Source organism: Scyliorhinus canicula, chromosome 13 (genome assembly GCF_902713615.1).
Source record: "Scyliorhinus canicula chromosome 13, sScyCan1.1, whole genome shotgun sequence".
Taxonomy (NCBI): Eukaryota; Metazoa; Chordata; class Chondrichthyes; order Carcharhiniformes; family Scyliorhinidae; genus Scyliorhinus; species Scyliorhinus canicula.
In genome coordinates this window covers 7,130,151-7,257,152 of record NC_052158.1, presented here as the reverse complement: position 1 = coordinate 7,257,152, position 127,002 = coordinate 7,130,151, and the positions used below count along the sequence as shown (strand labels likewise).

The 127,002-nt window shown below is 46.8% G+C and overlaps 3 protein-coding genes and 1 long non-coding RNA gene across 10 annotated transcripts; 1 reads left to right on the top strand and 3 right to left on the bottom strand.

Annotated features, from left to right (window-relative positions):
- The first annotated feature begins 29,444 nt into the window (after nt 1–29,444).
- LOC119976304 lies at nt 29,445–33,722 on the top strand. Its single transcript, XR_005462905.1, has 3 exons — nt 29,445–29,628; nt 30,831–30,929; nt 33,422–33,722. It is a non-coding gene; the product is annotated as an uncharacterized LOC119976304 (long non-coding RNA).
- Nucleotides 33,723–35,884: 2,162 nt separating this feature from the next.
- On the bottom strand, nt 35,885–72,741 carry LOC119976299 (transmembrane protein 268). Of its 6 annotated transcripts, XM_038816733.1 has the most exons (12): nt 72,666–72,740; nt 71,301–71,382; nt 57,321–57,386; nt 55,201–55,462; nt 53,515–53,595; nt 50,526–50,635; nt 47,919–48,026; nt 43,626–43,787; nt 39,762–39,872; nt 39,209–39,298; nt 37,686–37,886; nt 35,885–37,168 (listed from the first exon to the last, which is right to left on the bottom strand). In XM_038816733.1, exons 4-12 carry the CDS (start codon nt 55,298–55,300, stop codon nt 36,995–36,997), a joined length of 1,137 nt encoding a protein of 378 aa, XP_038672661.1. In that variant the 5' UTR covers nt 55,301–55,462; nt 57,321–57,386; nt 71,301–71,382; nt 72,666–72,740; the 3' UTR covers nt 35,885–36,994. The 6 variants fall into 6 exon arrangements, with proteins under 6 accessions (XP_038672661.1, XP_038672666.1, XP_038672664.1 ...); XM_038816738.1 differs by lacking the exon at nt 55,201–55,462 and having other exon boundaries at nt 72,666–72,741; XM_038816736.1 differs by lacking the exon at nt 71,301–71,382 and having other exon boundaries at nt 72,666–72,684.
- Nucleotides 72,742–78,550: 5,809 nt separating this feature from the next.
- Nucleotides 78,551–87,699, bottom strand: atp6v1g1 (ATPase H+ transporting V1 subunit G1). Its single transcript, XM_038816743.1, has 3 exons — nt 87,489–87,699; nt 82,712–82,812; nt 78,551–80,531 (listed from the first exon to the last, which is right to left on the bottom strand). Exons 1-3 carry the CDS (start codon nt 87,568–87,570, stop codon nt 80,358–80,360), a joined length of 357 nt encoding a protein of 118 aa, XP_038672671.1. The 5' UTR covers nt 87,571–87,699; the 3' UTR covers nt 78,551–80,357.
- A 2,124-nt stretch (nt 87,700–89,823) lies between these two features.
- Nucleotides 89,824–124,720, bottom strand: neu1 (neuraminidase 1). Of its 2 annotated transcripts, XR_005462904.1 has the most exons (7): nt 124,437–124,720; nt 105,548–105,737; nt 100,939–101,201; nt 96,971–97,153; nt 93,495–93,714; nt 91,400–91,667; nt 89,824–89,989 (listed from the first exon to the last, which is right to left on the bottom strand). XR_005462904.1 is itself a non-coding variant. In XM_038816732.1 (6 exons), exons 1-6 carry the CDS (start codon nt 124,569–124,571, stop codon nt 91,462–91,464), a joined length of 1,197 nt encoding a protein of 398 aa, XP_038672660.1. In that variant the 5' UTR covers nt 124,572–124,720; the 3' UTR covers nt 89,824–91,461. The 2 variants fall into 2 exon arrangements, 1 of the variants encoding a protein (XP_038672660.1); XM_038816732.1 differs by having other exon boundaries at nt 89,824–91,667.
- Nucleotides 124,721–127,002: the final 2,282 nt, after the last annotated feature.

Genomic DNA, 127,002 nt, shown 5'->3' with positions numbered 1-127,002 from the left:
TTAATGTAAGCCTACTTGTGACACGAATAAAGATTATTATTAAATGGCATTCTAGTCAATTCAAGGGCAATTAGGGATAGGTAACAGATACTGACCTTGCCAGTGATGCAAGATCACAAGAAAGAGAAGTGACTCCGGAATGCCGAATTCGGATCGAACAGGTCCATCCAGGCAAGGATTTTCCACATCCCACCACAATGGGCAAGTGCTAAATTGCACTATGGAGCCAACACTTAGTAAAGGGAGAGCTGCAGGAGAGGTCATTTTGAGGAACCTCTGGTGTTGCAAATGACCTGGAAGTACTGTGGAGTCTTTCTGGAAGTGGAGACGGTGCATTTTTTAGATTTGCCATTTTTATATTTACATTCCCGGGAAGTCACCAACTTCTTGACATTACTTGCACCAGCATTATCCACCATCTTTTTAAAAATTTGTTCATGAAATGCTGGGCCAGCATTTATTGCCCATAAAGAGTCAACGACATTGTTGTAGGTCTGGAGTCACGTGTAGGCCAGACCAGGTAAGGACGGCAGATTTCCTTCCCTGAAGAGACATTAGTGAACTAGATGGGTTTTTACGAAGTTGACAATGGTTTTGTGGTCATCATTAGACTTTAAATTCCAGATTTATTTTATTTAATACAATTATCATCATCTGCCCTGGTAGGATTCGAACCCAGAGTATTACCCTGGGTCTCTGGTTTACAAGGTCAATGGCAATATCACCACACTACTGCTTCCCCACTATCACTTTGGTTAATGATCAGGCTCATGGCGAGTACTACATACACGCTGCCGCTCAGTGGAGGCAGGGACTCCTGAGCGACTCGGTCTGGGGGTCTCTGCACAGACATTATCAAGCATGACTTCGGCAGATAGGCCTTGTCATCAACTGCTCACCCAAGGGACGCCTCAAAGGTGCCGGGCTCCTTCATGAGCACCTGGATGGAAGCGTCGTACGCTGCCTGGATAGTGAGCTGGTTACCAACTGCACATTAACTGCACATTCCTATTGATGAATGGCACCCCCTGTCGAGCTGATGATTGTCCCCTGGACCTGGGGCATGCCAGCGATGATAGAAGATCGTGCAGCCTGGGCATCCTATTGAGCCCAGCCCAGGTGACAGTAGATGTAGGCAGATGCTCAGATGGATAGGGCATCCACCACATCGCGGATGCACCTCTGCACAGATGATAGTGCAATTCCGCACAATCCGTGCTCGAGCCCTGGAATGATCCAAAGGCAGAACGTTGAGGGCCACCATCACCTTGATGGCCATTGGGAGCAGGTGCCTCCTCCATTCCTTCATGGTACCAGGAGTGCTACCATCTGGCACAGGTGGCACAAGTTCGCCTTGGTCAGACATCGGCGACGACGGCACATGCGGTTCAGCAGCTGCTCAAAGGACAGACACCGATGGCACAATCGTGGCCTGATGTAGTGCAGCCTTCACACCTCCTCCTCGGCTTGCCGGTCGGCCGGCACCTGAGCCTCACTGACTGGCCCCAGCTGTTCTGGAGCAGGCAGAGTCGTACAGGGCCTTCCCTCGGGCTGGGCCTCGTGCTTGCGCAACACCATGATGGCAGCAGCGATCAGATAGATCGTTAGCATTGCTGGCTGTGTTCCAAAATCTATTTCTCTGTGGGGGGCCGGGGCAGAGAGAGACAGACGGACAGACAGAGGCTGTCACTAAGGTGAGCATTTTCTTCACCATACTACATAGTCACCCTGAGTTGCACTGCTGCACCACCCTCGACATATCGGCCCCACCTCTTACCCCTGGGTCTTTCAGGTTCATGCAGCGCACACTGCAACCCTGTCTCCATCAGTGACTGACACTCGGCCCTTGATGTGAAAGCCTCCCTCCTCAGTACCCACCCCTGCCACATGAGGAATCAATGGCTGCCACTACTGGGTGGATATAAATGACAAAAGCAGCAATGGGAGGTTTAGCCACAGCACCCCAAACCCAGGGCAGGAGTGGGGGGATGGAGGGGAACACCCCAAGTCCACACCCTAGTCACCATGACGCTATCCACTACTCACAGAGCTCCATGCATACTACCCCCAGAAAGCCAGAATAAATTAAACATGTTCCTTAGCTCCTTATTTCCCCTCAAAGGCCTTGGCACCTGGACCCCATTTGTAAAGACCCGGCTGTGAGAGTTGGGGGTGGAGTGGGGTTGTGGAGGGATGGGGTCAGGGGGGTGGGTGGTGATAATTTGCCCTTCCAGCCTGTTAACATGCTGATGTGGGAGGCGGTCTACTCCGGGTCTGCCGCTCTGCACCAAACCCTCTTTTCACTCGACGTTCCATTCTCCGCTCCAATCATGATTCCCGACAAGTATCATGGTGAATTTTCCTGGTGACCTTCTCCTGTCGTGTCATGGAGAAGCTCAATGTGTAGAAAGATTATATGCTTCCAATTCTGTTCAACACACTTGTGGAAGATGCGTGCAAAACAAATCTGGTGGCCTCCCTCTATCCCTCTCTGCATCTCACTCAGATGCTGCATCCTGTAGTCGATTATCCGTTGGACTGTGTGTCAGGAAACCCCATTCCAGATCCTTGAACACTAAATCTGGGCTGACACTCTCAAGGCAGTACCAGGGGAGTGCTGCACTTCTCGATGTGCTGACTTTTGGACAAGAACATTAAACTAAAGCCTTTTCTGTCCCCTTAAGCTGGACTAGAATATCCCATGGCACTAATTCAAAATAGAACAGGGGGAAATCAATCGATTTATGCTTGGCATGGTGACACAGTGGTTACCACTGCTGCCTCACAGCACTCGGGACCTATGTTCGATTCCCGGCTTGGGTCACTGTCTGTGTGGAGTCTGCACGTTCTCCCTGTGTCTACGCAGGTTTCCTCCGGGTGCTCCGGTTTCCTCCCACAGTCCAAAGATGTGCATGTTAGGTGGATTGGCCTTGCTAAATTGCCCCGTAGTGTCCAAAGATGGGCAGGTTAGGCTAAGGGGTTATTGGGAAGTGGGCTTGGGTAGAGTATTCTTTCAGAGGGTCGGTGCAGATTTGATGGGCCGAATGACCTCCTACTGAACCAAACGTTCTTTTCTTTCACCGCATGCTAAAAAAAATTGGAGTATTAGCAGCAGGAACCTATTTTAATGCTGGTAAACTGATTAGATTTTCATCATGCTAAAACTGCTTCATGTCTGCACCATAAGGTGTGAAAGCTACGAAGCAGCACGCTGGAGCTTATGCCAGTTATTGCTTCACTAAGTGAGCACACTGTAGTTTACACCAGTGGCCAGCGATGGAGGACCAGAGTCTACTTTCCTGCCAATGCTGTGATGTGACTTTTCCCTTTGCCACTGCTTTCCAGGAACAAATCCTCTCAGAATTCGAGTCAGGCAGTTGAAATCTTCCCTGACCGCACGTTAATCAGGATCGTCAGCCGATAGCACTGAGCCAGTCTTGGAGGAAGTCGCTCCCCGCTACTCGCTGTTAAGGGGCACTTTCCTTCCCTCTTCAGAATGGGGAATAGGAACTCCATGGGACCGAGTCTTCAGTCTGAAATCAGGATGAGGCAAAAGGGCTTCATCGTTTCCCCATTCAATCCAGATTGTGTCCAATTTTGTGACAAATGCCTCCAACTACTCTGAGCCGAGGACGAAAATCTACCATCGGAAGTGTCGTCGTGAAACCAGCTGAACTGCTGAGCCATTTTGACTGGCTATTCGAGAGGCCGGTGTGGGGTTTATTTTGGCAAGTAATGTATAAAAGTGTCTTTGTGTAATGTAGAAACCTTCCATCTCCTGACATAGGTCACGGGATAGACCATAGAACATAGAAAAATAGGGATGTCGATAAAGCATAGCTAACTTTTATTCAGGACCTTTCACAGCCTTGGAACATCCCAGAAATCTTCAGAGCCATTGAAGTGTTGCAAAGTAGGAAATTCTGCAGACAATAAATATGCAGCCATGTGATAATGGCCTAAAACCCTCAAAGGTCTCGGTTCCTCCAGTTCTGCCATCTTGTTCGCCCCTGGTTCCCCCCCCCCCCCCCCCCACCGTTGGCCGCCCTGAAGACTGAAATTAACATCCTAAACCTCTCCAACTCTCCCACACACACCCCCAGCCCTCCTTATGATGCTCCTTAAAAACTGAAGGCTGGATGTTCCGTCCTTCCCTTTTCCTCGACTTTTTGTTTTCCAGCAGTGGAGGGGACTCTCAGTCGGCCGCCTGCAGGGTGTTCCAGTCCGACTGATGTCGACCTCATTTCACATCGCTCCCCTATCCCGCCATCGGGCCAATCTGCCATCTGTGGGACCGGGAAATTCCACCAGCAGGAAGAACGCTGGGGCATCCGGCCTACTTTTTATGTGCTGCCTGTCAAATTTTTGTTTGGTAATTGCTCCTGTGAAATGTGTTTGAACATTTTACTCTGTCGTGGGCAATATATAAACGTCAGTTGTTGTTACTATTTGTGATGAATGTAGGAATCTTTTATATAGTTATGGTATTACATATCTGCTGCTAGTTCAACAGACAAGTGATGTGCTTGCTCGGGTTATAATTAAAGTATCGTAAAAGTGAGATAATCATTCATTTCAACCGTGTACTTGTTTACCTATGTGGGGTTCATGGAATATTATGTATTTTGGAAGATTCCCTGGGGTGTAGATAATTGAGGCTTGTGCTTAGTCTTATTTAAGATGGTCATGAGACAGTTAGTGGGTTGGAGATGATGTAATTAATGGGAGAAGCCAGGTCTGTAGCAAGCAGTTGAGCTGGAGGATTTTTTAGTCTGATAAAGATAGAAGGATTTCCAGGTTGTTCCTGAAAGGGTCTCCCCTGTCCAAGAAATCTCTTATTTTCTGAAAGGAAATCTCGACACAATAATACCACCAAGTATTCCTATGTTTTCTAACTTTATTTACAAGTAGGCTTTGACCTATAATGGGCTGTGCTTAATTGGAGATACAGAAGGGACACGTTAGTAGCTAAAATGTTTCCCTTTATTTTAAGAATTGTTTAACTGTTAATTGTAGAGCTATTTTCTGTGAGGTTAATGTGGTTAAAACTGTTAAAAATAAAATTTGCTGAACGTAAAAGGTCCCTATTTGTCAGTAGAATCACTCCTGTGGTAAAGTATCCTTTCCTCACAATTCACAAATTGCAAATTTGTTGGGGTTTCTCGTCCAGCTCCCTAACAGAAATTGGGGCCTGGTCCGGTACAGTAACGTATTGAATATAGAGGACGTTACAGTGATAGGGACGTGCAAGGCCTTGGAAAGATTTGAACACTTGAGAGATTAGGCCATTATCACTAAGGTGAGAATTATATCCAATATAGATCACGGAATACAGGAGTCATGGGTGAACGAGAACTGAATGTGAGTTAGAATGCAGGTGACAAAGACTTGGATGGGTGGAACTTAGGGAGGGTCAAGTCGGGTGTCTCAAAACTGTGATCTACAGAATTGAGTCGGTGCTTTCTAATAGGGGATGAATCAATATGCCTTTAATGGCAGTGTACTTCAGATTAAGTCTTCAGGTCAGGCAGAGATTTGCAAGAGGCATAGGTCACTCTTGCAGGAGGTACAGGTCGCCATTGCTGCTGGCAGCACACTGCATCACTTCTAAGGCTATTTAGCTATCCCTGATCTTTAACCTTGGCTAACCTAAAGGTTTCTTATTGGCTTCCGATGGATCATGTTACCATGGCAACAACGTTCCCAAATTGCACTCATCCACCCCCTACCCCAAAACAAAAGCAGCACAAAGGACCATTTTACACAGTGACTTGGTCAACATCCGTCACTACGGCAACCACATTCCCACTTGCTTGAAAGGCTGCAAGGCCATCAATCATGTTGCTATCCTAGCATGGTCTTTGTCGCTATGGAAACTACTTCCCCACGTTCCAGTCCCCCCCCCACCACCACCACCACCACCATTCCTCCATTGTGTTTGATATCAGCTAGCGACAGACTTGTGGAGCTCTCGCTCTGTTGTCCTCAATGTAAACAAAATAAGGCTCAGTTCCAGGATCCGATGGGGATTGATATTCCATGAAAATATGCACTGTAATTATGATTCTCCTGTCAGATTGGAGGGGCAGGTTTCAGTGACACACAGGCGATGGACTCCAGTCTTTGCACCTTCCATCTTAACGTGAAACCCAGCACACCCAAAGCTGGCTCACCTCGTCTCAGTGTCAAGGGAAAGAGTGACAGAGACCCCATTCTTCCACAATGCTGCCAGCCATCAATGCCAAAAGAAAGGCTTGCATTTACCTAGCGCCGTTTATCACCTCAGAAAACCCCAAAGCATTCGACAACCAATGAAGTACTTTTGAAATGTAACACTATTGTGACATCAGAGACGCTGCCACCAGATGAGGGATAGAAAGCTCCCACAGATAGCAATGTGATATAAAGACCAGCTAATCTCTTGTAGTGTCGGTCAGCACACCAGGGGCAACTTTACTTCTTACCTCCATAAAGTGCCCTGGGAACTTTGATCTCCACCTGATGGGTCCGCAATTTAATGCCTCATCAGAAAGATCGCATTATCGAACAACGCCGCCGTTAGTTTTATTTTATTTTTAAAAAATATTTTTATTAAGTTTGCATTTTACACTGTACATAAAAATAGATGAGACGGTAACTTTGCCCTCCTCAGGGTCCTCGGGTACCTCGTCGTCTCTCTGCAGAAAAGGTTTCTGATTTGCAGATGTCAGAGTTCCAGTCTCTCCATCAGTTCTTCTCGGGTTGCCAGTCTGTCCCCTCTGTAAAACTCCCTGACTGTCAGTGCCCCACGCCCTGTCTCCACCTCTTAAAGATGGTGTCCAGCATGGCTTGTGGAAACCCGTGGTTGCCGCAGGTGGGGGGCCATGGTGGATACCTCGGTCAGACCAACGTGTTGCCTCATCTGGTTCCAGGTTCTCAGTGTCGCTGAACTGGTTGAGTATTTTGCTGGCGGGGATGGGAATGCTGTTATGGCGTGGGCTCGGAGGATCGTTCCCGTGTAGGAGGAATCCTCGATCCTCACCCATTCCGTGTTTTGTTCCCTTACCCATCCCCTCACTCTCTCGGCTGCCCTGTGGTAATATTGCAAGTTCAGGAGGGCCAGGCCATCCGTGCTTCTTCTCCTCTGCAGTGTTGTCTAAGGGATTCTTGGGTTCATTCTGCGCCCCCCTCTCACACAAACACGATGATAATTTTGACTATTGTTTGGAACAAGACCTTGGGGAAGTAGATCGCTTTGGATCTGAACTGGAAGAGGAAACTTGGCAGTACGTTCATTTTGATCGCCTGCACCCTCCCCGCCTGGGAAAGTGGGAGTGCATCCCACCTCTGTCGGTCCTTTTTAACTTCCTCCGCCCGACTGATCAGATTCCATTTGCGAATCCGTGTCCAGTCATGGGCTATCTGGATTTCCAGGTAGCGGAATTTATTTTGGGCTATTTTAAATGATAGACTCTCCAGCTCGGCACCTCCCCCTCTCGGGTTCACCGGGAATATTTCACTCTTGTCCGGGTTGAGTTTGTAGCCCGAGAAGGCTCCAAACTCTCCCAGAAGCTTTGTGACTTTGTTCATGCGTTTTGCGGGTCTGCGATGTAGAGGAGCGGATCATCCGCACAGAGCGTGACTCTGTGCTCTCTGCCTCCTCTTTGGATTCCCTTCCAGCCTCTCGCGTCTCAGAGGGTGATCGTCAGCGGTTCAATTGCCAGGGTGAACAGGAGTGGGAACAGTGGGCATCCCTGCCTTGTGCCTCTACACAACTGGAAGTATTCAGAGCTGGCGGTGAACCCTGTCCCGAGCTCAAACCGCTCCTGTACCTCAATGCGGTACTTCCACTCGACTCTGTCGAAGGCCGTTTCTGTGTCCAGGGAGGTGATCACCTCGCTGTTAGCTTTATGCCCGGAGGTGTGACATTGAGGGCCTTAAACCTGGATTTCCTCAGCCCTCACATCAGCTGGTCATTGTCCTGGGTGGAGTCTCCTCACTGGAGTGTCAGAATCGGGCTAGAATGAAAACCAAAGGGGTAAAGAAATGGGAAGCCAAACAAAAAAATACATAAATAAACAATAACAACAACTCGCATTCATAAAGCACTTCTAATGCATTGGAAGATCCCAAGGCACTTCATAAGAGCATTATTGGATAATGAACAAACACCATACCATATTAGGAGATACTAGGCAGGACACATGAACAAAGGTTTGGTCAAGGAGGAAGGTTTTAAGGAGAAACCAAATGGAGGAAAGTGAGAAAGGAGGGCCTTCGGGGCAAAATCCCAAAACTCAAGGCCTCAGCAACTGACGGTGTGGTATCAAAGGTGGAGCAATGAAAATCGGGGATGCGCAATACACCAGTGAGATGCCAGAGCTCCAGGAGAACCAGGGGGCAGAGGTGAGTGCAGTGACCATCACTAAGGAGAAGGTTCGGGGGAAACTGAAAGGTCTGAAGGTATATAAATCACCTGGACCAGATGGACTACACCCCAGGGTCCTAAAAGAGATAGCTGAGATTATTGAGGCATTAGTGATGATCTTTCAGGAATCACTGGAAGCAGGAAGGGTCCCAGAGGACTGGAAGGTGGCTAATGTAACACCACTGTTAGGGAAGAGAGGGAAGAAGAGACGGGAAATTATAGGCCGGTTAGCCTGACTTCGGTCATTGTTAAGATTTTAGAGTCCATTACTAAAGATGAGATTGCGGAGTACTTAGAAGTGCATCGTAAAATAGGACTGAGTTAGCATGGCTTTGTCAAAGGGAGGTCATGTCTGACAAATCTGTCAGAATTCTTTGAGGAGGTAACAAGGAAGTTAGACAAAGGAGAACCAGTGGATGTGATTTATTTAGATTTCCAGAAGGCCTTTGACAAGGTGCCGCATTGGAAACTGTGAAATAAGTTAAAAGCCCATGGTGTTCAGGGTAAGATCTTGGCATGGATAGAGGATTGGCTGACTGGCAGAAGGCAGAGAGTGGGGATAAAGGGGTCTTTTTCAGGATGGCAGCTGGTGACTAGTGATGTATCTCAGGGGTCTGGGCTGGGACCACAACTTTTCACAATATATATTAATGATCTGGAAGCAGGAACTGAAGGCACTGTTGCTAAGTTTGCAGATGATACAAAGAACTGTCGAGGGACAGGTAGTATTGAGGAAGCAAGGGGGCTGCAGCAGTGTTTGGACAGGCTAGGAGAGTGGGCAAAGAAATGTCAGATGGAATACAATGTGGAAAAGTGTGAGGTTATGCACTTTGGAAGGAGAAATGGAGGCATAGAGTATTTTCTAAATAGGGAGATGCTTAGGAAATCAGAAGCACAAAGGGACTTGGGAGTCCTTGTTCACGATTCTCTTAAGGTTAATGTGTAGGTTCAGTCGACAGTTAGGAAGGCAAATGCAATGTTAGCATTCATGTCGAGAGGGCTAGAATACAAGACCAGGGATGTACTTCTGAGGCTGTATAAGGCTCTGGTCAGACCCCATTTGGAGTAGTGTGAGCAGTTTTTGGCCCCATATTAAGGAAGGATGTGCCGGCCTTGAAAAGGGTCCAGAGGAGGTTCACAAGAATGATCCCTGGAATTAAGAACTTGTCGTATGAGGAAGGTTTGAGGACTCTGGGTCTGTACTCGTTGGAGTTTAGAAGGATGAGAGGGGATCTTATTGAAACTTACAGGATACTGCGAGGCCTGGATAGAGCGGACGTGGAGAGGATGTTTCCACTTGTAGGAAAAACTAGAACCAGAGGGCACCACCTCAGACTAAAGGGATGATCCTTTAAACAGAGATGAGGAGGAATATCTTCAGCCAGAGGGTGGTGAATCTGTGGAACTCTTTGCCGCAGAAGGCTGTGGAGGCCAAATCACTGAGTGTCTTTAAGACAGAGATAGATAGGTTCATGATTAATCAGGGGATCAGGGGCTATGGGGAGAATGGCGATGAGAAAAATATCAGCCATGATTGAATGGCAGAGTAGACTCGATGGGCCGAATGGCCTAATTCTGCTCCTATGTCTTATGGTCTGATGGACGAGCTCAGATATTTTCGAGGGTTACAGGGCAGGAAGAGGTTTGCGGAGTGATTCAAGCTGCGAGCTTGAGAATTCTAACCTTGAAGCATTGAAATGAAATGTGAAGATTTGCATCATGTGGAACGTTCTTTACTGTCTCTGATCTTTTGACCAGGTGCTAATTAAGCAGAAGACTAATCTCCGCAGAAGGCACATTTATTATATGCTGGATATCTCAGGCTTCCAAACTGATTACCACGTTTCCAAAGTATTAAAAGGGAGTCATCGGTTTGTGTGACAAGACAATATTTTACACAAGAAGGTAAAAGCTTTCCACCGTGATCATCTATCGCTCTTTGTATTAATGAACAACATGGCCTTTTCTTTCTAACCAAAAGCAAGAGGTTGAACACAGAACGCTTTTACTTTCTATTGCTAATTTGCTAATATATATTACCAGGGATAATGGGCTTCAATTAACCGGAAAGACTTTTAATTATTTATTTTTTCTTTGATGGAATGGGAGCCTCGGTGTCAAGACCAACATTGAGCGCAGATCCCTTACTGACCTCGAGAAGGTGGTGGTGAGCCGCCATTTTGAACTGCAGACCGCTGTAGGTAAACCCGCAAGGTGTTAGGAAGGGAGTGTAAGGATTTCGACCCAGTGACCGTGAAGGAATGGTGTTCTTGTTCCAAGTCATCACTTCTCGACCTTTTGGCTCAGATCAAGCCCAAGATGAGGTGCGATGTCTTCTCCTCAGCTTGAATCTTGTATGTCTCTCTTGTGGAGACCATGAATTGGCTTCATTTTGAATTAGAATTGATTTTTGGAGCAAGCAACGAGGTGGATTAAGGGTTTTGCCTGTCCACTCTGCACATTGGCTTTGTAACTTTAAGGGTGGGGTTAAAAGATTTTTTAAAAAATAGTTTCCAGTCAGGATGGTGAGTGGCTCGGAGGAGGAAAGTCCCAGGTGGTGGGGTTCCCAGGTATCTGTCGCTATTGTCCTTCTGGGTGCCAAAGATTATGGGTTTGGACGACGCTGCCAAAGGAGTCTTGGTGTGTTGCTGCAGTGCACCTAGTTGACAGTACACACTGCTTCTACTGCTGGAGGAAACAGTGAATATTTCAGATGGTGGATGGGGCTGATCCAGGTAAGTGGAGATTACTCCATCACACTCACGAGTAGTGTCGTGTGCATGGTGGACGGGGGGAGTCAGGATGTGACTCAGTCTCTGTCCTGCTCCTGTGAAACACAGGGACCAGAATTTTCCGACCATTGCCATTCACTTTTCCTGCCAACAGCACCCTATCCCTGCCCACAGGTTTCCCAGCAGCATGTGCCGGCTCCAATGGGAAATCCCATTGACAAGTGGTGGGATTGTAGAACCCCGCTGCCAGTGAACAATGCGGGAAACACTCGACTGGGGAACCAGAGAGTCCACCCCAGTGTTTCCAGGGCCGATCTAATTAATTGTCTGGACTGTGGTTACCTCCAAGCTGTTGATGGGTGAATCAGCGATGCCTTTGGCCGACAAGGAAAGATAGTTAAGTTCTTGCTTTTTGGAGATAGTCACTGCCTGGCACGAGTGTGGCACCAAAGTCACTTGCCACATAGTATGCAAAGCCTGAATGTTCAGGTCTGGCTGTCGACAGGCATGGACCTCTTTGGAGGAGTTGTGAATGGTACTGGACACAGAACATGTTGAGTGAACAACCTCATTTCTGATCTTATGTTGAAGGGAAGGCCATTGGTAAAGATGATCGGGCCTCAGATAAAGTTATCTAAGCAAAGAGATACTGGCAATGGATGCACCAGAGAAGGTACACTGGGTTGATCCTGGGTATGGAGGGGCTTTCTGATGAGGAGAGGTAGAGTAGGTTGGGCCTGTACTTATTGGTGTTTAGAAGAATGAGAGGCGACATTATTGAGACATATACGATTCTCAGGGAGCTTGATAGGGTAGATGTTGAGAGGATGTTTCCCCTTGTGGGACAGCCTAGGACCAGAGGGCACAATCTCAGAGTAAGGGGTCGTTCATTTAAGACAGAGATGAGGAGGGATTTCTTCTCTCAGAGGGGAGTGAATCTGTAGAATTCTTTACCGCAGAGAGCTGCAGAGGCTGGGCCGTTAAGTATGTTCAAGGCTGAGATAGACAGATTGTTAATCAGCCAGGGAATCAAGGCTCATGAGGACAAGGTGGGAAAGTGAAGTGAGGGATTATCACATCAGATCAGTCATGGTCTCATTGAATGGCAGAGCACTCGATGGGCCGAATGGCCGACTTCTGATCCCACGTCTTATGGGTATGCTGCCCTGAGGAGCTCCTGCAGTGACGTCCGATAACCACATTCACCTTTCTTTGTACTCAATATGATTCCAACTAGAGGGAACATGTTTTAGACGCAGTAGGTTGTGGTGGCTCACAATGCTCAGCCTCTAAGTGCAGCACAAGCAGATTCTACACTCACATTCAGAAGGCCCTCAAAGGGGGAAATAAAATACAGGGCTCTCAGAAAGAATGGAGGAGCTGGAACAGGTGCAATGGGCCGAGTGGACTCCATTGGCCCTGTACCATTTTATAGCTTTCAAATGCGTTTAACCTGTTCTCACAGCATAATGGAGGATAGTTAAACCACACACCCTCCAAGTCTGTTCATGACTGCCTGCTCCCAGGAGAGAAGATTAACCCTTTCACACAACCCTTCTCATTGCCGGTCACTCTCTGATTAGTCTGTTCCCAGTTTAACTTGGTGAAGAAATCAAGACAATAATTTGATAATGCAACAGCTCCACTTACTGAGGAACAGCGGTATTGCAGCATTGTCAGGAAAGGATTGGGGCTGGAAAGTACAGCAGGAGGTAAACATGTAACTCGTTCATAAAACAGTCTTACCCCTTATTTTAAACAGAGCTATTCACCCGATTCATTTAAAACAGGAAATCCAAGAATTTGTAACCACATCACAGGACCCAGATGGGGGGGGGGGGGGGGGGGGTTATGACACTCGGTCATCATTTTAATCGCATCCTTGAATTTAAAATCAATTGCCGTTAGAACTGGTTCACTCATGTCCTTTAGGGAAGGAAATCTGCCGTCCTTACCCGGTCTGGCCTACATGTGACTCCAGGCCCACAGCAATGTGGTTGACTCGTGAATGCTCTCTGGGGCAATTTGGATGGTTGATAAATGTTGTCCTTTCCAGCGATCTCCATATGCCATAAAATAAAGTTTCACATCTTAGGACCTCTCATAATGCTTCACAACCAATGAAATAGCTTTAGACTGTATTCATGCTCAGCAGGGAGACGCAGCAAGCAATTGGAGCACAGCAAGATCCCACACACAGCAGTGAGGTGGATGGACGGTTAAACGGCCTTTCGTGGCTCTGGCTGAAGGGTCAATTGTGGCCTTTCTTCGAATCTCATACCTGAAAGGACAGTTGGGAACCTGGGGTTCAACGTCACATCCAGAAGCTGGCCCCCTTGACAGTGCAGTGCTCCCTCAGTACTGCATTGGGATTGCCAACCTAGATTACACGCCACAATCCTGAAGTGGGATTTTAATGTACAGCATTCTGATTCAGAGTGCAGACTACTGAGCCAGAACCAAGAGAGACATAATGAGCACATTAACTGTTCAGTGCTCATGAGCAGTAACGTCTGTTCTGTTCTGAAGATGTTTATCTTTATATTGGCATGACGAAAGTTTATCTCGGAAAAATAAGTGTTGCCACAACAGAATGTATCCAATTAACAGAAACAATGATACTATTGAGAGGTACGGTAATAGAATATCAATCTGGGTGGCACAGTGGTTAGCACTGCTGCCTCCCGCACCGGGGACCCGGGTTTACTTTCGGCCTTGGGTGACTCTGTGTGGCGTTTGCACGTTCTCCCCGTGTGTGCGTGGGTTTCCTCCGGGTGCTCCGGTTTCCTCCCACAGTCCAAAGACGTGCAGATTAGGTGGATTGGCCATGATAAATTGCCCTTAATGACCAAAAAGGATAGGAGGGGTTATTGGGTTACGGGGATAGGGTGGAGGTGAGGGCTTAAGTGGGTCGGTGCAGACTCAACAGGCCGAATGGCCTTCTTCTGCACTGTATGTTGTATATTCAATCTTCTCGGGCAACTAAGGAACTGGCAATAAAGGCCACCTTTGCCAGTGAGACCCATGTCCGAAGGTAAAGAAGTGAATGTTAAAGAAGTACAGGTGCAAAGGAGGTGCAGCGTGTGTGATCTACCGAATGAATGTGAGCACTTGAGGCCGGATCTGTGCTCACTGCCACATCCGTCTATTTCTGAATCGGAGTCCCCAGTCCCAACACGTGAATCGTGTTGCTACAACATGTCACATTCCAGAATACCGTCACACAAGCTGGTTACAGCAGCTCAGCGAACCGGTCATGTCACAGAGATCAGCTGTGAATGGAATGCGATGATACGATTTAAATGTCTATTTTTGGGCTCTTGTTTTCCTCGTTTCCAAACGAAAGCCAGACTCTGAAGAATGTCAGTTCGAGCAGTCACTGTGCTGTTGAGTCAGAGTGCCAACTGGAATTAGCAGAAAAGGATGTGAACTATCTGTGTATGAATATCTGTGCATGAATGGACAGGGGTGTGTGCGTGTGCACCACGGAGGAATGAACCACTCTGCACTCATGTGAAACAGATTTGGCTGCTCATGTACACACGGCTTGGGTAAACAAGTTGCACAGGCATTGTTTTTAACATGCTTCCCACATTATAACAGAGACCACACTTTGAAATAAAACTTCATTGCCTCCTGTGCTCTTGGTGATTGTGAAAAGCAGGGTGGCATAGGGGGTTAGCACCACTGGCTCACAGCGCCGGTGTCCCGGGTTCAATTCCAATCTGCACATTCTCCCCGTGTTAGGGCAGCACGGTAGCATGGTGGTTAGCATAAATGCTTCACAGCTCCAGGGTCCCAGGTTCGGTTCCCGGCTGGGTCACTGTCTGTGCGGAGTCTGCACGTCCTCCCCGTGTGTGCGTGGGTTTCCTCCGGGTGCTCCGGTTTCCTCCCACAGTCCAAAGATGTGCGGGTTAGGTGGATTGGCCATGCTAAATTGCCCGTAGTGTCCTAAAAAAAAAGTAAGGTTAGGAGGGGGGTTGTTGGGTTACGGGTATAGGGTGGATACGTTGACTTGAGTAGGGTGATCATTGCTCGGCACAACATCGAGGGCTGAAGGGCCTGTTCTGTGCTGTACTGTTCTATGTTCTATGTCTATGTGGGGTTCCTCCGGGTGCTCTGGTTTCCTCCCACAGGGTAGGTGGATTGGCCATGATAAAATTGCCCCTTAGTGACCAAAGATATGTAGGTGAGGTGTGGTTTTGTGGTTTGGGGACAGCACTGGTGCCGAGGTAGTTAGCACTGCTGCCTCACGGCGCCGAGGTCCCAGGTTCAAATCCCAGCCCTGGGTCACTGTCCGTGTGGAGTTTGCACATTCTCCCCGTGTCTGCGTGGGTTTCGCCCCCACAACCCAAAGATGTGCAGGTTAGCTGGATTGGCCACGCTAAATTGCCCCTTAATTGGAAAAAAAGAATTGGGTACTCTAAATTTAAAGCAAAAATGTTGTCCTCGAATAAGAGAGTGGAGAAAATATGTCAGCACCGATTTTAAACTGTTAAAGGGCATCATTACTAATGTTCGGTGGAGGATAAACACTCACCCGGGCTGATTGCGCCAAATTTCCTGTTTCCGTGTTGTAAAAGAAAAGCTTGTGTTTATATCTGGGGTTGTCCGGCGGTGGAGGAAGCTCGCCATTGGCTGGCGGCAGAATCTTCCGGAGCCACCGATGCCAACAGTTTGGCGTTGTTTGCTGGCCATGCCATTGGGGAACCCGCCGTGGTGGGAGGAGGAGTAGGGGGGTGGTGAGGAGAGGGGGAGGCACCACCAAGGGCGGAAAACGTGGGTGGCACAGCATCACTCTGGCTTCACAGCGCCAGGGTCCCAGGTTCAATTGCCGACATTGTCTGTGCGGAGTTTGCATGTTCTCCCCGTGCCTGCGTGGGTTTCCTCCGGGTGCTCCGGTTTCCTCCCACGAGTCTCGAAAGACGTGCTGTCGGGTGAATTGGACATTCTGAATTCTCCCTCTGTGTACCTGAACAGGTGCCGGAATGTGGTGACTAGGGGCTTTTCACAGGAATTTCATTGCAGTGTTCATGTAAGCCTACTTGTGACAATAAAGATTATTATTAAAATACATCTCGGGGGGCTGTCTTTAACGACCTCGGAATGTTCCAAAATGCTGTAGAGCCAGTGAAGTGATCTTCTGTGCTTTATTGATGGTTAGACTATGTGAAAGGTGGCAGTCAGTTTATATCCTGGAAAATCCCACAAACAGCAATATGGTTATGATGTTTCAGTGATGTTGATTGAGGGATACATCTTGGGCAGAATGACCCTGCTCTGTGCTGAAGGAGTGGCTGTGGGATATTGTACATTGACCTCAGAAAGCAGAAAGCTTTTGTTTAATGTCTCACTGAAAAGATGGCACTTGTGACAGTGCCCTAGTGCTACACTAAATTCTCGGTGCTTCATTCGCTGGAGAAGGTCTCGAACTCATGATGTACCTGGCTCAGGTTAGAGAATGTTAGTCACTGAGCCCTTAGCTAACACCTGAAATTTGTAATCAACTCTAGGTAGGATGTACGTTTGTGATAATCCAGTCACCAGCCACAACAAAGCTGACCACTTGCTGAGTACCCCATCTACCATCTTGAATATTCACTCCCTCCACCCCCAGCGCACCCAGTAGCAACCAAGTCGAGAAAATGTACTGCAGCGACTCTCCAAGGCTCCTCCAACAGCACCTCCCAAAATCGCAACTTCCAACATCTGGAACAGGGGTTTTCAAACTCAGGGTCGCGACCCGCGGGTGGGTTGTAGGCAGGTTTCGGGAGGGTCGCGCCACTCGGTTGCTGCGTTCCCCATTGCGGGAGGAACCCCCAGTGGCTGCGGCTAGCTTTTTAAAAATGCCGGCTGCGACGGACTTTTGAGATTGCCGGCCACCCCGCGCATGCGTGCCCAATCGGGCAGTGTGCAGGCTCGGAGCCCAGCGGGATGGGCCGGTTCCTCTTGACGCCAGCGTGCTGTCCAGAGCCAGTTTTTGGCAGCAATGGAGTCCTCCCCCCCCCCCCCCCCCCCCAGAAGCGGAGGCAGAGAGCGGGTCATGCTCCCCATATGCTGACGTCACATGTTGTGGGCGCGAGAGAGATTCCACCATTTTGCAGCTGCCAACAGAGCTGGCGTGAACTCCGGGCCCTCTGGTGAACAACCCATGAAGAAGAAGCTGAAACAGGAACAAAGCAGCATAAAGGTGATCACTTGCGGTGTGGGTTTATTCATTGTGCCACAGCAAATCAGGATTCAAAGTTGATGTGTGTTATCTACAGGGAAGCACTGCCAAATGAAAATTTAAAAACCGTAAAACTTCAAAGACATTTGAAGACGAACCATGGTGAGTTTGAGGACAAACCTCTTTATATTTTTCAATGGTGCAGTGAGATCTTAAATCATTAGCTGGAAATGTAACATTGAACAACAAAGCAAGTGAGATCATGAGGACCAAGCAGGCAAAGGTAAGTGAGCCACAAAGGTCAGCTGGCATGGGTCGTGAAGGTCAGTCGGTGTGAGTCCTTAAGGAACTTCGTAAAAATGGGTCCCGGGCAAAAAAGTTTGAAAAACAATGACCTAACAGGACAAGGGTAGCAGGTGCATGGGAACACGTGTTGGAAAACAAAGGTAGTTTTAAGGGATTTGTGTTTTAAATGTTAGAAATAAGGTATAGCTTTAAGTGGGTTTAATTTCACATTTCTGTGCTTGGAAGGTTAAATCTATAGTTAGATTGATGCTGGATAAAGGTGTTTGTATGTGTGGGGGTTGGTTTTAAATCCAACAGTTGTGCTTAGAGAGGGCTATAGCATGAACAGTAAATAAACCAGCAGTGGTTGCTTAGCAACTGGGGCTTTTTAAGGTAGAGAAGTTTTAAAGTTTTAGTTTAGATACTTTGATTGCAGTTGAAGATAGATAATGAGATAGAAGGCAGCTTTCACAGCTCTGCGAGACAGCTAGAAAAGCCACGCTCTGGAAGAATGGTTATGAAAATAGATGCCAGAAATCTAAAGTACAGCTAGTTAAGAAAACTAGAGAAATGAAGAGAAGTCTCTAGTAGTCTGGAGTCAATGGGGAAAACTGGGAGTCAGAACAGATTACTGTTCAGTAAAGTCACAGAGAGTTGAAGGCATTGGATCGTGAGAGGCCAGAAAGATATCTAAAGTAGTGTTAAGGTTTGTGAGAAATTACTACAATTTGACTACAATTCCCCATTGACATTGTTTGAAATAATTGTGGAAATCAGTGGCTGGATCTTGGAGTTTGTGTAAAAGCTTTTAAGACAAAGGAAACTTGAAGGGAGGGGTGTAAAACCTGGAAGTGAAACCTTGATGGGAGGAACGGAGAGCGCGTATAATTTGAAAGAAGATTTGAAAGTGTGAAAATGTTTGGGGCAGCACGGTAGCATGGTGGTTAGCATAAATGCTTCACAGCTCCAGGGTCCCAGGTTCGATTCCCGGCTGGGTCACTGTCTGTGCGGAGTCTGCATGTCCTCCCCGTGTGTGCGTGGGTTTCCTCCGGGTGCTCCGGTTTCCTCCCACAGTCCAAAGATGTGCGGGTTAGGTGGATTGGCCGTGCTAAATTGCCCGCAGTGTCCTAAAAAGTAAAGTTAGCGGGGGAGGTTGTTGGGTTACGGGTATAGGGTGGATACGTGGGTTTGAGTAGGGTGATCATTGCTCGGCACAACATCGAGGGCCGAAGGGCCTGTTCTGCGCTGTACAGTTCTATGTTCTATGTGACTTTTGAAAGCGGAATTTGAAATCAATCGTCTGGAAGCTGGAGTTCAGTGAGACAAGGCGGTTCATGGTATAAGAATCATCTTGGGGGGTGTAGGGGGATTTTGAGGAGAAATCCACAGACATTCACTTGGATTCAGAAAGGAGTGTGTCTTACCACAGTCATCTTGTGTACTTAAAAGGGATTTTGTGTGTTAATGAGACCATTGTGGCTTAAGATGTACTTTGTAATCCGTGTTAATCATCAAACCTGTGTGTAATTGTTAAGATAAAGGAGGAGGAAAGGAGTATTATATTATAATCCAATTTTTTTCATATTTTTTTTTTTTTAAATGTCTTGTTATTAAAATCTATTAGTGGTCCTCTGATTCTGATCCTCCAAGTTTTAGTCAAAATAAGTAAAAGTCTTTTTAGCCAGGATTCCATTCTGAGATTTTTCCATCCAATTATAACATCGACTGAGATGGTAATATACCATTCAAATTCCTCTTCATGTCATACACACAATGCCTTGGAAGTATAACTGCTGTTCCTTCATCATCATTGGCTCATCATCCTAGAAGTCCCTCTATCCCCAATGGCATTGTGACTGTACCTTCTGCACACTGACCCCAGCGGTTCAAGAAGACAGCTCATCGCCCCCTTCTCGAGGGCAACTAGAGGTGGGCAATGAACGCTGGGTTTGTCAGCCATGGCCACATCACATCAATGAGATTTGAAAAAAATAGCTTTGGAGTGAGGGCCAGGTCATGATTAGCTTAACCATGCGGATTCCCCTAGCAACTATTACGTTCTTGTCTTGCATGTGAAGAATTGCTCATTTAAATTCTGTTTTTTTTTAAGAACTGGAAATAATAAAAAGCTGGCATCAATAATGGTGACCACCATTCTGCCAGATTGTTCTAAAAGACCATCTGGCTCATCAATATTCATGAACAAGAACAACAAAGAACAAAGAAAATTACAGCGCAGGAACAGGCCCTTCGGCCCTCCCAGCCTGCGCCGATCCAGATCCTTTATCTAAACCTGTTGCCTATTTTCCAAGGTCTACTTCTCTCTGTTCCCCACCCGTTCATATATCTGTCCAGATGCATCTTAAATGATGCTATTGTGCCCGCCTCTACCAGCTCCGCTGGCAAAGCATTCCAGGCACCCACCACCCTCTGCGTAAAAAACTTTCCACGCACATCTCCCTTAAACTTTCCCCCTCTCACCTTGAAATCATGACCCCTTGTGATTGACACCCCCACTCTTGGAAAAAGCTTGTTGCTATCCACCCTGTCCCTACCTCTCATAATTTTGTAGACCTCAATCAGGTCTCCCCTCAACCTCCCTCCTTCCAATGAAAACAATCCTAATCTACTCAACTTTTCTTCATAGCTAGCACCCTCCATACCAGGCAACATCCTGGTGAACCTCCTCTGCACCCTCTCTAAAGCATCCACATCCTTCTGGTAATGTGGTGACCAGAACTGCACGCAGTATTCCAAATGTGGCCTAACCAAAGTCCGATACAACTGTAACATGACCTGCCGACTCTTGTACTCAATACCCCGTCTGATGAAGGCAAGCATGCTGTATGCCTTCTTGACCACTCTATCGACCTGCGTTGTCACTTTCAGGATACAATGGACCTGAACTCCCAGATCTCTCTGTACATTAATTTTCCCAGGACTCTTCCATTGATCATATAGTCTGCTCTTGAGTTAGATCTTCCAAAATGCATCACCTCGCCTTTGTCTGGATTGAACTCCATCTGCCATTTCTCTGCCCAACTCTCCAACCTATCTATATTTTGCTGTATTCTCTGACAGTCCGCCTCGCTATCTACAACTCCACCAATCTTAGTATCATCTGCAAACTTGCTCATCACACCACTTATACCTTCGTCCAGATCATTTACGTATATCACAAACAACAGTGGTCCGAGCATGGATCCCTGTGGAACACCACTAGTCACCTTTCTCCATTTTGAGACACTCCCTTCCACCACTACTCTCTGTCTCCTGTTGCCCAGCCAGTTCTTTATCCATCTAGCTAGTACACCCTGAACCCCATACGACATCACTTTTTCCATCAACCTGCCATGGGAAACTTTATTAAACGCCTTACTAAAGTTCATATATATGACATCTACAGTTCTTCCCTCATCAATGAACTTTGTCACTTCCTCAAAGAATTCTATTAGGTTTGTAAGACATGACCTTCCCTGCACAAAACCATGCTGCCTATCACTGATAAGTCTATTTTCTTCCAAATAAGTCTATTTTCTTCCAAGTAAGTCTATTTTCTTCCAAATAAGTCTATTTTCTTCCAAGTAAGTCTATTTTCTTCCAAGGATAGGAAGGATAGACCTGGTACACAACAAATGTGGTTGACACTTAACTGGAATGACAAATCAAACCGGCCCACTACCAGTTTCTCAGGGCAAGGAATTATGGTGCTGGCATCTGTATCCAAGCCCTAGTAATGAATTTGAAACAAAACACTCAGGTGAGATACAGGAGGGGCTACGGTTGTCCATGGGGCTGTACCTCAGGAGGAGTTACCCACTTCAGGAGAGGTGCCAGGAGGGTTGCATGAAAGACAGTCACAACCTCACTGTGGTGAGATGCCACTTGGTTGCACCCAGCGCAAACTTTGGCACAAGTTGAAAATCAGACTGGCAGTGAACCCAAACAGGGAAAGGCGATAAAGTGGAGCGGGCTCCAGTGAACCCGGCCTGATAGATACCGAGTGCTGATTGCACCGCTGGAACAACAGAGAGTCCCACCTCAAGTATCAAATACATCATCCTCTCCATCACCAACAACCTGTCCTGGTCCATCCATGTCGACGCTACGACCAAGAAAGCACAACGGCACTATACTTTCTTCGAAATTAAGGAAATTCAGCATGTCCGCAATGACTCCTACCAAGTTTTACAGATGCACTACAGAAAGCATCCTATCTGGCTGCATCACAGCCTGGTATGGCAACTGCTCAGCCCAAGACCACAGGAAACTTCAGAGAGTCGTGAACACAGCCCAGTCCATCCATTGACTCCATCTACACCCCCCGCTGCCTTGGGAAAACAGGCAGCATAATCAAAGATCCCTCCCACCCGAGTCATTCGCTCTTCCAACTTCTTCCATCGGGCAGAAGATACAAAAGTTTGAGAACACGCACTAACAGATTCAAATGCAGCTTCTTCCCCGCTGTTACCAGACTCCTGAATGATCCATTTATGGACTGAACTGATCTCTCCACGCATCTTCTCTACAGGGTAGAACTCCACTCCATATGCTTCATCCAATGTTGATGTATTTCCATTGTGAATTTATCGTATGTCCTATGTTTTTCATGTACGGAGAGATCTGCCTGGACTGTACGGAGAGCAATACTGTACCTCGGTACACGTCACAATAAATCTGATTCTAAATCCTGTGTTACATTTTGTAACCATTCTGCATCCTCACTCCTCAAAACAACAACTTGCATTTATAAAGGTTCAATGTAGGAAAACATCTCAAAGCACTTCACAAGAGTTTGATCAAACAGAATTTCATTTGGGAGGTTTAGAGAGGGAACAAAAGAAATAGGAGCAGGAGTAGGCCATTTGGCCCTTCGAACGTAGCCTGTACTCAGACACCACCTCTGGAGAGGTACAATCAATGCTGTCTGAGATGGAGTCTCCACATCAGCTGAAAGGACAGGTGTACTAAGGAGCCAAGAGCACCAGTCTCGAGGCCATGAACATCTGAAAGCAACTCCATTGGGCAGAGCATGTGTTTAGGATGTCAGAGTCCCGACTGCCAAAGCAAATCTTCTACGCTCAGCTCAAGGAAGTCTCCCGAACAAGAGAAAGATGAAGGAAGCGCTTGAAAGAGACCCTGAAAACTTACCTCAAGAAATGCAACATGGATGTCAAAGCCTGGGAGACCCTTGCTCAGAGGAGCCCTCCTTGGAGGAACACAATTCTTTGAGGACACCAACGGCAAGAGGAGGCCTAGATAAAGAGCCTGAGAAAGAAATCCCAGCGATCTGGAGTCCAAGGACTGATCCCAGCGCACGGAAACACCTGTCAATGTGCAGTCGAAGATGCAGCTCGAGAATCGAGCTCATCAGCCATGCAAGGGCCCACAGAACACATGACCAGAAACACGGTTAGGTGGACAATCATACGCGTTAGTGAGTGATCACAGAAAAAGAAGATGAGTTATAATTTGCCATTCAATAGGACATGGTCGGTCTTCTATCTCAGCCACATTAGCCATGTATCCCTTGGTTTCCTTTGTGATCCCAGAATTTCAGTTCCAAGGCCTCGGCAGTTGCCAATTGTAATTAACTTTGAGGATATTCATGAAGTTAGCTTTAGAGGAGCGCAGATCTCTTATAGCATCACAACATCATTACAGAACTGAAGAAGACCATTCAGTTCATCAAGTCCATGCTGGTCCTCTGTAGAACCATCTGGTCAGTCCCATTCTCACATTCTATCCTCATAACCCTGCAAACTCTTATCCCCTCGGCTGCACATCTCATTTATTTTTAAATTATTGATTGTCTCTGGTTCCACCACAACCCCATAGGCGGTGAGTTCCAGGGAAGTTGCTTCTCATTTGCTTTTAGTTTTCAAATGCATAATTCTCATCCTTGATTTGAAGTCCCTCACAGTCGAACACCACCCCTAACGCCCCCTCCAGTCCTATCGCATTCCAATATCTATGCCCTCCTCCAATCCTGGTCCCTTATCCATCCCTAGCTTTCTTAACCCTGTCACTGTAACTTTGCCTTCAGCTACTTAGAACTTAAAAGTTCTAGAATTCCCTCCTGTAACATTTCAGCTCTTGCCTCGTCTCTCTTATAGAATTTACACTGCAGAAGGAGGCCATTCGGCCCATCGAGTCTGCACCGGCTCTTGGAAAGAGCACCCTACCCAAGGTCAACACCTCATCCCTATCCCCATAACCCAGTAACCCCACCCAACACTAAGGGCAATTTTGGACACTAAGGGCAATTTATCATGGCCAATCCACCTAACCTGCACATCTTTGGACTGTGGGAGGAAACCGGAGCACCCGGAGGAAACCCACGCACACACGGGGAGGATGTGCAGACTCTGCACAGACAGTGACCCAAGCCGGAATCGAACCTGGGACCCTGGAGCTGTGAAGCGATTGCGCTATCCACAATGCTACTGTGCTGCCCTTATATTTTAATAGCTCAGTTGCTGAGGCTCTAACTTTGCAATTCCCTCCCTTCACCTGACTTTCGTCTTTAAGGCACTAGTTAAAACCCAATTCTGTGACCCAGTGTCATAGTTTATTTGACAGTGTTCCACCAACGAGCCTTGGAATATTTTACTACATCAAAAGGATGCAAGTTGTCCCTTCAGTTGTGAGGATGGATTTTTTTTTTCTAATTCATTCATGGGTTGCAGGCATGACTGGCTGCCTATATTTATTGCCCTCCCATTGAACTGTACGGCTGTGAATCAACCACACTGCTGTGGCTCTGGAGTCACGTGTCGGCCAGGCCGGGTAAGGACGGCAGATTTTGTTCCCTGGAGGACGTCAGTGAACCAGATGGGTTTTTATGACAATCGACAATGACTTCATGCGTTGAACTGCCAATTCCAGATTCTTTCATTGATTTCAAATTTCATCATCTGCCGTGGTGCCGCGAACCAGGGTCCCCAGATCTGGGTGTGCTGGGTTGCTAATCCAGTCACAGTACCACTACACCACCACCTCCACTCCCCAATGATCGAAGAAGACTTCAGTAATGAGGATAGATTGGAGAAAGATTTGGATGCATTGGAGCCAGTGCGCAAGAGGATTACAAGATTGGTTCCAGGGATGAGAAACTTCATTTGGAAGGATAGGTTGAGACTGTTCTCCTTGGAGATAAGTGATTTCATTGAATCATAGAATTCCTGTTGAATGAGGCCATTCGGCCCAGCGAGTCTGCACAGATCCTTTGAAAAGCATCCTCTCGAGGCCCACTCCCCCGCCCTATCCCTGTAACCCCATTTGGAAACGAAGGGACGATTTAGAATGGCCAATCACCTAACCTGCATATCTGTGGATTTCACTTGAGATGTTCAAAACCATGATGGGGCTGGACAGAGTAGATCGGGGAAAACTGTCGTCTCTCGCAAACGGATCTAGAGTGGGCGGGCACAGATTTAAAGTGTTTTGCAAAAAATGTGATGGGAGGAAAAAACATTTTCACACAGCGAGTGGTCGGGGTCTGGAACGCACGGCCTGGAAGTGTGGTGGAGGCAGATTCATTCGAGCCATTCAAGAGGGCAGCAGATGGTTACTTGAATAGAAACAATTCTAAAGGCAAAATAGAAATGTAAATTGGTGAAATATTGTTCCTTTACTTCAAACCGAACAGAGGTTCAGGGAAAAGGCAGAGGAATGACACTACTGACGATCAATTGGCGAGCTGGCGCAGGCTCGACGGGCCGAATGGCCTCCTTCTGAATCGTAACAATTCTGTGATTATTAAATGTTGATCATCTGTAATATCTTCCAGTGCAGCGCTGAAGATTGCTGAATAGTTGGAGTTGCCTTCTTTTAGATAAACTGTTGAACTATCTGCTGTCTCCGGTGAACATTAAAAAGATGGCACAATTTGAAGAAAGAGCAGCAACGTTCTCTCTGTTGTCCTGACCAACGTTTATTCCTCGACAAACATCTTTCAGACCCAATTATCTGATCATTAGTGCGGCTGGTGGGAGTTTGCGCTGCATGTAAATCGGCTAATAGACTTCCTTTATCACAACAACGATTACACTCCGAAAGTACTTCAGTGCCTGTAACGCAATTTGGGCTTTGAGAGGTTATGAAAGGATTTATATAAATGCAAAAGCAGAATACTGCGGATGCTGGAAATCTGCAATGAAAGTAGGTCATGCATGAAATACGCAGGCGAGGGTATCAAAGGGAGGGCATTAAGTAGGCCGCCCTGGAGAGGGTAACAGAGTTAATTTTGGGTTGATGCCCTTTCTCAGAACTGTGAAAGTGAGGGGACCGCGAGAGGGAATGGGGAAAAGAACAAACTGGAAGTTCTGGAATTAAGGGGAAGCCTGGCGAGTTTAAATGTCATGATATTTAGTGGCGGAAGGCCAAAGGGAATGGCAATGGTTTGAAGTAAAGGAACAATATTTCACCAATTTACATTTCTATTTTGCCTTTAGTGCAAAATCCCAAGCGGCTTCATAAGGAACATCAGGTGACACCGAGCATTAATGAAAATGAAAATCGCTTATTGTCACAAGTAGGCTTTAAATTAAGTTACTGTGAAAAGCCCCTAGTCGCCACATTCCGGCATCTGTTCGAGGAGGCTGGTACAGGACGGTGCAGAAACAGGCCATTTGGCCCATGAGTCTGCACCGACACTCTGAAAGAGCATCCCACAATAATAATAATATTTATTAGAGTCACAAGTAGGCTTCCATTAACACTGCAATAAAGTTAATGTGAAAATCCCCTAGTCGCCACATTCCGGCGCCTGTTCGGGTCACAGAGGGAGAATTCAGAGTGTCCAATTCACCTAACAGCACGTCTTTCGGGACTTGTGGGAGGAAACCGGAGAACCCGGAGGAAACCCACGCAGACACGGATAGAACATGCAGACTCCGCACAGACAGTCACCTGTTGCTCGTTATGCTTTCCCTTAATTTGCTCTGTTTTAATTACCTTTGCTCAAGAGTCGCCAGGTATCTTTCTGATACCGCCACAATGTTCAAAACCAAATACTGATCAATGACTCGATACATCAGTTAGTAAGTTTGAAATCAATGCACATTTATTTACACACACAGTCAATTATTACTCATGCACAAACTCTACTTACTAAACTACAACTACTACTAAAAGCCTATACTTAGCTTTGAGTGCCCACTCAGTCAGAGGAACAATGGCCGTTGTCCGGTTCTGATACTGTTGGCTTCGAACTGGTATAGAATAGTAACTAGGAGCGTCTATCTCGTAGTGTGCGTTGATCTTAGACTTACTTGGCTGGTGCTTGGCGGGCCTCTCGTCGCTGAGAGCCAAAGGCCAAGGTGAAGGTGACAAAGACGAGTAAGAGAGCGAACTGACCTTGGGGACTCGGCTTTATAGCCCCCAGGGTTTTGCGCCCTTCTGGGTAGACCCTGGACTTAGTCCCAATTAATTGGACCATGTCCCAATCGTTTGTATCGATTCTCTCCAATAACGGGGTCGTTCCCCGATCGTTGGCCTGCCTTTGTTTTAGTTTCCACTGGCGCCGGGGAGTCTGTCCTGGTACCGATTGTTTCAATGTTTCTTTTTGTCCCTGGAGATAGCTCATTACTATGCTATTGGCTTGTAGTTTCAGTTCTGTCTGGGTTCTGCAAGTTCCAATCCACAGGAAACCTTGCACCTGCTTGTTTTCTAGTGCTGTCCATTTTTCCCTGCACTCTTTGCAAGTATCAATTTTGTAATCGAGACGTGGCCACCCCAGGTGGCTACACTTCCAAGCGGGAATCGAACCTGGGACCCTGGTGCTGTGAAGCAACAGTGCTAACCACTGTGCTACCGTGTCATGCACACCAAGGCACATTACCCGTCCATCTCCACCCAACCTACATATCCTTGGACACCAACGGGTAATTTTAGCATAGCCAATGCACCTAACCTGCACATCTCTGGACTTTGGGAGGGAACTGGAGCACCCGGAGGAAACCCACGCAGACAGGGGGAGAATGTGCAAACTCCAAACAGACAGTCACTGAATTGAATTTGGGTCCCTGGCACTGTGAGGCACCAGTGCTAACCACTGTGCCACCATGCCACTCGCCATCAAATCTTCTCTTAGCCTTTTTCTTGTCATGGAGAACAGTCCCAACTCTACAATCTCTCCCCATAACTGAAGTTTCTCATCCCTGTAACCATTCTTGTGAACCTCTTCTGCACTCTCTCCAACGCGTTTACATCCTTTCTCTAGTGTGGTGCTGGAAACTGTATACAATATTCCAGCTAAGGTCTCACTAAGTTCAGCATAACCAAAAGTTTGATCAAAGAGGTAGGTTTTAAGTCGTGTCCGAAAGGAGGAAAGCAAGGCAGGGAGGTGGAGAGATGTAGGGAAGGAATTCAAAGGTTTGAGGTTACACTCCTGCTAATGGTCGAGTAATTCTACCTGGGGATGCAGAAGATGCATCCAGAAAGCTGATCTGATAGCTCTGGGCTGGATTCTCTCGTCCCTGAGCCGCGTGATTCGTGTGGCCGGGAGGCAGTACACCGTTCGTTGGCAGTGGAATTCTCTATTTCCGACATTGCCAGTTGGATTTCCTATTGAAACCATTCCACGCCATTGGGAAACCTGCGGGCGAGAATGCGCTGCCGGGAGGACCAGAGAATCCTGCAGCCAGCGAACGGCCAGAGAAATCCGGCCTCTGTTTCTCTCTCCACAGATGCTGCCAGGCCTGCTGAGCCACAAGGAGATGCGGATGGCAGAATCACGAACAGTTGCTGTCCGAAGGCAAGAATTGGGGACAAACAAGTGTAAAACCCACCAAAACCACGTAGAAAAAGGGAACAAAATGGAGCCAGAGATTACAGTTTGAAAGAGTCGAACCCGGGTGTTGAGTCCAGAGGTCTCTACAGCGCCTAATTAAAACATAAGGTGTTTGGGGCAGCAGGGTAGCATGGTGGTTAGCATAAATGCTTCACAGATCCATGGTCCCAGGTTCGATTCCCGGCTGGGTCACTGTCTGTGTGGAGTCTGCACGTCCTCCCCCTGTGTGCGTGGGTTTCCTCCGGGTGCTCCGGTTTCCTCCCACAGTCCAAAGATGTGCGGGTTAGGTGGATTGGCCATGCTAAATTGCCCGTAGTGTCCTAATAAAAGTAAGGTTAAGGGGGGGTTGTTGGGTTATGGGTATAGGGTGGATACGTGGGTTTGAGTAGGGTGATCATGGCTCGGCACAACATTGAGGGCCGAAGGGCCTGTTCTGTGCTGTACTGTTCTATGTTCTATGTGTTGCTCCTTAAATAGGGCGGCAGGGTGGCTAGCACTGCGGCCTCACAGTGCCAGGGACCTGGGTTCAATTCCGACCTTGTCTGCATGGGTTTCCTCCGGGTCCCTCCCACAGATGTGGATTGGTAATGTTAAATTACCCCTTGGTGTCCAACAATTGTTAGGTGGGGTTACGGGGATAGGGTGGGTGGTGGGGCCTGGGTATGGTGCTCCTTCGGACGGTCGGTGCAGACGTTACGGGCCGAATTGCCTCCGTCTGCACCGTAGGCATTCAATGGTTCTATGATTGCTGCATTGGAGTAGCGCCGAAGGTTTAGAACAAAAGGTGGACAATTAAAAGGGCAATTTGGCAAATCGTCTTTTATTCCTTTCAGCTCCAAGTTTAGATGATGAAATGTTAACTGGTCTGCTCTCACTGCAGATGCAAACTGACTTGATAGTTGTTCAACTGATTTGTTGGTGGGGTTCAATCAGCAGATCAATTGCAGGGAGGGGGGGAACTCAAGCTGCTGTGGGCGTGGCCAAAGTCGGAACCAATCGGTAACCAGAGCCGCGAGTGACGGAGTGCCGTGGGCCGCGCATGCCCACAGCAGCTGTAGTTCTTCCCAGCTCTCGGGCTGTGTTTTAATCGGGCGGAAACTACAACCCCCAGCATGCGTGGCGCTCAGCGCAGCGTGGAAGGGAGACACCCAAGTTGCACTTTGTGCCCCGGACTGGACATTTTTCGGGACGAAGGATATTAACAGCAAGAAAGGAAATATGGTTTGACTAATCATCAATGGTGAGTAAAAGCGTTCTCTGTTTGCAAGATAAATAATAACTATAAATTAGTCGCAGAATTCCTTAAATATAAACAATGAGTTAGGGCGTTGGTCAGTGTCCTGCTGGTTAAAGTTCAGATCTGGTGCACTTAGAAATGCTTTAAAAGGAGGTTACCCAAGAAAATTAGATTTTCTTAAACATACCAAGTCCCCTGAAAATCAGTGCTGGCATGCACCAGGAAGAGTTAGTTGAATGTTGTTCCTGTATCATGTCTGACAGATGACTGGGCTGAAATTTGTAGCGTTTAAAGGAACATAGTTAATTTGCACTGAGGACAGGGAAAGGGTATTGGGGTTGTCTTGACAGTCCGTTTTTATGGAGCTTGTTCAGGATGACTCCCTACCTTTGCCCCCCTTCCCCACCCATGGGATAATTTCTCCTGAGACACTTGAGAAGCAGTAGTTGTTGAGGTCTTCACTATTGAAGGTCAACCGTGGGAAAACTCGAGGCTGGAACGGAAGGGCACTGAGTTTATAACTCGCCCTATCCCTCAACTGTTAGTTCTTTTCAGTTGTTAGTTATTTAAGTCGACAACTGGCGGCATGGTAGCACAGTGCTGCTGGAGATTCTACTTGTCTTTGCTTTGCAGCCTACAAGGCTTAACGGGCTACAAAGCCGAGTAGAATCACTGGCAGCACCCCACCCCTCCTCAATTAACTCAATGCATTCCCTGCTGGGTTTGGGCAGGAAACCATCAAACTGTTGTCAACTGCCCCAGCAGCCTCAGCCATCCCATACCTACCATCACAGCTTCCGAAGTCAGATCGGCCTTCTTGAAAGTGAACCCTCGGAAAGCAACGGGTTCTCCACGGACCACAGTTCAACCTTTCCCTATTCCATTCTCAGGTTGACTTCCCCCAAAGTCTTTAAGCCACGTGCACAATTCAGGTGTTGATGAAATACTCTCTCTCGATCAACAAGGGCAACAGACCTGTGGCAACACTAACTGCACGTTCCACTCCAAATCACACCCCATTGTGACTTGGAACTATATTGCCATTCCTTTATCCCGGAACTGTGCATCAGTGTCAAATTTTGTTCAGGTAATTTTGGTAATACTTCTGTCAAGCTCCTTGTGATGTTTTCCAACATTAAATATGCCATGTAAATTGCCGCTGTTAATGAAATTCTAAAACATTTTGAATTTTATGTCTTTTGAAGCCTGCAGCTACGTGCTGAACAAGATTGGCAGCATTTTCAACGGGAAGGAAAATCCATCCTCCGCTGGCCAATCCAAGGCACTAGGTAGTCAGGTCAAAGGTTAGTATCTCTTGTAATTCACTGGGTGGGTTTCGTACTCTCATCTTGAGTTTTTCTGATAGAACATAGAACAGTACAGCACAGAACAGGCCCTTCGGCCCTCGATGTTGTGTCGAGCCATGATCACCCTACTTAAACCCACGTATCCACCCTATACCCGTAACCCAACAACCCCCCCCCCACCCCTTAACCTTACTTTTTAGGACACTACGGGCAATTTAGCATGGCTAATCCACCTAACCTGCACATCTTTGGACTGTGGGAGGAAACCGGAGCACCCGGAGGAAACCCACGCACACACTGGGAGGATGTGCAGACTCCACACAGACAGTGACCCAGCCGGGAACCGAACCTGGGACCCTGGAGCTGTGAAGCATTTATGCTAACCACCATGTACCGTGCTGCCTCAATGATCTCAGTACCATGCTGGTGCTAGCTAATGTCAACTACTTGTTATATTGGGTTGACCATCCTGATCTCCATATATGCAAAACGGTGGCTGTTGTGTTCATCGGTCATAACTGCTACATTTTTAAAAAAAAAATCACATTCCATTAATTTTGAATTATTCTTGCCAATTGCAAAAATCGAGTCTTGAATAATTTGGTTTCTGCATTGAATCTCACAATGCTGAATCTCCCAATGCAGACGCAGGCAATTCAGCTCTTTCAGCCTACTCCTCCCACTCAATCAGATCATGGCCGATCTCTTCCTGGTCTCAAATCCACCTCCCCACCTGTACCCCATATCCCTGAACTCACTTTTTTAAATCCCTCTTCTTACGCTACTCTTTCATCCCCAGAATCAATCTGGTGAACCTCTTTTGAACTGCCTCCAATGCCACCACATCCTTTCTCAAATAGTGACCAAAACTGGACACAATACTCTAGATGTGGTCTCACCAACACCCTATACAACCGCAACAATACTTCTCCACTTTTATACTCCAATCCTTTTGCAATAAACACTAACGTTCCATTTGCTTTTTTAATTACATGCTATATTCTGCATACACTTTCTGCGATTCATGAACAAAGACACCCAGATCCCTCTGCCCAGATGCATTTTAAATCTACTTTCCATTTAGATCATAACTTGCCTTTCTATGTCTTTGGCCAAAATGGATAACCTCACACTTATCCACATTAAACTCCATCTGCCAAATTTTAGCCTATTCCCCTGGCTTATCTATATCTGTTTGTAAACTCTTTACCTCCTGTTCACTGCCTGCTTTTCCACCTATTGCTATGTTACACTCTGTCCCTGCTTGCAGATCATTTATATAGATTGTAAACAGTTGAGGTCTGAGGACTGACCCCTGCGGCACCCTGCTGATTACAGATCACCAGCCAGAGAAGGACCCATTTATCCCGACCCTCTGCTTTCTGTCAGTCAGCCAATCCTCAATCCAATCTAGTACACTACCCCAATCCCATCTAGTACACTACCCCAATCCCCTGTGATCTCGCCTTCTGGATCAGTCTTTTACGTGGCACCTTGTGAAAAGCCTTCTGGAAGTCTAGACATACCACATCCACAAGTTTCCCATTATCCACCTTGCTGGTTACACCCTCCCAAGAACTTGAGCAAGTTTGTCAAGCATACCTTACCCTTCATAAAACCAAGCTGACAATGGTGGCTTGAGCTTTGTCTTTCTCAATGTTCAGTCATCATCTCCTTAATGATTGATTCCCACCACAGAGGTCAAGCTGGCCTGTCTATAATTTTCTACTTTTTGCCTTTTTGAATAGAAGGCCACCATTTGGCTTTCTGTGCCAATGCTCGCTCTCACAACAAACAATCCAGTTAGTCCTACTCCCCATTGCTCTGCTAAATTTTCATTTCCAACTATATATCCAGTTCACTTTTGAAAACTATTAAATCTGCTTCCATCACTTCACCCTTTCACCCAGTACATTTGAAATAGTAAGCGTAAAAAGAGATTCTCTTTATATGCCCTAGAATCTTTAGTCAATCTTATTAAAACTAGGGCTTCTAATTAAGAATACTCTTCCAATATGAACTCAAAACATTAACATTAGATTGATTCCAGAGATGAGGGGTTTGTTGTATGAAGAGAGATTGAACAGTTTAGGCCCATATTCTCTGGAGTTTAGAAGAATGAGGGGAGATCAAATTGAGGTATACAATTTGCTAAAAGGTATGGATAAAGTAGATATCCATACTATTTTGGGTCATTCTAGGACGAGAGGTCCTAGGATAAGAGGGAGCAAATTTAAAACAGAGACGAGGAGAAACTACTCCCAAAGGGTTATGAATCTGTGGAATTCACTACCCCGGAGTGCGGTGGATGCTGGGACAGTGAGTAAATTTAAGGAGGAGCTAGACAGATTTTTAATTGGTAATGGGTTGAAGGGTTATGAAGGATGGTGGAGTTGAGGCCAGGATGGGGTCAGCCATGATCAAATGGCCTAATTCTGATTCTAGATCTTATGAACTTATGATTACCTCCCGTTTCTCTCTCTTTGCAGATGAAAAGTACGATCAGATAAAGTCATCACCGGATGACGACCTGTTGCCAGAGACCCTTCAAAAATCAGGGCCCATGGTTCAGCAATGTGGATCCTGAGGGTAAAGATTGCACCGGACTAGCTGTTGGCAGTCCAGACTGGTGCAGTCCGACAACTTCACGGCAATACTGTCTATCATAATAAACATAATGGCAAAGAATGAAGATGTGCTCAGCAACTCACTGACCGGTGAGATGAGCATCTCTGAAAATACTTGCTGTGTTTCAAGGCTATCCAATTAAAAATCAATCACGCTCAACGATAGAGAGCTTGTCTTCAATGTGCAAACACAAACAAATGAAAGACTTTGCATTTATATTGAGCCTTTAACATAGTAGAACATCCAAAGTATTTCACAGGAGCATTGCCAAACAAAATTTGACTCTTTTGAGTTACACAAGGAAATGTTAGAACAGGTGAACAGAGGTTTAAGTCAGAAATAGGTGGAGAGGTTTAGGTAAGGAATTTCAGTGCTAGGCAGTTTGCGTTACGGCTGGGGCAACAAGAGGATCTAATCAATGGCATTACCAACATAGAGGGTATTATCATTGACCAGAAATTGAACTGGACTAGCCATATAAATGCTGTGACTACAAGGGCAGGTCAAAGGCGAAGAATCCTGTGAAACCTGTCCGCTATCTGCAAGCCACAAGTCAGGAGTGTGACGGAATACTCACCACTTCTCTGGATGAGCTCAGCTCCAACATTCAAGAAGCTCAACACAACTGAGGACAAAGCAGGCCACTTGTATGTGGTGCCCTTTCCACAAACATTCACTACCTCCACCTCCGATGGACAGTCCGCCATGTGCACCATCGACAAGATTCACTGCAGGAACTCACCGAGGCTCCTCAGGCAGCACCTTCCAAACCCACGGCCACCACCATCGAGAAGGACAAGAGTAGCTGATACCTGGGATCACCCCCCACCTGGAGGTTCCCGTCCAAGTCACTCCCCATCCTGACTGGGAAATATATCGGCCGTTCCTTCAGTGTCGCTGGGTCCAAATCCTGGATCTCCCTCCCTAACAGCACGGTGCATGCACCTACACCTCTGAAGAAGGCCGTTCTCCACCTCCTTCTCAAGGGGCAATTAAGGATGAGAAATAAATGCTGGTTTAGCCAGCGATGCCCACAAGCTGTAAAAATTTTAAAAAGTGATACCACAAGCTGTAAATATATTTTTAAAAAGGAAGTCTGAGAGAAGGGTTGTCTGATGGCTGACTCTGGAATTGGTTGGGGAAGGACCTAAAGCTGGTGAGTATCTTTGACTGAAATGTTTCGAATGAAAGATCTAGAGATATTTTAGTAAAAAATGGTGTCAACGGTAGATTTCAGGTCATGGATTCAAGTTCACTTCCAGATCCAGGCCAATACAGGACGGAGGGCTAGTTTAGCTCAGTGGGCCAGACAGCTGATTTGTGATGCAGAACAAGGCCAGCAGTGTGGGTTCAATTCCCGTACCAGCTGAGAATTCTGAATTCTCTGTCTGTGTACCCGAACAGGCGGCGGAATGTGGCAACTAGTGGCTTTTCACAGTAACTTCATTGCAGTGTTAATGTAAGCCTACTGGTGACAATAAAGGTTATTTATTTATTTATTTTATTTGAAGGAGTGCTGCACTGTCAAGAAGTACCAGTTTGAAAAAAATAAGCTGTTAAATTATGGCTCCATGCACCCGCTCTGGGGTGATCCAAAACTACTGGAAGAGCAATAGTGGGGTTCTTTCAGGTGTCATTGACTATATTTATCATCCCTCCACCAACATCATCAAACCATCCAGTCTGGTCATTATTGTAGTTTGTGGGAGCTTGGACAGTGTGGAAATAGAATGGACCATGTTTCCTACACTACCAGAATGACTAGACGTCCAAGTAAAAAGTACTTCAATGGCTGTGTGCTATTTTGGGACAACCGGAGACTGTGAAAGGAGCTTTACAAGTAATACGTTTTTCAACCAAAACAAACTTTTCTCCATCGATCATGCTGCACTTGTTGCTGCCTGACACACTTCATGCCGAAACAGATTGTATTCTGTCTGATAAGAGGAATTATGCTTTTTGGTAGGGTCTAGGGAACGTGAAGTTTTCTTGTGTCAAGTATTAATCCCAACTGTGAGTGTGATGTCACTATCCCATGTGTTAGCAGGGCAAAGTCTATGACTTACCTTGAGAAACGGCTGGATGCTGACTGGAAGGACGAGATCAAATTAGTCGACCTTGTTATCCGGACCATGATCTTGTGACAGATTGAGATCAGTTTGACTAAATGATCTCCATTTGCGCAGTGCATTTGGTGGATCTCGCGCACACACACACACACACACATCCATTTCACCAAGTCATGCAGTGCTCAGTATTTGTGGCATAGTTTAAACAGACTAACAGGCACAACTCCATTTGTTTAGCACCACCACACAGGAAGGTTCCAGGTAAGAATAGCTTTTTACTTCAGACTAAAATACAGGGGAGCTGTCCAGGGTCTACTTTGCCAGAAGTACACCAACTCTCCTATGATCGCTACTGATAAAATGCAAAATTGCCGTTGTCATACTTAAATAATTTCTGACAAAACTAAAACTTGGTCGCACTTCATAAATCTTAAAATATTTACACTTTAAAAACTGTTCATTTTGCAATGAAAACTTGAAAAGGTGGCAAAGCATTTGTTCACATATTTTAAATAAACCCAGCAAATACAGAGTCATCGTTGCACATCCAGAATTGCTGAAACCTTCAGCACGGGGTGGCTAACTGGAAAATCGTGGGCTCACCAAATCGTTCAGCACTGAAGGAGGAAGTCCTAACAGCCCATGGTGCCTCATTGAAAGAGCTCTTCAATTCGATCGACTCCTTGTTCTCTCGCTGAAAATCTTACCCCCCTGCCCCATCCTTTCAAATAATTACCAACTCCTTTTTCAAAGATTCTGCTTCTCCCGCCCTTTTTTGACTGTGAATTCCAGTCAACTTACTGCGTTTAAAAGCAATAAAGTTCTCACCTCCTTTGGATCTTGCCAATTGTTTTAAATTTGTGTGCTCTGGCGATCAAAGCGGTTCCTCCCCATTTATTCCATCAAAATGCCTCATCATTTTGACTGCAGTTTTCCACCCTGTATCATGAAGGGATTTTTTAAAAAAAAACTCAACGCAAGGCACCCATGAATTTTTGGGAAGTAAATCCCCTGTGTGAAGTCCCATGACGGTGCACACACACAAGTGGGAGAAGAGGGGAGGAAGGCTGAGGCTGGGAAACTATCCCTGCCCCTCATGGAAGGAACAGGTAAAAGTGCAATTGCTGAGTATGTCATGCCTGCGCATTTTTTTTTGGAACAAGCTAATTGCTGGCATGAGAGAGAAAGCTCGTTGGCCCTTTGTACACGGGCAGCTGTTTGATAGACTATTTTCATAAAGCTCTTAAAGTTTAAAAAAAATACGTTGGTCACAGCTTTAAATCAGTTTGTGTTCAAGGTCCAAGATTGCTACTGCAGACAGCATCGCCTTTGCTCAAACTTTGCAAAGTTCAGATTTGAAGATGATTACTTCAGTTCACAGCTTGACAGCTTCAGAATTGAAGTCTCTATGTACTGACAAAGACAGGGAACTTGCACATCTTTTGCATGAATGGAAGACCTGATGCAAGGAAGCTGTTGTGTTGCAAGTAGTTTTACATAAAGTCCACTGTAGGTGACCAGCAACTGATAAGCTATTTCCTGCAATAAAAGAAAATAACAGAACTTGGAGTTTTAGACAAAATCACACAAAAATTAAATGGATTAAGGAAAACATGAAATGGATCAAGGAGACCAGCCGGGATGTGTAAAGAGTATTCTGAAACTTTAAGCATACACAGTAAGGAAGGATGGTGGTGCAATTATTGAGAATCAGCGCCAGTTCTGTGCAGCAATTGAGAATTGGTAATTTACAGCATTAATTTGCATTTATATTGCAACTTTTACATGGATAACTATAGCAAGAAGCGTTACCAAACAAAGTTTGACACCAAGCCACAGAGTAGAATTTGGACAGCTGACTAAAAGCTCAATCAAAGGGATTGGTTGCAGGGAGTGATTTAAAGGCGGCGGGAGAAGTAGAGAGGTTGACGGAGCAAATTCCAGACTTGGGCCTCGGCAGCTGAAGGCACAGCAACCAACAACAGGGCCACAGGAAATTGAGGATGCACAAGAGATCAAAACACCAGTTGGTAATGTGTAAATGCAAATACAATACCTGAGCTGTGCCTTTAGGCACTAGGCATGTCAACGTATTAAAGACTTGCTGCGTTTGTTGATTGTCATTGCTGTGAATGTCCCTGTTGTTCCCTGGTAACAGTGGAGTCTCTTCACACTCCACCTTGATGCTGTTCAGAGGGCTTACTTGATTTGTCTCTATGACGATGCAGAGGTGGCCCAGCTTCCGATTCAAAAGAGACTGTTGATGGAAAAAAAAACACTCAACAGTATATACAGGATAAGGTGTTGCTTATTTGCTCACCCTGGACAAAGCAGGTGCTGGGCATGCGGCTCCTCAAATCTGTTCCACCAGTCAATTAGATCAGTGGTGAGCAACCCAGGTTAGTGAGTGACCCTCCTTCATCTCAGTGGGCCGCAAGATTAAAATCGGGTCTGCTCACAAACCATGACCCCGTGACTAAGAATGAATACATTTAATGCACGCTGAATATTTCATAACGAGTAATAGAAGATGCTTTATCATTTATATATTAATAGAAGTGCCATCAACTTCAAATAGTGGAAGCAAACTAAAGCTTTGATTAGATGCAGAGGGAGCACATGGCTCTCAGTCGATGTTGTGTACAGTCAGCACGCCCCCTCACTTCACCTGTCCTTACTTCACATGTGTATCAGTTCAGTCATACTGGTAGGGAACAAAATCCACGCGGGTGGAAACCAGCGGAATCTAGCAACCCTGCGCATGGGAAACAGTTAACAAAACGTCTTATGGGCCTCTGTCAGAGCCGTAATGGACCACATGTCCCACGGACGCAGGCTGCCTGCCACTGAGATAGTTGATTTGTGCCTCAACTCCACATACTGAGCTCCATTTCACCTTTCTGTCCATACTCACCAAAACCTATCCATCTCAACCCTGAAAGATCTAACTAGCCCTACACCCTTTCGGGGAAGAGAGTTCCAGATTTTCACTACCTTTTGTGTGAGGATGCGTTGCCAGACCTGTCCCATCAGAGGGCATCGTTTCTCTCGTCCATCCCATCAAAAACTTTAGTCGCCTGAAACACTTCTATTTGATTGTTCAGTGGCCTCCGATCTTCATTTGCACTTGGGTAACCGCTTCCCACCACGATTCCCTTCACTCTCTGCCTTCCTCGTCTGTAAATTCAATGTCGTGCTTCAAAGGCCTCAATCATTTAAAAAAAAAAGTTTGCTATTTCTCGGTTTCCCCCAAAACAAACAAGCAGGTGAAAAGTTAAACGGGTGCTGTAATTGAACGTTGGCACAAGACTTCCTGGCAAGCCCACCAAATGTTGATTCAGTTACTCAGCTGAGGAAGCTAAATGGGCCCGGCTTGCTGAACAAGCAGCGACAGAAAATGAACACACAAGGCTGGACTGAGAGGTGTAAAGTAAATCAGTCAACACCACTGAAGCAGGCATAGGCAGCAGGGTAGAAAGATGCATGGTCTTTTATCATTCCCATGGTTAATGAACAAAGTTGCTGTTATTTGTAAAGGGGAGGGGGTGGGGGGGGGGACACACAACAAACAGTTATTACCTGAAGTCCAGAACATGTCTGGTGTCTTTCTTCCAACAGAGAAGCGAGTCTCCTCTCACACTCCTTAGCATCAAAATACATGAAGCAGAGCTGTTTGTTTGTCAAGGAATAGAAGTAGTTACTTCTTTCACCAACATACAGTATCAGCTGAGGAAGGAAGTGGGTCAGTGCATTTAGTTTATACCCTCCAGCTTGCGAGCTCTACGGATGGCTCATCACAGCTCTGTAGCTTCACTTGAAAGGGGAGACAAAACATCTGTTACAACCAAGGCTGGGACATTCGTGAAATCATAGAATGATACAACATAAAATTAGGCCCTTTTTTTTGCCTGTACTGGCTCTTTAAAAGATCAATCTTATTAATCCAACTTTCACATGATTGTGAACACAGCTGTCAAATCTCTCTTTAACTTTCTCTGCACTGAATAAGCCCGGCTTCTCGTGTCCTTTCACCGAACTGTAGACCCTCTTCCTGATATCACCATCTCGTTGGTAAATTACAGGATTAAATAACAAAGCCATGACAAATCATTCTGATTTCTGAGAAGGATACATGAAGCACACTCGTGCAACGCTTTGTAACATCCAACACTCCAACTAAAATGTTGTGCTTCACGAGGTTCTCATTGGCCCAGATGAGACGCAGGTCTGTGTTTACGTTAATCTGTAAAATAGATTTAGTTACATTTTACAGCACTGAGCATTTCACACTCTAGTCTGACATCAATGAAGCTTTCTGCTCAATTTTTCTTGTGTTTATACGAGTGTGGGAACCGAGGGTTCACCCAGTGATCACCAAAACATTCTGGCAATCTGCTGAATAATCAAAAGGGGGCAGAAATCACTATGGTCTTGTGGCGCAGAGGGTAGGGCTCTTACCTCTGAGCCAGAAGCTCCGAGTTCGAGTCCCACTCCAGGACTTGACTGCCAAGGAAGGTGCGTTCAGAACACGGTCAAACAGGTTGATTGTGTCAAGCTGCAAATCCTTCCAAACGCCAGAGGTTGACAGTATGAGAGGGAGACACTCCTGGTCAGCCATATTTGATGTGGAGTGGCGCACCCTCAGCCTCTAAGTCCCAGGCGACAGACTAGAAACCCATTCGGGAATTATGAAAATCTGCCTTCGTGAACCACTAGGTGAAGGAAGAGAATTGGCATTGGAGAAAATACTTTTGCCGGTTATTTCCCCGTTATGTGTCAGTATCGGGCTTGACCCATTGTGTCGCACTCATGACTCCAGGGTCGGAAGGTCACAGGGCACACAGTCTAGGCTGGTGATGCACTGTCAGAGGTGCTGTTTTTTAGTTGAGATGTTAAACCGAGGCCTCATAGGTCCACTCAGACTGATCCAGGATCCTGCAGCCAGTGTTTTGAAGATCAGGGGAGCTCTGCTCGGGGTTGGGGGTCAATATCAAATCACCAAAGAAAGAATCAACTGGTTATTATACCATTGCACCATAGGAAACTCGCGCAGATACGGGGAGCACGTGCAAACTCCACACAGACAGAGGCCAAAATTGAACCCTGGTCCCTGCCGCTGTGAGGCTGTAGTGCTAACCACTGTGCCACCGTGCCTTTCATTTAGTTCTTTTTGTTTCTGCATCCCTGGCTGTGAAGGCAGGTGGCTAGCCTGCTTCAAGCATCGGTGAACTTACAAGTTATTTTTCCAGTTTGCTTTCCAAGCCTACCTTCCCTGCAGGGATAAACTGAGGCATGTAGAAGATCAGAGGGTCCATACGTGTGGAGGCTTGTCAGCATGCATCTGTTTCCTAACCATTTGTTAACACTTCATTGTGAGACTGACAAGTGTGACACTCATTCTAATTTTTGTTTCATTAAAGTAATGTTTATGCCACACCAGTGACACGAGATGACCATCTCCAATAAGATAATCTAACCATCTCCCCATGGAATTCAACTGCATTACCATCCTGAATATCCTATCATCAACATCCTGGGAGGCAGCATCGATGAGAAACGTAACTACACTAGCCACATCATTACTGAGGAGGGCATAGGCTGGAAATGTTTCAGTGGGTAACTCACCTCCTGACTCCTGTCCAGCATTAACAAGGCACAAGTCAGGAGTGTGGTGGAATACTCTCCACTTGACTGGATGGGTGCAGCTCCAACAATACTCAATACAAAGCAGCATAAATGACGCAACTTGATCAGCACCCTATCCCCACCTTAAATGTTCACTTCCTTCACCACCGGATTCACTGGAAGAGCTGTGATTACATGTATAAGATGCACTGCAGCAACTCATCAAGGTTCCTCGACAACATCTTCCAAACAACCTCGCACCTGGAAGGACAAGGGCAGTAGGTGCAGGGGAAACGCCACCACTTTCAAGTTTCTCTCCAGACTACACAGCACCCTGACTGAGAACTGAATTGCTGTCCCTTCACTGTCACTGGGTCAAAATCCTGGAACTCCATCTCTAACACCACATGGACTGCAAGAGTTTAAATCAAGGATAATTAGGGATGTGTAATAAATGCTGGCCCAGCCTGCAATGCCCACATCCCCAGAAGAATAAAAACTGCAATCTGATTCAGCCCACGATATCTGATCTATAAAATCAGTAGATGAAAAAAAAGGTGGACTGACAAGTTACAAGAAGGCAGTATAAAACTAGGTGCCAGATGAGCTCAAGACAAGCAGATTTTCAAGTCTTGTGCATATACCCGTTTTGCTCCCTGACCCTATCAGGATCATAGCTTTAGCTCATCAGGTACTACCTAGTGAATGTACGTTTTGATATAATGAAAAGCATTCTAGTCTAATTTATGGGGAAAGGAAAAGAAGGCTTCTATATTGTTGCTGGTATAAGGAACTTGTTAAATCCTTGTCTGTCCCGTGTTTTTTAGTCCTGCAACATTGCAGTTTCCATTTTAGACAAACTGAAAACACCCCTGGTCTAACGCACTGGCCCAGATCTCCCCTTGATGCTCTATGGGACTTGGCAAGCAGCGAATCAGTGCGTCTGAAACCCTGGGACATTTCCTGTTCTCACATGCGATTGGTGGAGCCATTCAGAATCTGACGGTGAAAAGGCTGGTCAGGAGGAGTCTCCATTTTACCTCAGTTCTGTTCCGACCTCAATAACAGCCGGGAGCTGGTTTAAGCAGCCTCTCCCTATCAGCCCTGTAATTGTTTAAATCTCGGATTGAAGGTTAGGGAGCTGAAACTGACCTCCCTCTCTACAGTTTGTTCAACCTGTGAGAGTTCCCCTGGAAGTGAATCTTGATCTGCAAAAACGGCAGACAAGTGGTCGATGTATGGAGTGGACGAACAACCTTCATTTAAATTCTCCGGCAGAGAATTCTAAACTTGTCTCAGTGAGACTGGAAGTCAATCTGGTGGTTTGTCAAGACTGGACCGATCTCAGAGATGGAATTCTCAGTGTGAATGCCCCGATTGTTAAAAGTGAAAGTGACTTACCAGACTTCCAGCCTACAGGCTTTGGTTGAAGACCACTGTTAGAAGATTGCTGGCTACGAAGCCCGCTACCTCGGCAGCAAAGAACCATCTCGCGCCTTTTAATCCCTGTTATTTTCAATCCTTTCACTACCCCTACCGTATGTTTGGCTCGTGTGTGTCCGGTTGACGGGTGGGACAGGGTTTGGGGAATAGTTAGATTAGCAGACCACTGTTCCGTTCTTACTATTATATATTCGTCTTTTTCCTTGTCATGAACAAACAGGTTTTTAATGTTTGACTTATAAATATGGTGCATGTAACGCATGGGAGTAGCCACGGGTTATATACAAATTATTGGTTAATTCATTTGTGTTGGGACTTTGGGGTCTGTGGGGTGGAATTTGACTGCATACTCGCCCAGGGTGTCGTAACACTAGGCCCTATTGTTCTCATGAAATGGAGTCAGGTTTGGTTTCCTCCTGTACTGCAGTATTCTAATTTGGCATAGGGCATTCTGTCTCACTCAGCAGCCACAATTAGTGGGGGAACCGAGAAATGTCAAGCTGTAATGTGAAGCTGTGGTTGAAGCACATGACTGACTGATTCCCCTTTGTGCAGCAACGTTCGACAGTTGTTCATAAATCACGCGAGACACCAGGGCAAAAGACCTCCCCCTGATGTTAAGGGCATTTTTGCCATACCTGCTTTAATCCTGACCTGAAAACGGAGTGTTCAAATGGGCAACTTAAACCAACCCTGAGCACTGATGTCCCTTAGCTCCAAAAAAAATGCATAGCGACTCCATGCCTGACTTGTCATTGCTCTATATTTAATCTACATATACTGTACACAGCAATGGAGAGAAAGTAAAACAAAAATAAGATTGCATTTGCAGATGTCAAACCATGAAAAGCCCTGCAGATAATGTCAAAAGAATCAAATGCTTCATTGGTTTTACAAGAAATCACAAGGTTACTGGTCTCCTGCCTACCTTTTGGTTGTGTCGGTGTAGAATGAGCAGCAGGACTGTGGTCAGCAGTACAGCGGCGAGGCTGATTATCAGGCAGAAAGCCCAATAGAAGCTCTTCACATACTGGCCCAGGTACAGGTGGAAGGTCGAGAAGAGGCAACACCAAGCTGCCAAATAAAACACCTAAGGATCAACAGACACTATTACACAGGCAGTGCTTCTGCTGTCATCCTGCCCAAGGCCAGGTATCAAAACTCCAAAAACACACCAAGGATTCCCCAAGATCTCTGCGCCTCTCCAATTCCAGCCGCTTGCATCGTCCCCTGATCTGATTTGCTCCACTATTGCCGTTTAGATCGCAAGCTCTAGGATTTCTCCCCAAGACCTCAATGCTTCTCTGTCCTCCTATATAGATGCTCCTTAAAACCTATGTCATCCTAAAATCTTCAATTTCAATTTCCATTGCAAATGGTAGAAGATATTTTTAAAAATAAGTTTTTAAGTGAGAACCCAGCCATCTGTTGTTGGTTTTAAGGGATTTATATTTGTATTGCTAAACATTAGAAACAAGTTGATTTAATTTAATGTTTGTGCCTGTGAGGGTGAAAACCTAGTTAGATTCATGCTGGACAAGTGTGTTTATGTGTACGGTGGTTGGTTTCATTCTATTCTGCTTAGCGAGAGGGCTGCTGTGTGAAGATTAAATAAACCTGTAAAGATTGCTTAACAACTAGGTCTTGTAAAGTAGAGAAGCTTTTAAGTTTTAATTCTACTAATTTGGTGGCAGTTGGAGACGGCAGCTCTCACAGTCCTGCTAGAAGCAGTTGGTTTTAGAAGGCTAAAGAGGAACATCTCCCTCAGTTTTGCTGGAAGAAAAGCCATACCACGGAGTAATGGTTATGAAAACAGATGCCAGAAAACTAAAGTCCAGCCAGTTAAGGAAACTAGAGAAATGAAGAGAAGCTTCCAAGAAGTCTGGAGTTTTTTTTTGTTTTTTTTTAAAGAGTACCCATTATTTTCTCCCAATTAAGGGGCAATTTAGCGTGGCCAAACCACCTAACCTGCAAATCTCTGGGGGTGAAACCCACACAGACACAGGGAGAATGTGCAAACTCCACATGGGCAGTGACCCAGGGCCGGGATTCGAACCTGGGTCCTCAGCGCCGTAGGCAGCAATGCTAACCATTGTGCCACGTGCTGCCCTCAAGACGTCTGGAGTTAACGGAACAGAGGAAACTGGGAACCAGAACAGATTAGTGTTCAGTACAGTCACAGAGCATTGAACAGGCATTGGATCATGAGAAACCAGAAAGATACCTGCAGTAGTGTGTAGTGTGAGAAATTACTAGTTTGTGAGACATTATTTGAAATAGTTGTGGGAATCGGTGGCTGGACTTTGGGAGTTTGTGTGAAAGCCTCTAAGACAAAGGAAACCTGAAGGGTGAGGTGTAAAAGACCTGAAAGCAAAACCGTGATGGGAGCGGCGGAGGGAAAGCATAAGTTAAGAAAGGTTCGATAGTCTGACTTTTCAAAGGGGAATTTGAAATCATTTGTGTTGAAGTTGCAGTTCGGTGAGACAAAGTGGTTCATGGTATAAATCACCTGGGGGGGGGGGGGGGATTCTGAGGAGAAATCCACAAACAGTCACTTGGGTTCAGAGAGGAGTGTGTCTTACCACAGTCAGCTTGTGAGGGTGTTTCCTTTTGTGGGAGAATCTAGAACTAGGAGCCTCTCATTAAAAATAACTGGTTGCCAATTGAAAACGGAGATGAGGAAAATTTATTTTCTCTCACGAAGGTGGTGAGTCTTTGCAATCGATCAATTTATTCCTGAACAGGTTGTCAAAGCAGAATCTATGGCTGAAATTTTCCAGCCATTCCCACTGGCTGGATCCCCCCCAATGGCTACCCCCTACGGTGTCCCCAGCGACGGAAGGTACGGCGCACCCAAAAACCCATAGACATCGGAAAGAGCAGAAGATCCTGCCGCCTCCACTGCCAGTAACTACACCACGAGAGGACCAGAAAACCTTGCCCTTTCTATATTTTGAAGGCAGAGGTGGATATATTCTTGGTAAGCAAGGAGGTGATGGGCTTTCTTAACTATAGTGTCGGCATGGGGGGACCAGGACAGGCTGTTGGTGATCTGTACACCTAAAAAACTTGAAGCTCTCGACCCTTTCTACTTCATTGCCATTGATGGAGACAAGGGCATGTTCTCCACTACGCTTCCTGAAATCGATGACAATCTCCTTTGTTTTGTTGACATTGAGGGAGAGATTGTTGTCGTCGCACCAGTTCACCAGATTCTGAAGTCAATGATTCTCTATTGAAGTCAATAGAGAATCATGTTAAGTCGGGTGATAAACTAGCGTGCCACCAATCCTGTGGAATTCCCAAACAGACAGTTAGATTAAAATTATGCCCAATTTATCGGTAATTGGAAATGGATACATTATCTTACAGCATTCTTTTTTTCCCCAAATTTAAAGTGCCCAATTCTTTTTAATCCAATAAAGGGCCAATCCATCTACCCTGTACATCTTTGGGCTGTGGGGGGGTTGGGGGACCCACGCAGACACAGGGAGAATGTGCAAACTCCACACGAACAGTGATCCAGGATTGAGATCAAACCCGGTCCTCGGCGCCAATCTTACAGAATTCTGTTCAAAAAGCATTTGAAATGGACGGAACTTTGAGAGCTCAACTTTGTAATACACTGCACTGCCCAAACCAGAAAACCTTTGTTTTTAAATTTAGGGTACCCAATTATTTTTTTTTCCAATTAAAGGACAATTTAGCATGACAATCCACCTAGCCTGCACATCTTTGGGTTGTGGGGGCAAACACGGGGAGAATGTGTAAACACCATACGGACAGTGACCCAGGGCCGGGATTCGAACCTGGGACCTCGGCGCCGTGAGAAAAGAGCTAACGCAGGGGTGGGCAAACTTTTCCGTGCAAGGGCCACATTCAGAAATTCACAATTTTAAAGGGCCTCATAGTATATTAATTAATAGTCCCGGTTGTAACCAATTAGCGTGCGGCATATACCTCAGCGCTTCCCCCGGCGCCATCCTGCCTTTAGCCCTCTTTTTCTCTACTTTTCAAAAATGGCTCTTCACCCGGTTATGATTCTGGGCGCCTCATATAGAACATAGAACAGTACAGCACAGAACAGGCCCTTCGGCCCTCGATGTTGTGCCGAGCAATGATCACCCTACTCAAGTCAACGTATCCACCCTATACCAGTAACCCACCAGCTCCCCCATTAACCTTATAAAAAACATTTTAAAATTTAAAAAATTAAAAAAAAAATTATTTTTTAAATTTATTTTTTTATGACTTGATCTTGGTGGGCCGCATAAAGACCTTTAGCGGGCCGCATGCGGCCCGCGGGCCGTAGTTTGCCCACCCCTGAGCTAACGTTTTGAGTCCAGCTATGGCAAAGGGTCATCTGGACTCGAAACGTTAGCTCTTTTCTATCCCTACAGATGTTGACAGACTTGCTGAGATTTTCCAGCATTTTCTCTTTTGGTGGGTCCTTCATGTTTCCTTCATTGCTGTGGGTCTGGAGTCAAGTGTAGGCCAGACCAAGTAAAGACGGCAGATTTCCTTTCCTAAAGGACACTAGTGAGCCAGATGGGTTTTTACAACAGTCGACAATGGTTTCTTGGTCGTCGCTCCACTTTTTTAATTCTAGATTTTTATTGAGATCAAATTTAGTGTCACTATGCCATCACTTCCCTTTACACGGGTGTGCCATTAGTCTGAAATCAGTGGAACTGTTCCACCATTCAATAAACTGCTGGCCGACCAATACCTCAACTCCATCTCCCTGCTCTGGCTCCATATTTAAAAAAATATTCATTCAATACCATAGAATCCCTACAGTACAGAAGGAGGCCATTTGGCCTATTGAGTCTGCACACTGCTCCTTGTAGGAGGGTTCCATACCTGTACTATCCTCAGCATGAGGAAAGCTGTATCCTAACTTCTTTCCTGAATGGTTTGACTCTGTTGGAAGACTATGTCCCCCTTGTCCTGGGCTCCCCCACCAATGGTTCTAATTTTATTTTGTGAGGCTTCCACGGAGGGGAAAAGAATGAAAGGGCTCGAGAGGGTTGAACCACATTACTCTTATGGTTATAAGGTCAAAGCAGCGTTGACCTTACTCTGAGAACCCTGCACACTTTACAATTTTGTTTTGGAACTGGGTGAAAAACTAAACGTATGGTTGAAATGCTTTGCCAGGCTTTGCATTGTTAGAGGTATCGCATTTCAAGCTCAACTGGAAAACAGCAGGATCACTTACTGGGGCAAGAATCATCAAGAAGCTAGCGGAACTGAAGTACATGTATCGTCTTACTTCTGTGTTCATTAGGGATGCTCGAATGGGCAGCTCATAATCTTCAGGTGGCACCTGTGGAGTAGGAAATAATGCCAGAGTGAGAGAGAAATTCAATCTTTAATGTCCTTTCCCCATTCCCTGACTTCCCGAACTCGCAGCAAGTCCTGTTAACCCATCGCCCGCATGCTCACGGACCTACGTTGGCGCCCAGCTCAGCAATCCTATCCTGGCTTTCAAATTCCCAAATTGCCTCGCCCCTCTTACTCCAGTCTTAAAACCATTTGAGAAATCCGCACTCCTCTAATTCTGGCCCTGAGAGTGACCCTGCTCCACCACCGGTGGCTGTGGCTTCAGCTGCCTGGCCCCCAAACACTGCCGCTCCCTCTCTACACCTCTTGGTTTTGCTCCCTGAAGACATTCCTTAAAATGCTATGACCAAGCTGATCTCATGTGGCTTAGCGTCCAATTTTGTTTGATGGCACTCCTGTGAAGCACCTGGCGACGGTTCATATAAATGTAAATTACTGCTGTTTATTTTCCAACAAGATGAGTAAGAACCAGAAGGGGTGAAAAACAATCACAAGTCACATGTTAGAAGCCGAACTCAAAGTCATGCTGTTACAAAATACTTCATGGACCAACGAATTGCGATTTCTCTGTGGAATAAACAAACTGAGGAATAAGGTTATATTTGGAATCAACTTGATGACGTTTGGTTTTGCAGAGCAAGAAATGGGAAAATGTTAAAAAGCTTCCTTGTATATTTTGTTCCATCTTATTCCTCTATCCAGGTATCACTTCCCCAGTAAACCTGGTTTACTCTATTCCCTCTCACCCTCTTTACATAGGAAATAGGAGTAGGCCATTCAGTCCTTCGAGCCTGTGTCATCGCATATCTTCCACCTCAAATTTCCTGCCCAATTCCCAGAATCCCTCCCATCCAAGAATCGACCTTTGTCTTCATTATACTCAATGACCTAGCGTCCCCCAACTCTCTGTGGTGCAGCATTCCAAAGGTTCACAACCACTAAAGTGAAAGGATTTCTCACGTCAGTCCAAAATGGCCAACTCCTTATTCTGAGGATGTGACCTTTAGTTCTTCACTCCCTAGCCAAGTGAAACATTCAGATTCCATCTATCCAGTCAAGCTTTCAAGCAGAGGCACCTCGTTGTCCCTGCTTCCTACTTCACCTGAAGAAAGAATCCATGGTGGATATCAGTAATCTGCTATTGGAGGAATTGTATCCCACCAGTCTGAGAGTTTGGTCCAAATTTCAAATTTTAATGAAATTAAAAAGAACACTTTAAATGCAACAGAATCTGGCTAACAAAATACTCGCTTGATCTTAAAGACACCTGATGGTTGCTTGTTCAAGCCTCACCAGAGACTTCAGGACAATATCTCGGCAGCCAATTTAGATGAGCACAGTACTGAAGGAGAGATGCCGTCCTTGGATGAGATGTTAAACCCAGCCCCCATCAGACCTCCTAGATCGATGGTAAAAGATCTCATGACAACATTTCGAAGAGGAGCACTGGAGTTAACCCAATCTCCTGCCCCACATTCAGCCCTCAAGCAACATGGCAAAAAAATAGATTATCTGGTCATTATAGAACATACAGTTCAGAAGGAAGCCATTCGGCCCATCGAGTCTGCACCGACCCACTTAAGCCCTCACTTCCACCCTATCCCCTGAACCCAATAAGCCCTCCTCACCTTTTTGGACACTAAGGGCAATTTATCATGGCCAATCCACCGAACCTGCACGTCTTTGGACTGTGGGAGGAAACCCACGCAGACACAGGGAGCACGTGCAGACTCCGCACAGACAGTGGCCCAGCAGAGAATCGAACCTGGGACCCTGGCGCTGTGAAGCCACAGTGCTAGCCACTATGCTACTGTGCTGCACCTTTTCACGTTGTTGTTTGTGGGAGCTTGCGGTCTGCAAATCAGTTGCCACATTTTCTCCGTTACCGCATTTTGCTGACTTTGGGATGCCCAGTGGTGATAAAATGCACCATATAAATATTCAACCAAAATGTTTTGGATCATGCTTTTCTTTAGCCTAACTTATCATGTGTACATATACTGTTAAGAATTTTGTGATTTATGTCCTCGTTATTGTCATTTTTGATCATGCTTTTGACATTTGACATTGAAACTGCCTAATTACCGCTGCAGATTCCAGCATGTAGGCACTGTGGAATGATTCTGTTTGTGTAAATTGTCCCTATTGTTACAGAGTGAGAGAGAGAGACTGATTCAAAAATACTAATGTAGATCCATTGGCTGTGGAACATTCAACAAAAAATTCACCTGAAATTAATGCAATTGGAGAATTCAGATTATCCATCACTATGACCGACACCCATCACCAGTTTATCTGACAGCACATTTCTAGTAGTCTGTGACTGGGGTTAATCTGCATTCAACATCATAGAATTTGTGGTAAAGCACATCCTGCCCTCCCAAACACACAATATGTGGCAGCTAAACTTAAAATTAAAACAACATTGAGACTATAGTTTGGACGACTAAAAGGAAGATCTCGTAATGCATGAGCTTGTTACCTGAACTCCAGATCTGGCAAGAGTTTCCTCGCATGACTCCAGATCGAATCCCCGAGACCACCAGAAGCCACTGGAAGTGAGGTCCAGTAGTATCCGGCCGTTGTACAGCTCTGAAATGCAAATGGTGGAGATTTTGGTCTTCTGCGTCATCATATACGCAAGGGGTGTGGTCACAAGGCTAAATCGCTGGCTTTTAAAGCAGACCAAGGCAGGCCAGCAGCACGGTTCGATTCCCGTACCAGCCTCCCCGGACAGGCGCCGGAATGTGGCGACTAGGGGCTTTTCACAGTAACTTCATTGAAGCCTACTCGTGACAATAAGCGATTTTCATTTCATTTCATTTCAGACAGAGGCAATGTTGTGGGTGGCAAGGGTTGGCTGGCGGAGACTTTGCAAACAAGCTTCTTGCATCGGTAGCAACCTACTGCAGGAAACTTGTTTTTTCCATGTTATGTTTTTACATTGCATGACATGTTTGATATCACAGGTGGGCTTGCTGTACTGCCTCAATCCCTTGTGCTGTAAACTGTTGGTGGAAAGTGGATAACAACAGCACACGTGCGATTCACGCTTCCGTTATATAGAACATAGAACAGTACAGCACAGAACAGGCCCTTCGGCCCTCAATGTTGTGCCGAGCCATGATCACCCTACTCAACACACGTATCCACCCTATACCCGTAACCCAACAACCCCCCTTTTTTATTAGGACACTACGGGCAATTGAGCATGGCCAATCCACCTAACCCGCACATCTTTGGACTGTGGAGCACCCGGAGGAAACCCACGCACACAGGGGGAGGACGTGCAGACTCCACACAGACAGTGACCCAGCCGGGAATCGAACCTGGGACCCTGGAGCTGTGAAGCATTTATGCTAACCACCATTCTACCCTGCTGCCCCAATGAAATGAAATGAAAATCGCTTATTGTCACGAGTAGGCTTCAATGAAGTTACTGTGAAAAGCCCCTAGTCACCACATTCCGGCGCCTGTCCGGGGAGGCTGATACGGGAATCGAACCGTGCTGCTGGCCTGCTTGGTCTGCTTTAAAAGCCAGCGATTTAGCCCAGTGAGCTAAATCAGCCCCTAGTCACAGCCCCTAGTTACATGTCACTTATTGGGAAAAGCACCCAACGTTCAAGCCACGCTGTAAGGTGGTCAATTCAAGATCAAACACTTGGAGGGAGGTTGAATTCTCAGGAGCCATTGTTCATTTCCCCCACCTTTGGACACACTTTCGAGATGCTCACTCCAGCCTTCAATCTTTTAAAAATAAAGAATCTGCTGGAAGTAATCTTCACTCAAACCTTCGGGACCTGTTTCAGACATGGGCCTCAACAAAGAGCCACTGAATTCGCAAAAATAGTTAAAAGGATTGAGTTTCACAGTTTGAAATTGGATTGACACGAGCTTCACTCAAAATCCAGGCAGTAATTTCATTGATTGACCATATTTGAAGAGTAGAACATCGGTATTAGAGTAAAATCTTTCTTTCTGTTTGGATATTATGACTGGAAGGGTTTTTAGCATGTGTTCTCAATGGTATTATTTATGGAAATGGGTTAAAGTACATTAATATAAATGTTTACGACAGGTGTACTATTGGCAAGAGGATGTGACATTGTTTTTACACTGGTAATCTAGATCGAAAGGATGTATAATGCAAAATCTGGATCTAAAGGATATATAGTGCAAACTCTGGGTGCCCAGAAACCAAGCACAGACACATGCTCTTGGTATGTATGACTCTTGTCAGAGGTGAGGTGACACCAGATGATTCGCACCCTAAGCCAACGGAAGAGGTGAATTTTGACTATTTCCAAATAAGGGATTGCAGAATAAGAAGTGGGGATAAAAGTTGGAAAATTGAAGTCTTTATTGGCACCGTGTCACCATGGCTTCTGTGGTACGACTGCTCTGGACCCAGTTCAGCATTCTCCCAGAGACAGAAGGAGAGAAAGACATCAAGTTGGCAATGTTCAAGGAATCTTAGGAACTTGAGAGTTGAGAATCGTCACTGTTGTTTATGAAGGGTATGTAAAATTTTCCTTAATAATTTCTAATTGTTTCATCAATACTAGTTATTTGTGCCTGGTTTGGTCAGGCACAACTGAGGAGCCAAGTGTTACAAATTAAGAATTTGAATCTTAGATATTTTAATTAGAAGGGTTTCATACCTCTAAACCCTAAATTTTACATGTGCAATGCCATTGTTTCCTTGCTGGTTATGAGCTCCAAGGCATCTTAACCAAGTAACCATTCTTCAATAATTATAGGTTTGGGGAGAGGCACAGCCCCAAGACCAATCCCCTAGGGAGAGGAACCGTGGGGAGAGGCACAGCCCCTAAGACTAAAGGGCAGCACGGTAGCATTGTGGATAGCACAATTGCTTCACAGTTCCAGTGTCCCAGGTTCGATTCCGGCTTGGGTCACTGTCTGTGCGGAGTCTGTGCGTCCTCCCCGTGTGTGCTCCGGTTTCCTCCCACAGTCCAAAGATGTGCAGGTTAGGTGGATTGGCCATGCTAAATTGCCCTTAGTGTCCAAAATTGCCCTTAGTGTTGGGTGGGGTTACTGGGTTATGGGGATAGGGGGAGGTGTTGACCTTGGGTATGGTGCTCTTTCCAAGAGTCGGTGCAGACTCGATGGGCCGAATGGCCTCCTTCTGCACTGTAAATTCTATGATAATCTATGATAATCAAATCCTCGTTCATGCCTTCAAGCAGCAGGAACTGATGGGAATTTCTCCATCCCCAAACCCACACCCCACTCAGGGTTGCAAGGGCCCAAATGCATTGTCGCTACGGTCACCCACTGAGATTAACTGAAAGACAGAGCAGTGGATGTTGACTTTTGCCTCAGGTGATGGTCACTACTCATGGAATAAACTTACAATCTCTCATTTATTCCTGCTCCCAGGTTAAAGAGCATCAAGGAAACACTGTTGTCATTTTTCTCTCAAAGCTCCCAGTATATGTTTCAGGGCTCACCTGGTCTCTCAGTTGGGCTGCTGTACAGCTCGGAATCATTTCTGCTATTGCTTCGACTAAGGAGGCCTGGTCCATTTGGATCTGAGACACAAAAAAGATCATTCCTTCAGCAGTCGTCATTTGCCTGGAAGGGGATACGAAGCAGACACATTGACATTGCCCAACATGAATCATTAAGCCAAAACGGAGGTTGAAGGTTCAGGAGGCACACTGGGGCGTGGGTTTAAGGTCCGATGCAGGAATGGGGCAAAACCAGGTGCAGGGCTGTCGGGGAGCGGTGACAGGCAGGTTCAGCCTGGTTCCAACAGTGCGCTGACTGCCATCAAAAATAACAAGATGGCTGCTGGGGGCAGTTAAAATTGAGCCGCAGGAGGACACGACTGCAGACCCACAGAACAGTCATGAGCACAAGTTAGGTGCCCTTGGAGGGGAGGAAGAGAGAGAGAGAAATAATAGAATGATGTACCACAGGAGACCATCTATGTCAGTTGCTAGTTCTTTGAAAGAGCTATCCAATTACTGCCTCTCGCTCTTTTGCTACAGCCCTGTAGATGTTTTTCCTTTAACCCCATTTCAGACAGCGCATTCCAAATCACCACTGTGTAAAATGAAAAGTGTTCGTGTGTCATCTTGGGCTTGCTTGCCAATCACCTCTAGTTACCGACCCTTCCGCCACTGGAATTGGCAGCTCCTTATTTATTCTATCAAAACTTTTCATTATTTTGTGCACCTCTAGCGAATTTCCTCTTAACTTTCTCAATAAACAATGGAAATGAGAATCAGTTGTTAACGAAAAGGCTGTCAGATGAGAGGTGCTTGGACAGGAATCGCAGACAAATTTGAAGTACTCTGTCTTCTCCCTATCTGTCCTCTTTCTTATCAAAGGCTCCGGTTTCCCTCATGGTGACTGTACCCCAGGCAGGACAGGAGATCTGCCTCTGGGATTGGTGTGACCTTTAACCTCATCAGAATTCCCAGGATCACTGTAGCGCGGGGGGGGTGGGGGGGGCAAGTGTGACCTGGCCCTTCAGTATATGCCACCTCCCGTCAGGTAGCAGCTGCGGTTCTCTTGGTGACACTCTTCACACTGACCCAAAAGTCCGTGTGTTCACGGCCCATTCCTCAGACGTGGGTAATACTTCCAGCACAGTGCTGAAAGGGTGATGCACTGATGGGGTGCTGACTTTCAGATGAGTTATTAACCATGTTAGTGACGAGCCTGCTATAGTGAGGGAGGTGTTGCAGGAATTGCAGAGAAGAGTCTAGGTAAATGATTTAATGGCATTCCTGCAGTGCTGAAGGCCATTCGGGCCCATCGAGTCTGTGCTGACCTTCTAAAAGAGCGCCCTATCTAGGCACACTCCCCACCCTGTCCCCATAATCCCAGTTACATCTTTGTACCGAAGAAAGGGTGTTCTCTCCAGTGTCTGGCAAATATTCATCCCTCAACCAACACTGCTGAAACAGATTATCTGTTCATTGCCACATTGCTGTTTTGTGGGAGTTCTTGTACACATCGATGGCTGCACTTCTTACATTGCAAAAAAGTGACTACATTTCAAATATAGTTTCGTTGTAAGGCATTCTGGGGGCAGCCAGGCATCATAAAAGGTGTTGGAGAAATGCAAGTCTTGCTTTTGCAACAACGTATAATCATTTAATTGTTTGAAAACATGCGTTTCATACCATTTATCCAGTGAATCACATCCACTTCCTCAACTGCTTCAAATGATGTCAAGGAGGCGCACGCTGGTGACATCTTGGAGCCACTGTCATCACCCGCCATTACGGCAGGGGACTATGAACTGATGAGGCAGGCCAAGGTATTTTTCGCTTTCTGTATCGTACATGACACTGGTGCTGAAGCTGCTTTGTGCCAAGCCACTGATCGGCAACAACTAAGGTACCAAGTCAGGAGTGGTGCAAAGTAGGCATGACCACCTGTAATCTAAAACCATAACCAGATTACAATACTGCAAACTGAAGGGGGATTACAACAAGAACTTGAACTCATGCAGCACTTTCAATGCAATAAGGTTTCCTAAGGTGCTCACGTTATTGAACAAATAGTGACAGCAAACCACACAAGGAGATTTTTGGACAGATGGTCAGAGTTAATTGTACCTAGATTATATAGAATTTAACAATGCTGAAACAGGATCTTCTGCCCATCTGGTCTGTGTCAGTGCTTATACTCTACATAATCCTCCTCTCATCCTACCCTAGCTCGCCGTAACACTCGGATGTGGCAATGAGGTCCATCTACATAATAGGTGGAGGATAACCTCACCATTTCTAGCAACATGGTAGGTTTGTCCTTTCAGCTTGCCGCCCCCATCCCTTCCCAGGGTTGAGGCTCCCTGTTGTTTATGGCATTAAGGCAGCATTTGACTGAGTGTGGCATCAAGGAGCTCAACACCATCCAGGACAAAGCAGCCCGCTTGATTGTTCCCCCTTCCACAAACATTCAAACCCTCCCCCTCCGATGGACAGTGTAAGCCGTGTGCACCATCGACAAGATACATTGCAGTAACTCACCATGGTTCATTAGACAACACCTTCCACGGTAGCATGGTGGTTAGCATCAATGCTTCACAGCTCCAGGGTCCCAGGTTCGATTCCCGGCTGGGTCACTGTCTGTGTGGAGTCTGCACGTCCTCCCCGTGTGTGCGTGGGTTTCCTCCAGGTGCTCCGGTTTCCTCCCACAGTCCAAAGATGTGCGGGTTAGGTGGATTGGCCATGCTAAAATTGCCCGTAGTGTAAGGTTAATGGGGGGATTGTTGGGTTACGGGTATACGGGTTACGTGGGTTTAAGTAGGGTGATCATTGCTCGGCACAACATCGAGGGCCGAAGGGCCTGTTCTGTGCTGTACTGTTCTAGAAAAACCCATGACCACTACCATCTAGAAGGACAAGAGCAGCAGATACCTGCGAACCCAACACCTGGAGGTCCCCACCAAGTCACTGACCACCCTGACTTGGAAATATATCGCCGTTCCTTCACTGTCACTGGGGCAACATCCTGGAACTCCCTCCCTAATAGCACAGTGGGTGTACTTACGCCTAATGGACTGCAGCGGTTCAAGAAGGCAACTCACCACCACCTTCTGAAGGCCAACTAGGTATGGCAACAAATGCTGGCCAACAACCAACCTAACCGACAACACCCACATTCTGTAAATGAATTTTAAAAACTTCTTCACCCTGTTATGGCTCAGCTATCAGGCCACCTCTTGCCCCCATCTGATCCTGGCCAATATGAAAAGGAACAAGCCAAAGGTTCAAAACTGTTTACCCACTGATTACAGCTTAATCCGCTGGAGCAGAAGTTCCTGGTCACGTCGTCCTTGGAGCTTGGGTATAAATAACACATGGGGACAATGAACACAAGTCTACCCATCACTCCATGAATCAGCGCTTTGCAGATTAAAAATCTCTCATATCTTTAATATAATTCTAACTGAGCTGCAAAATAGTTCAGGTACTTCTGTTGCTCTGTTGAATTTATTGCCAAGGGTTTTCCATTTCAGTAACTCCAGCCTCATGTCAGGAACCCCTATTGAAAAATCATGCACCCCAGATATTGATTCCTTGATCATTCATTTTAATCGTTGGAGAAAAAAAGTCACAGACTGGGCAAATACAATTTTGGATGCACATCCCCATCTCAGTGCATCAGTGGAAAATTTGGGCCTCCCTCTCCCTGGTCAATGTCCTCTGGATCCCCAGGCACATTACTAACTGGCCACCCACCACTACCAATGCATTTCTACAAAGCAAATTCTGGAGTTGATCAGAACACTTACAAGTCATCACCATTCCTCGTTGATGTTGTCACAGATCAATTTCACAGTCACCGGCCATATAGTTAGCTGCCAATTAAAAAAAAAATACACTAAATGAAAGAGTTTGAAAACACAAAGCATGTCACACAGTATGTACAGTCCATGAACAGGCCATTCAGCCCATCAGGTCCATGTTGGTGTATATGCTTCACGCAAGATTCCTCAAGTCCCTTGTCATCTGTCTCAATCAGTCTTTAACTTTCCGCTCTCTCTTATGTAAATTGTCATGTGAGAGTGCCTTTAAGAAACGGGTGTTTATTACTGCAGTGGTGTCAGAGTGTGGGTGGAGCTGGGCTGCCTGTCAGCTTTTATTTTCACTTTGAGAAAAGCTTGGGTGTGTCTGTGTTTTTTTGGTTTCGTTTTAATGTTGAATAGATAAGACTTTTATTGCGGACGAGCCCCCAATTTGTTATGGGCCAGGGTTTAGAGAGCCCCAAAGTGTATCATGGAGTTCACCTGACCCACAACGTTTACTAGATTGTGGTATGGGGAGCACACGGCCCACTCTGTAGGTGTGGTGCAGCAGACATCTAACAGTAATTTTTAAAGCAAAACAATGTTTATTCTATGAACTCAAGTGAACATCTTAGCAACCATCAATTCAAATACAACCCCCAAAGAATACAACATTAAGTAATCCTTAAACTTTCCTTTTAACATCCATGACATCAATAAAACCTTTTAACAGAAGCACAATAGGTTTAAATTCACTACTGAGAACAGTTATCACTCTGAATTCACCAAATGATCAAGAGATAGTCTTTACATGGCAGAGAGAACATTACACCTTTGGCTGGCTGCAGCTCCAAAACTGAAATGAAACCAAAGGAAACACAGACACACCCAAGCTTTTCTCAAAGTGAAACTAAAAGCTGACAGACAGCCCAGCTCCACCCACACTCTGACACCACTGCAGTAATAAACACCCGTTTCTTAAAGGCACTCTCACGTGACAAAATCTAGTTTTCACTTAAATGGAACCATCGCAACCACTCCACATTTTTACACCACTCAACATATATTCAAAAGGATACAGTGGGAGGCTGCAAAGTATTTTATTTCAATCTCTTGTTTCCACCCCCTCACTCCCACCTCACCAAACCATTTTGACAGCTCCCTCTTTTACTCCTCTCCAAAAGGCAAAGACTCCCTTTACTGGAGCCACAGCTTCATAAGATATCGGAGCAGAATTAGGCCATTCAGCCCATTGAGTCTGCTCTGTCATTCTATGGAATTTTGTCCTTCATTGCTAGAGGGATGGAGTTTAAGACTAGGGAGGTTATGTTGCAATTGTATAAGGTGTTAGTGCGGCCACACCTGGAGTATTGTGTTCAGTTTTGGTCTCCTTACTTGAGAAAGGACGTACTGGCGCTGGAGGGTGTGCAGAGGAGATTCACTAGGTTAATCCCAGAGCTGAAGGGGTTGGATTATGAGGAGAGGTTGAGTAGACTGCGACTGTACTCGTTGGAATTTAGAAGGATGAGGGGGGATCTTATAGAAACATTTAAAGTTATGAAGGGAATAGATAGGATAGATGCGGGCAGGTTGTTTCCACTGGCAGGTGACAGCAGAACTAGGGGGCATAGCTTCAAAATAAGGGGAAGTAGATTTAGGACTGAGTTTAGGAGGAACTTCTTCACCCAAAGGGTTGTGAATCTATGGAATTCCTTGCCCAGTGAAGCAGTTGAGGCTCCTTCATTACCTGTTTTTAAGGTAAAGATAGATAGTTTTTTGAAGAATAAAGGGATTAAGGGTTATGGTGTTCGGGCCGGAAAGTGGAGCTGAGTCCACAAAAGATCAGCCATGATCTCATTGAATGGCGAAGCAGGCTCGAGGGGCCAGATGGCCTACTCCTGCTCCGAGTTCTTATGTTCTTATGTTTTGTTCCTCATCTGCTACCTACAATGTTATAGACCAATAAATCAGCCAGAGCATCTCCTCCCTAGAGCACATGACCTAGGAATGAGAGTAGGCAATTTAGCCTCCCGAGCCTAACACCCTCAATCCCATTCTGGCTTCAACTCCACTGTCCTGCCCATTCCCCATAACGCTTCAACACATTAAAAATTTGTCTAACTCCTTGAATTTATTCACTGTCCCTGCATCCACCGCATTCTGGGGAAGCGAGTTTCACAGATTCACAACCCTTTGGGAGAAATAGTTTTTCCTCAAATCTCTTTTAAATTTGATACCTCTTATTCAAAGATTGTGACCTTTCATTTTTGACCCAAGGACCGAATCCTGTGGCACCTCACTAGTTACATCTTGCCATCCAGAAAAAGACCCATTTAGCCCGACTCTCTGTCTCCTGTCTGTCAGCCAGTCTTCTATCCAAGCTAATAAATTACCCTGAATCCCATCTGCTCTCACCTTGTCAATCAACCTTTTGTGTGGCACCTTATCAAATGCCTTTCACAAGTCCAGATATACCACATCTACAGTAGTATTATCCACTTTGCTTGTTACATCTTCGAAGAACTCTAGCAAATTAGTCAAACATGATTTGTCCTTCATAAAACCATGTTGACTCTGATGGATAGCGTTTTGACTTTCCAAACGTCCTGATATTATGTCGTTGATAATTGATTCTAACAATTTTCCAACAACAGATGTTAAACTAACTGGTCTATAATTTCCCTCATTCTGCCTCCCTCTCTTTTTGAATAAGGGTGTTACGTCAGCGTATTTCCAATTCACTGGAACCTTTCCCATGTCCATGGAATTTTGGAATATCATAACCAATGGATCCAATATCTCTGCTGCCACTTCCTTTAACACCCGAGGGTGTAGGCCACCGGGCCTTGGGGGCCTGTCTGCCCTCAATCCCAAGAGTTTGTTGAGTATCATTTCCGTATTGATGCTGACAGTTCCGAGTTCCACCCTTTCTGTTACCTCTGAATTGCCTGTTCCTATAGGAATGGTACTCGTGTCCGCCACCGTGAAAACTGAGGCCAAGTGTTCATTTAGCTTCTCTGCCATTTCTATGTTCCCCACTATTAATCACCAGTACCATCTTCCAAGTGGCCAACATTCACCTTAGTGACTCTCTTCCCCATTATATACCTGTAGAAGCTTTTGCTATCCTTTTTGATACTCTGTGCTAGTTTTTTTTTGTAATTTACCTGAGCTCTTTTTATTTTGTTGTAATAATTTAGAGTACCCAATTCATTTTCTTGTTTTTCCAATTAAGGGGCAATTTAGCGTGGCCAATCCACCTACTCTGCACATCTTTTGGGCTGTGGGGGCGAATCCCTGATTACATTTTTAAGTATCCCTTTGTTTTTGTTTGAAAGTTTCCCAATCTTCCAGTCTGCCACTGGCCTTTGTAATATAATTTAACTTAGGTTTTGTCTTTATGTCCTTGACGTCCTTGTTGAGCCACATATTTTAGTTGTGAGGAATTGAGTGGGGCAGGTTTAGCACAAGGCTAAATTGCTGGCTTTGAAAGCAGACCAAGGCAGGCCAGCAGCGCGGGTTCAATTCCTGCATCAGCTTCCCCGAATAGGCGCCGGAATGTGGCGACTAGGGGCTTCTCACAGTAACTTCATTTAAAGCCTACTTGTGACAATAAGCGATTTTCATTTCTGTAGTAATCCACAGGAGGCAGGAGTTCCATCACCACACCAATATTTATTTACAATAACGATATTACAGGAGCAGCTACAAACAGTGCTGCTAGTAGTCCAGTCAACTTAAGACTGCTCACAAAGCCTACACAGGTGATTATATGGACCCCCTCAATGAGCTATCATTGACGGAGCTCATACTCCAATTGGCCAACCAATAAAGCCAATTGGAGTTCTTTACAATTTCATTTCATTTCATCTCCTTAAACAACTGCCACTGCCCATCAGCTTTTAACCTTTCCCGCCCAGTCTGTACAGGCTAAATCTGACCTCAAGCCGATGTAATTTCCTTTGTTTAATTCCAGACCACTCGTGTGCGACTCCACTTTCTCGCCCCAAACTGAATCTTGAACCACACTATGGTCACTACTCCTTCGTGGGTCTATGAGGTTATTAATTAATCCCTCCTCATTACAAAATACCAAATCGAGAGTAGCCTCCTCCCTGTTTTGTTCCCCAACATACTGTTCCAGGAAACAAACTCCAATGCATTCAGTGAACTCTGCCTCCAGGCTACCCTTGACAATTTGATTCCTCCAGTTTATGTGCATATTAAAATCACCCATTATTATTGCTGTGCCTTTCTTGGAAGCCCCCAGTATTTCCTGGTTTATACTGTGCCCCACTATAGAACTACTGTTTGGGGACCTATAGGTTACTCCTACCAAGGACTTATTCGCTTTGTTATTTCTTATTTCTACCCAGACTGATTCCACATCTTGATCTCCAATGCTTATGTCATTTCTCATCACAGCGCTGATCCCTTGCCTCACCAGCAGGGCTACGCCACCTCCTTTCCCTTTCAGCCTATCTTTCCAAAATACTACGTGCTCTTCGATATTCAATTCCCAGACCTGGTCTCCCTGTAACCACGTTTCAGTAATCCCCACCAAGTCATAACCTTTTGTTTCTATTTGCGGCGTTAGCTCATAAGTTTGTTACGAATGCTTCTTGCATTTAGATACAAAGCTTTTCAATTTGTTATTGGGACTTGGGAAACATCAACAATGATGCCTTTTTTTTTAAACCCTTCTCGGGTGGCCCTGAAAAGGGTAGTGAGCTGCCATCTGGAAAACTGCTCTTTGCAATTAAGGGTTTTCCAGACCTCTTTATAAGTAATCCAGTGGTTATCATAATGGGCGAGCAACCCAGAAGTTCAGAGGCGCAATTCTCCGCACTCACGACGGTGCGGAGAATAGCGTGGCTCGTAAAATTTTACGGCCACGCTAGTCCGACGCCCTCCCGCTATTCTCCCCCCCCCCCCACGCCCGACTCCCGATACGAATCGCTGCCGTCGTTTTTTTACGGCCAGCAGCGATTCTCAGCTGTCCGATGGGCCGAGTTCCCAGCCCTTTACGGCTGTTTTTACGAACGGCAAACACACCTGGTCTGGCCGTTCGTAAAAACGGCCGTAAAGTCCCGATTTTTAAAACCATGGCACCGACTGGCACGGCAGTACCACGGCCGTGCCAAGGGTGCCATGGGCCCGCGATCGGTGGGCACCGATCGCGGGCAGCGGGTCCGATGCCCGCGCACTCTTTGTCCCTCCGCCGCCCCGCTGTATCACTTCGCGGGGCGGCTGAGGGGCATCCCGGCCCGCGCATGCGCGGGTTTCGCGCAAATGCGCAATGACGTCATCCGCGCATGCGCGGGTTGGAGTCTTCCAATCCACGCATGCGCGGCTAACGTCATATGACGCGTCAGCCGGCGCAAACTCTGGCAAGCGGGCTTAACGAAATTTGTTAAGCCCGTGATGCCGGAGTTTACGGCGGCGGCATGCTAGCCCCGACCGGGGACCAGAATCGGTTCCCGGTCGGGGAGGGGGGGGGGGGGGGGGGGGCTGGCGTCAAACCCGCCCGGATTTGACGCCAGCCTTACGATTTCTCCCCCTCTGGGAGAATCGCGCCCCAGATTTCAAATTCCACCATGAGGAGAGATGAAATTGAATTCAACACCACCAATCTCTTCACCTTGCTATTGGGAGCTTTGCCGTTAGCCATCTAGGCCACGAGTTCAAAAATTCCTCCTCACCTCCCACTACCCTTAACGAACTGTCCTCCAAATTCCTCCCCTCCACCACCCCCTCTCCAAAACTCTTTCCTCCTGAAGACACTCTGAACACCTGTTGGCCACCTTTCCCAATGTCGCCTTCTTTTGGGTCTCTGTCAACTCTTTGTCTGGCAGGCTCCCCTGAAGTACTTTGAGACATTGTAAAATATCCAATGCGCTATATAAATAGGAGTTGTTACCGAAAGCTGCCCGAGGGTCATAAAAAACAAACTGATTCACTAGCATCTCAGAATCTGGCATACACGTGGCCCCAGTCCCATGTCATCTAATTGGTCAGAGTATAAAAGGATGCATAATTTGGCACGATTTTACGGCCGCGCTGCGCCCAAAATGCATCTCGCCCTGGAGCAGCATGGACGATAGAAGCCGGAAGACCCTGCTCTCGGGATCTACCTGGCTTTCAACGCTTTGCGAGATCTAGCACGATCTCGCGAGATATTGCAATGTAAATCTCGCCTATTGTGGGCAGGATCACTTTTTTAGCAAATCTACATATTAAAGCAAGACAGCTAGTCTCACTCTAATGTGCAGATTCCCGAGTTACCCTTCGCCTCGGCGACCCTTCGCCTCGGAGACCTCGGGTGAGCACCATTCGGTACAGGTCCCCACACAAAGGGACCAAATGGAACAGCACTTGAGGGTCTTCCACAGGATTAGAGGCCCTCAGGTGGATGCCCTTTCGGCAGGGTGGCACCCTAGCACTGCTGGTGCCACCCTGACAGTGCCAGAGCCAGCCTGGCAGCATCACCTGGGTGCCAACCTGGTACTGCCCAGGTGGCACTGCCAGGTTAGCATTTTGAGATTGGTGGCGATTGGGCTGGGGGTGCCCTGCATGGGTGTTGGAGGTGCAGAGGGCCTGGGACACTCCCGGACTTTGTTCCCTTAGTTAAATCCCCCCCAATGACTTGTCTATGTTGCCAACACCCCAAGAACACTAGTCATTTGCCGTTTTAATGGTAACTTATATGGTCGGTGTGCAATTTTGCCTGATAACCTTTCGAACAAAGTACTTACTACTTTGAAGGCACTATGTAAATACAGTTCTTTTTTTGTTGTTGGTTAGATAGGCAAAGAGTTGTTGACATTATGAAAATGTCAGGGGGATAGGTTTAAATGAACATAACAATGCTTCAGTCGTGTTGAACTAAATTCTCATTACGTTGCTCCTCTCGCAGGCTTGTGTGCTAACAGCATTCTTTAATATATTGCATTCACAAAATTTGCTCTCATGTTCTTTAAAAATGAAGTTTCCTTTGAAATGAAATTGCACTTTTAGAACAAATGAGAAACATATGAAGATAGAACAATACAGGCAAACTCAACACAACACACCTCCCCTTCAAGAAACAAAACGAGAACATCTCGTGGCACAGTGGGTTAGCCAGGGACCCGGGTTCAATTCTGGCCTTGGGTCACGGTCTGTGTGGAGTTTGCACGTTCTCCCTGTGTCAGTGTGAGTTTCCTCTGGGTGCTCTGGTTTCTTCCCACAGTCCAAAGATGTGCAGATTAGATGGATTGGCCATGATAAAAGATTGCCCCTTAGTGTCACGGAGATGTGCAGGTTGGGAGGGGAAGGGGGGGGGGGGGGGTTTATGGGGTTCCGGAATAGGGATGGGGAGTGGGCCTAGGTAGGGTGCTCTTTCAGAGGGTTTGTGCAGACTTGATGGGCTGAATGGCCTCCTTCTGCACTGTAGAAATTGTATGATTCTATCCCTACGAGGGGAAAAACACAGGAAACAAAAAACTCAATGGAGACCCATGATCCATTACTTTCAATAATCTTGAGGGAGGTTTTACCAGTGATAAATGACAGCGGCTAAAAGTAATAATAACATAATTAATTTTGATGTTCAGCTTCATTGGTCCTCAACTGTAAAATCTAACCAGTGTACAATGATTACTATCTATAATGAGCCATTTGCTGTTGAAAATGTCGGTGCAACAGCAGCTATGAAACATGGGGTTGTTGTTTTAAATCTCATTTTGCCGAGTAGGATAAACAGCAGCATTGCGAGTAGACAGGTATTTATTGATAGGAACTTCAGAATGATTACACGTTCTGAAATCTCTTGACAAAGGCGATGTCAAGACAATTAGTCAACAGAACGACTTTTAAGTCTTTGTTTCTGCCACTGACAATTTTTCTAATTTGCTTCAGTCTACTCCACCATTGCTGTGAAAGAAACAGGCACAATAAAGCTTTTGGGATAAAGAGTAATCCCTCTCCCACGCAAACCTGCTCATGTCAGCCCGCTTCACTACCAGTCAGCATCATGGCCACAAAAGTGACTGAGTCAATCAGCAGCAAACTTCAAATGTAAAAACGGACATCCCATTTGCAGGAAGCGCTGTAACAGCTTGAAGTTAACAGCTTGAAGTTAACATCTCAGTAAACCTACACAAGCAAAAGTATAAGCAAGCCTGCAAATTACACAAGCAGGAAAGTAAAACTTGATGACACACCGCTTTTGGCTTTCAATCACCTACCGGTGTCTGATTTGTACTTTTGCCTTTGCTCAGGATTGCCACAAATGCGCGAGTGACGGTTTCTTTTGCCACAAGCAGTGGTCTCAAGTTTCTGCCACACACTCCCTGTTAACTTTTTCCAGGATGTTGTCGACAAACCTGCCTTCAGGGTCACTAATAGCCAAGGGCCGATGGGTGGTACAGATCTTATGACTTACAGGAAACCCGGCTGCTCAATCCTTTCAGCCTGACTGTGCTTTCGTTTGGCACTGATCTCTCTTGCAGTTCCCCTGACGCAGTACCAGCTTCTCCCCCCCCCCCCCTCCCCCCAGGGTTTCTAACTCTCCAGAGCGGACGTGGAGTCTGCTGATGCAGGCAATGCAGGCATGAAATAAAATCAACCATGCTCTGAAAGAATTGTGGATCTCTTTCGTTTTCTTTGAACATTTTTGTTTATTTGTTATAAAAGCATTGATGATGCGATAAAAAGACGGCTGTTTGACTGGACGAGGATGGAAGTTAAGAGGTGAAACCTCCAGGAATGCGTCTCACGGAGCTGCGACTGAACACATCGTCCCACACCAGATAATGGCCTTAACCTTGGGGAGGGTGGGTTACAACAATGGCTCACCGAACTGCCTCAGTATCAGGCTGGGTAAATTGCAGCCACACTTAATTCAGGGCAGTCACTTGGGTACGGTCTGTATGGCTTGCCATTTTTGGCAGAGCAACTAGGGGCAAACTTGCAAGAATGCAACCATCCGAAATAAATATAAATGTCAAAATCTGTTTCTTCAGATGAATTTTCCTGTGTTTATCCATTCTGTGCAAAACGGCACGTTTGCTGTGGACTCACAGACAGGCCTCTGCTTGTGAATCAGATCTTGAGTTGCGAGTACATTCCTGTTTCCCATTTGGACCAACGACAAAGTTTACCGCTAATTTAAATAAAGCAATGCCTCATTTTGTAAGTCAGGGAATGTGCGCTAACATTTGGACCTGAGAAGGCCATTTAGCCCCTCGAGTCTGCTCTGCCATAATAATAATAATCTTTATCGTCATAAGTAGGCTTACATTAACACTGCAATGAAGTTACTGTGAAAAGCCCCTAGTCGCCACATTCCGGCCCCTGTTCGGGTACACAGAGGGAGAATTCAGAATGTCCAATTCACCTAACAAGCACGACTTTCAGGATTTGTGGGAGGAAACCGGAGCACCCGGAGGAAACCCACGCAGACACAGGGAAAGCGTACTGACTTCACACTGACAGTGAACCGAAGCAGAGAATCGAACCTGGAACCGTGGTGCTGTGAAGCAACAGTGCTAACCAATGGCATCTGTCACCTAATATTATATACCCCACTCCTCTGCCTTTGCTCCAAGTCTTTTGATAGCCATGGCTAGGAAAAATAAATTTCAGATTTAAAATTCTTCATTGAGCAGGCATCGTCGACACTGTTGTGGGAGACAGTCCTATACTTTTGCTGTGAAAATGCATTTTCTGACATCTTCCCGGGTGGCTGCATCTGGTTCTAAGTCCGTGTTCTCTTGTTCTGGATTCTCACCAGTGAAAAAGATTTCCCTCCACCTAACCCCCATCAATTTTTTTCCCATTCCTAAAACTCGCACTGGAGAGGAGGGAGCACGGAACCTAGGCTGACATCTCCTGTACAATAATAAGGGAGCGCGCAGCACCCGCAGCAGCTGCCTTTTCTCAGGGGAGATGGAACCGGAGGTGGGGGGCAGGTCCCAATGTTAAAACATTGCTGCCTGTGGAATCTTACTGTGCATAAATGAGGCTGCTGCCTTTCCTCTGCTACAACAGCAGCAAAATTCCTTTTTTAAAAGCCACTTCACTAGTTGCTTTGTCATATCCTGAGGGGTTTGTAAAAGGCTCTGCAGAAATGCACGTCTTCCCTTCCCTTTGATTTGATCAATTTTAGTTACTTCTCTGACCCGCAGCAGTCATTCAAAAAGTGGAAGTCAGTGCTTGGAGTTAATCACACTGAAAGAATAATCCAATCGCACTCCAGAGAGTAACGATAGCTTAGAATAGATTTAGAGAAGTGGTCCATTCAAAGGCTGCACACCACAGTAAACTACTTGTTTCTGTATTGTTCTTCCCATTGGATCACAGTTCAAGCTGAACAATGCAACGTTGTTGCCTAGTTATTATTGCTCACCCTGTGGGGTCACCTGTATTAAAGGCAGCTGCTTGAGCCAAAACCCTACAAATTGCGACGCCAATGACAAGCTTTGTTCTGTTCTCCAGTAAAATGTCACTGCCACAATGGGTCGCTGATTACAATTTTTTAAAAAATAAACAAACATGTCTGGTCTTTTTTTTTAAAAAAGACAATACGCCAACAGAGTCGGGGAGGCTTTTCAGCACTTGCACAGCACAGCTACTTAGTTGCAGATTTGGTCACAACAGGAGGACTGGGAAATGCCACCATTGCAATTTACAACACTAACACACAACTGAAAAAGAAAGTGTGACCCACAAATGATTGCACCATTTGGCCCATCGTGTTCCCTGCCACCTCTCTGCGAGTGAAATCCGCCCTGCTGTCACCCCCAAAGCCCTGCAAATTATTTTATCTTCTAATGCCCAATCCTTTTTTGAGAGCCTGGATTGAATGTGCCTCCGCTGCACTCTCACACATCGTAGTCCAGATGCTAGCCGCTTGATGCTTAGCAAAGCTTTTCCTCATGTCACTATTAATTCTTTTACCAATCACCTTAAATCAGTGCCCTCTGGTTCTCCATCCTTCTGTCAATTGTGACAACAAATGATTGGGAAGATGAAAGCAGAATTAAATTATTATTATTATTCGATTATTGTCAGGGGGATGCAAAACAGTCAAAGTTGCATTTGTTATCCCTGGTGCCTCATGCTTGATTCTTAGTTCTACTGAAGTTCATGGGCGCGATTCAACTAAATGGGAACAAAGTTCCATAGCAAGTGCTTTTGGCTGCGTGTTTCCCGGCACTCGCAGCACTGAGTAACACATGGCTATCCAATGCCACTCGCATTAAATAAGGGGCCTCACCAAGGAGCTTCGCCCACTGGAATTCCTCAGTCTAGCGAGAGTGGCGTCCCGGTCTCCGAGGCCCCAACGCAATCCCCGTCCCCTCCCAACCCAACGCACCATGGAAGGGTCCCCAGCCTCTCCCCCGTAACCTCCAATACTCACGCAGAGCATCCCCGGCCCGATCGCCAGTACCTTGGCAGTGCCAACCTGGCACTCAAATGGCACTGCCAGTGTGCCAGGCTGGCGCTGCCAGGGTGCCCAGGTGGCACCAGCAGTGTCAGTGTCCACCCTGCCCAAAGGGCACACACGTGGGGACCTCCGATCAACTGGGAGACCTCGAGCGCCGTTCCGTCTGTTCCGTTTGTAGAGACCAGTACCGAACGGCCTCGCCCAAGGTCCGTGAGTCGAAGGGGATAGATCCCATCGCCTCGGGTATCTGCACATTAAAGGGAGACTAGCTGTCTCGCTTTAGTATGCAAATTTACTAAACAGTGATCCCACCCACAATGGGTGGGATTTACATTGCAACGTCTCGTGAGATCACGTTAGATCTCCTAGCTTCTATCTGCCAAGCTGCGCTGTGGTGAGCTGCTTTTCGGGTGCAGCATAGCCACTGGATCGCACCCCATGGAATCGGATACGGGGTGAATTGCTGGAGTGCCCATCCAATGTTCAATTTCACAGTGCTCTACATAGAAATTTCAAGAACATATATAGAGGGCTTTCCCCTGGGAGAGTCCAGGACCAGAGCGCATCATCTCAGGGTGAAGGGGCATCCATTTAAGACAGAGATGAGGAGGAATTTCTTCTCTCAGAAGGTTGTGAGTCTGTGGAATTCTTTACTGCAGAGAGCTGTAGAGGCCGGGTTGTTCGGTTTTTAAACAAGGGAATTAAGGGTTATGGGGATAAGGCGTAAAGTGAAGTTGAGGATTATCATATCAGATCAGCAATGAACTCACTGAATGGCGGAGCAGACTCAATGGGCCAAATGGTCGACTTCTACTCCAATGTCTTATGGTTAATATATGAATTAGTTGTTAATATATGAATTAGGAGTAGGGACCTTGAGCCTGCTCGAACACTCAACAAGATGGCGGATTTGTGGCCTCTACTCCATTCCTGCCTATACACCACGAACCATTGATCCCTTGTATGTCAAGAATCTATCTATCCCTGCCTCAGAAACATTCACTGACCCTGCCTCCACCAGACGCTGGGGAAGAGAATCCCAAAGACTCAGGATCCCTAAAGAAACAAATTCTAATCTCTGTTTTAAATGGGAGAACCCTTATTCTTACAACTGTGTCCCTGCCTCTCCCACAAGGGGAAAAATCCTTCCAGCATCCACCTTGTCAAATCCTCTCGGAATCGTATGTGTTTCAATAAGATCACCTCTCAATCTTCAAAGCTCCAATGAATATAGGCCCAACCTGTCTTCTTCATAAGATCACCCTCCCAGCCCAGATCACTTGAGTGAACTTTCTCTGAACAGTTTCAAACGTATTTATACCCTTTCTTAAAAAAAGGAGTCCAAAACTGTACACAGTACTCGAGATGTGGTCTTATCAATGCCCTGCGCAACATCCCGGGTGGGATTCGCCATCCTGCCACACCCATTTCCTGATGTGGGCGCATCCGCCGGCAGCGGGATCCTCCGTCCTGCCAGCCGGCCAATGGACTTTCCCATTGTGGGCATCCCAACACCACTGGGAAATCTGCGGCCATGAGTGCACTGCCGGCGAAACAGAGGATCCCGCTGACGGAGAATCCCGCCCCCTACTTTTATATCCATTCCCTTTGTAATAAAAATGTTCCATTTCTGTTCCTAATCACGTGATGTACCTGCACACTAACTTTTCCTGATGCATGTACCAGTAGACTGTCCCCTCCCTGCAACTCAGAGTTCTGCCGTGTTTCTCCAGTTCTGCTGCTTTTTTTTTTACTCCTCCTGCCAAACTGGACAAGTTCACGTTTTCCCAAATGATACTCCAGCTGCCAAATTTGTGCCCACTGATTGAACTTATCTATGTTCCTTTGCAGACTCGACATGTCCTCTTCACAACTTGCTTTCATACCCATCTTTGTGTCATCAAATTGAGCAACCTTCATCAAAGTCACTGATATAAATTGTAAATAGTTGAGATGCCAGCACTCCACTCGTCACATCTTGCCAACCCAAAAAGGGTCCACTTATCCCTATTTACTGCTTCCTGTTAGCTAATTGATCCTCTATCCATGCTAATATGTTACTCCATACACTATGTTCTGTTATTTTATGTACTAATCTTTGATGTGGCACCTCTTTTTGGAAATCTAGATACAGCACATCCATAGGTTCCCCTTTATCCAAGTTGCTGGAAGGAGCTTTGGGTAGTTTGAAGAATGTGAAAGGTCCAATATTGGGAGGGGATATGAGATTAATTGGACACTTATTTTAAGGAATCAGCATCGGAATAATGGATCAAATGGTCGCCTTCTGTGGTGTATCATCCTAGTTACATTTTGTACATTCTCATCTCTCAATCCCAGAGTCCAAAAGATAAGTTAGCAACACTGCTAGTCTATGTACTTTAATGTACTGGGGAGATGGCACACAGCTCATTGTTGTTGTTGAAATACCTAACTAACCAAGTCTTGGACTGAATGTGTACTAAAGTGCAATAAAGAACACTATGACCAATGCTATGGCGGGATAGTAACCACGATTAACCAGTCACATCTGGAAAAATTTACTTTACACTTACATACAGTCGAACAACTTTATTCTTTTCCAAACTGCATCTTTCAGTGAATTCACCATTGAGCCATATGCTTGGGCCTGGTCACCTGCAGGGAACACAGAATCAGAGTCATAGAGCACCGAAATGGGTCGTTTGACCCGTATTGCCTGTGCTAGCTCTTTTAAGAGCTATCCAATTGCCTCTGGGCTTCTCCCATAGCTCTTTTTTTCATGAATGTATCCAATTCTCTTCTAAAAGTTATTGTGTTACCATAATCCCCCTACGTACTGAGATCTATATTCTTCTGAGACATGAACAATCTACAGAAGACACCTCACCACACTGGGAAAGTACCACTAGCAATGCCTCCTTTACATCCGATGTCAGGGAATACAATCCAAAAGCAGTGTCCTCTCCCAGGTCAACATGCCAAGCATTGAGGCGCTAATTACTCAAAACAACTAAGTTGGGGAGGACCTCACGCCAGACTCCCTAATCTACTGCTTGAAACACGGCCATTCTTCGAGGTCGTACACCCCCCTGACTCTAGCTGTTGACCAACCAAAATGGAGCTTCATAATTCAGGAAGGCACCGAGCACAAAGAGAGACTTTGTCAGCAACAGGCAGGGACAAACATGTCAGAGCGAGCGCACAAACATCCCAACAACTTATCTACTGGACCTGCCAAGCACCACCTGCCTAGTGTGAGGCAGAGCCCTGGATTCACACATTGGCCATCTGGGAACCCATCAGGCCAGCGTGGAAGCAAGCCACCTATCTTGCCCGAGGGACTGCCTGCGAAGAGAAGAAGGGGAGGCAGGGAGAGGAGCCGCCTTTCAAAGTAGAGAATAAAGGGAATATAACCCCCCCCCCCCCCCCCAATCCATCTCTTGTGCAAGAATTAAACTTTTCCTAATGATGTTGGTTTGAGGTTATGGTCTCCTTGCTGCTGTTTGCAGGATCTTCCTTGGTGCAAACTGGTTCCCAACACTGGATGTAAAGTGGTCTGGGAGCCCAGGAGGTCCATGTCAGGTATTGTATGAAGGCAGCTTCTTTGTGACAGGAGAGGACATCTCATTGCTGTGACCCTGGACCAGCTGGTTTGTGAGAAGCTCCACCAGCACCAGCCTGGTGCCCAGGAGAGGACATCTCATTGCTGTGACCCTGGACCAGCTGGTTTGTGAGAAGCTCCATCAGCACCAGCCTGGTGCCCAGGAGAGGACATCTCATTGCTGTGACCCTGGACCATCTGGTTTGTGAGAAGCTCCATCAGCACCAGCCTGGTGCCCAGGACGTGCAGATAACGGTTCTCAGCTGCACCATCCACCCCAGAGGATGTCCACTTCCCCCCCCCCCATCGGCAGATCCCACCTCAGGTCAACACTTACCCCCATTTCACGACATCATTTGCTGCAGTTTTGATTCCAGTCTCCCCGTTCCCTCCAATCGGGCCCTCCCCAGCAGCGCCCGCCTCCCTTCTGCCGCGCGCCATTGGTCCGCCTCCCGCTCTGACCCCGCCCCCCTTCCAGGAGAAGGCCGATTGACGGGCCGTCCCCGCATCCCATTGGCCAGTCCTCATGTCAATCGGTTTGTTTGGGAGGCGGGGCTGCAGGAGGAGGGGGAGGTGGTGGGGAGGGTGACGCGGATTTGACAAGGGGCCGTGAGTGGGCGGGACACAGATAGCGTGACGGACAGCTCGTTTCGATGTCCAATTGGCCGAGAAGGCCGTTGGTCCAGGAGGGAGGGAGGGAGTGAGAGGGGGCGGGGCTTGGGTCCGGAGCAGGCTCAGAGGGACAGTGCGCGCAAGAGCGGATTTGCAGAGAGGGCGGGACAACCAGGCGCGCGCGCGCTCGAGCGGGTGACTGACAGCTGGTCTCGGGCAATCCGATTAGCCGAGGCAGCTGTCGGTCAAGGTGGGAAAGGCGGGGCAGCTGGTCGCAATTAACGGTTTTCGCTCGAGCCTGGAGCAGCCTGGGGAGGTGCCAGAGAGCGGGAGGGGCCAGAGGGGGGAGGGGCCAAAGAGGGGGGAGGGGCAGAGGGGGAAAGGAGGGGAGTGGGGGGATGAGGGGGAGGGGAGTGGGGGGATGAGGGGGAGGGGAGTGGGGGGATGAGGGGGAGGGGAGTGGGGGGATGAGGGGGAGGGGAGTGGGGGGATGAGGGGGGGGAGTGGGGGGATGAGGGGGGGGGAGTGGGGGGATGAGGGGGGGGAGTGGGGGGATGAGGGGGGGGAGTGGGGGGGTGGGGGGGGAGTGGGGGGTGGGGGGGGGAGGGGGGGGGTGGGGGGGGGGAGGGGGGGAGTGGGGGGGGAGGGGGGGGGAGGGGGGGAGTGGGGGGGATGAGGGGGGGAGTGGGGGGGATGAGGGGGGGGAGTGGGGGGGATGAGGGGGGGAGTGGGGGGGATGAGGGGGGGGAGTGGGGGGGATGAGGGGGGGGAGTGGGGGGGATGAGGGGGGGGGGAGTGGGGGGAATGAGGGGGGGGGGAGTGGGGGGATGAGCGGGGGGGGGAGTGGGGGGGATGAGCGGGGGGGGAGTGGGGGGATGAGCGGGGGGGGGAGTGGGGGGATGAGCGGGGGGGGGGGAGTGGGGGGATGAGCGGGGGGGGGAGTGGGGGGATGAGCGGGGGGGGAGTGGGGGATGAGCGGGGGGGGAGTGGGGGATGAGCGGGGGGGAGTGGGGGGATGAGCGGGGGGATGAGGGGGGTGAGTGGGGGGGTGAGTGGGGGGGATGAGCGGGGGGGAGCGGGAGGGAGTGGGGGGATGAGTGGGGGGATGAGGGGGGATGAGCAGGGGGGGGAGTGGGGGGACGAGCGGGGGGGGAGTGGGGGGATGAGCGGGGGGGGAGTGGGGGGATGAGCGGGGGGGAGCGGGGAGGGAGTGGGGGGATGAGGTGGGGGGATGAGCAGGGGGGGAGTGGGGGGGAGTGGGGGGATGAGCGGGGGGGGGAGTGGGGGGATGAGCGGGGGGGGAGTGGGGGGATGAGCGGGGGGGATGAGCGGGGGGGGAGTGGGGGGATGAGCGGGGGGGGGAGTGGGGGGATGAGGGGGGGATGACCGGGGGGGGGAGTGGGGGATGAGCGGGGGGGGAGTGGGGGGATGAGCGGGGGGATGAGGGGGGTGAGTGGGGGGGGGAGCGGGAGGGAGTGGGGGGATGAGGGGGGATGAGCAGGGGGGGGAGTGGGGGGACGAGCGGGGGGGAGTGTGGGGGATGAGCGGGGGGGGAGTGGGGGGATGAGCGGGGGGGGGAGCGGGAGGGAGTGGGGGGATGAGTGGGGGGATGAGGGGGGATGAGCAGGGGGGGGGAGTGGGGGGACGAGTGGGGGGATGAGCGGGGGGGGAGTGGGGGACGAGCGGGGGGGGGGAGTGGGGGGATGAGCGGGGGGGAGTGGGGGGATGAGGGGGGGAAGTGGGGGGATGAGGGGGGTGAGTGGGGGGGATGAGCGGGGGGGGAGTGGGGGGATGAGCGGGGGGGGAGTGGGAGGGATGAGCGGGGGGGGGAGTGGGAGGGATGAGCGGGGGGGGGAGTGGGAGGGATGAGCGGGGGGGGGGAGTGGGAGGGATGAGCGGGGGGGGGAGTGGGGGGATGAGGGGGGGGAGTGGGGGGGATGAGGGGGGGAGTGGGGGGATGAGCGGGGGGGGGAGTGGGGGGATGAGCGGGGGGGGAGTGGGGGGATGAGCGGGGGGGGAGTGGGGGGATGAGGGGGGGGAGTGGGGGGAGTGAGGGCGGTGATGAGGGGGGGGAGTGGGGGGGAGTGGGGGGATGAGGGGGGGAGTGGGGGGATGAGGGGGGGGAGTGGGGGGATGAGGGGGGGGAGTGGGGGGATGAGGGGGGGGAGTGGGGGGGAGTGGGGGGATGAGCAGGGGGGTGAGTGGGGGGGAGCGGGGGGGTGGGGGGATGAGCGGGGGGGATGAGCGGGGGGGGGAGTGGGGGGATGAGTGGGGGATGAGCGGGGGGGAGTGGGGGGATGAGCGGGGGGGAGTGGGGGGATGAGCGGGGGGGAGTGGGGGGATGAGCGGGGGGGAGTGGGGGATGAGTGGGGGATGAGCGGGGGGGAGTGGGGGGATGAGCGGGGGGGAGTGGGGGGATGAGCGGGGGGGAGTGGGGGGATGAGCGGGGGGGAGTGGGGGGATGAGCGGGGGGAGTGGGGGGATGAGCGGGGGGGGAGTGGGGGGATGAGCGGGGTGGAGTGGGGGGATGAGTGGGGGGATGAGCGGGGGGGAGTGGGGGGATGAGCGGGGGGGAGTGGGGGATGAGCGGGGGGGAGTGGGGGGATGAGCGGGGGGGAGTGGGGGATGAGCGGGGGGGAGTGGGGGGATGAGTGGGGGGATGAGTGGGGGGGATGAGCGGGGGGAGTGGGGGGATGAGCGGGGGGGTAGTGGGAGGGATGAGCTGGGGGGGGAGTGGGGGGGATGAGCGGGGGGGGTGTGGGGGGGATGAGCGGGGGGGGAGTGGGGATGAGCGGGGGGGGGAGTGGGGGATGAGCGGGGGGGAGTGGGGATGAGCGGGGGGGGAGTGGGGGGGATGAGCGGGGGGTAGTGGGGGATGAGCGGGGGGGGAGTGGGGGGATGAGCGGGGGGGGAGTGGGGGGGATGAGTGGGGGGATGAGCGGGGGGTAGTGGGGGGATGAGCGGGGGGGAGTGGGGGGATGAGTGGGGGATGAGCGGGGGGGTGAGGGGGGAGTGGGGGGATGAGGGGGGAGTGGGGGGATGGGGGGGGAGTGGGGGGATGAGTGGGGGGGGAGTGGGGGGATGAGGGGGGGCAGTGGGGGGATGAGGGGGGGAGTGGGGGGATGAGGGGGGGGAGTGGGGGGATGAGGGGGGGGAGTGGGGGGATGAGGGGGGGAGTGGGGGGATGGGGGGGGGTGAGTGGGGGGGGTAGTGGGGGGATGAGGGGGGGAGTGGGGGGATGAGGGGGGTAGTGGGGGGATGAGCGGAGCCCGGGCCAGAGAATCGGCAGCCCGGCCGCGGACCGGTGCCGCGCCAAACGCTCCGCAGCAAATGGCGCCGATGCTCCACTCCTCGGAGAGTCGCCTGCCGGCGTCGGACCGGCGCCGTGGGAAAAAATGGTGCGAACGGTGATTCTCCCATAATGCACGGCATGCGAGAATCGCGCCCCCTATCTGCCTTTTGACAGGCGGCTAGAATTTCCAATTTTTGGATCCTGCTCGGTCTTGGGCTGCCGTTGCCCAACGCACTCGCCGGTTATCATTTCTGGCGAATTAAGGTCTTTCCTCACATCTGAGATTTTCACTATAGGATCCCTACACCACAGGAGGCCATTCTGCCCATCGAGACTGCACTGACCCTCTGAAAGAGCCCTCAGCTAAACTCCCCAGTAACCCCGCCTAACGATTTTAACACTCAGGAGTAATTTATCATGGCCAATCCACCGAACCTGCACATCTTTGGACTGTGGGAGGAAACCGGAACATCCGGAGGAAACCCACGCACACACAGGGAGAACGTGTAAACTCCGCACAGACAGTCACCCAGCCTGGAATTAAACCCGGGTCCCTGGTGCTGTGAGATGGGCGTTCAGCAACTGCTAATTCAACTGAGCATGTGGCTCCAGACTCTGGGCGCGATTGTCCCCAAAAATTTCTGAGTTAATTTGTGGCGGGTTTTTCAGGGAGTTTCCCACAATTCAATGACACTTCGTCACTTTTTGGGCCCTGGGGAGTTTATCACTGGTTTGGCACACACTTAAAAAAAATTTTAAGCACTGGGAGCTGAACACAGGGATTGGGGCTGCCATTTTGAAAGGGTGCCCCGATCTCGAAGTGAGCTTGTGTGTCACCCCCACACCCTCCACCCATGGACAATGTCACCCACACACACGATCATTACCCCACCACCCCTCCCCCAAGTGAGGACACCCCGCTATGGGGTCCCTGTGTGTCCCCTCTAGGCCCCCTTACACCCTCTCCCTTCTCGGGCCCCTACCCATCACCCAACCAACCTCCCGGAGGCCCCTACTTACCTGCCCTGCACTCTCCCACCCTTCAAATCCTGCCCACCCTCATTTTATGGACATTGCACCCCCTCGCCCCCTGATATTCAGGCACCTTACACTGAAAATGAAATGAAATGAAGATTGCTTATTGTCACAAGTAGGCTTTGTGTTGTGCCTTGTGACTTAATAAAGCTCGTAGTCTCAAATGTGGAGAAGATGCTTTATTGTGAATTTGTTCTCTCTTCAGAGCGTTACCTACGGCTACCTCAAGTGCTACCAGCTGTCGTGTCTGTGTCCTGCCCCAAGTTCTGCCCTCTGTGAAGTGTGTCCTCACTTCCTGTCCTGGTCTATTTATATGGCTCTCCCTTGCTCCCTCTAGTGTTTGCTCAGTTGTATTTCATCTAGTTAACTTGTGATCACCACAGGCTTCAAATGAAGTTACTGTGAAAACCCCTCATCGCCACATTCCGGCACCTGTTTGGGAAGGCTGGTACGGGAATTGAACCCGTGCTGCTGGCCTTGTTCTGCTTTACAAGTCAGCTGTTTAGCCCACTGTGCTAAACTAGTACGCAGACAATGCTCCTGCCATCTTGGCAGTGCCATTCAGGCACCTTGGCAGTGTTAGGGTGTCAGTGGCAAGATGCCTGCGTCCCAGAGGGAGGGCTAGGGAACCACCCTGCACTTAACCTGACCACCCTGGGGTCTCCAATGGCCCGGGAGACCCCCCCCCCCCCTCCACGGGTGCCATTCCGCCTCGTCCACGCTATGCGGACCAGCACTGACTGGTGCCTGGCTGCAGCCTGCCTGGGGAGACCGAAGAATCGACGGAGGTCAGTGGATCCCGGGAAGGCAGGTTGTAAGTAGGTTTAAGACCTACTCCCGCGAGCGTCATCTGGGCGGGGTTCCGACACCGACATCTCGCGGGGCTTCGGAGAATCCCGGGAGAGGCGCGGAGCCTGTCGGGAAGCTCGCTGCAAGCCTCTCCTGGCATTCTCCGGTCATGCTGCGCTCGAGCGAGATTCGGCGGGCAGTAAAATGCTATTAGATAGCACTGACCTAGGGCCTCAGTATTTGACAACTCATGAACTTGTCTTCAGCTGGGCTTGTCGATTCCCCAGTTCAGAGAACCTAATAAAGGTGCTTCCCACTCCGTGCATAGCACTCAGCCATGGCATGGTCCCATGTGATCCCAGCAGATGCCACCCTTGGGCAGAAGAGTGTAAGGAGGTTACCACCCAAAATGGGAAACAAACAGAAACATTCAGTAAAATCACCTCACATAATGCAGTCCAAAGCTGCTGTGCATTCAGAAACCACTCAAATAATTGGGGTCCACTTACATTTATTCACAGTAATTGACGTATCAAGAGACTGACAGATTTGTTGAGGAATTACCAAATACAATCCTCTCCATATTAACACTGTGCATCAAAATGACTGCAGCTGCATCCACGCTGTGTGGAAACCGGCGAAAGAACTGCTTAAACGAGCATCATGTATGTGAAACATTGTTGTAACATTATACATTTCACAAAGTAACACTGTCATTGTGAAAGAAGTAACATGCCATTACTTTGAATAAACACGATGAAAGAGAGCTTTATTGTTTTAATATGGCTGGCAAGACATACCTTGATATTTAAAATAAAAAATGTTCCTGCCAAAATATCACACACCAGTTGATAGTGGCAAGGGAAATTAGTGATGGCAACTATGATGTCAGTGCCATGTTTATAGGTGGAAAGCAATGGAAGACTAACTCATTTGGGAATAAAACATGGCCCGTGGGATTTAAAATATTGAAATAGTTCTTTACATTTCTGATATAGTTAACCTTGTTACAACCTTGGATGTGTTGCCAATCATTTGCTATTCTCTGCCTTACTAATGGAATCATTGATTAAATATGTAATAAGGTTCTACTGTTCAATTATCATACCATCTCTTTCCTAACATATTATATACAATGTGTTTTCTTTTCTTATACTTTACCAAAGTGTAATACTTGTTCTTGCTGAGGACACATGCTGATAATGTTCCTTTTAATATATTTTCCTGACAGCAACGTCTCCGGATCACACATTGACCATTGCTCATTACTGATGAACCTTCATGGCCAACTCAAACAAAATATGGAGGCCCAAGTTGGTGGAAACAAATATCTTGTAAGTATCTTAATTACGAGTAAGGAATGAATTATAACAAATGCAGAGATTCCTTGTTAGTTTTGGGTTTGGAAGTGTATATTGTAAGTTGATTGGTGAGGCAAATTGGAATGGTCGTGGCTACCTGCTGTTATATTGGTTTATCATGAAGTTAAGTTTAACATGAAATATGGTTTAAAAATCTTCAAATACCTTTCAAGTTAATTAGTCGAATTATTAGAAATTGTGTGTACTGTGCAGCTGGCTGGAACTGCACCAGCGCACTGCACCACAGAATGTTATTGCACCTGTGGTACTTTACACGCTGAGTCACTAACCTCAGCTAGGCCCCTGGAGGGAAGGGAATGTCAGGCCATCGATCAAAGAAAAATGTTGCAGCATTAACCAGATGGGGATGAGGGAAATGTGCCACTGTGAACTGGGACTGGGAAGAATGGTCCCAGCAGGAAGTAGACATGGACCCAATGGGCCAAATGGGCTCCTTCTGTGCCGTAATGATGCAACGCCTCTTCGTGATAGTGTTGTGTGCGGGCGAGAGTGAGGAACAGCTCTGGGAATTAAGGGAAGGGTGATTAATACTGGATTTAAAATGTCATTTAAGTGCTGGAGAATCTGTATTTGCAAATGCTCTGCAAGAAATATTGGGAAAATTCCCAATTTAGCAACATAATTCTCGAGAATTGGGCATAAGGAACTGAATGAACTCGCATAATGTTGGATCTAACAGTGGTGACAAATGGTTTTCAATCAACGCAGCCTCTCAACATGCAGCACGTTTTACCTAACTTGATCTATTCTGAATTGTTACCATGGAATAACCGGAAGAGCCACAATAATTTATAACGTACAAGGGATACACGATAAATTGCGCTGGGGAATTAATGCTCATGTCAGTCACAACTTAGCCCAGTTTGATTTGTTTGATGAGAGGCCCTGGTGATGGTGAATTGTCACGTTTGGCGCTTGCCTACATGTTAATGCGATAATTGTGGTGAATTTCAGGCTTGATGTCACACACCAGCATCAACAGTTGGCGAAGGACCTTTTCCTTGTTTCGGTGATGGTTGGCCTGCATTGCCTGGATCTTCTGACGTGTCTGATGCTCGACCTCCGCTGCCAAGTTACCTTGGGACCCCATAACCTTTGTAAAAATAAAAGGGAAAAGGAACTATTAGGACAAGACCTGGGTGGGATTCCGAAAAGGAAGCTGAAGCTCAAATTCTCTAAAGCTATCAAATTTGTTTCTTGTTGTTCTGGTTGGTGCTTCAAATGCTCAAACCTCAAACCTGCCTCATTACAAAAATAAGTAGTGTTACATCTCTCCCCTTCTGAATGAAGGTATTGCCTTCCTGCCCTGAATGCATTTCTTATACCCCTCCCCCCCACAAGAAACGATTAATCTTTCCGTGAGCCTCGTGGAGTACGAGCTTCCCCGCTGAGAGGTGGAGGCCCATCTACAGGATTTTGGACTTGGGTCATTGTTGCGCTAACAATTGCACACAGAAACACGAAACGGTACAAAAGAGGCTTTATTACCGTGAGATGTTATTACCTCAAGTGGAGCTGTAAAATGGCAGCTCAGGAGACCTCATGGATATTTATACTGCTCCTGTGGGCGGAGATAGCCGGCAGGGGCTTACCGACAAACTATGCAGGGGCTTACCGACAAACCTGTAATAGCCGGTACTATTATACATCCCCTAATAGAGGCACACAGATATATACATACAGTGGTATTACCACAGTAAGAAAAGCAGGCCCGTAAAAGCTGTGCTGTTGTCTGCAGTCGGGGCTGGGACTTGAATTGTGCTTGTAAATAGTTTATTTTGATACAAAACCGTATTGTTAAACTCTCTTACTGGACACCTTTGTGACCACTAAAGCATACAAGGGCACTATTTTCCCTCAGATACCACATCTGAGAGATCATAACTCATGTATGGGTTTGCGAATGAGTATGGCAGGCTGTTTTACTGGTGAGGCATCAAACTCAACTCACCTTGAGTCAATCTGCAAATGTGGGAAGAAGAGACAAGCTAATGTTTCAAGTGTAACCTTTCGTCAGAACTGAGGATAATGTTGTTTCCTTACAAGAGTTACGCCCAGAGTTTTAACTTACCTGTTCTCTCCACAGATGCAGACTGACCGAATATTTATAGTTTTATTTGCTCCTTACCATATGTATTATTACCTGACATTTACAAATGCAGTTCGAACAGCAATCACTGGACTATGATCAAGGAGAAGAAGATTAGTTGCCTCCTTAACCTCGGGACATTCCAGTCAATTGCAGTTCCTAATAGAGTGTAGATTAACTTCTTCTTAAGGGCAGCATGGTAGCATTGTGGATAGCACAATTGCTTCACAGCTCCAGGGTCCCAAGTTCGATTTCGACTTGGGTCACTGTCTGTGTGGAGTCTGCACATCCTCCCCGTATGTGTGTGGGTTTCCTCCAGGTATTCCGGTTTCCTCCCACAGTCCAAAGATGTGCAGGTTGGGTGGATTGGCCATGAAAAATTGCCCTTAGTGTCCAAAATGCTATGATTAACCTAGGACAAAAGTTTTGCACAACATCGTGGGCCGAAGGGCCTGTTCTGTGCTGTATTTCTCTATCTATCTATCTTTATTGCAGTTCTAGGCGAGAGCTGCTAACTTCACACAAACTGGGTTAAAACCAGTGCATTAGTTCACTTACTCAATAAACTCATTGACCGGCACAGATGTAATGGGCCAAAGGGCATTCTGTACAGAGACCTCTACGACTCTATGACTCATTGAGCTCCAGACTGCTTGAAACATTCCACTCCAAACTGAACAGTCAAATGTATCGCATTCATGCCTCGATATGCAAAGCAGTAATTAAAATTTCTGGAGATCTCGGTGTGCCAGTAAGGTTACAATAGTTGTCCTGAGGCCATGAGAAGGTGGTGGTCCGCTTGGTTGAATGACAATGTGTATACTGGTTTGATACAGCTGAGTGGTTTGCTTGGCCACCCAGTTAGGGATTCAACCACAGTGGTGTGGTCCTGAGTCACAGATAGGTCAGACCCCATAGGGATTTAACCACAGTGGTGAGGTCCTGAGTCACAGATAGGCCAGATCGGATAGGGATGGAAGATTTTGTTGCATCGGAACATTCATGGACCAGATAGGATTTTGCAACAAGCTGAAAGTTTCATGAACGCTTTTTGCTGACGCCAGCGTTTTGCCTCAAGATATTCTTGAAATTGTATTCAAATTCTTAAAATGCCATGGAGGGGAGGGATTTGAACAGAACTTTCTCTGGATTGCGAGTCCCGACCTTTTTTGCACATTGCTCACCGCTTCTTGCTTATGTTTGAAGTCCTTCTCTCTCTCCAGACGGTATTGTTCAATCTCACCCTGGGCTTCCTCCTTAGCTTGTCTCAGCCTCCGTGCCTTCCCTGGAACAAGAATAGTAGCTGTTCACTGATTTAAACCTTTCATTTACACAAATCTGAAGTACCGTAGCCTCTCATTAACATACACTTGAAGGGTGCAAACTGCTGTTTAACCGATATTCAAAAGTAGCAACCTCTCATTTGTAGTGGACTGAGTATAGTGACCTTCCATTTATTTTATTCTCTATATAGTGACTTATTAAATTGTCTAAAAAAGTGATTTCCAATTTATCTGATTCTCAACTACAGTAACTGCTGGTGTGGTGTTGTGTTACAGTTAACTCAGGGAGTCTGAGTTGCTGAACGTTGTACATGCATTTATAGTCTAGGCTCAGGATAATGATGGTAGACGCTCCAATGGTCATTCTATCACTATGGCTGACCAGGAATTCCTCCTGCTTTTACTGCCTGTAGATTAATTCTCAACGTGCTTGACTGATTTATGGATGCACCTTCCTTGGCTCTCAAGTCCCAGGATGGGACTCACACCTGGAACTTCTGGCTCTGGGTCAGGAATGCTATCCGCTGTTCCGCAAGTAGTTCCAAGATGCTTTTTTTTCTGGAATGCAGCTGAACTTCTCACCTGCCTAGTTTGAATTCAATTTCTCCACTTTTTTATCTCTGCACTTTAATGTTTTTCTCTTAAATATAATGATTGCCTTGAGTACAGTAGCCATGTGCAATTACATAATTATTTTTACTGATGCAGTGACCAGTGGAAATTGTTCACCCTCTAAAATTAGAGTACTTCTTTTAGTTCCCCAATTCAAATGCATTCCAGTTAATACAGGGAGTCCCTTAATCGATCCAGGGAGATTTATTTAATAGTCACAGAGGAGTCCAGAAAGGAGAGTCAAACAATAGGCTTATTACCAAAAGTAAAGTATTTACAAGTAATAGTCCCAGTCCCAGTTGGAACTACTCTACATCTCAGCTCCTACCTGGGCCAGCTTTTAAGGTCCTTTTTTAAAAATTCAGAGTACCTAGTTCTTTTTTTTCCAATTAAGGGGCAAATAAGCATTGCCAATTCACCTACCCTGCACATCTTTGGATTGTGGGAGTGAGACCCATGCAGACACGGGGAGAATGTGCAATCTCCACGTGGACAGTGACCCTGAGCCGGGATCGAACCTGGGTCCTCAGCGCCGTGAGGCAGCAGTTCTAACCACTGTATGACCGTGCCGCCCTGGCTTTTAAGGTCCGGAGTTAACTATCCTGCTGAGCTCCCTCACTGGGGGAGCTCGTACTCCACAAGGTTCACGGGCAGATTAATCAGATCGTCCCCTTTTGTGTCATGGGGGTTATAACAGTTTGTGAAGAAGGATTATTTTGACAAGACTATCGATTGTATAGAACCTCATGTGGAGTCTCTGAGGCACGGGTTGTAAATATCAGGGGCGCAATTCTCCGCACTCACGACGGTGCGGAGAATAGCGGGGGTCGTAAATTTTTACGGCCACGCTAGTCTGACGCCCTCCCGCTATTCTCCCCCTTCCCCACGCCCGACTCCCGACACGAATCGCTGCCGCCGTTTTTTTACGGCGAGCAGCGATTCTCAGCTGGCCGATGGGCCGAAGTCCAAGCCCTTTACGGCCGTTTTTACGAACGGCAAATACACCTGGTCTGGCCGTTCGTAAAAAAGGCCGTAAAGTTCGGATCTTGGCAACCATGGCACCAATTGGCACGGTAGTACCACAGCCGTGCCAAGGGTGCCATGGGCCTGATTCCCGCGCACTCTTTGTCCTTCCGCCGCCCCGCTGTATCCATTCGCGGGGCGGCTGAGGGGCATCCCGGCCCGTGCATGCGCGGGTTTCGTGCAAATGCGCGATGACGTCATCTGCGCATGCACGGGTTGGAGTCTTCCAATCCGCGCATGCGCGGCTGACGTCATGTGACGCGTCAGCCGTCGCAAACTCTGGCAAGCGGGCTTAACGAAACGTACGGGTTTGACGCCAGCCTCCCCCCCCCGACCGGGAACCGATTCTGGTCCCGGGTCGGGGCTAGCATGCCGCTAGCCGGAGCTCACGGCCGCGGCATGCTAGCCCCGACCGGGGACCAGAATCGGTTCCCGGTTGGGGGGGGGAGGCTGGCGTCAAACCCGCTCGTTTTTGACACCAGCCTTACGATTTCTCCTTGTTTGGGAGAATCGCGCCCCAGGTGTCAGTTCAACGTACCCATTTTATTGGTGGGTGAGGTGCGAGCAATTGAAGCACCACCATCTCAGTGTTGACAAATATAATCAGGCTCTAGCCAGGACGCACGGTGGCATAGTGGTTAGCACTGTTGCTTCACAGCGCCAGGGTCCCAGGTTCGATTCCCGGCTTGGGTCACTGTCTGCGCGGAGTCTGCCCATTCTCCCCGTGTCTGCGAGGGTTTCCTCCGGGTTCTCCGGTTTCCTCACACAAATCCCGAAAGACGTGCTTGTTAGGTGAATTGGACATTCCGAATTCTCCCTCTGTGTACCCGGACATGCACCGGAATGTGGGGACGAGGGGATTTTCACAGCAACTTCATTGCAGTGTTAACGTTAGCCTACTTGTGACAATAATAAAGATTATTACGTGTGCTGAATTTGGTCTCCAGATATTTTGAATTGGAAAGCCAGATGAATTAATCAGAATAGCATTTCTGATTAATTCATCTGAAAATGAGTAATAGAAACTTTGTGATAAGGAGGAAGACTTGTATTTATATAGTGTAGTACGTTTTATCACCACAAGGTGTCTCAAAGCACTTTACAGTTGAAGTACCTTTGAAGTGCAGTCACCGTTGTACTGTAGGAAATGCAGCAATTATTTTGTGCATAGCAAGTTGCTTTAAACAGCAGAGTTACTATAATCCAGATTACCTGCCTTTTGTGATATTAATAGGTGGTTAAATATTGGGATCAGACATTGGTGATAATTCTTGTGCTCTTCGTTGAACATTAGCAGTTAGAAGAAATGAAGACGTGCATTTTATCCATCATTCCACGTTGTCAGGATGAACCAAAGTGCCTTGTGACCAAGTACGTACTGTAGCCATCTGGGATGGCCACTTACAAAGTAAACATGGATACTTGCAAAGACTCAAGGGAAATATGGCCAATACAGGATTCAGGCAAACTCAGAGCCTGAATGTATATTTGCTAACAGAGAACCAGACAGTATCGAAACCCCTAGCCGATTTGCATTCTAATGGCCTATTTTCCCAGGACAAAGGACTGGTACTCAGGTATCAGATACAATTCCAGATACATTGGCGTCACTCCCTTCACACAGGAAGCCCAAACAGCCGAGGTCAATGACCAATCAGGACATGTCCAGCCATCAAGGCACCCGCCCCTTTATTGGCTCAAATCGAAGGCAGTGATTGAAGCCTGCCGAATTATTGGGCCCCAAGCGAAGGACTGCCCAAAAGAGCACAAAACCCCAAAGGATAAAGAGAGACACTGCCACGTGTTAAATCTCTTTTGGCCCTGGCAGACCGGCGCTCTCCGGCCCGGCCTATACCCGAAGCCCACGACCAGAAGCAAGTTCAAGATCAGTGATCGCTACCAGACAGATGAGCCTAGCAGAAGTTACTTCTCCAGACCCAACCACTCCAGATCCGAGCGAAGGCCACTGTTCCTCTGCCAAAGCCAGGTGCCTGAAGTTAAGTACAGGTTGTTGTAGTGTTAGGTATAATTTAGCTTGTAGTGTCTTTATGTTGCATGTGTGAGTTAATCTTGTGTGTAAATAAACTATTACCGAACTTGATCTAACTGACTGGTTGTTGGGTCTTTGATCAATATCTGGCTGAACCTTGTGGTGGTATCATTTGATACCTGGCGACTCTGAAAAGCAATATCCTCATTATTAATGGGCAACATTATTGGCGTCTCCGGTGCACATTGGCAACAGTACTGTTGAAGTGTAATCACTGTTGTAACATGGGAATGTTGCAATGACAGGCCAGAGGTCACAACCTCAGGAAGATGACAAAGACTGGGGCAGTTTTCTTTCTCAGCTGGGACTCAAAGTGATGCCCTTGGACACTGTCTGCTTGCTAATTACAGAGTAATGCAGGCCAAGAGGTTTGCCTGTCTGTCTTCCTGCCTGCCACTTTGATCTCTGTATACATGGAGGGTTGAAGAAATCTAAAGCAATGGGAAGAGATAAACAATTAAATATACTATATATTTTTTCATGGTAAATAATTTTTAAAAACAAGGCAAGCTCAATATTTTCTCTCTCATGTTATCTTGTCAGTATCTCCGTTCACATTTCTGGCAGGCCTCTGACAGAACGTAAATCTTTTAATCCTTTTATTTCTTGCATGGAGGTTGTCACTGAAAGATATCATTAAGGGAACAGATTGCACACTTTTCTGAGGTTCATTTTCACACACAAAAAACACTTCATTAATCCTGGCTTTTATGCTTGAGGACACTGTATCTCAGAAATATAAACTGGCTAGCTTCGATAAATTCATATTTCTGGTGTAAAATGGTTTCAAAATCAATTTAACTTGTAATCTTGTTTGAATTATCAATCTGCGCTATGCCAAATGCCAAAAAACCTAAATCTTCGTCTTTCATGGTGTGATGGAAGATAGAATCAGACATCCTGCAAAAGCCATTAGGAAACCACAAAGCAGGTGCCATTTTAGAATTGTCTTGTACCTCAAATTATAGGACAGAATAATCAAAAAGATCTTACGTTTCCTGGCCTCAGCAACCTTCTCTGCAGCTCTTTTCTCAGCATGGAGAAGCTGTTGTATTCCTTGTGACTGGCTGGCCATTTTATTTTCTCTGTTCTTTGCCTCTCCTCCTGGATCAGGTACTAGATGAGCTTGAAAGAAAGATTCCTCATGGTCCTAGTGCTCGCTAAAACAGGATGACTGCTACAGATTGCTGTCTTTCCCGGGTGAAATTCCTGTTGGGCGCGAAAGGCTGCAGTACTGTGGTATGCAAAGGAATATGAATGACATTGATGCCACCATTTAATCAATCTAACAATGCAGTTGTATACTCCTTTGTAAAAAGATTGTGGAGAACTAATTGTTCTGTTTAAGCTGATTAAACGACTTGATAGGGTTGCCAGAGGAAAAATTAATTCTTCTGGTGGGAGGGAGAGGGGTGTGGAAAAGTCGAGAACAAGGTGCCAAATCTTAATAGAGAGGTTGTTCATGGGTGTTGTCAGGAACCACTTCTTCATGCAAAGGATAACAGAAGTCTGAGACTCTTCCCCGGTTGATGGGGGTCATTCAATGTTTGAATTGATACATTTTTTGTGAGGCTAATATATTGAGGGCTACAAAACCATGGAGGTAAAACAGGATTTCAATATAGATCAGGCATGATTTAATTGAATGGTGGATCAGGATTTCGATATAGATCAGGCATGATTTAATTGAATGGTGGATCAGGATTTCGATATAGATCAGGCATGATTTAATTGAATGGTGGATCAGGATTTTGATATAGATCAGGCATGATTTAATTGAATGGTGGACCAAACTGGAGAGACTGAATTGCCTTCCGCTATTTCAATGGCTGGAATTATACGTCCATTGTGATTCCATTTTCCTGCTGGCAGCGCTACCCCGCCTGCAGGATTCCCGGCGTCGTGGGGTGGCTTTAATGAGAAATCACATCGACAAGAGGCAGAAGTCAGATTCCCGCAGCAGACAAACGGGGCGCAGCCGAGAAACACGTGGCTGGGACACCAGAGAATCCCGTCCAATATTCTACTGGAATAAGTTGCTGACTTGTGCTTCATGTTGACTCTCTGCATACCTTCCAAAGGGAATTGTGCTGAGGAAGAGATCACATCTTATAAAGGGTAGTGATGTTTACAGTTAACACGAGCATGGTCAATATAATTGTTTGCGCTGGTTTCTATTGCCTGAGTGAGCAGACAGGGATTTTCTTGATTTTGTTCCTCTTCTTGGTCCCGATTTTTTAGATCCTGTATTTTGCTTCCCGTTTGCCGCATAATCCCAAGGAGACCATCAGATCCCAAGACCCTGTATTTGGTTGGATCCCTCAGCCACAGGCCCATCCATGCATTAACTTCCCCATTCCCTAAAAACCCACACGTGTCTATTCTGTTCTCATTATCCTCAAACATTTAAATAAAGTCAGGCACAATCTGCTCTTTAGAAATCATAAAGTCAATTTAGGACACAAGAAATAAAATGCACACTATTATATTATGGCAATATACTGTTCATTCTTGTACTTCACTTTGTTACATATTTTCAGTAATCACAGAATTGTTAAAACACAGGAGGCTATTCGGCCTGTCACCGGCTCTCTGAATGAACAATGAATCTAGTGCTTAAGATTCCAGCATCCGCCACAATTTGCTTTTATGAATCTAGTGCTATTTTCCCTGCCTTCTCCCCTATTTGGTACATGGCTGGATCATAGCTGCAATATGGCAGTGCTCATGATAACTTCAACTTCTACAGCCTTGTGCAACGTCTCATTTTGCAGCTGCAATTATCGTTGTTTTTCATCTTGGCTGAGCTAAATCTTAATTTTTTAATATTACATCCTGGGGAGTCGGACATCCATGTCAAGGCTGGCATTTACCTGTTCCCAGTTTGGTTCACTGAATAGGTTTCAATAACAGCTTGGCATTTATATAGGGCTTATATATTATTAACTAGGGCTGGTTTAGCACACTGGGCTAAATCGCTGGCTTTTAAAGCAGACCAAGGCAGGCCAGCAGCACGGTTCAATTCCCGTACCAGCCTCCCCGAGCAGGCGCCGGAATGTGGCGACTTGGAGCTTTTCACAGTAACTTCATTTGAAGCCTATTCGTGACAATAAGCGATTTTCATATAGCTTCTTCAATGTAGCTAACTGTCTCAAGATTCTTCAGCAGGAATAGATCATGGGGCCACCTAAAGGGATATCGGGACAGGAGATCAGAAGCACAGTCAAAGTTGCAGCTGCACCTTATTGTTGTGCTTAGCAACATTATCAGGAAGAAAATAAAAAAATACTGTTAGCGTGCAGACTACAAGCAAGAACAGGACACAATATAGAAAAGTTGTGAATTTTTATTATACAAATAATTCAATTTCTTGTAAAACAATAAAAATCCAAAAACATTATATCGTATTTGTTCTGGTTAGAGTCCACCTTGTCCTTTATTTACAGGATTTGACATGATGATCTCTGAAGAGTATTGCACAGAGCACTTGCTGGCTACAGTAAATATAATACAGAAGTAAAACATCATTTATATTTGCATCATAAACAGAGGGTCCTCAATCCATTAATGGGGACCCATTCCCATGTTCCAACATTAATATTAAGGATGTTATTTCTATTCGGAACAAAATATCTGGAACAATAATATAAATCTTTTCAATGGACATGTTAAAAATATTGCCCTCTGATTAAATATAAAAATCTGAACTACCTAGTCAAATAAAACTAACCATTTTTCCTTATGGGTTAGGTTTTCTTCCCCCCCCCCCCCCCCCCCCCCCCGCTTGCCAAAGATTGACTTTTCCTGAATGCACTGACATTGGAGGTATGGTGCCTCGAACACTGGCAATATTCTGATACCAAAATTGGTATTCCTCACATGCAGGCAATGTCAGTAGATATACAAAATGGAGACAGATGCAGCTGAAACTCACCCCGCTATCATTCGGTCTCTGTGCATATCGAAGCAAGAACGACTGGCCGACACTCGGGAGCAGAAACCGTGACTGATGGTTTGTATCTATCACTAATCTGGGTGAACTGCATAGAACCCCTAACCATTGCCCATTTTATTCAAGTATTTTCTTCATCCCGCAAACAGTATTTGCAAACATTCACCCCCCTCTCTGTCAAACGTCTATTTTCACACAGGGCTAAGAGGCCAACCACTAGCCAGAGTCTCTAAGACTTAAAGTATACAAGTTTTTATTCTGAAGAATCAGCCTGCTCAACAGACCTTCACTCGAGGACTCCAGCCTCATATCTATAAACAATAGGGAATTGAGGAAAGGTCAGCTGATAAATAGCTGCATAACGTAACCTTGGACTTTGATCTTTCTCCGATACAACCCGAAAGGATTGCCTTAAGACTACATGATCCAAACATGTTCTTCCTCAATTAAAGATCTCTCCTACTGACCTTTTGTTCATAGCTTGATCTGGGCCCACCCTCAAAGTCATAAAGACCCAAGATCAAGTAGGGAACCCAAGTCGGAGACTGCAATGGTTTTCTCTCGGCTCAGATTTTGCCATTCACCCAACTAAACACAAATCTTTTAATGTAAATTGATCAGCAGCTTCAATATGGCACAGAAAAGGGGAAAGTTTTCAATTTCTGATCAAATCTAGGGGGCTGGCCACAAGTTAAAAACATTTCACGCTGCAAAACCATTACAGGTGGTGACAAGTCCACGTCGCGTGCTCACCAAAGTCAAGAAGGAATGAATACTTGTTGCACAGTGAGAGGATGGTAAAGAAATTTGAGAGTTTTAACATATTGATTTCAACTTAAAACCAATTTGAAGTAATGGAAAACTAGGATATTGTGTAGTGGCGTGAGAAAACGTTTCTTTTTCCCCGTACAATGGAGCCTGTGGTTCATCAAGACTTGATTGGATCACGCACCCATTTGTTCACAGAGGTTTGTTCACGGAGGCTGTCAGGTGACAAGAAACAGAATCAGGCTTTTATTTGATACGAATCTTCACGAACGATATGGATTCCGTTATGTCTAGAAGGCCCTTCTCATAAATCAAGTAGATGTTTTGCTCATTGCTTGTGTTTTTGGAGGTAGTCATGGAGGAATAACCGCTCGGGCCATGCCAGATCATCATTTTGTCCTTTCCCCATGATTTTCCATCATCATAACTCCATCTAAGTGTCAGATCTACACCTACGGATTAAAAGAGGGAAAATGGAAAATGAATTCAAAGGTGTGCAAGTTGTAATTACATCGGAGGTTCAATGTTGGAGACTATTTCCCTGATCTTGCTGGAACAATGGGCAGCACAGTGGTTAGCACTGTTGCTTCACAGCGCCATGGACCCGGGTTCGATTCCCGGCTTGGGTCACTGTCTGTGCGGAGTCTGCACGTTCTCCCCGTGTCGGCGTGGGTTTCCTCCGGGTGCTCTGGTTTCCTCCCACAAGTTCTGAAAGATGTGCTGTTAGGTAATTTGGACAGCGACTAGGGGCTTTTCACAGTAACTTCATCACAGCGTTAATGTAAGCCTACATCTGACACAAATGAAGATTATTATTATTGCTTTTGTGGATCTTTTCCTTCTCGCCCTCCGCACATTTTTGTTTTAAGTTGCTGGAAGTGTGAGTGGCTAACGGTGAGGCAAAGGCAATGGGCATTGGAAACTTGATAGAGCCACCACACTTATCACCTTATAAATTACATTTAAGGACAAAGAGAAACAAAGAGTAAATTAGAGTCAAATCAGGTGCAGAAAAGAAAGGAAAGGAAGACTGGATTGATAAAAAATGAGAAGAGAGACAGGAGACTGGGGCAAGAAGAAACATTTTAAACTATTAATAAAATCAATTTCCGATCTACACGAAGATACTTCACAATTTAGAATTAGCTCCTCTCAACCAGCATCACTAAAATAGATAATCTTGTCATTATCTCAATGTTTGTTGCACCCTGAACAGTGACTCCACTTCAGCAGTGTATTATTGGCTGTAAAGGGCTTTGCGATATCCTGAGATCGTGAAAGATGTAGAAAGTTCTTCGGGCAGCGAAGTGACAGAGTGGTTAGCATTGCTGTCTCATAGCGCTAAGGATCTGGGTTCGATCCCGGTTCTGGGTCACTGTCTGTGTGGAATTTGCACATTCTCTCAGTGTCTGCGTGGGTCTCCCCCCCACAACTCAAAAGATGAAATGAAATGAAAATCGCTTTATTGTCACGAGTAGGCTTCAATGAAGTTACTGTGAAAAGCCCCTAGTCGCCACATTCCGGTGCCAGTCCGGGGAGGCTGGTACGGGAATCGAACCGTGCTGCTGGCCTGCTTGGTCTGCTTTAAAGGCCAACGATTTAGCCCAGTGATTAAACCAGCCCCTGTGCAGGGTAGGTGGATTGGCTGCACTAAATTGCCCCTTAATTGGAAAAATCTTTTTAAAAATGCAAGTCCTTTCCTTTGCACTGGCGTAGGGAAACATAGAATGTTTATTCATTTGGATGGTTGCGCGATAACAAGTTGTACCAACTGGATTAAGTGAATCTAATTGCAACTGTGGCTCTCAAAGTTCACTTGAGCTGTGAATTGGAGCCGCTCAATGATTCACATGGAGCTTCACTTTGGCAGATATTTCCTTGATTCACCTCTGAAAGGTTGGAGGATTGCACAGGGACGTAAGCAAGAAATAAGGGGGAAGATCTTGAAATTTCAATTCAGTCATCAGACTAAGGGGGCTGGATTCTACGCTGTCGGGATTCTCCATTGCGCCAGCAGCGTACCCACGCCCGGGGATTTCCCGACGGTGTGGAGCTCCCCATAATAGGAAACTCCATTGGCTGGCTGGCAGGATGGAGAATTCCGCCACCAGCAGGGGGTGAGCCGCACCAGAAAAGGCGGGCGGGCAGAGAGTCCCGTCCAGGATCCTTTATCCCATTTATCTAGACTGGTTCTAAGTGCGTTGCATGTATAGCATGATGTACTTTATCTCCACGAGAAAACATAAAAAAATCCCAGGTATCAGAAGTATCAAACTCACGTTTGGATGGGTTTGCAGGATTACTGAAGAAAACAATGTTGTCTTTGACCAAAGCTCCAGCGGCTACAGCCGGGTCTACCAGAGTCTCGTCAAAGTTCACACTTTCTATTGGCAGCGTCTCACATGCATCGTAGCTCTTCACTGTTATCCTGCAGTGACAGTGGTAGAAATTCTGATTCCTTGCATTAATCACCACAGAACCATCCGATAATTCATAGGGCTGGAAAAAAGAGAACACGCAAATGATATTTAATCAAAGCCAAAAGAAAAATCAACAAATGATCACTATTGAAAGAAGAGCAGTGATTTCAGAGGAGCAGATTGGTTTTGTTAAGGGGACTCCAGTTGTCAGCCAACATCAGGAGACTATTAAACGCTGTGAGGTCGTCCTGCTTAGGGACCGAATCAGAAATGATCATTTCGATGGAGAAAATGTTTGATAGGGTTGAGTGGGGGTACCTCTCTATAAATCCTTGGGAGGTTTGCCTTTGGGCATAAATTTCGATCATGGAATAGGCTTTTGAACAGGGCCCCCGCTACAATACCCTGAGCTCGGGTTACTTTTAACTGAATAGGGGTAATAAAGCAGAAGTGTCCATTGTCCCTGCTTTTGTTTGCCTTAGCAATCGAGCCACTGGCCATTGCATCGAGGTCATCCACCAGATGGAAGGGGATAGAGCGTGGGGGGGGGGGGGGGGGGGGAGCATAGTGTCCTTGTATGTGAATGATTTGCTATTAATATCAGGGTTCCACTCTCCAATGTGGAGGAGATATGAAGCTGCTCAGGAGTTTTGGCTCCTTCCTGGTGTAGCCACCGAAGTTAGCCACTGCCCGACATAAAATGGAGAACTGAAATGCATGCAGGGAAAATTGGACAATGTCAGAAAGACGAGCAGGCTGCAGAATCTCTCTGTGCCTGCAAAGAAACCAGACAGCATTGAAACTAACAAGTTTGCATACTAATTGAGTGATTCCCGGTGATTCCTGGGCACAATGGACACAATCGAGAATAACAAAGGTCAAGCTAGACTCTTAGGCGCCAGCAGGAGTCCCGGACAATAAGTTACAAACAGCCCCAAGAACCGCCCAGCGATCGGGAAACAGCCCCAGTATTGGGGAATTCAAACCAATCGATTGGTACGAGGTCCAATCGATTGCAAGCAGGTATAGGGTCCGCCCAGATGGGCGCGAAGCCCCTGTGACCTATAAAGGACAGATCTCTCTCTTAGCCGGCCCTCCCAGCAGAACACCTTTGCAGCAGCTCTGTAAGAACTTGAACATGAGAAGGAGAGGCCTGGCCAACAGCTACATCAACAAGTAAGTGTCAACCAACGCACGCTACGAGAGTAGACACTCCTGACCCCTTAGCCCGTACCAACTGTGAAACCTGCAGTCTCAGGACAGAACAAGAGGCCATTGTTCCCTGATCCAGTGTGTTCCCTTATCGAAGATAAGTATTGGCTTATAGTGGTAGGAATAGTTTAGGCCGTTAGTATTAGTTGCATGAGTATCGATTTACTGTGTAATAATAAATGTGTTTGATTGAACCTTACTAACTGGTGTATTGAGTCATTGATCAGAACTTGAACTTGAACCTCGTGGCGGTATCATAAAGATACCTGGCGACTCTAAATCTAAGGAATAAAACAGAGCCAATTGAGTGTTAAGCACACTCACCCAGAACGAGCAACACTGGTTAAGCTGAATCTGGGCAAAAGTGACTATTTTCTGACTTAACACCTATCGATCAGGACATGGGAAAGGAATGGGTTAGAGAGTTTAACATTTTTTAAAATATAAATTTAGAGTACCCAATTAAATTTTTCCAATTAAGGGGCAATTTCAAAGATTATCATAGAATTTACAGTGCAGAAGGAGGCCATTCGGCCCATTGAGTCTGCTCCGGCTCTTGGAAAGAGCACCCTACCCAAGGTCAACACCTCCACCCTATCCCCATAACCCAATAACCCCTCCCAACCTTTTGTACACGAAGGGTAATTTAGCATAGCCAATCCAACTAACCTGCACATCTTTGGACTGTGGGAGGAAACCGGAGCACCCGGAGGAAACCCACGCACACACGGGGAGGATGTGCAGACTCCGCACAGACAGTGACCCAAGCCGGAATCGAACCTGGGACCCTGGAGCTGTGAAGCAATTGTGTTATCCACAATGCTACCGTGCTGCCCTAAATTTAGCGTGGCCAATCCACCTAACCTGCACATCTTTGGGTTGTGGGAGCGAAACCCACGCCAACACGGGGAGAATGTGCAACTTCCACATGGACAGTGACCCAGAATCAAACCTGGAAACTAGTGAACCTGGTAAGGCAGCAATGCTAACCACTGTGTCACTGTGCTGCCCGGGTTAGAGGGGTAGGTTTACTGGTTCAGAGAAATTATCTGAAAAGTTCTACCTCCCGCAAGCGAACACGTTCAGATCGTTTCAGGTTCATGACTTTCTACGAAAGGAGCTTCCTTCATTTCAGGGTCCTGTCCTTGGGCCGAGTTAGGGGAGGGTAAGATTATGGTCAGATGTTGGCGACGGAGCAGGGTTCCTTGGAGGAAGTAAAAGGGAAATGGGAGGGTGTGCTGGGTTTGGTTTTTAAGGGAGGGGGGGGGGTTTGGAGTGAGGTTCGTCACAGGTCCAATTTCACCGCCTCATGCGTTAGATTAAGCCTGCTCCAGTTGGTACACAGAGGCCACCTGACCAGGGCATGTACAAGTGGGTTCTTCTCAAAGGTGGAGGATAGGCATGCGTGCTGCTCTCAGGGGCCGGTGAATCACACATACATGTTTTGGTCTTGACCCACGCTTGTTAGGTTTCTGGGGCTCCTTTTTCTGACAAGACATTGGGGATTTTAGCCTTCTCCTTGCTAATAGCTCGGAGGAGAGTCCTGCTTGGGTGGAAGTCCCTGGTGCTGCCTAAGACTGGGGGACCTGATGGAATCTTTATACCTCGAGAAGATCAATGGAACGCTTCTACTTGAGATGACATCTTCTATCTGAGGTTACCATCAGCTGTTTTGGGTGGGGGGGGGGGGGGGGGGGAGGCTCAGGGGGTTTGTTTTTTTGTTTTCTTTATTGAGTTGGGAGGGGGGGTGGACTGCAGGTCAGGTAGATCTAGTTTGTATAGTGTTGGGGGTTTGCTATATTGTTGTTATTTTGTTACAATGAAAATCTTTTATGAACAAAAATATTTTTAAAAAAAGAGAATCCCAAAGATCAATCAACTTCTGGAAGAAGAAATTCTTCCTCTTCTCCATTTTAAATGGGTGACCCCTTATTCTGAAACTATGCCCTCTGGTTCTAGATCCCTTCTTTACTCTGGGGCTCAATATTTTATGGTTGTATTTTCCAGGACAGTTACGTATATTGATTTCCCCCCACCCCTTCCCCCCCCCCCCCAACACACTCCCACAGCATTGCCCACTACCATTAAGAGAAACTCTCAGCCAGCTGAATAAAAGCTATTACCTGGTTCTCATCTGGATTGAAGTCAAAGAATTTTTTGGGCTGATTGTACGGAATTCCTTTCAGACTGCCTCCATTCCTCCAGGTCTTGCCGTGGTCGTCGCTGAAAAGGCAGAATATCCCATCTTCCTCAATTGTCCCATGCCCACAGGCAATCAAACGGCCCTTCTTTGGATTGTACTTTTTCTGTGGAAAAAGAGTTTGTGTTACGGTGAGAAAATGACCAGAACTTCAGCAATCTGCAAGCTTTGCTTACGGAGACAGAAATCTGTCCTTGGCATTAGCACACAGTGTGTTTCAACTCACAAACCTGGTGACTGTAATTATTTTGTAGCTAAGGGCCAAAGAATTCTATGAAAAGTCGGCAATGAAACCAAGTATTGAGCAGTTTGTATAACTGGTAGTCAATCCCACCCTGCTCAGCTACCCACCCTCCGAACCCCCAAGATGAATTTCGAGCCCATAAAATTTAACACAGCCTAGCAATTACCACAATATTAGTAAATAAAAGGCGGCTCGGTGGCCTAGTGGTTAGCACTGCTGCCTCACGGTGCCGAGGTCCCAGGTTCGATCCCAGTTCTGGGTCACTGTCCGTGTGGAGTTTGCACATTCTCCCCGTGTTTGCGTGGGTTTCGCCCCCACAACCCAAAGATATGCAGGGTAGGTGGATTGGCCACGCTAAATTACCCCTTAAATTAGAAAAAATCAATTGGGTACTCTAAATTAAAAAAATATATATATTAGTAAATAAACACAATGCATTTGGATGTTTCTTAATTTGCTATTGTCGCTGAGGTGTTTTTTATTATTGTTGCATCTGGATTTGTCTTCCAGTTGAATGCTCAATCAGGTCATTACACTGTTCTTGGGGAACACGGAAACTTTATTTTCATTGATGAATTTTTGTGCTCATTATTTGAGGAACGTGGGTAGTGTGCAAAGGACCACCTTTCAAAATTTAGCACGTCATGAGCCTAAACAACTCCCTCTGCTCTTACTCAATGTTCACACGAATGAGCAGCCAAATGAAAGTTTTCATTCTGTAAAGGTCCTTCCTGGTTTATTCCATTATTCCCCGATTTCCCCTTTCTTTTATTTTTGTTGTTACATTTTTGATCCATGGATGTTTAATGAACCTGCGACTTTTAAGGCAAAGCAGCCTGTACCTTTAATTCAAACAACAAGAACCAGAAGGCTGTGCTGACTTAAGACTGGTGATTGCCGATTCGCCAGTGTCAGTGATGACTCGATTTGATTGATTTGGCTTGTGGCCAATGATTGGGCCCGAAAGGCGGTGTTCTGCCCAGCAACAGGTGGCGATTGGATCGGATCCCACAGGCGTGATCTCGGGTTCCAATTTGGTTTCCTTTTTGGTTCTGCAGCTTTGATGGAGGATTCTAATTAATCCTCTCCCAAAAGATCTAGCTGAACTCTCCACAGAAGGCCACTATAAGGGCTAATTTTCTCTCCAGTAAGTCTGGGTGTCATTCTGTCAAGACTGCAAAGGCTTGAAGTCAAACCACGAGCTGGAAGCCTCAAGAAAGAATTAGGCCTGAGTGTGAACCTTGAGCTGAAGGCCCAGTTTGCTAAGAACTAAAGTGATTCTCCAGAAGGCCTGCTGCCTGAAAGTACTGTACTGAATTAATGATTCTGCCAAGAAGGCCATGGCCAGCCTGATGTGAGGAAGGTGCCAAAGAACTAGTTGGAGCAAAGACTCTTGACCTTCATCCTGATTAGGTTTTTCCCCTTCGCCACACTGCTCCGTGTTTGTCTGTCTTGTGTGTGTCTGTGGGTATAGGGTGGGACAGTTAAAGCGGGTTATCTTGCTCCCGTTGTATTTACTGCATATTTCATCATTATTCCTGTTATAAACAAACAGTAATTGTGTTTCAACTCACAAACCTGGTGACTGTAATTATTTGGTAGCCAAGGGCCAAAGATTTCGGGAATTTCTATAAGAATTATTGGTTAATTAACTTGTAACTCCAGGATGGGTGGGGCTGGAACTGACTGCTCACTTTCCCAGGGTGTCATAACAATTCTCAGTACCAGAACTCTTATTAATCTTTATGTGCTAATTTATTGTCATTTTGCACAAAAGTACGCCTATGAAGAGTTGGGTTCAATTTTTTCAGCATCTTTACAGTTCGCAGATATTCAGATTCTAATCCAGTTAAGGTAAAAAGGGAAACTTGGGTGAGTTTTCGCTCATCTCTGCGTGTGATATCAGACAAATGAGGACAGGATCGACTGACACGACGCAAAAGCTCAACAAATTTTTAACCGTTAAGCGAGTTACATCCAAAACCACTTGCAGTCTCTTTTTTTCTTCAATGTTTGGCACTGGTTTCAATATTCAGTTTGCCCAGATTAGGCTCCATTCACAAAACTGGCCATCAAGTCGGAATTGCACAATTGCACTGGCTCAGGAATGTAATTTCAGAAATAGTAGCAGGCATAGGACATCCAGCTCTTCAACCCTATCTGTCATTCAATGGGAGATGGCCAGTCTTCTCCTCAACTCCACCTTCCTACACTATCCCTAAAGCCCTCAATTCTATCAGTATCCAAAATTCCGTCAATCTGTGTCATGATTATAACTCAATGACTGGGCATCAACAGATCTCTGGCGTAACAAAGATCCACAACATTTTAGAGTTTCTTATCAAAGTCCTAAATGACAGATCCCTTCTCACAAGGCTGTAACCCACAATTCCAAACTACCCAGGCACATGAATGACCCTCCCACCATCGATCCTATCGCCTTAAGAATTTTATGTATTTCGATGAAATCACCCACCATTTTTCAAAATTTAAATAAATACTCAATTTCTCCTCATCGGATTAAACGTCTCATACTGTGAATCAGCCTAGTAGGCCTTTGTTTTACTCCAAGGTGGGAATATCCTTCCTTTAGTAAGGAGTCCAAAATAGTGCAGAGTAGACCAGGTGTTGTCATACGAAGATCCTGAACAACTTCAGAAGTCATCTTCATTCTTTGTCCCAATCCCTAAAAGGCCAATTTATCATTTGCTTTCCTAATTTCTTGCTGCACCTATATGTTAATTTTTGTGAATCACGCACAAGGATGCTCCTCAATACCAATTTAGTTATACCCACTCACTTAATCTGTCCCTATCTGTTTTCAGCATCTTTGTCTCCTCCTCACACTTTACTTTCCCACCTAGCTTTGTACCATCAGCAAAATTAGATCTATTACAATCTGTCTCCTCATCTTAAGTCACTTAGATTGGAGGCTCAAATACATACCTTTGTGCTACACCACTAGTTATAGCCTGGCAATCTTAAATTTATTCCCAATCTGTGTTTTGTCCTTTAACCAATCTTCAATTAATGCTAATATATCACCCCAACCCGATCTCAGATAACCCCTTAAGTGGCTTTTCTTCAAATTGTGCTCATTGCTTAGGTGAATGGGCACAACAGTAGGCATATTTAAAAATCTTTTCATCTCAGGAAGCAATGAATATATGAACACACTGACTGGTGTGCAGTGAACTAGTGGATGGAACCATATAGCTGTATCATTTTTATTGATTTTAAAATCAGGTTGCTCACGAGTGGAGACGGGACACCCTTGTTAAAAATACTTATTTTGCTGCTAAATCCCATTTTCAGCTGTATCAATAAAGCTCCATCAGGTTACCACTCTTAAATACATCAAGGTATATTTTTTTTAAACAGAAAGAAAATGAGAGATTGCATTTCATCACACTGCCAGCTTGCACTGGCCCATCGAAGATTTCATGTTTGAGATTGTGAAAATGCATTTTAGCAGAGGTTTGAAATGTAACCCAGGTGGCATGATTTCAACTGAATTGTCGGTGTGAATGCCCAAGATTGAACTTGGAAGTGAGAGCTTTTATTTCCTGTGCTTATCCAGGGGTGTTGGCCAGTTTTAATTCAAGTATTCGAAAGCTCTACATTTCTCCTCCTCCAACTTGACTTACCTGGATTCCAGATCCAGGGCCAGGTGCAAACATCTTGGTGCCAATCATTTGGGAGATGTTTGTTGGTTGGCTCCAGGTCCTTCCATCATCCTGGCTCTCAATCAGGAGGGTGCTGGAAACATTACAATGATAGTGGTGGGCACATGTTGTGTACATGATAAAAATTAGATTCTTCTCTTCATCGACCAATATTACCCCCAAATTCAAACCATCAATTTGTGAACCATCATTGTCAATGAAGGTGGTGGGACTCCAGGTATCACCTAAAAGGAAGACAATTATATGCGGGTAAATGTCAAGTGTCAAATACACTCACTCTCCAAGCATACTGCATTGTGTTTTCTATTGTCAAGCCATACGTTCAACTGTAATACCTTAATGCGGAGTCATCTTCTACATCAAGGTAACATTTCCACTGTTAGCAATTAGCAATTGTTACAAGTGCTTGCATGAACTGGTGATTTATGTTGCTGTCAACACATACCCACGGGGGTCTTGGGATGGTCACAAAGCCTCATAAATGCCATACAGAAAATAATGGAATGCAATTTCTATTTAATTTATTTACTATGCCACTTGAGTCTTTATAACAGTTAGCTTGACCTTTCAATTATCCAGCCACTGGCTATAAAAACGCATATGGGGCTGGATTCTCCGCAGCCACACGCTGAAATCACGTTTGGCACGGTGGGGGGGGAGGGGCGGAGAATCAAATTTCCCGACGGAATCGGGCCAGGCGACGCTCCGGCGATTCTCCGGGCCTCAAATATTCGCGCGTTCGCAAATTATGTTGTGCGGCCGGGGGGGGGGGGGGGGGGGGGGGGCATTGCCAGAGGCCCGCCCAGCGACCCTCTGCTCCCGACTGGCCGAGTTCCCAACGGCGTGGAACATGCTACGGCCGGTCGGGACTCTCGCGTGGCAGCTGCGGGCTCATTCCGGGGGGGAATCGGGCACTTGAGGGGAGGGGGGGGGGGGGGGGGCCTTATGAGCGGCCAGGGGAGAGATCGGGCTGGACGGATCCTCGGGCTCCCGGCCAATTGGGGGGCCTAATTTCTTTGTGTAGGGCCGTGGTCCGCGTCTGCCATGACGCTCGGCACGTCTGCCATGGCGCTTGGCGCTCGGCGCGGCCACTACAGGCCACCACTGTGCGTATGCGCAGACTCGGAACTGGACGTGTGGGGGCTCCTATCTCCAGCTAAAGCTGTGTAAAGCACTCCGGGTCCCTGTTAACCCCCTGAAGGAAAGTGAATCGGGTTGTATTTGTTTCAGGAAACTCGGGAGTGCAACGCCTGCGTTTTTACTCCGTCGTGGGCACTTAGCCCCATTTTGGGAGTATCCAGACCATGGCGTCTCACTGCTGAACTCACCCAGTAGGATGGATAAGATATACCACTCAACCAAGATGAATCTTCATTCATCAGTTTCTAATCACCCTTTATACATGCCAATATATTTATTCACAAATATGGGAGAATAGAACGCTTGCTAAACTGCATCTGAATAGACGGATTGTGGTGAAGCTTGTCCGATTGGGCACCCCATGACTTAGAAGCAAAATTCAACATCTGTAAGTCACATCTGGACTGTGCTGTTTGGAAGAGTAGTGGAATCTGATTTGATAATAACTTTCCAGAGGGAACTGGATGAATATCAACAGAAAGTCTTGCGGGTGCGGAGTGGAAAAGGCAGGGGGAATGGGAATAATTTGATCATTCTGAGAACATATTGACACATGCGCCTCATTCTGTGCTGTATGATTTTATGATTGCCCAACAAGACCTTGATTTCCACCTTTGTCCCTTAGAGAAGGGAAAATCATTGGAGATGCAACATGCATGCCCTGCTGCATGTGATTATGGTTCAAATATTAAATTATACACAATGTAGAATTAGGTGGGCACAGATTAGCAGTCAGCAAATTAATTTAGGGACTTAATAGGCCTGCTTGGCTCAGTTCCACAGTGCACCATTTAGCAATGGAGCACTGGAAGCCTTGGTCATTTCAGTTAGTGAATCTTTCGTTTGTGCTAAATTAATTGAAGAGTTTTTGACTTTATCAAAGACAGTTGGTTACCAGACAAGGCACCAAAACTATGGCACTAACAGGTTACAGTCACAGATGGTGACAGTAGAATTAACGTTCATCACAGCCAGGAAAATTAACACTTTGAAAAGTCAGGAGACATTCTGTTGCTCGCAAGTAGAGAGAAATTGGCGAGATGCGCGCATTTGCCGATTTAGCCGTTTTATAGAGACATAGGGGCAGCAGGGTAGCATGGTGGTTAGCATAAATGCTTCACAGCTCCAGGGTCCCAGGTTCGATTCCCGGCTGGGTCACTGTCTGTGTGGAGTCTGCACGTCCTCCCCCTGTGTGCGTGGGTTTCCTCCGGGTGCTCCGGTTTCCTCCCACAGTCCAAAGATGTGCGGGTTAGGTGGATTGGCCATGCTAAATTGCCCGTAGTGTCCTAATAAAAGTAAGGTTAAGGGGGGGGTGTTGGGTTACGGGTATAGGGTGGATATCTGGGTTTGAGTAGGGTGATCATGGCTCGGCACAACATTGAGGGCCGAAGGGCCTGTTCTGTGCTGTACTGTTCTATGTTCTATATTTCTCTTGCCTGTCTTCTTTGCTGGATATAGACAATTCCATGACCGTAACAAATAGGAAGATGAGACCATCAGCCCCTTGAGCCTGTTCCGCCATTTAATAAGATCATGGCTGATCTAACAATCACCAAGTCCACTTTGCCACCTTCTCTCCGTAATCCTTACTTCCCCAACTGATTAAAACCCTATCAATATTAACCTTAAAACTGTTCAAGGACTCGGCCCCACAGCTTCCTGGGGTAAAGATTAACCCCTCTTTGAGAGATTAAATATTTTCTCAAATCAATCTTAAATGAGCTCCCCGTTATTCTGTATCAATGCCCTCTGGTCCTAGAACATAGAATATACAGTGGGGAAGGAGGCCATTCGGCCCATCAAGTCTGCACCAACCCATTTAAGCCCTCACTTCCACCCTATCGCCGTAACCCAATAACCCCTCCTAATCTTTATGGTCATGATGTGGAGATGCCGGCGTTGGACTGCATGGTCACATGGCCATGGACTGCATGGCCAATCCACCTAACTTGCACGTCTTTGGACTGTGGGAGGAAACTGGACGTCATGATCCCAATTCAAACATCTTTATGGGAACAAAGGTGAATGCACAAATTGTAAACTTGATGAATACTGTACAAGAGGGAGGAGAAGAGTGAGGTTAATCTGGTTAAGTGAAAATGGGCTTTTATCTATGCAGGGTACAAAGACTCAATCGGCACTATTGTTTTATTGTTGTGTACCGGAGGTTTACTCAGAAAATCGGAGAACAAAACGTTCCACCCCCCCCGGCCAGTATTTACAATAGTACAACCTTGGTCAGTGCAACAAAAGGTCAGACCTTCTACAGTTCATTCACCTTCTACTGCCCCTGCTTTGCTTCGGAATGCCTTGATCAGCAACTTGTTTCAGTACTACACCATTTAAAAATAAATCAGTTTCAGTAGGGAGTTTGTGGTCCAGAGTTTTAGATCGTTTCTGTTCTCCCCGAGCACATGCCGAATGGCTTGGCTGTGAACCAGGATCAGGTCAGACAACGGTTGCTTCACGGGCGGCCTGTTCTCAAAAGCACGAGTATTTGTGTGTGCTGCTCTGGGAAATAATTCTGTATGCTACTGGACTGGAAATTTCACACAGTTTGTTTAGCCAACCACATTTCCGGCTTCAAACATGATTACATGCCAATTCCCTTCAGCATTTGAATAGTTCGACTGTTAGAACAAAAAAAATGATATAAAATTGTGCAGCATAATTATGGAGCTCCCCAGGACAGCAAGGTGGTGCAGTGGTTAGTACCGATGCCTCACGGTGCCGAGGACCCTGAGTTGATCCCGGTCCTGGGTCACTCCCGTGTGGAGTGTGGTGATATGCATCATTCTAAATACACAAGGGGTTAATGTAAATACACGTAGACTCGATAGACACTAGAGGGAGCACCAGAGACAGGACACCAGAGACATATTCAACCAATAGTCCAGTAAGATAGGACACGACCAATGGGCAGTCAAGAATCACACAGAGGTGACAACACCACAGGAGGGCATTACACCAACCCATATAAAAGGACACAGCACACATGCTCAGCCTCTTTCCAGTGCAGACAACAGGGTTGATTGAAACACATCACACCCACCACGTGAATTGTAGCAGACTGGTTAGATTGTCTGAGTAGCTATAGCAGGATTAACAGGAGAGTCGAATCCAAGTCGGAGAATCGTTAACAGTTTAATAAACGTGTTAAAGCTATCTCCAAGTCTGAACCTTCCTTTGTCAGAGTGCACATCAAGGAAGCAACTTATGCTAAGTCAAGAGCATAACAAAACATGGAGTTTGGACATTTTCCCCGTCTCTGCGTGGTTCTCACCCCAGTAACCCAAAGATGTCCAGGGGAGGTGGATTGGCCAAGCTACATTGGGAAAAAAAAATGTAATTAAGGAGCTCCCCTGTTGTCAGAAATCTAAGACTCAAACAGCCCTTTCATTCTTTACTGGAGCTAACAGTAACCAATCACCTTTATCACTAGACGTGCGGACAGCAATGAACTTAGCACCAATATCTGCCGGTGAATGCTTTCTGGCTTCTGCCACAGCAATGAGGTTATTGTAGGGGGTTACTGCAATGAGGGGGATCCTGAAGGTGTCAACATGGCCAACGATGCCACTTATCCACAGCAACTGTTCACTTTCAACGAACGGCTTGATCTAGAAAGAGAAGAAAAGGATGGAATGCATTATACAACACGGCAGTTTTCAGTCCTCCCACATGACCTCCTTCAATGGTCAATACCAAATGATTAAATTAGGAGGACAAGGTGCACAGACTGGGATTTTATTCTTCCAAGTTTGGCAAATTAAAGGGTGATCTAATTGAGGTGTTTAAAACTGACTGCAGGATTGGATAGGATAGATTGCGAGATGGGCGGGATTCTCCGAAATGACGGCTAAATGTTGACGCCGGCGGAAACACCGGAACGTTTCACGCTGGCGTCAACGGGCTCCTTGGCCCAGCGATTCTGCGGCTAACAGGGGGCCAGCAGGGTGCCGGAGTGCTCCGCGCAGCTCCGGCTGCCGATACTAGGCCCTGCACTACCAGCCGCGGGTCTGCGCATGAGCGCGGCGGCCCCGTACAACATGGCGGACCCACACAGCGGACCGGTCCCCACAATATAGGCCCCCCCATAGATCGCCCGCGTCTGCCCGATCGGTGGCCACCCATCGTGAGCCTGGCTGTCCTGGAGGTCCGCCTGGTGACTGATCGCCCCCCCAGGGTGGCTGCGGACTGAGTCCACAGCTGCCACCCCAAGTGCCCACCAGATGGAACCATGTTAGAACACGGCCAGAGAATCGCCGCAGGGGCCCCTTTCAATTGCCCCGACCGGCGCCGCGTCAACCCCGCGCGTGAATGGCGGCAATTCTCCGGTCCCCGGTCAATCGCAGGAGCTGCGTCGGACTCCGCTCCACGCCAAGCGTGATTGGGGCGCGGTGAATCCCGCCCACTATTCCCTCTTGTGGGAGAATCCAGAACAGGAAGAAATCCTTTTCAAAAAAAGTCTCCAAAAAGTTGTGGACGCTGGCAGTTAATTGTAAATTTCAAAACTCTGTTTAGTAGATTGTTAAGTCAGTGTATCAAGTGGTACAGAAAAAAGGGAGTTCAGATATAGATAAACCATGGTTTACTGAAATGGCAGAACTGTCTCTACTGCAGTGGTTCCCAATCTCTGGTCCGTGGATCACTGGTGATTCGTGAGGATACTGCAGATGGTCCCGGTGTCCATTGAAGAAAAAGAAAAGGTCCGTGAAAAAAAATGTCCGTGAAAAAAAAAATATAGCGAGTACCTTGTATGAAGCATTTTAATCCTTGTTAAACAATTTTCACAATTATTTTTAATGAAACTGAGCTGTTGCGCAATACAGCAATATTGCGCTTCGGGTAAGCGTTCTCCAAGGCGGCCTTCAGGACGCGCGACAACGCAGAATCGCCGAGCAGAAACTTATAGCCAAGTTCCACACGCGAGTATGGCCTCAACCGGGACCTTGGATTCATGTCACATTACATTCACCCACCACCATCTGGCCTGGGGTTGGGAAATCCTACCAACTGTCCTGGCTTGAGACAATTCACACCTCTTTAACCTGTGATTATCCCTCTCTCTGGATCTGTAAAGACTTAATTACCTGCAAAGTCTCACATTCAAAGTATCGTCTTGCATCTTTAACTTTGTCTATATATATGTTTCTGGAACCTACCTCTTCATTCACCTGAGGAAGGAGCAGCGCTCCGAAAGCTAGTGATTTGAAACAAACCTGTTGGACTTTAACCTGGTGTTTGTTAGACTTCTTACTATTATCAAATGAAACTCAGCACAACAAAAGTGAAAAAAGTGTGGAGAAAGTACAGCAGGCAATCCTCAGAACTGGGATTTACTTGTGCAGACACTGAAAACGTTGCCATCGTGTCTTCTGTTATGAAGCTGTTGAATGAAAGCTAAAGCCTACTAATTTTCTCAGTTATCTGGAGGTTAAACATGGGGACTCAAAGTTTTTGTAAGCAAGCTCAAAGAATTTCAGAGTGCCAAGGAAATTGCACATCTACAGGCAGTGAAAATGCCATGGTGATGGAGGCCAGTATGGGTCAACTCTGCTCATAGCAAAGACAGGGAAGCTGTGCACGATCGAGGAGGAGTTGATATTGTCAGTGGATAAGGAGATGGTGGGTGTTATGCTGGGTGAGAGGCCTGTAAGCAAATTAATGGTAATTTCACTGTTGAATAACAGTCCAACGGAGTTGGTCATTAGCCAACAGTGAGAATACAAGCAAGTTGGTTTATGCACTTCAACTGGATGAATCACTGGACATTGCAAATCTGCTTACCTAGGTATGGGATGAACACAATGGAGAGATATACGAGGAGTTTCTCTTTTGTAAATCAATGCCCATACACTCAACTGCAAATTACTTTTGACATTTTGAACACTTTGATAATTCAAAATGGGATTGATTGGGCAAAATGTGTAGGAGTTATCACAGATGGAGCCCATGCATCCATGAACTTCAGTATGGTGATCAGGGAACTGAGTCATGATCTGCTGGGTGTCCATCCCACACAGCTGTAAGGACACCTGCAAGTGAGATACGAAGATGGAGATCTTTGGCAATGACAATTTCAAGACAGTTGCCAATGGCTATGATAGAAGTTTATAAGATGATTAGGGGAATAGATAGAGTAGACAGTCAGAGACTTTTTCCCCGGGTGGAACACACCATTACAAGGGGACATAAATTTCAGATAAATGGTGGAAGATATAGAGGGGATGTCAGAGGTAGGTTCTTTACCCAGAGAGTAGTGGGGGCATGGAATGCACTGCCTGTGGAAGTAGTCGAGTCGGAAACATTAGGGACCTTCAAGCGGCTATTGGATAGGTACATGGATTAGGGTAGAATAATGGAGTGTAGGTTAACTTTTTAAGGGCAGCACGGTAGCATTGTGGTTAGCACAATTGCTTCACAGCTCCAGGGTCCCAAGTTCGATTTCGATTTGGGTCACTGTCTGTGTGGAGTCTGCACATCCTCCCCGTGACTGCGTGGGTTTCCTCCGGGTGCTCTGGTTTCCTCCCACAGTCCAAAGATGTGCAGGTTGGGTGGATTGGCCATGCTAAATTGTCCAAAATTCTATGATTAACCTAGGACAAAAGTTCGGCGCAACATCGTGGGCCAAAGGGCCTGTTCTGTGTTTCTCTATCTATCTATCTATCTATCACTGGTGGGGTATTGGAAGATGCGAGGAGAAATGAAAAGTCCAGCCAGCCAAAAAGAGTGCTCTGAGAAAACAGAGGTCAACAAATTCTGCACCTTGCCAGCCCGCTGTCTTCAGCTGCAGCAAATGAAGTACATGCTGCCATGCCAGAGTGGGCCACACCAGCTGCTGTTTAACACAAGAGTTGACAGTCAAGGGGCAAACCATCATCTAATGAGACAGATCGCTGACAAGAGACTGTATTGACGAACAATAGAAAATAATTCAGCTTAATTTTTGACAACAGAGTTTCATAGAATTTACAGTGGAGAAGGAGGCCATTCGGCCCTTGGAAACAGCACCCTACCCAAGCCCATACCTCCACCCTATCCCCATAACCCAATACCCCACCTAACATTAAGGGCAATTTGGACCCCGAGGGCAATTTAGCCTGACCAATCCACCTAACCTGCACATCTTTGGACTGAGGGAGGAAACAGGAGCACCCGGAGAAAACCCACGCACACACGGGGAGAACGTGCAGACTCCACACAGACAGTGACCCAAGCCGGGATTCGAATCTGGGACCCTGGAGCTGTGAAGCATTTGTGCTAACCACAATGCTACCGTGAAAGCAGCCTTTTTCTCAACAAATTAAATTGAATCAAGACCAATTATTTGTACAAAATTTTCTAATCTTGATTAAAACACAAACCACTCTCTCATATTTAATTCATTGAAATTAAAGGAAACCCATCAGAAACAGAACACTAATTGATTCAATTGCTTTGCGCAAGCTGTAAAATGAGTGTCTGAATGAAATGCACAGAATCAGATACTAGAGGAAAACAATTCACAAACTAAAACATCAAACTGCAGATGCTGTAAATCTGACGATGCCAGATGAAGTGACGATGCCAGAAATACTCCGCTGGTCTGATATTACTTGCGGGCAGAGAAAGGGCTAACATTTCAGGTGAATGGCCTTTCATAAGAATTCTCAATCCTTGGATAGGGTTTTATGGATGGCAAGCGATCACCACTCACCATTGTAAAAGTCAGTGCATAACATGCAGCCGCCCGCCGACTCTCTAACTCCTACTGCCATTTAACACTCACATTGATTAGCAATGGGTCATAATTACATTCCCCCTTGGAAGATAGTCCCGCCCATGCCCATGGGTGCTTTCGGCCAATCAGATTGGCTGGCAGCTCTCCAACCTGGCCAAGCACACTCTACCTGGAACTAACTCCAGGGACTGTTGGAGAGTTAAGTTGCACAGGCAGGAGGTTAGAGGACGCGGCGGCGGGGGGAGGGGGGGGGGGGGGGAGGAGAGCAATCATGGAGTCAGGGGCTAGGACAGAGGAGGGGGGGGGGAGGAGACATCTCAGAGCTCTTGTGTCTTGGAGGGTAGGGCACCCAATTCTGAGGGGCACCTTCAGAGTGAGGTGACCCACTCCACCCCCCACACCTTCCAACGGTGGGGACGGTTTAAATGTTACTTGTGCATCCTACCCGCTCCCACCAACTTAAAAATTGAGTGTTGTCTGATCTGCTGAACATTGACAGCATTTCCTCATTAACTATGTTCTCTGGGGGCAGCACGGTGGCCTAGTGGTTAGCACAACCGCCTCACGGCACTGAGGTCCCAGGTTCGATCCCGGCTCTGGGTCACTGTCCGTGTGGAGTTTGCACATTCTCCCCGTGTCTGCGTGGGTTTCGCCCCCACAACCTAAAAATGTGCAGAGTAGGTGGATTGGCCACGCTAAATTGCCCCTTAATTGGGAAAAATGATTGGGTACACTAAATTTATTTTTTTTTAAACTATGTTCTCTGGAAAGAGACAGAATTTTGACCAAAGGATGGGTAATTTTTAATGTAATTTGGCCAGATGGAAATCCCATGGGATCCGGTGATTTTACATCCCCTGCCAAAAATGATCTCTACGAACGCTCTGGAGAATAAAATTCATCCTTATTGCACTCAATCCCACCAGGTTCCAAATGGGTGAGGTTGGGCAAAAACGTTCCCCATTATCATAAACAATCTCTCTTACATAGCCCATAGCCAGGTAGCATTTTATAAAATTGACAAAAGCTAATCATCTTCTCCACACATTCTATAATCAAGAGTCAGAATAGAACAGAAATATTATCAGAACAGAATCAGCATGACGATTTAAGCTATCGGTTTCTCAAAAGACTATCTTTTGAAGAGGTCATGCATTGGGTTAATGGTCATAGATTGGCTATGGTGCAATTACTTGCGCAGATCCTTATCTATAATGGCCTTCTGTTGCATGGATTTACTGGCAAATTGTTCCACTGTGACTGAATTTTATGTCCGTCGATGTGATCTACATGACAACAATTATTTCTCAATGCTTCATTGTTAACCCCACAAGACTGGAACCAAACTGTTCTATGATGGGATCAACATCGGAGCTGAGCTCCGATCGCTGGTGCAGGGGCTGGGCCAATTGCAGGGGGATTTGAAAATAAGAATTACAATTTTTGAAATCATGGTGTTGCCTGAACTGGAGTGTTGGAAGGAGCACGGGGAGGGGAGGGGGGGGGGTAGTGACCGCTTGAAATGCAATCTGAAGGAGAACTGCTAATTGTATCCATTAGTCAGATTCAGAATAGTGGGAGAGAAATGCGTTAATTTACTTTTCAAGAATTATAAAGTAATGATCAATACATCCAAGTGAATTTCAGGCAGTTATCATGCATTAGCTAATCAAATGCTATTTCGAGCTCTTTGGCATTAATTTCTCCGAAGACAATTGCCACCACCTATGTCAAGGTAGAACTGACAGTGTTGCCCTGCCTGAGGGGCCTTCTTTGAAATGAGATGTTATGCCAGGAGCATGTCTACCCTTTCAGGCAGCACGTCGGCACAGTGGTTAGCACTGTTGTCTCAAGGCACCGAGAATCCAGGTTCAATCCCTCAACGATGAGCTAGGTAGATGCATTTGCCACGCTAAATTGCCCCTTTATTGGGGAAAAAAGAATTGGGCAGTCTAAATTTTCTTTTTTTTTAAAAAAAAGTCTACCCTTTGAGCTGGGTAAGATAGCACAGCACCATTGTGAAGAGGAGGAGGGAGGATTCCAGTGCCCTGGCCAATATTTAAGCCTTAACCAGCACTGCTGGATAAGATTGTCTACAGTGGGCAGAACGGTAGCACAAGTGATTAGCACTATGGCTTCACAGCGCCAGAATCCCTGGTTCGATTCCCCGCTAGGTCACTGTCTGTGCGGAGTCTGCACGTTCTCCCCGAGTCTGCGTGGGTTTCCTCCAGGTGCTCCGGTTTCCTCCCACAGTCCAAAGACATGCAGGTTAGGTGGATTGGCCATGCTAAATTGCCCATAGTGACCAAAAAAGGTGAGATTGGGTTATGGGATAGGGTGGAAGTGAGGGCTTAAGTGGGTCAGTGCAGACTCGATGGGCCGAATGACCTCCTTCTGCACTGTATGTTCTATGTCATTATCAACTGGCTCGTTTATTTTAAATTTAGAGTACCCAATTCATTTTTTCCAATTAAGGGGCAATTTAGCGTGGCCAATCCACCTAACCTGGACATCTTTGGGTTGTGGGGGCGAAACCCACGCAAACACGGGGAGAATGTGCAAACACCACACAGACAGTGACCCAGAGCTGGGATCGAACCTGGGACCTCATCGCAGTGAGGCAGCAGTGCTAACCACTGTGCCACCTTGATGCTCCCCAACTGGCTCTTTGAAGGATCTTGCATTCATTAACAGGGGCTTGACGGGGTAGATGCTAAAAGAATAACTCCCCTGGCAAGGGAGCTTAGACACAGGGTCACAATTTTAGACTAAAGGAGTTGGCCATTTTGTTATAATCTTTATTGTGACAAGTAAGCTTACATTAACACTGCAACGAAGTTACTATGAAAATTCCCTAGTCACCACATTTCGGCACCTGTTCGGGTCACAGAGGGAGAATTCAGAATGTCCAATTCACCTAACGTCTTTCGGGACTTGTGGGAGGAAACCGGAGCACCCGGAGGGAACCCACGTAGACACGGGGAAAATGTGCAGACTCCTCACAGGCAGTGACCCAAGCCGGGAATCGAACCTGGGACCCTGGCGCTGTGAAGCAACAGTGCTAACCGCTGTGCTACCGTGCCATTTAGAACCAAAATTCTCTCTGCAAGTGAACCGTGTTATTAAGTATATTCAACACAGAGGTGGATACATTTTCAGTATTAGAGGAATGAAGGGAAATGGATATAGTGCTGGAACGTGAGATTGATTTAAGAGATCTTACTGAATGGCAGAGTAGACATGAGGGCCAAATGGCCCACTTCAGATCCTATTTATATTCTCATTGAGGAAATGGTGATGCAGCCGTCACTGGCCCAGCCGCCCCGTCACTGGCCCAGCCGCCCCGTCACTGGCCCAGCCGCCCCGTCACCGGCCCAGCGGCCCCGTCACTGGATTAGTAATGCTCTGGGGACTAGGATTCAAATTTCAATTTGAAGTAATTAAAAGAAAGCTGCAATTAAAAGTCTAATGATGACTTTGTCATAAAAGCTCATCTACCTTTAAAGGAAGGAAATTTGCCATTCTAACTGGCCTGGCCTCCATGTCGTTGACACCCTCAGAAATGGCAAGCCACTCAGTTGTATCCATCTATTGTGAAGCGGACAAAAGGAATGAAGCCGGACAGACTACCCGATCTTGGCACCGGACATGACAACAGCAAACCCAGTTCTGTCAACTCTGCAAACTACAATTTTGGGTCACAAATGGGAGAGCCGTCTTTTAGACATCTCTGGGTCTGTCCTGCCAGGGGCAGCACAGCAATATACAGTCGTGACGGACCGGTCTGGGTCTGTGCCAGGGGCAGCACAGCGATATACAGTCGTGAAGGACCGGTCTGGGTCTGTGCCGGGGGCAGCACAGCGATATACAGTCGTGACGGACCGGTCTGGGTCTGTGCCAGGGGGCAGCACAGCGATATACAGTCGTGACGGACCGGTCTGGGTCTGTGCCAGGGGGCAGCACAGCGATATACAGTCGTGACGGACTGGCCTGGGTCTGTGCCGGGGGCAGCACAGCGATATACAGTCGTGACGGACCGGTCTGGGTCTGTGCCGGGGGCAGCACAGTGATATACAGTCGTGAAGGACCGGTCTGGGTCTGTGCCGGGGGCAGCACAGCGATATACAGTCGTGACGGACCGGTCTGGGTCTGTCCTGCCGGGGGCAGCACAGCGATATACAGTTGTGAAGGACTGCTCTGCGAGTCCTTGAAAAGTATCTTGGCATCCTTTCAAACATGGATACCCTTTGTTGTGTTGTGTGTTGGCACTACCACTGTATTAAACAGGATAGATTTTGAACAGATCTAGCAACCCAAGACTGGGCAACCGTGCGGACCATCAGCAGCAGCAGAACTGTACTCAACCACAATCCGTAACCTCATGACCCGGCATATCCCTTACTCTTCCATTTCCACCAAGCCAGGGGATTACCTCTGGCTTAATGGAGAGTGCGGGAGGAAATGCAAGGAGCAACGGATGAACCAGTGGATGTTGTGTATCTGGACTTTCAAAGGCTTTTTGACAAGGTCTCACACAAGAGATTAGTGAGCAAAATTAAAGCTCATGGTATTGTGGGTAATGTACTGACCAGGATAGAGAACTGGTAGGCAAACAGGAAGCAGAGTTTGGGAATAGACGGGTCCTTTTCAGAGTGGCTGGCAGTGACTAGTGGGGTACCGCAGGGTTCAGTGCTGGGACCCCAGCTGGTCACAATATACATTAATGATTTGGACGAAGGAGTTGCCATATCTCCAAATTTGCAGACGACACTAAGCTGGGTGGCAGTGTGTACTGTGAGGGGCTCCCTATGGGTACACCTGCATCAGATGAACTGCAGCGGTCTAAAGATAGCAGTTCACCGCTACCTTCTCAATATGGATGGGCAACAAATGGCCAGTTCACCCTCATCCCATAAATGAATAAAACAAATTAAGCTATATTTGTGGCGATACAACAACAGAATAAGAGTGAACTATTCTGATATAGATATAGATATAGAACAGTACAGCACAGAACAGGCCCTTCGGCCCTCGATGTTGTGCCGAGCAATGATCTCCCTACTCAAACCCACGTATCCACCCTACACCCGTAAACCAACAACCCCCCCTTCCCTTAGCCTTACTTTTTAGGACACTACGGGCAATTTAGCATGGCCAATCCACCTAACCCGCACATCTTTGGACTGTGGGAGGAAACCGGAGCACCCGGAGGAAACCCACGCACACACGGGGAGGACATGCAGACTCCGCACAGACAGTGACCCAGCGGGGAATCGAACCTGGGACCCTGGAGCTGTGAAGCATTTATGCTAACCACCATGCTACCGTGCTGCCTATCAAAAACAATTTTAAAATAAATTCCCTTCCTCAGCTACAAAGTGATTCATGCTCAAAATAGATGTTCACAACATCAAGCTGGTGTACAGTACCTGATCACATCTTTCAAAAGGTCTCAAAGCATTTTAACGTGTCATTATTCATAAATTCAGTCATCCCCATACTGACAAATACAGAAACTATTTTTGCACATCAAAATCCGACATTGAAGTGAGGAAGTAATGTTGTTAGGAATATTGCGACAACTCTCTGCACTTCTTCACAATCGTTACTGTCCATCAAAAGCAATGTGGAGACTGATGGGGTTGATTAACTGTCGCAGCTAAATCCCAGAACATCATTACCCATGCAAAAAAGACACTGATGGGCCTTAGCATCACATTGATGAAAGAGACACGCTCCCTCCCAAACTAGAACTAGTCTGCTTATTTCACGTGAAAACTTTGCCTCTCTGGCTCATATCAATTTGATTGTCGATTGCACGCCTGTGAAAGGCCTCGTCGATGTTATAGGCACCGTATAAAAGCAGACAAGTACTAATTTGAAGGGGAGATAGATCTGTGGATATTGGTTCCATCTATATCACATTTGACTCATTAGCAAGTAGAAAGTCACAAACCTATTAATCTAACCAAATTGAACTACTTCCCCAAGGAAGTGACACGTTGGTAAAATCATCATTCTTAGGCAAACTTCTCAGCAGAGGTGATCATAGAAACGTGAAAGGAATTGCTCAGCTCTCTTTGTAAATTTCCAATTATTAAAGTTCTCGGGGTTTTAAAGCCTTACCTCAGTCACTTCTATTTGTAATCATGGTGAAATGTCAGAAGAAAATAACATTATAGCAGTGGTATACAACCTGCCTGTGGTGTCATCCTTTTCCTGGTCAGGCAATGTGAGGCCTCGTGTCTTTGACATTCTCCAATGCTCAGAACTTGGATAATTTCCTGCTATGGAGAAATGGAGCGCGAACGAGGGGATCCTAATAGCGACAGTATTTCAAAACCAAAATATTCTCCTGGATACCGGAGCAGCAGGGTAGCATAGTGGATAGCACAACTGCTTCACAGCTCCAGGGTCCCAGGTTCGATTCCGGCTTGGGTCACTGTCTGTGCGAAGTCTGCACATCCTCCCCGTGTCTGCGTGAGTTTCCTCCGGGTGCTCCGGTTTCCTCCCACAGTCCAAAGATGTGCAGGTTAGGTGGATTGGCCATGCTAAATTGCCCCTTTGTGTCCGAAATTGCCCTTAGTGTTGGGTGGGGTTACTGGGTTATGGGGATAGGGTGGAGGTGTTGACCTTGGGTAGGGTGCTGTTCACAAGAGCCGGTGCAGACTCGATGGGCCGAATGGCCTCCTTCTGCACTATAAATTCTATGATAATAATGCAATAGCAATTTGCCTTTATACATACAATATCGAGAAGGCTCTTCTCGGGGTGTAATCGACAAACAAAATTGATTTGAGCCAGAGGGGCAAATATGTAGGCATGTACCTCTTAGTTTAGATACTGCTTAAATAGGGTACGGTAGGAGAGACTGTGAGGAAATTCCAGAACTTAGAGACTAATCTGCTGAAGATGCAGCTATCAATGGTAGGATGATGGAAATGTGGGATGCACAAGAGGTCAGATTTGGAAGAATCTCGGGATCAGAGGGTTTTAGAAAAAATTTATTCTCCTGCTTTTTCACCCAAATTTACACCCACCAACAATAAACAATAATCAGTAACAAATGCAATGTCAATCCCCGTATAAATAACAACAATCCCATCCTCCCACCAATCCCCCAAACACCAACCCGTATGTTAACATAAACAAATATCAAAAAGGAATCAGGAATCACCCATAGTCACCATTAATACACACAGTCCCCCTCCCCCCCAATCCTCTCAGCCCCCGTCTCCCCAATGTTCGATGTTATCCAATTCTTGAACGTGAATAATGAATTGTGGAACCCCTCCATCCTGCCCCTCAGTTCAAATTTGACCTTCTTAAGAGTCAAGAATTCCAGCAGGTCCCCCAGGGAGCAGAGGTGGAGAGGTTGATCTCCATGCCAACAGGATCCGCCTTCGGGCGATCAACGAGGCGAGGGCTACAACATCTGGGGATCATAGAGGGTTGTGGGACTGGAGAAGATTACAGATAGAGGCCGGAATTCTTCGGCCGTTGGGATTCTCTTTTCCCGCTGGCAGCACAATCCCGCCCGTGGCTTTCCCAGCGGTGTGGGATGGTTTCAATGGGAAATCCTATTGACAAGCAGCGGGAAGAGAGAATCTCGCTACGAGCGAACGGAGCGCGGCCGAGCACCATGTAGTTAGGGGACCCGGAGAATCCCACCTCGATGGAGGGTCGAGGTCGTGCATGAATTTGAACACAAGCTTGAGAATTTTAAAAGATGAATTGAATTAAGTGTGAATCATTGAATTTACAGTGCAGAAGGAGGCCATTCAGCCCATCGAGTCTGCACCGGCCCTTATAAAGAGCACCCTACTGAAGCCCAGGTATCTACCCTATCCCCGTAACCCAGTAACCCCCATTTTTGGACACCACGTGCAATTGATCATGGACAATCCACCTAACCCACACATTTTTGGACTGTGGGAGGAAACCAGAGCACCCGGAGGAAACCCACGCAGATACGGGAAGAACGTGCAGACTCCACACAGACAGTGACCCAAGCCAGGAATCAAACCTGGGACCCTGTAGCGGTGAAGCAGCTGTGCTGACTACTATGCTACTGTGCTGCCCTAAGTTTAAATTAGGTGTGAGCTTGGGTATGGACTGCAGGAATCTGGATGAGTTGACGTTTAGAGAGGACAGAAATGTGGGAGGTTGACTAGGGAAATATTGGAAAAAATGAGCAAACAAAGGAAAGTTTCCACTCTGTGCTGCACCATCTGGATATCAGACAGCTAATTCAGGGTACTTCACCAGCAGAATTATTACACTCAATTTACAGAGTCATACAGCACAGAAACAGGGCCTGCGGCCCACCATGTCTTTGCTGACCAAATATAAATCGATACTAATCCAATTTACCAGCACTTGGTCCATAGCCCACTCTGCCTTGGTGATTTGATTACTCGTCCAGATGCTTCTTATATGTTGCAGGAATACCTGCCTCCACCACCCCCTCTGGCAACGTGCTCAATATTTCCACCGCCCGCTGGGTGAAAAATATGTTTCCTCATGCCCCCTCTAAACTACTTACTCCTCACCTCAAACCTATGCCCTCTGATCTTTGAAATGAAAATGAAAATCGCTTATTGTCACGAGTAGGCTTCAATGAAGTTACTGTGAAAAGCCCCTAGTCGCCACATTCCGGCGCCTGTCCGGGGAGGCTGGTATGGGAATCGAACCGTGCTGTTGGCCTGCTTGGTCTGCTTTAAAAGCCAGCGATTAGCCCAGTGAGCTAAAACAGCCCCTACCATGGCAAAAAGATTCTTACGATCTACCCTATCTTATTGTATTGTTGTATTACAATCTTGTAATGGGCCAGGGTTTAGAGAGCCCCAAAGTGCATCATGGAGTTCACCTGACCCACAACTTTTACTAAGAACATAAGAACTAGGAGCAGCAGTAGGCCATTTGGCCCCTCGAGCCTGCTCCGCAATTCAATGAGATCATGGCTGATCTTTTGTGGACTCAGCTCCACTTTCCGGCCTGAACACCATAACCCTTAATTCCTTTATTCTTCAAAAAACAATCTATCTTTATCTTAGGAGCCTCTACTGCATCACTGGGCATAGATTCCATAGGTTCACAACCCTTTGGGTGAAGAAGTTCCTCCTAAACTCAGTCCTAAATCTACTTCCCCTTATTTTGAGGCTATGCCCCCTAGTTCTGCTTTCACCCGCCAGTGGAAACAACCTGCCCGCATCTATCCTATCTATTCCCTTCATAATTTTATATGTTTCTATAAGATCCTCCCTCATCCTTCTAAATTCCAACGAGTACAGTCCCAGTCTACTCAACCTCTCCTCGTAATCCAACCCCTTCAGTTCTGGGATTAACCTAGTGAATCTCCTCTGCACACCCTCCAGTGCCAGTATGTCCTTTCTCAAGTAAGGAGACCAAAACTGAACAGAATACTCCAGGTGTGGCCTCACTAACACCTTATACAATTGCAGCATAACCTCCCTCGTCTTAAACTCCATCCCTCTGGCAATGAAGGGCAAAATTCCATAGATTGTGGTATGGGGAGCATACGGCCCACTCTACAGGTGTGGTACAGCAGAAATGGAGAAGTATTTTTAAAGCAAAACAATGTTTATTCTATGAACTCAAGTTAACCTTTTTAAAACATACAGTGAACATCTTAGCAACCATTATTTCAAATACAACTCCCAAAGAATACGACACTAAGTAATCCTTAAGCTGTCCTTGCAACATCCATAAGACTTAAAACACCTTTTACCAGAAGCACATCAGGTTTAAATCACCAGGATCGATTTACAGTCTTTAGATTACAGAGAGAGATTCATACCCCTTCTGGCTGTGACTACAGCTATCCAGCTCTGAAAACGAACCTAAAACACACCCTGCAGCAAACAGCCTAAAACAAAAGTAAAAAGCTGACAGGACATCCCAGCTCCACCCACTCTCTGACATCACTGTGGTAGTAAACACCCATTTCTTAAATGTACTCTCACATGACAATCTCCATACAATTAAAGCCAAGTGCCTTTTATCTTCCTAATTTCATGCTCCACCTGCAGCAAACTTTAAGTATTTATTTTATGATTACACACAAGTCTCTCTGAACAACACCATTTGAAAGTGTCACCCATTTTTAAAAAAAGTACTCTGCTTGTCTGACTGGTTATAAATGCTCTAGTGCGCAGTATTGCAAAATTGCCCGGGTCTTCCAGTGTTGTGGGCTATTTCTCATGAATGCATTAAGGTGGTTTTTACAGGAGACCATTTTATAGTCTCCTGAATTCTCTCCAGTCTTAGCAAAAGGGACAAAGAAACCAGGAACAAAAAACAGACAATACTGGAAATACAATGGCAGCACGATGGCGCAGTGGTTAGCACGGCTACCTCACTGCGTCGAGGTCACAGGTTCGATCCCGGCTCTGGGTCACTGTCCGTGTGGAGTTGGCACATTCTCCCCGAGTTTGCATGGGTTTCGCCCCCACAACCCAAAGATGCGCAGGGTAGGTGGATTGGCCACGCTAAATGGCCCCTAAAAAATTGGAAAAAATGAATTGGGTACTCTAAATTTAGAAAAAGAAAATCCTCAAAGTCAGGCAGCATCTGTGGCAATAATAGAGGAGTTAACATTTCAGGGGGTGTAGACTCTTCATTGAAATGAGGACAGGGATAATTCCAAGAGATTTCATGAAATTTAAACACCCCATCTTTATCCCCTCCCTCAAAATATGCTACACTTCACAAGTTACAAGCTGGAGTTCGACTCACTGACTCTGACGCAGAAGTTGTTGCTTCAAAACACACTCCAGAAGCTGGAGTTCACAAATTAGGCTGACACTCCCTCAGGGAGTGCTGCACGATCAGTGGTGCACCTTTCAGGTGAGACATTAAACCCAGGTCCCTTCTATATTAGTTCTGGTTTATATCTGTATTTACAGCCTCGTCGATTGCCCACTTTGATCGGAACTTCAGTCAGCATTATTGATAGATGTTTTAACCTGCTTAAAATAGCATCAGGTTTTGGCATGAAACAACAGGTTCTCAACAGGGGAACGGTTAGGAAAAGTGGCTCCTGTCCACATCTGGTAATGTGTGGACAGGTCATATTGTAGAGAGTTGTTGTTACAATAAACACCAGAATGTTAAAAAATCCTTTCCACTCTCGTATCACTATTAGAAACCTCAGGAGTAAGTGAAGGCTCGGTCAATGGGTTTTTAACATGTTGAACAACAGATCAGACGTCGTAAAAGTTATACTTGTGGAACGTTGTTAAACATTTCCATTTTGATTCGGTCAGGATTTGTTATTTCAGCTTCTACCATAACCCCATTTGTAGGCCCCAATCTTATTGCTCTGTCAAAGCTTTTAAACTTGATTATGAAGTCTTTTCGTTGCTGATTAGAACATACAGTGCAGAAGGAGGCCATTCGGCCCATCGAGTCTGCACCGACCCACTTAAGTCCTCACTTCCACCCTATCCCCGTAACCCAATAACCCCTCCCAACCTTTTTGGACACTAAGGGCAATTTATCATGGCCAATCCACCTAACCTGCACATCTTTGGACTGTGGGAGGAAACCGGAGCACCCGGAGGAAACCCACGCAGACACGGGGAGAACGTGCAGACTCCGCGCAGACAGCGACCCAGCGGAGAATCGAACCTGGGACCCTGTGGTGCTGTGAAGCCACAGTGCTAGCCACTTGTACTTGGTTGGGTTGTTTATGAGATTTATTTAATATCTTTGGCTGCTGGATAATATTTTTGCAACTAAACGCTGGAAATCCCCATTAAACCATGCTATAATCAATTACACGTCAAGAGATAAAGTTCTCACAACAAACATCACCAGACCTCTCAACAATGATTTCCTCAAGGTCAGCAACAAGCACTCTTGTTGACTGCAAATCCAGGATCATTAATGGACCAGCTCTTGCTGGAGTCGGGATTTCAGGTTGTGGGCTATTAGTTAGACATTTTCCACGTGCCTTTACTTCAAAGTGTTTTAAGTGCTGAACGTGCTGTATCAGCTGATTATGGTGTTGAGGGCAATAGGGCACCTGGGACATCAGCGCACAGAGAGATCAGCTGTCTATCTCCTTAAAGCAATCAAATTTAAGGATAGGGGAAAAATGTATGAATGACAGATGGAAATCAGATGAATTAGAATCAAAGTCGTTACAGAGTGAAATAAGAGGGAATGAAAGACTGGATGAAGAGAGGCGAGACAGATTTTTAAAAAATATTTTAAAACGAGTAACCACAGCTACCTACAGAATTGAAACTTTACGGGCAGCACGGTAGCATGGTGGTTAGCATCACTGCTTCACAGCTCCAGGGTCCCAGGTTCGATTCCCGGCTGGGTCACTGTCTGTGTGGAGTCTGCACGTCCTCCCCGTGTCTGCGTGGGTTTCCTCCGGGTGCTCCGGTTTCCTCCCACAGTCCAAAGAGGTGCGGGTTAGGTGGATTGGCCAGGCTAAATTGCCCTTAGTGTCCTAAAAAATAAGGTTAATGGGGGTTGTTGGGTTACTGGTATAGGGTGGATACGTGGGCTTGAGTAGGGTGATCATTGCTCGGCACAACATCGAGGGCCGAAGGGCCTGTTCTGTGCTGTACTGTTCTAAAAAAAAAATTGTCCACTTTTCTGGGTGGCCGACTACAAGTACATAAATCCTGTCATTGAAAATGTCCCCACGTAATTAAATACCAAGCATAACGTTCTGCGACAAGTATAATTCATATTTACACGGCAAATGCAACAATATCCTGAAGCTCATGGGAGGTTGGCAGCAAATTTTGGCGTTCACAAAGCTAACGGAAGAATCATGCAAATTGTTGAACAACTTGTGCTGATTGGCAACTCACATCGAGCCTGGTCCTCACCACATTTAGCTGTTTTTACTTATACACTGAAAATGGTGTGAGCCTTTAATTTGCCAATATTCTCCCAGCATATTCTGGGCCACAGCACAAATTTGGTGGGTTCCTGCACAAATGAGGCTGACGGTTTCAATGAAGTTCCTGGAACAAGTCAAACCCATGTGTAACTCATTTTGGCGCCAATACTTTCCTGATTCAAAGCCCCCCCCCGAACCATTTTACACTAAGTGGTTGCACCAATATAAAATCAGGAATAGTCCATTCAGCCCTTCAAACCTGCCCCACCATTCATTAAGATCATGGCCGATCCAACTGTGGCCTCAACTCGACATTCGGCCGTCCCACCTTTGACTGCCTTGTTAGTCAAAAATCTCCCACCTCTACTTCAAAAATATTTAATGACCCCCCCCCCCCAACTCTCTTTGGAAAACAGTTCCACAGAATCATAGAATCCCCACAGTGCAGAAGAAGACCATTCAGCGCAACAACCAAAATATTTGCATCTCCGTCATAAATGGGAGAGCCCTTATTTCTGAATGGTGTCTCCTGATTTTAGTCTCTCCCGCAAGGGGAAATATTCTTTCCATCCACCCTGTCAGGTCCCCTTAGGATCTTTAATGGTTCAATGACATTACCACTCAATCTTCTGATAGATAAATGCCACTCCAATCCTCCAGTGGCTACAGGCCCAGCTTGTTTAACCTGTGCTGATAGATAAATGCCACTCCAACCCTCCAGTGGATACAGGCCCAGCTTGTTTAACCTGTGCTGATAGATAAATGCCACTCCAACCCTCCAGTGGATACAGTCCCAGCTTGTTTAACCTGTGCTGATAGATAAATGCCACTCCAACCCTCCAGTGGCTACAGGCCCAGCTTGTTTAACCTGTGCTGATAGATAAATGCCACTCCAACCCTCCAGTGGATACAGTCCCAGCTTGTTTAACCTGTGCTGATAGATAAATGCCACTCCAACCCTCCAGTGGATACAGTCCCAGCTTGTTTAACCTGTGCTGATAGATAAATGCCACTCCAACCCTCCAGTGGATACAGGCCCAGCTTGTTCAACCTGTGCTGATAGATAAATGCCACCCCAACCCAGGAGTCAGTCAGGTGGACATTCAATGAACTGCTTCTAACACACTTATATCCTTCCTTAAAGGAGATGGAAACTGCACAGAGTCCTCCAGATGTGGTGTGCCAGCACCCAGCGATGAGGTGTCAATCCAGCCAACACCATCTTGCCATTGGTTTTAAGGGATCTGGTGGAGGCACTTAACGTTTCCTCTCCAGAGGAAGTATCTGAAGCGGTGCAGAAAAAATTACTGGGCCAAAAAAAAAATTACAACAGTCATGGAGGCCACATTGTTGCATCCAGCAACAATGGTAAACACTGTGGATACACCCCCTTTGCATAGCTCAACTTCTCAGCCAATTCAAACTAAGAAACCTCCACAGGCTTGTCAGTCAGTTTGCCAAAGCCTAGTCCCAATCCTGAAATCCCCATGTACCCAGGTTTCTCAATCACTGTCTCCTTCCCACCCACCCACCAGACTCTCAGTCCCCAGACCTTTAACTCCCAACACACTACAAGTTATTGTACCCAGTCTCTAACCCCTCCCCCCCAGTTCCGGAGACCCTCTCTGAGCCAGAGCCCCTCTCTCCCCAGAGATCCCAGATCATTGCACCCCAGTTCAGCAGAGAGTGTGTGTGTGTGTGTGTGGTTACCTGAGCTGGGAGCGCAGTGCCCTGGAGCAGGAGCAAGAGAAGCAGGAAGAGGCCGGGGAACAGCAGCTGGAGAACACCGGCAGCTCTCTGCACCAAGCTCTTCCCCAGGCAGCAGGGGGTTGGCGGCGGGGGCATTGCCTCCTCAGCCTCGGTTGCCCATGAGCCGGTTACAGGACGCTGCGAGTGGTCTGTCTGTGTCTCCCAGGCTGCTGCTGCTGCTGCTGTCACTCGCTCCACCCGGCACTGCTGCTGAGGCCGGATTATTACGTCGTATGACCGCCCCTTTGAGGGGTGGAGAATGGTTCATTACACACCCAGCTCCTGCTCTTTCACAGCAACTCCTGTTTCAAAAGGAAACACCCTGCAACACTTCCCCTTTTAAAGGGGCCACACTGCCACACAAACTGAATCACAGAACCCAGTGAAATGGATAAGGTTAATACTCTTTTCCATGTCATTATCATCATGTGCTTTCTGCACATTCTAAGCTTAACTTCATAAGATAAATTCATAAAATATAGGAGCAGAATTAGGCCATTTGGCCCATCAAGTCTGCTCCGCCTTTCGATCATGGCTGATCTCATCCTGGCCTTAACTACAACGTCCTGCCCGATCTCCATAACCCTTCGACCCATGACCTTTTTTTTCTTTTTGTACCCAATTATCTCATTTCCAATTAACAACAAAGAACAAAGAAAAGTACAGTACAGGAACAGGCCCTTCAACCCTCCAAGCCTGTGCCGACCATGTTGCCTGTCTAAACAAATCTTCCACACTTCCGGGGTCCGTATCCCTCTATTCCCATCCTATTCATGTATTTTTCAAGACGCCCCTTAAACGTCACTATCGTCCGTACTTCCACCACCCCCTCCGGCAGCGAGTTCCAGGCACCCACTACTCTCTGTGTAAAAACCTTCCCTCGGACATCTCCTCTAAACCTTACCCCTCGCGCCTTAAACCTATGCCCCCTAGTAATTGACCCCTCTACCCTGGGAAAGGGGCAATTCAGCGTGGCCAACCCACCCAACACATCTCTGGGTTGTGGGAATGCGATCCACACAGACACGGGGAGAATGCGCAAACTCCACACGGACCGTGATCCAGGGCCGGGACCGAATCCAGGCCCCCAGCGCCGTAGACAGCAGCGCCAACCACTGCGCCAATGTGCCGCATCTGATGGAAAGACAAGTTCACAAATATGGCAGTCCTCCAGAAGGCAAAGCTCCCAAGTATGTTGACGCCCATCAAGCAGAAGTCACTGGCCCCGGGCATCGAAGATGGCTGCATACCCAAGTATGAGGTAGCTGGACCTAGAAGGACAGTAGGATGCCCGAGGCTCCGCTCCATGGATACTTGCGAGTGGGGCACAACGGCCCCAAACATTAATTTTCACAGCTGGGAAACACCAGCTAGCGACAGACAGGTGAATGGTGACATCACCTGTGGGCTGGCGTGTGCCACCATGGCCATCAGTGGCTACCGCACTTGGCACAGGGATCAACACGGAAAACCCAAGGGCAGCAGGGTGGCGCAGTGGTTAGCATTGCTGCCTACGGCGCTGAGGACCCGGGTTCAATTCCAGCCCTGGGTCACTGCCTGTGTGGAGTTTGCACATTCTCCGTGTGTCTGCATGGGCCTCACCCCCACAACCTAACGATATGCAGGGTAGGTGGATTGGCCATACTAAATTGCCCCTTAATTGGAAAATAATAATTGGGTACTCTAAATTTATATTAAAAAAAGAAAAATCACTTGAGTGGTGCTTGTGACAGAACCTGCCTCTTTATGAATTACCCCACCCCCAATGCGTTCTATTTGCTGATTGTCAATCGCCTAATGGAGATGGAAGTGCCAACCACTGTTATCCCTGTGCAATCATTAGGACATGGAACATCCACCTAACGACTGTGGTGGAAGCAGAATCCAGAATGCATTTGTCATGGAGGTGGATAAATATTCATCAAGCAGAGAAATTAAAAAATGTATCGGAAAATGTATGGGGGTTAGGCCGAATATGGAGTTCTTCCAGAGAACTGGCGAGGCGTATTGGGCACTGAAATCCTACTGGGATGAAATGTGCCTTTGGTCGATAAACGAAAAGGACAACCACAAATGCATACCTATTTTATCCCACGCCCAATTTTTATTTTCTGTTGACTTCAGCAGGGAATAAAATTAGGTGGCGTGTAAATTGGGCTCCTTATTTGCAATCAGTTATTTATTTCCCCTCCCACAAAACAAATTTTACCCCCCCTATGATTGCATTTGCCACTTCTGTAGTGTGGGTTTCAGGGAGGTGATGGCCATACGCTGGATCCTGCATTGACTTTTCCACCAGGCTGCTTGTTGGCAAGATTGTGTCCAGTAGTTGTACAAATGTACAGGTCATGCAAGGGAGTAGATGGTATAATTAGATACCACCCCCACAACATTCTGTCCAGCACATATAATTAAACTCTTGGTTTTGGCTGACACATAATCACACAAATTATTTATAGTTGATAATGAATTTTATTCAATGGTTTCAGTCAGTTCCACTGAACTGATTTCTTCCTATTTTAACCTT

What these genes read in the sequence shown, in the direction of transcription:
- LOC119976299 (XM_038816733.1), bottom strand. Translation starts at nt 55,300, where the DNA reads ATGGCGGGTGATGACAGTGGCTCCAAGATGTCACCAGCGTGCGCCTCC. An exon ending in TTGCCAGATCTGGAGTTCAG is followed by an intron (nt 48,027 to 50,525) that starts GTAACAAGCTCA and finishes CCTACTCCACAG; the next exon opens with GTGCCACCTGAAGATTATGA. An exon ending in AGACATGTTCTGGACTTCAG is followed by an intron (nt 37,887 to 39,208) that starts GTAATAACTGTT and finishes TTCCATCAACAG; the next exon opens with TCTCTTTTGAATCGGAAGCT.
- atp6v1g1 (XM_038816743.1), bottom strand. Translation starts at nt 87,570, where the DNA reads ATGGCCAGCCAGTCACAAGGAATACAACAGCTTCTCCATGCTGAGAAA. An exon ending in GGTTGCTGAGGCCAGGAAAC is followed by an intron (nt 82,813 to 87,488) that starts GTAAGATCTTTT and finishes TTCTTGTTCCAG; the next exon opens with GGAAGGCACGGAGGCTGAGA. An exon ending in TCAAACATAAGCAAGAAGCG is followed by an intron (nt 80,532 to 82,711) that starts GTGAGCAATGTG and finishes ATTTTTACAAAG; the next exon opens with GTTATGGGGTCCCAAGGTAA.
- neu1 (XM_038816732.1), bottom strand. Translation starts at nt 124,571, where the DNA reads ATGCCCCCGCCGCCAACCCCCTGCTGCCTGGGGAAGAGCTTGGTGCAG. An exon ending in GCACTGCGCTCCCAGCTCAG is followed by an intron (nt 105,738 to 124,436) that starts GTAACCACACAC and finishes TTCTCTTTCTAG; the next exon opens with ATCAAGCCGTTCGTTGAAAG. An exon ending in GCCCTGGATCTGGAATCCAG is followed by an intron (nt 97,154 to 100,938) that starts GTAAGTCAAGTT and finishes CTTTTTCCACAG; the next exon opens with AAAAAGTACAATCCAAAGAA.